Source organism: Lynx rufus, unplaced genomic scaffold (genome assembly GCF_022079265.1).
Source record: "Lynx rufus isolate CCGP_SWC_20201006 ecotype Redwood Valley unplaced genomic scaffold, mLynRuf1.p SCAF_3, whole genome shotgun sequence".
In the NCBI taxonomy this organism is placed as follows: Eukaryota; Metazoa; Chordata; class Mammalia; order Carnivora; family Felidae; genus Lynx; species Lynx rufus.
This window is the reverse complement of record NW_025814845.1, coordinates 26363677-26507855: the sequence shown is the minus strand read 5'-3', so window position 1 is coordinate 26507855 and position 144179 is coordinate 26363677.

Below are 144179 nucleotides of genomic sequence, written 5' to 3'. Positions count from 1 at the left end.
TTTGATTTTTATACACATTAAAAAGAACTTTCACATATTACTTTTTTCTTCACAGTAACTGATTATGATATCATCACTATTTTGTGGGCTAAAAACCGGAAACTCAGAAGTACAGAGCTCCTAAGTGGAAAATATGGGACATATTTTTCTGAAACATCAAATATGTTTTCTGTCCGCCCTTTCTTTTCTCACCTTATAAGGAGATTGGACTTCTTTCTTCTGGTTGATAGTTAAATGACTTGTAGGTTATTTGATATTTTAAGGCTTATTTTTAAACTCTTTTAGGTTGGACCTGGAGAAGTCTGTACCCTAGGGCTAATCTAGCCATAGTTTTAAGTTATAGCTTTTCCTATGTTGCTGCTAAAGGCCCTATTTATTAAATCAAGTCTCTCTTCTTTGATTCATGGGAACTTAAACAACCCCTGCAATTCTGATCTCTGGAAATTGCCCAGCTTGCCGGCAATACTCTCCTGTGGCTTCTTGTGTCTAAATGTCTTTTCTTCCGTCTTTCTTTTTTCTTTTCATTCATATGTCCCATTACTGCGACAGAGTCAGTACCTCCAGGAAGCTAGTTTATTCCTTGCCTTGGCTCTCATCACTAACCAGAGAATTTCTTTCCCAGCCCTGTTCACCCTTCTTTCCTCACTCCTTTTTGCTTTCTTCCTGTTGCCTCTCTCCAGTGCTTTCTCCCTCTGTGAAGTCCCAGGTGAAATTTAGGGACCAGAATAGATACTTGCATATAATACATTTCTGACTTCATTATTTTTTTAATTTTTTAATTTTTATTTTTTACACTTTTTAAAAGTTTATTTATTTTGAGAGAGAGAGAGTGTGAGCATGCCAGTGGGGGAGGGGCAGAGAGAGAGAGAGAGACAGACAGAGAGAAAGAGAGAGAGAAACAGAGAGAAAGAATCCCAAGCAGGCTCTGCACTGTCAGCCCAGAGCCTGACACAAGGCTCGATCTCAGGAATGGTTAAGATCATGACCTGAGCCGAAATCAAGTCGGATGACTGACTGAGCCTCCCAGGCTCCTCTCTCGTTAGATTTTTATTGACATTTATGCTATATAAATTACATCTGATTATTTTCTTTTCTAGACTTGTTGATTCTTTTCCTTATATTTGTTAACTTACACTATTTCTCCCTATGTTATTTGGTATTCTTCTTATAATATCTTTGTATGGTAATTATAAGTGACAGAATAGTTGGAAAGAGAAAGAAATTCAATTTGATTCTTCAGGTTTTTTGATCGTGTATTTGTTTTAGGCATGACACTTTTGGTTTCTGATCCTGAACCCTTCATATAGAGAAAAGCCATGGTAGTAAAGCAACTATATTTTTCTTAATAAGTTGTTGGTTCAAGTGTAATTTGTGCACGTCTTGGGATAATACAAAAGCCATAATTATCTATAAGTAGCTTTCATATTATAATGTTTTCTCTGAAAATTTGACTTATATGTTGACAAACAATGAAATAACTAGACAATGGAAGAGGAAGTTGGTGACTGAAGGCTTCCTATCAATTTACAAAACTACAGTTATATAAGTTATTTGATTAAATGTATTTTTATGGTTAAGAACCCAAAGCATAAGACTAGAAGTATTAATAATGGCTTTTCATTTAGTATATGCCTTTGTAAAAAGTCAATTCCTTTTTTTGTGTTCTCTATTTAGATAATGGAATAACACATGACAAATTATTTTCATGCATATTATTTAATGGCTATAAGATAGTATTTATGTAAATGTGCATTAGCATCTTATATAATTCGTTGCCTGGTTTAGCTTTTATCACAACTCACGTTCATTCAGAAATAATGAATTTTCATCATTAATAAATCATCAAATTATCTTCCAATGAGAACAGATTTTATTTCTGCTTTTCATAAAACGCTTTCAGTACAAATCCCGTGATGAAGGTCCATTAGGATGACCTAAAATGCTTCCATCATCAGTGACGATTATCTATTGCTGCATGACAACCACCCCCAAACTCAGTGGCCTAGAACAGTAAGTAACTACTCATTAGTTCATGATTCTGTGGGGTTGCAATGTGGGCACCGCTCAGTTTGAGCAGTTACTTTCTTTCACTCGGCATTTGTTGTCACTAGCTATGTCCACTGGGGCCAAGTAGTCTCTGCACACCTTACATGTGGTGGTCCTTTAACCCCAATGGCTGGCAAGCCCATGACAGCTGAGTCTCTCTATCTATAGATCTCTCATCCTGAAGGATTATATCTTGAGCCTTTGCCCAGGAGGTTGATACCTTGAGAGGGCAAGCAGAGAAGCTACAAGATCTCGGAAGTCTTGACTCAGTAGTCATACAATATTTCGTCAGACACAATCTATTGGCCCTAGCAAGTCACAAGGGCAGTACACACTGTAGGGCTGGGCAGATAGACTCTACTTCATTAAGGGAGAAAAATTTGTGGGCATATTTAACCTACCATCCTGTTATTTTTTAAAATCTTTATTGAAATAATGCCATGGATTTTCCCTCCACAAGATTTATTCCAAATCTCCATTCCCAAATGCAAATCCTTTCTCAATGTACATGTTTCTAGAAAGTTTCAGGAAAGAAAGAGAAAAGCATCAGCACATTTATGTAAATTTAAGGGGAGGTAAGTGAAAACACTCTTTGAGATAGAAGACAGATTGAAATCTTGGTTCCAATGGGATTAACATCAAAGCATGTGATTTCTCTGAGTCTTTCTTTCCACATTAAGAGATGTAAGATAAAAGACTTGGCCCTGGGTCATAAACCTTATAAACCAGTTAAGAAATGTAGGTAATGCATAAGGAAGAATTCTAAATGCAGAAAGTGTTTTGTGTAGTGGTGAATTTATTCCCATGATACTTCAGTTTGAGCCAACCTCAGTATAAGGAATTTGGGTAGGTATACCATATGTCTCACTGCTACTGATGGTCTCTTTAGTTCTTTTAATGGAAGCATTGATGCATTATACTTGATGTCAGCTTTCTCCTAGGCCTCTGTTTAGAAAATTTCTGCTCAGCAAAACTTCATAAAAAGCCTGTCAATAGTTTGGACCAAAATTCCTCTGGGAATTTGTTATAGAAGAGAAGATTGAGTCTAAGATCTACTATGGCCATTCTTTTGATCTTTCCTCTGTATTTTATGCTGTTGATGGATAACAGATACACTTTTACCTGGAACATTCTTTGTGTATATTCCTCTCAACTCAGCAGACATATCTGCTTTTTTCTTCCCTGTCAATTGTTCCTCTGAAATTAACCAAGCATCTTCAAATTATTATTATGTCCTTGTAAATATTTTGACATATGTTTATAACTTCCATTTTATGGATTATAAAAACTAAAGGCATTCAGCAAAAATTCTCAATGTATTAATAATGATTTTTTTTGTGTTTTATCAGTGAATCTCTTTGCAATTGCTGTTTAATTTTAAAACCTTAGCATTTTTATAAAAAAGGAAAAATATAAAGTATGTAAATTTTAGAATTTTATAAGACATAGAGGCAACTAAAAACCAAAAGAGAGAGAGAGAGAGAGAGAGAGAGAGAGAAAGAGAAAGTATAGCTAATGATTATATTACTGAGATACAATTCTTTTTTGTAGTATTTTTTTTTATATGAACTTTATTGACAAATTGGTTTCCATACAACACCCAGTGCTCATCCCAAAAGGTGCCCTCCTCAATACCCATCACCCACCCGCCCCTCCCTCCCACCCCCCATCAACCCTCTGTTTGTTCTCAGTTTTCAACAGTCTCTTATGCTTTGGCCCTCTCCCACTCTAACGTCCTTTTTTTTTTTTTTTTTTTCCTTCCCCTCCCCCATGGGTTCCTGTTAAGTTTCTCAGGATCCACATAAGAGTGAAACCATATGGTATCTGTCTTTCTCTGTATGGCTTATTTCACTTAGCATCACACTCTCCAGTTCCATCCACGTTGCTACAAAAGGCCATATTTCATTCTTTCTCATTGCCACGTAGTATTCCATTGTGTATATAAACCACAATTTCTTTATCCATTCATCAGTTGATGGACATTTAGGCTCTTTCCATAATTTGGCTATTGTTGAGAGTGCTGCTATGAACATTGGGGTACAAGTGCCCCTATGCATCAGTACTCCTGTATCCCTTGGGTAGATTCCTAGCAGTGCTATTGCTGGGTCATAGGGTAGGTCTATTTTTAATTTTCTGAGGAACCTCCACACTGCTTTCCAGAGCGGCTGCACCAATTTGCATTCCCACCAACAGTGCAAGAGGGTTCCCGTTTCTCCACATCCTCTCCAGCATCTATAGTCTCCTGATTTGTTCATTTTGGCCACTCTGACTGGCGTGAGGTGATACCTGAGTGTGGTTTTGATTTGTATTTCCCTGATAAGGAGCGACGCTGAACATCTTTTCATGTGCCTGTTGGCCATCTGGATGTCTTCTTTAGAGAAGTGTCTATTCATGTTTTCTGCCCATTTCTTCACTGGGTTATTTGTTTTTCGGGTGTGGAGTTTGGTGAGCTCTTTATAGATTTTGGATACTAGCCCTTTCTCTGGTATGTCATTTGCAAATATCTTTTCCCATTCTGTTGGTTGCCTTTTAGTTTTGTTGGTTGTTTCCTTTGCTGTGCAGAAGCTTTTTATCTTCATAAGGTCCCAGTAATTCACTTTTGCTTTTAATTCCCTTGCCTTTGGGGATGTGTCGAGTAAGAGATTGCTACGGCTGAGGTCAGAGAGGTCTTTTCCTGCTTTCTCCTCTAAGGTTTTGATGGTTTCCTGTCTCACATTTAGGTCCTTTATCCATTTTGAGTTTATTTTTGTAAATGGTGTGAGAAAGTGGTCTAGTTTCAACCTTCTGCATGTTGCTGTCCATTTCTCCCAGCACCATTTGTTAAAGAGGCTGTCTTTTTTCCATTGGATGTTCTTTCCTGCTTTGTCAAAGATGAGTTGGCCATACGTTTGTGGGTCTAGTTCTGGGGTTTCTATTCTATTCCATTGGTCTGTGTGTCTGTTTTTGTGCCAATACCATGCTGTCTTGATGATGACAGCTTTGTAGTAGAGGCTAAAGTCTGGGATTGTGATGCCTCCTGCTTTGGTCTTCTTCTTCAAAATTCCTTTGGCTATTCGGGGCCTTTTGTGGTTCCATATGAATTTTAGGATTGCTTGTTCTAGTTTCAAGAAGAATGCTGGTGCAATTTTGATTGGGATTGCATTGAATGTGTAGATAGCTTTGGGTAGTATTGACATTTTGACAATATTTATTTTTCCAATCCATGAGCAGGGAATGTCTTTCCATTTCTTTAAATCTTCTTCAATTACCTTCATAAGCTTTCTATAGTTTTCAGCATACAGATCCTTTACATCTTTGGTTAGATTTATTCCTAGGTATTTTATGCTTCTTGGTGCAATTGTGAATGGGATCAGTTTCCTTATTTGTCTTTCTGTTGCTTCATTGTTAGTGTATAAGAATGCAACTGATTTCTGTACATTGATTTTGTATCCTGCAACTTTGCTGAATTCATGTATCAGTTCTAGCAGACTTTTGGTGGAGTCTATCGGATTTTCCATGTATAATATCATGTCATCTGCAAAAAGCGAAAGCTTGACTTCATCTTTGCCAATTTTGATGCCTTTGATTTCCTTTTGTTGTCTGATTGCTGATGCTAGAACTTCCAGCACTATGTTAAACAACAGCGGTGAGAGTGGGCATCCCTGTCGTGTTCCTGATCTCAGGGAAAAGCTCTCAGTTTTTCCCCGTTGAGGATGATATTAGCTGTGGGCTTTTCATAAATGGCTTTTATGATCTTTAAGTATGTTCCTTCTATCCCGACTTTCTCAAGGGCTTTTATTAAGAAAGGGTGCTGGATTTTGTCAAAGGCCTTTTCTGCATCGATTGACAGGATCATATGGTTCTTCTCTTTTTTTTTGTTAATGTGATGTATCACGTTGATTGATTTGCGAATGTTGAACCAGCCCTGCATCCCAGGAATGAATCCCACTTGATCATGGTGAATAATTCTTTTTATATGCTGTTGAATTCGATTTGCTAGTATCTTATTGAGAATTTTGGCATCCATATTCATCAGGGATATTGGCCTGTAGTTCTCTTTTTTTACTGGGTCTCTGTCTGGTTTAGGAATCAAAGTAATACTGGCTTCATAGAATGAGTCTGGAAGTTTTCCTTCCCTTTCTATTTCTTGGAATAGCTTGAGAAGGATAGGTATTATCTCTGCTTTAAACGTCTGGTAGAACTCCCCTGGGAAGCCATTTGGTCCTGGACTCTTATTTGTTGGGAGATTTTTGATAACTGATTCAATTTCTTCACTGCTTATGGGTCTGTTCAAGCTTTCTATTTCCTCCTGATTGAGTTTTGGAAGCCTGTGGGTGTTCAGGAATTTGTCCATTTCTTCCAGGTTGTCCAATTTGTTGGCATATAATTTTTCATAGTATTCCCTGATAATTGTTTGTATCTCTGAGGGATTGGTTGTAATAATTCCATTTTCATTCATGATTTTATCTATTTGGGTCATCTCCCTTTTCTTTTTGAGAAGCCTGGCTAGAGGTTTGTCAATTTTGTTTATTTTTTCAAAAAACCAACTCTTGGTTTCGTTGATCTGCTCTACAGTTTTTTTAGATTCTATATTGTTTATTTCTGCTCTGATCTTTATTATTTCTCTTCTTCTGCTGGGTTTAGGCTGCCTTTGCTGTTCTGCTTCTATTTCCTTTAGGTGTGCTGTTAGATTTTGTTTTTGTGATTTTTCTTGTTTCTTGAGATAGGCCTGGATTGCAATGTATTTTCCTCTCAGGACTGCCTTCGCTGCGTCCCAAAGCGTTTGGATTGTTGTATTTTCATTTTCGTTTGTTTCCATATATTTTTTGATTTCTTCTCTAATTGCCTGGTTGAATCACTCATTCGTTAGTAGGGTGTTCTTTAACCTCCATGCTTTTGGAGGTTTTCCAGACTTTTTCCTGTGGTTGATTTCAAGCTTCATAGCATTGTGGTCTGAAAGTATGCATGGTATAATTTCAATTCTTGTAAACTTATGAAGGGCTGTTTTGTGACCCAGTATATGATCTATCTTGGAGAATGTTCCATGTGCACTCGAGAAGAAAGTATATTCTGTTGCTTTGGGATGCAGAGTTCTAAATAGATCTGTCAAGTCCATCTGATCCAGTGTCTCATTCAGGGCCCTTGTTTCTTTATTGACCGTGTGTCTAGATGATCTATCCATTTCTGTAAGTGGGGTGTTAAAGTCCCCAGCAATTACCACATTCTTATCAATAAGGTTGCTTCTGTTTATGAGTAATTGTTTTATATATTTGGGGGCTCTGGTATTCGGCACATAGACATTTATAATTGTTAGCTCTTCCTGATGGATAGACCCTGTAACTATTATATAATGTCCTTCTTCATCTCTTGTTACAGCCTTTAATTTAAAGTCTAGTTTGTCTGATATAAGTATGGCTACTCCAGCTTTCTTTTGGCTTCCAGTAGCATGATAAATAGTTCTCCATCCCCTCACTCTGAATCTAAAGGTGTCCTCAGGTCTAAAATGAGTCTCTTGTAGACAGCAAATAGATGGGTCTTGTTTTTTTATCCATTCTGATACCCTATGTCTTTTGGTTGGCGCATTTAATCCATTTACATTCAGTGTTATTATAGAAAGATACGGGTTTAGAGTCATTGTGATGTCTGTATGTTTTATGCTTGTAGTGATGTCTCTGGTACTTTGTCTCACAGGGTCCCCCTTAGGATCTCTTGTAGGGCTGGTTTCGTGGTGACAAATTCCTTCAGTTTTTGTTTGTTTGGGAAGACCTTTATCTCTCCTTCTATTCTAAATGACAGACTTGCTGGATAAAGGATTCTCGGCTGCATATTTTTGCTGTCTAGCACCCTGAAAATCTCGTGCCAATTCTTGCTGGCCTGCCAAGTTTCAAAAGAGAGATCAGTCACGAGTCTTATAGGTCTCCCTTTATATGTGAGGGCACGTTTACCCCTTGCTGCTTTCAGAATTTTGTCTTTATCCTTGTATTTTGCCAGTTTCACTATGATATGTCGTGCAGAAGATCGATTCAAGTTACGTCTGAAGGGAGTTCTCTGTGCCTCTTGGATTTCAATGCCTTTTTCCTTCCCCAGTTCAGGGAAGTTCTCAGCTATGATTTCTTCAAGTACCCCTTCAGCACCTTTCCCTCTCTCTTCCTCCTCTGGGATACCAATTATGCGTATATTATTTCTTTTTAGTGTATCACTTAGTTCTCTAATTTTCCCCTCATACTCCTGGATTTTTTTATCTCTCTTTTTCTCAGCTTCCTCTTTTTCCATAACTTTATCTTCTAGTTCACCTATTCTCTCCTCTGCCTCTTCCATCCGAGCCGTGGTGGTTTGCATTTTGTTTTGCATTTCCTTTAAAGCGTTTTTCAGCTCCTCGTGACTGTTCCTTAGTCCCTTGATCTCTGTAGCAAGAGATTCTCTGCTGTCCTGTATGCTGTTTTCCAGCCCAGCGATTAATTTTATGACTATTATTCTAAATTCACTTTCTGTTATATTGTTTAAATCCTTTTTGATCAGCTCATTAGCTGTTGTTATTTCCTGGAGATTCTTCTGAGGGGAATTCTTCCGTTTGGTCATTTTGGATAGTCCCTGGTGTGGTGAGGGCCTGCAGGGCACTTCCCCTGTGCTGTGGTGTATAACTGGAGTTGGTGGGCGGGGCCGCAGTCCGACCTGATGTCTGCCCCCAGCCCACCGCTGGGGCCACAGTCAGACTGGTGTGTGCCTTCTCTTCCCCTCTCCTAGGGGCGGGATTCACTGTGGGGTGGCGTGGCCCGTCTGGGCTACTTGCACACTGCCAGGCTTGTGATGCTGGGGATCTGGCGTATTAGCTGGGGTGGGAAGGCAAGGTGCATGGCGGCGGGGGGGGGGGGCAGGCTTAGCTCGCTTCTCCTTAGGTGATCCACTTCAGGAGGGGCCCTGTGGCAGCCGGAGGGAGTCAGATCCGCTGCCGGAGGTTTGGCTCCGCAGAAGCACAGAGTTGGGTGTTTGCGCGGAGCGAGAAATTTCCCTGGCCGGAGCCGGTTCCCTTTGGGATTTTGGCTGGGGGATGGGCGGGGGAGATGGCGCTGGCGAGCGCCTTTGTTCCCCGCCAAACTGAGCTCTGTCGTCCGGGGGCTCCGCAGCTCACCCTCCCTTTGTCCTCCGGGCTTCCCGCTTTCTGAGCAGAGCTGTTAACTTATGACCTCCCAGACGCTAAGTCGCGCTTGCTGTCGGAACACAGTCCGTCAGGCCCCTCCGCTTTTGCAAGCCAGACTCGGGGGCTCTGCTTGGCCGGCGAGCCGCCCCTCCGCCCCGGCTCCCTCCCGCCAGTCCGTGGAGCGCGCACCGCCTCGCCGCCCTTCCTACCCTCTTCCATGGGCCTCTCGTCTGCACTTGGATCTGGTGACTCTGTTCTGCTAATCCTCTGGCGGTTTTCTGAGTTATTTAGGCAGGTGTAGGTGGAATCTAAGTGATCAGCAGGACGCGCGGTGAGCCCAGCGTCGTCCTACGCCGCCATCTTCCGGGACACCTCTCTTTTTTGTAGTATTAATTACTATTATGTTTATATCCAGGCTATTCAAATAAATATGTATGTGTGAAACCTCACATACAAAGAATATCTACATAATAGAGTTTATACTGTGCACATATCATTTTGTATATTTTAACATACTGAAAGAAAAATGAATAGTTTCTTTTTATGGTATTCCATGGTATAGATATTTGTTTAGATATTAACCTGCATTGAAAGGTATCTGGGTTGTTTCTAGGTTTTGGTTATTACAAATAAAACTGCTTTGAATATTCTCACACAATTTTTGCATGAGCATAAGTTTTCATTTGTATGAGATAAATTCCCAGAAATACCTTGAAGACTGGAATGATAATATGTTTTGTTTTTAAGAAACCATTAAATTGTTACCCAAGTGATTGTATGATTTTACATTACTACCAGCATTGTATGAGTGATATAGCATCTCTGTATCCTTAACATCTGGTGTTACTACTTTTTACTTTAGTTATTCTGATAGGCATGTAGTAATACTTCATTACAGTTTTTTTTTAATGTTTATTCATTTTTGAGAGACAGAGACACTGAGTGTGAGTGGCGGGAGGGGCAGAGAGAAAGAGGGAAACAGAATCCGAAACAGGCTCCAGGCTTTGAGCTGTACCTCATGACCATTTTAATAAGCAACTCCCTAATGGCCAGTGATATTGCTATCTTCTCTTGTGCTTATTTTCCATCTTTATATTCTTATTGGGCATATTTGTGTGAGCTTCTATCTGGGTTTTTTATTCTCTTCCAATGATCCATCTGTCTCCCCCTCTGCCAATACTAGGGCATCAGAAATACTGTAACTATATAATATGTCTTGAGATCATACAGGTTGATTCCTCCTTCTTTTTGAAAGAAGAATAGCTTCTATTTTAGCTATTCTAGTCCTTTGCCTTTCTATATAATTTTTCAAATTATCTTTCCTCTATGAAAATCATGCTTAGATTTTCGTAGGATCTATATTAAACCTATATGTCTGTTTGGGAGAATTGCCATTTTTGTTTATTGAGTGTTCTGATTCATAATCATGGTTGTGATGGTTGTGGTAGGCATTCTAATCTGTAGAATTTATATATGTTTCAGTTGTGAAGTTTCCATTTGGTTTTGCTTTGTGTCATCTATTTATCGATAGTTTCTTTCTTTTTTTTTGATAGTTTACTTTTTTGTGGAGACCATTTTCCATTTGTTTCAAGCATGCTACTAGTTGCTTGTTGAAGTTTCTTTATAATGGCTGCTTTAAAATCTTCATCAGATAATTCTAACATGTCTGTCATATCAGTGGTGTCTTTATTGTCTTTTTTCATTTCATTCAGTTTGATATCTTTCTGGTTCTTGGTACGGCAAGTGACTTTCCACTGAAACCTGGACATGTTGAGTGTTATAAGATTCTAGCTTTTATTTAAACCTTCTGTTTTAGTTGGCTTCTTCTGAAAACACTTTGTCAGGGAAAGGGGGTTACCACTCCTTTATTGCCAGATGGAGATGGAAGTCCAGGTGCCCTACTTGGACGCTGCTAACACACCTGGTGAATCCACATTATTGCTGGGTAGGGATGGTCATTTTGGTTCTCTACTGGTCCTCCACCAACCTCTCTAGCTGGGAAGGGCATGAGTGTTTCCTTACTGCTCTCCATGAGGCCTCCACTGATACATGGGAGTAGCAACCTCATAACTGCTGGGTGCTGGTGAAAGTACTGACTTCCCACTACTCCCTCTCTGTTACTACCCTGGTACTCTGATACTACTCTGATACTACTGTCTGATACTACTCATTCCTGCTGGATGGGGGTGAAAGTCCAGACATCTTCACCATCTTTACCAGAGAGATGGCTCATTACTGCCTGATGGGGATGAAAGACTTAGCTCCCTTCTTAGCCTTTCTCTGCCACCACCCTGGCAGTGATTGGTGAGCATGTTAGCTGCCTCCTTAATCTTAGTAAGGGTGGAGAAGTCTAGGCTTTTGGCCTTCATTGGCATGCATGGGCATAGAGATAGATGAATATATTTTTTCCTGTGACATCTGGCTAGAAGAGAGTGGTTATTGTCTAAGTCTTCTAAGTTTTCTGTGTAATTAACCTGACCTTTTCTTTAGATGGCAAGTTTTCATTGGGGTTGTTTTTATCTACGTCTGTTAATAGTTCAGATTGTTGGCATCTTTAGTTTCATATGTGAGGTATATGAAGCAAAAAGAAAACCCAGGATTTCAAGGTCCTTAGCTGGTCTTTCTACTTAATCTAGCTTTTAGAGTTTGTTTTTATATGTACCACCCAGTGTTTTCTTTCTTTTTATTATTTTTTTGATATTTATTTATTTTTGAGAGAGAGAGCGAGCATGAGCAGGAAGAGGGGCAGAGAGAGAGGGAGACACAGAATCTGAAGCAGGCTCCAGGTTCTGAGCTGTCAGCTCAGGAACTGTGAGATCATGACCTAAGCCGAAGTCAGATGCTTAACCGACTGAGCCACCCAGGTGTTCCCTACCCAGTGTTTTCTTAGTAGGACTGATAAGAAAAGAGCCAGCTGGGGGCCCATCCTCCGGAAAGGCCCAGAACTTGGAAACCAGTGGCACTAGGGTTAACAGGGACCCTGGTTTTACAGGCACCTTCTGGAAGCCTCCTGGAGCTGTGGGAGCCACCTAGGACTCCTGGGGCTGCCTGGGGCTACTGGAGCTGGCTACAGCACAGATGGCCAGGGAGTCCTGTGTCTATGCTGGCCTTCTAGAAACCTGGAGCCAAGGAAGCCTGTGGTGCCAGGGAAGCCGCCTACTAGCTTCAAGAGCCTCTTGGGGCCCGGGAGCCAGTAGGCGCTGGGGTGAGCTGGTGGCCCGGATTCATGGGAGCTTGGTGCTTTGGAAGCCGCTGGGGCTATAGGAACCACCGTGGGCCACAGAAGCAAGCATGTACCAGAATTAGACGCAAGCTTGGGGTGGTTGGAGTCCATCCTACTCCAACTGGGGTGCCCAAGTTGGCAGCCCGAGTGAGCCTGGGTCCTGCAACCACAGGAGCTCCAGGAGCCACCCAAGGCTGGGGTAGTCAGCCTCGTGCCCAGACAGGTCAGCTCTGGAATCCGTCCTGAAGCTGGGTGCTCACTGTCCTTACCCAAAGGTAGTGTGTCCTGTGAGAGCTCCACTGCCTGGCCCTGGGGGAGCAGTGACAGGGGTAGTGTAAATTCCTCTTCCCTACCCCTGTCACTGCTCCCCTGCTACTGTGAAGATTTTCTCATGCTCAGGTCTTGGTTCAAACTGATGTTTCAGGGTGGACGACGAGCACTAGAAATTCCTATGTCGCTTCAACTGTTTGAGTCAAATTTAAAAATAAACTTCTAGTAGTGTTTGGTTAATCACCTTGGATTTATCAGTGACTTTGGAGGGGTCCATATCTTTACTATATATAATATTTTCCATTTATGTTGATTTTGCAAATTGTTTTTTTTTCTGCATTAATAGTTTTTATTTTTTTTTTTATTTTTTTTTATATGAAGTTTATTGACAAATTGGTTTCCATACAACACCCAGTGCTCATCCCAAAAGGTGCCCTCCTCAATACCCATCACCCACCCGCCCCTCCCTCCCACCCCCCATCAACCCTCTGTTTGTTCTCAGTTTTTAACAGTCTCTTATGCTTTGGCTCTCTCCCACTCTAACGTCCTTTTTTTTTTTTTTTTTCCTTCCCCTCCCCCATGGGTTCCTGTTAAGTTTCTCAGGATCCACATAAGAGTGAAACCATATGGTATCTGTCTTTCTCTGTATGGCTTATTTCACTTAGCATCACACTCTCCAGTTCCATCCACGTTGCTACAAAAGGCCATATTTCATTCTTTCTCATTGCCACGTAGTATTCCATTGTGTATATAAACCACAATTTCTTTATCCATTCATCAGTTGATGGACATTTAGGCTCTTTCCATAATTTGGCTATTGTTGAGAGTGCTGCTATGAACATTGGGGTACAAGTGCCCCTATGCATCAGTACTCCTGTATCCCTTGGGTAGATTCCTAGCAGTGCTATTGCTGGGTCATAGGGTAGGTCTATTTTTAATTTTCTGAGGAACCTCCACACTGCTTTCCAGAGCGGCTGCACCAATTTGCATTCCCACCAACAGTGCAAGAGGGTTCCCGTTTCTCCACATCCTCTCCAGCATCTATAGTCTCCTGATTTGTTCATTTTGGCCACTCTGACTGGCGTGAGGTGATACCTGAGTGTGGTTTTGATTTGTATTTCCCTGATAAGGAGCGACGCTGAACATCTTTTCATGTGCCTGTTGGCCATCTGGATGTCTTCTTTAGAGAAGTGTCTATTCATGTTTTCTGCCCATTTCTTCACTGGGTTATTTGTTTTTCGGGTGTGGAGTTTGGTGAGCTCTTTATAGATTTTAGATACTAGACCTTTGTCCGATATGTCATTTGCAAATATCTTTTCCCATTCCGTTGGTTGCCTTTTAGTTTTGTTGGTTGTTTCCTTTGCTGTGCAGAAGCTTTTTATCTTCATAAGGTCCCAGTAATTCACTTTTGCTTTTAATTCCCTTGCCTTTGGGGATGTGTCGAGTAAGAGATTGCTACGGCTGAGGTCAGAGAGGTCTTTTCCTGCTTTCTCCTCTAAGGTTTTGATGGTTTCCTGTCTCACATTTAGGTCCTTTATCCATTTTGAGTTTATTTTTGTAAATGGTGTGAGAAAGTGGTCTAGTTTCAACCTTCTGCATGTTGCTGTCCAGTTCTCCCAGCACCATTTGTTAAAGAGGCTGTCTTTTTTCCATTGGATGTTCTTTCCTGCTTTGTCAAAGATGAGTTGGCCATATGTTTGTGGGTCTAGTTCTGGGGTTTCTATTCTATTCCATTGGTCTGTGTGTCTGTTTTTGTGCCAATACCATGCTGTCTTGATGATGACAGCTTTGTAGTAGAGGCTGAAGTCTGGGATTGTGATGCCTCCTGCTTTGGTCTTCTTCTTCAAAATTCCTTTGGCTATTCGGGGCCTTTTGTGGTTCCATATGAATTTTAGGATTGCTTGTTCTAGTTTTGAGAAGAATGCTGGTGCAATTTTGATTGGGATTGCATTGAATGTGTAGATAGCTTTGGGTAGTATTGACATTTTGACAATATTTATTTTTCCAATCCATGAGCAGGGAATGTCTTTCCATTTCTTTAAATCTTCTTCAATTACCTTCATAAGCTTTCTATAGTTTTCAGCATACAGATCCTTTACATCTTTGGTTAGATTTATTCCTAGGTATTTTATGCTTCTTGGTGCAATTGTGAATGGGATCAGTTTCCTTATTTGTCTTTCTGTTGCTTCATTGTTAGTGTATAAGAATGCAACTGATTTCTGTACATTGATTTTGTATCCTGCAACTTTGCTGAATTCATGTATCAGTTCTAGCAGACTTTTGGTGGAGTCTATCGGATTTTCCATGTATAATATCATGTCATCTGCAAAAAGCGAAAGCTTGACTTCATCTTTGCCAATTTTGATGCCTTTGATTTCCTTTTGTTGTCTGATTGCTGATGCTAGAACTTCCAGCACTATGTTAAACAACAGCGGTGAGAGTGGGCATCCCTGTCGTGTTCCTGATCTCAGGGAAAAAGCTCTCAGTTTTTCCCCGTTGAGGATGATATTAGCTGTGGGCTTTTCATAAATGGCTTTTATGATCTTTAAGTATGTTCCTTCTATCCCGACTTTCTCAAGGGTTTTTATTAAGAAAGGGTGCTGGATTTTGTCAAAGGCCTTTTCTGCATCGATTGACAGGATCATATGGTTCTTCTCTTTTTTTTTGTTAATGTGATGTATCACGTTGATTGATTTGCGAATGTTGAACCAGCCCTGCATCCCAGGAATGAATCCCACTTGATCATGGTGAATAATGCTTTTTATATGCTGTTGAATTCGATTTGCTAGTATCTTATTGAGAATTTTGGCATCCATATTCATCAGGGATATTGGCCTGTAGTTCTCTTTTTTTACTGGGTCTCTGTCTGGTTTAGGAATCAAAGTAATACTGGCTTCATAGAATGAGTCTGGAAGTTTTCCTTCCCTTTCTATTTCTTGGAATAGCTTGAGAAGGATAGGTATTATCTCTGCTTTAAATGTCTGGTAGAACTCCCCTGGGAAGCCATCTGGTCCTGGACTCTTATTTGTTGGGAGATTTTTGATAACTGATTCAATTTCTTCGCTGCTTATGGGTCTGTTCAAGCTTTCTATTTCCTCCTGATTGAGTTTTGGAAGAGTGTGGGTGTTCAGGAATTTGTCCATTTCTTCCAGGTTGTCCAATTTGTTGGCATATAATTTTTCATAGTATTCCCTGATAATTGTTTGTATCTCTGAGGGATTGGTTGTAATCATTCCATTTTCATTCATGATTTTATCTATTTGGGTCATCTCCCTTTTCTTTTTGAGAAGCCTGGCTAGAGGTTTGTCAATTTTGTTTATTTTTTCAAAAAACCAACTCTTGGTTTTGTTGATCTGCTCTACAGTTTTTTTAGATTCTATATTGTTTATTTCTGCTCTGATCTTTATTATTTCTCTTCTTCTGCTGGGTTTAGGCTGCCTTTGCTGTTCTGCTTCTATTTCCTTTAGGTGTGCTGTTAGATTTTGTATTTGGGATTTTTCTTGTTTCTTGAGATAGGCCTGGATTGCAATGTATTTTCCTCTCAGGACTGCCTTCGCTGCGTCCCAAAGCGTTTGGATTGTTGTATTTTCATTTTCGTTTGTTTCCATATATTTTTTGATTTCTTCTCTAATTGCCTGGTTGAATCACTCATTCGTTAGTAGGGTGTTCTTTAACCTCCATGCTTTTGGAGGTTTTCCAGACATTTTCCTGTGGTTGACTTCAAGCTTCATAGCATTGTGGTCTGAAAGTATGCATGGTATAATTTCAATTCTTGTAAACTTATGAAGGGCTGTTTTGTGACCCAGTATATGATCTATCTTGGAGAATGTTCCATGTGCACTCGAGAAGAAAGTATATTCTGTTGCTTTGGGATGCAGAGTTCTAAATATATCTGTCAAGTCCATCTGATCCAGTGTCTCATTCAGGGCCCTTGTTTCTTTATTGACCGTGTGTCTAGATGATCTATCCATTTCTGTAAGTGGGGTGTTAAAGTCCCCAGCAATTACCACATTCTTATCAATAAGGTTGCTTCTGTTTATGAGTAATTGTTTTATATATTTGGGGGCTCCGGTATTCGGCGCATAGACATTTATAATTGTTAGCTCTTCCTGATGGATAGACCCTGTAACTATTATATAATGTCCTTCTTCATCTCTTGTTACAGCCTTTAATTTAAAGTCTAGTTTGTCTGATATAAGTATGGCTACTCCAGCTTTCTTCTGGCTTCCAGTAGCATGATAAATAGTTCTCCATCCCCTCACTCTCAATCTAAAGGTGTCCTCAGGTCTAAAATGAGTCTCTTGTAGACAGCAAATAGATGGGTCTTGTTTTTTTATCCATTCTGATACCCTATGTCTTTTGGTTGGCGCATTTAATCCATTTACATTCAGTGTTATTATAGAAAGATACAGGTTTAGAGTCATTGTGATGTCTGTATGTTTTATGCTTGTAGTGATGTCTCTGGTACTTTGTCTCACAGGGTCCCCCTTAGGATCTCTTGTAGGGCTGGTTTCGTGGTGACAAATTCCTTCAGTTTTTGTTTGTTTGGGAAGACCTTTATCTCTCCTTCTATTCTAAATGACAGACTTGCTGGATAAAGGATTCTCGGCTGCATATTTTTGCTGTCTAGCACCCTGAAAATCTCGTGCCAATTCTTTCTGGCCTGCCAAGTTTCAAAAGAGAGATCAGTCACGAGTCTTATAGGTCTCCCTTTATATGTGAGGGCACGTTTACCCCTTGCTGCTTTCAGAATTTTGTCTTTATCCTTGTATTTTGCCAGTTTCACTATGATATGTCGTGCAGAAGATCGATTCAAGTTACGTCTGAAGGGAGTTCTCTGTGCCTCTTGGATTTCAATGCCTTTTTCCTTCCCCAGTTCAGGGAAGTTCTCAGCTATTATTTCTTCAAGTACCCCTTCAGCACCTTTCCCTCTCTCTTCCTCCTCTGGGATACCAATTATGCGTATATTATTTCTTTTTAGTGTATCACTTAGTTCTCTAATTTTCCCCTCATACTCCTGGATTTTTTTATCTCTCTTTTTCTCAGCTTCCTCTTTTTCCATAACTTTATCTTCTAGTTCACCTATTCTCTCCTCTGCCTCTTCCATCCGAGCCGTGGTGGTTTGCATTTTGTTTTCCATTTCCTTTAAAGCGTTTTTCAGCTCCTCATGACTGTTCCTTAGTCCCCTGATGTCTGTAGCAAGAGATTCTCTGCTGTCCTGTATGCTGTTTTCCAGCCCAGCGATTAATTTTATGACTATTATTCTAAATTCACTTTCTGTTATATTGTTTAAATCCTTTTTGATCAGCTCATTAGCTGTTGTTATTTCCTGGAGATTCTTCTGAGGGGAATTCTTCCGCTTGGTCATTTTGGATAGTCCCTGGTGTGGTGAGGGCCTGCAGGGCACTTCCCCTGTGCTGTGGTGTATAACTGGAGTTGGTGGGCGGGGCCGCAGTCCGACCTGATGTCTGCCCCCAGCCCACCGCTGGGGCCACAGTCAGACTGGTGTGTGCCTTCTCTTCCCCTCTCCTAGGGGCGGGATTCACTGTGGGGTGGCGTGGCCCGTCTGGGCTACTTGCACACTGCCAGGCTTGTGATGCTGGGGATCTGGCGTATTAGCTGGGGTGGGAAGGCAAGGTGCACGGCGGCAGGGGGGGCAGGCTTAGCTCGCTTCTCCTTAGGTGATCCACTTCAGGAGGGGCCCTGTGGCAGCTGGAGGGAGTCAGATCGCTGCCGGAGGTTTGGCTCCGCAGAAGCACAGAGTTGGGTGTTCGCGCGGAGCGAGCAATTTCCCTGGCCGGAGCCGGTTCCCTTTGGGATTTTGGCTGGGGGATGGGCGGGGGAGATGGTGCTGGCGAGCGCCTTTGTTCCCCGCCAAACTGAGCTCTGTCGTCCGGGGGCTCCGCAGCTCACCCTCCCTTTGTCCTCCAGCCTTCCCGTTTTCCGAGCAGAGCTGTTAACTTATGACCTCCCAGACGCTAAGTCGCGCTTGCTGTCGGAACACAGTCCGTCAGGCCCCTCCGCTTTTGCAAGCCGGACTCGGGGGCTCTGCTTGGCCGGCGAGCCGCCCCTCCGCCCCGGCTCCCTCCCGCCAGTCCGTGGAGCGCGCACCGCCTCGCCGCCCTTCCTACCCTCTTCCGTGGGCCTCTCGTCTGCACTTGGGTCCGGTGACTCTGTTCTGCTAATCCTCTGGCGGTTTTCTGGGTTATTTAGGCAGGTGTAGGTGGAATCTAAGTGATCAGCAGGACGCGCGGTGAGCCCAGCGTCCTCCTACGCCGCCATCTTCCCAGAATTCACTTTTATTTTGTTTTTAAAACAGTCTCTATGCATACAGCTTCCTGTGTGGTCTCCTAAGCATTGGTTCAAAGTTCTTACTTCTGAACTTTGTCTTGTCTTTTCCTGTTTACTTCGCAGCTCATGAAGCTTCTCAGGGTATAATATGAAAAAGCTTTCTTTCTTTCACGAAGTCGCATCATAAAACATGGACTCTGAGATAGAGGGTGGTACAGCTTAGAAAAAGCCCTCGAGAGCCGGGTCAAAGGGGGATAAACTCGTCTCCTGGTCGCGCCACGAGGGTCTCTAGTCCAGTAAGTCTCACTCCCGCCTAGCGAAAGCCTTTGAAGCCCCGCGGAGCCCTTTCCCACCAGACAACGTGTTTGCCTCAGGATTTTCACCTCAGTTTCCTTTCTCTAAGATCGGTTAAGCTGTGCGCCCCCACCTCATGAAATGGTCGTCTCTCAGGAGTGGGGACTCCAAAGGCTCCCAGAACCGGGGCCCCTCCCCCTGCATTAATAGTTTTTAATACAGCCTTTGGCATTCTTTGTCAAGTATATACAAATACTTCATATTTTTGTTACCATTCTGAATTGTTGGCCATTTCTCTATTATAGTCTATGAATAATATCATTATATATATATACATATATAGTAATTACATTATATATTGTGTAATGACATTATATAATTATATATACATATATATCTATACCAGCATACTATATTATATATAAATAAATATAATATATATTAAGTTATATCTAACATATTCATATATAATGTTAATGACATCATGATTGTATATACACATATGTCTATACTAGCATACTACATTATATATAAATATAATTTTTATATTTAATATATCTATAAATTATATATCTATATAATAGCTAATCTTTGTGGGGTAATTATCATTTTTCAATTGCTCTATTGTATGTATGTATGTGTATGTGTTTAGATGATTTAGGAATGTCTCTAATAAGAAAGATATCATAGGGGAGTCTGGGTGGCTCAGTCTATTAAGCATTATTGGACTCTTGATCTCGCTCAGGTCATGATTTCTCTGGTTGGTGAGAATGAGCCCCATGTTCCCCTCTGTGCTGACAGCCTGATGCCTGCTTGGGATTCTCTCTCTCTGTCTCTCTGCCCCTGTCACATGCTCTGACGCACGTGGACTCTCTCTCTCTCAAAATAAATAAATAAACAAAAAAAAAAAAGATGCCATAGAATTTTCTTTTAAAAATTTTTTTAATGGTTTTATTTATTTTTGAGACGAGAGAGACACAGTGGAAGCAGGGGAGGGGCCAAGAGAGAGGGAGACACAGAATCCAAAGCAGGCTCCAGGCTCTGAGGCGTCAGCACAGAGCCTGACACGGGGCTGGAACTCAGGGACTGTGAGATCATGACCTGAGCTGAAGTCTGACGCCCAACCAACTGAGCCAGCCAGACGCCCCTAGATGCCATAGAGTTTTCTTTATAGTCCAATACAAGAGTCTTTTACTTTCAATAGGGGAATTTAATGTTTTTATACTTGTTAACATTCATGTTTTTTTTTTTTACCAACTTATTTCATTTTTGAATTTTGATACTAATCTGTGATCTTACATTTTGCCTGATTTCTTTTGTGTTATAATTCTGTTATATGGCCTTGGTTTACTATTATCTTCTGCAAAATTCTTGAAATGACTTTTTTTTTTATTCTATTGATGACTTTGGAATTCCTTTCAGAGATTCTCATATCTCTATTAAACTAAGTGCTTATCAAAAAAAAAGTAATTTAAAAAGATAACTTCAGTGCTTTTGGGGAGTTATGTTTTCAGGGCTCATATGTCTACTTGACTTTGTTAATTTCATATGAAGTGATAAATTATGCTATTTGAATTTTTTTTTTTACATAGCAGACTCTAATTAGTTTTGTAACCAAACTTAAGCTATAATTAGCGTACATGTAATGACTAGTTTTAATACTGCCAATTAATAGTCAACAAGTTCATTAAAAAGTATACACAGTTGATGTGTTTTCTAAGATCACACAAATATGAGAATGGCTGTCTTATGGTTGTGTGCACAATGCTTTGAAATCACAAACTTATTTTCAGAGCTTTGTAGCTATTCTGTTTTCTCTTATACTTTGGTATTGCAGAAGAACAAATAATATTGCTTAGATTTTTGTTCCTTTATGGGTAACTTAATATTATCCTTCCTGGATTTTTATAGATTCTTTCATTTTGTTTGATAAATTTTCCATGAAAACGTCAAAATGATATATATAGAGTCCTATTTATTGATGTTAATAATATAGTTTTTGATGATTACAGAAAACCACTTTATGTATTTTGCAGAAAATATGAAAATATAGAAAAGCATAATGAAAAAAATTAAAATCCTCTATAATTTCAAGACCGAGAGAAAATTTGATCAGTGTGTTTTGTGATTTATTTGGGTGTATAGTTATACTATAGCTATAACAAAAACTGCTCGATACTGTTATCCAGCTCGTATTCGATCTTTTTACATGTCATACAATGGATTGAGAACCTTTTAGTATAGTTATGGTTTTAATAAGTATTGAATGCGTATAATATCCCCTCATGCAGATATATAATTAGCGCTTAATAATTTTATTCTTCAAGTCCAACTAAGTGTCAATGACCAAAGATGAACCTGAGTCTTTTTTCATACTTCTGTATCTATTCTGAGAATGGAAATAGAAATACTAGGTTAAAGGGAACATTTTAAAATATGTGTACATATAAATGAGTTTCCTCCCGATTGTCAGACACAATATGGCATGCTAGTATACTACAGTATCCATCTTCGGGAGTGCTTCTTTCAAAATTAACTTTGTCTGACGACATGGCTTATTATTAACTTTTGGTAGTATAATAGGACAGTGCTCCCCTTCCTTCCCTTCTAAGATTTTCTTGATCTTTTGTGTAATCTAAAAAAACCCATGTACTAGGTAACTTTGTTTAATAAATTTGTTGGCTATTCACTGACAGTTTTAAAAAACAACTATACTTGTGGTACAATTATAGTTTAAATTTGGTTTCAAAACTTCATGATTTTTTCCCCATCCTTTAAAAATCGAAAGATTTCTCTATTATTTTTTCTCTCACTTCTAAGAAAATATTTCCACTTTTATTTATTGGTAACTTTATATTTTCTTTTTAAAGTTTAATCTTATTTTCAGGGCGCCTAGGTGGCTCAGTTGGTTGAGCATCCAACTTTGGCTCAGGTTATGATCTCACAGTTTGCAGCTTAGAGCCTGGAGCCTGGGTCAGATTCTGTGTCTCCCGCTGTCTTTGTCCCTCCCCTGCTGCTCTCTGTCTCTCTCTGTTTCTCAAAACAAAGCATAAGAGACTGTTAAAAACTGAGAACAAACTGAGGGTTGATGGGGGGTGGGAGGGAGGGGCGGGTGGGTGATGGGTATTGAGGAGGGCACCTTTTGGGATGAGCACTGGGTGTTGTATGGAAACCAATTTGTCAATAAATTTCATAAAAAAAAAACTAAATAAAGAAAAGTTAAGAAAAATTTAAATTTTAATATTATTTTCATCAGTATCTACCTGCTCTTCACAGACACCATTGTAGTTTTAATTCAATGATCATCTCACTTACTCATATAATATTTCCTAAACTTACAAATCTCTTTTCTTGTTTAAATTTTATAGATATGATTTTTTATGGAATTTTGTTTAAATTAGTCATATGTTTAACTTCATATTCTCCAGGAGCAAATCCATTTCAGATCATGGCATTTCCCATTTTCTTTGAATCTTGATAAAGTTGTTTGATTAATGGAAAGATCTATGTTTTACTATCATCCATGTATGTATACACAGAGGTAGACAACTCCTGTTCTGTATTTGGTTATATAGCATGTATCTAAGTTGAATAGCAGTTTTCATTACTTAGTGACATGTCTGACCAAAATTTATCCATAAGAATCTCCAGGGAGGGAAGCAAAAATATTGAAACTTGTTGGTAAAATTCTAGTTCACTGGGAACAGGAATGCCTTAGAGACACTTTTTTTTTTTTTTTAACTGAGAAACAGCTTTGTGAACTCACAGGAACATGATATTTGACTTCTGTTATATATCCTGAGGCTTTTTTCTTTGTTGAGGCTTTTCTTTGCTTTTTATAGTTAATGATATCAAATGTAAACTTCAGGTATATTGCTATGACTGACCTCAACTGTCATGACTTTCAACATTAGGAGGAAGTCTTTGAACTCTGATATTCTTCTTTAACCAGTCAGAAGAAATGAACTTAGACTTCTTACCTCCATCCATCATCCTTTTAGTTGGGACTGGTAGGGACAGTTTTAAAAGATCTCCTCTATCTTTATTTTTGTTCTTTTTTGATGGGAGAGGAAGACAGGGTCAGATGGATCAAGAGAGGTATAACACAGGTTCTCAATGCTTCTATCAAACCTTGTCATTGAAACTGTTACACTAATAACACTTACCTTTTGTTTTCCTTTAAAAAAATTTCTTTTAAAGGTTTATTTTTGACAGAGAGAGAGAGAGAGCACGCGCGAGAGCAGGAGAAGGCCAGAAACCCGATGTGGGGCTCAAACTCACGAACCATGAGATCATGACCTGAGCCAAATCAAAAGTCGGGATGCTTAACCAGCTGAGCCACACCAGCACCCTGTTTTCCATTTTGATGCAAGTTGTCAATCTTTTTTTTTCAATTATTTATTTTACTGGGAGTGGCAAGTGAAGGATTATAACTATTGTGTTCATTCTAACATCTTGTCTAAAATGTCTGCAGATGTTTATTCAATTAACTTTTTTCTCAATTTAGTAAAATTAAAAAAATAACACTAAGTGTTAATCAAATTTGATTTAATCCAATCTTGTAGTTATTTATGAGTTCTCATATTTTCTATGGTAATAATATTTAACAAGTATTATTATTATATTTTGGGGTATAAACTAGAGAAGGATGTATGTCTTATGGTTTTGTACTTTGTCACTCAAGAAATAAGAGGTTTTATTTGGGTTGAAACAATTTTCTCAGTTTGTTCCTTGCATGTTCTAATTATATTTTACTGTTATAAGATCTAGGAATTGTAGGTATTCTCCATATCTCATGCCCTTCTTTGCTTCTCTCTCATTTTTAAAATTCTGCTAGTACAAAAAATGACTTGGAATTTTTGAGATTTCTCATGCCTGGAACAGTTCAAAAATTAATCCATTTTGAGTATGGATAACCTTGTTATGGAACACCCTAATCAATTGATATAAAGTAATACCTTCTCTGAAGTTAAGAAAAATAGTTAGGAGAAAACATTAAGCTTGATCAAAACTAATTGTGCTCTAATAGCTTTCTTTCCTGACAGTTATTCAAGTGACCTCCAAAATAAAACGTGAATGCTATGCTAAGTGGACAGCAAGAATATTTATTATTCTTGACTTTAAAACTTTCTGTAATCTATGAAAAACCTAATGTAATAGTTACCAATGACAACCACACCTTCAGAGACTTAATCTGAAGACCTCACGTCCTTTTTGAAAATGCAATTTTTGTTCATCATAAATAAATTTAGGGGCACCTGGGTGGTTCAATTGGTTAAGCATCCAGCTGTTGATTTGGGCTCTGGTTATGATCTCACGGGTCATGAAGTCAAGCACCATGTCAGGCTCTGCACCGACAGGGTGGAGCCTGCTTGGGATTCTGTCTCTCCGTCTGCCCCTCCACTGTTCATGCTCTTTCTCTCTCTCTCTTTATATATACATATACATATACATATACATATACATATACATATATATATATATATATGAAAAATAAATACGAAAACAAACATAGATGCATTAAATAACTAAATCTGGGCTTTTTCCCCACTCATAATTCAGGCTTATCGATTGGTAGTAGCCCTAAAAATAGGCTTATGGCTCTACTGTTTTGGCTTCCAATGATTGAAACATGGATAGGTGACCGTTTTCAAGGGACACTCCCTTGTGGAGAGTGTTAGGTTCCTGAAAACTCTCACAGTTTCTTGTCCCAGTACAAATGCCATATGGGTAGACATGGTTGGAGTCAAACATTCACTCCTATTTTTCTTCCTAAGGTAAAACAATAAGAAAACTCATATGAAAAGAATTTTAATGATGTTTTACGTAACATGAATTTTAATAAAATGTACATTGCAAATAATATATCTTTGATATCTTTGTGACTTGCATTTCTGATGACCATATATCATTCATGATGCCAGAGAGGAAAATTATTAAGGGAAAAACAGTAGGATGTAGATATAATTGAGAAATATAACCATTCTGCCCATTTTTTTTTCCTGCAGTACACACATACTTACCTTTGAAGGAGTGTCATGATTTTATTCTGAAGGTTTATATGAATCTATGTGGATATATTAACTAAACCAAGATGTCTCAAACACTGTGCCATGAAATATTAATTCTGTAAGACAGATGATCAGCAAAAAGCAATTTATATAGGAAATTCAAGTTTGTAAAACACAGGACTCAATCTAGTGCAGTAGTTGTTACATTGCAGCAAATCTTAGAGGCTTTAACCTGCTAATGCATGTTTTTAGTCAATAAGAAGACATGGGTGTAGTATTTTCTAAAATTGTTCTAACATGATATATGGCATCTTACTGGAGAAAAAATATTTGAGCTCGAATGGGTTTTCCTTTTTAAAGAGTGGATTTATGCCACATGGTCTATTGAAGAGTATTTTATGCATCATTATACCTTTGGAACAAGGAATTTCACATATGTTTTGTGTAAAGTTTTAGATTTAGATTTTTCTTAGTGACTTTTAGATAAAGTCCATGAGTATACTAGAATACAAACATCAGGGCAAATGCCAGTTTGTTTTGTACAGAGATATAATTGCACCTAGAACTATAGGTGGCACAGAGTATATAATTAGTATATTTTAGTGCAAGAAATAGTAACTTTTTGTCATTACTTTTCGAGGAAGACTCTGATTTCATTTTGGTCAAAACATCAGCTTTCTAGTCTGCTAATTCCATGCATATCTCTGCCATGCTGACCTAAAAGTTTGGCATCTCGGCTACACTGTTTCTGCCACTCCTGACTCTCAGTGCAACCAGAGGTGGGTGACCATTTTTAACACTGTGGGCTGTGTAAGAATTACCTTTGTCAAAAGTGGAAATAGTATGTTCTTCTACCCACTCATAATGTCATTAGCAGAATCTCTTACTAAATCACTTCATGCCTAATATAAGATGACCCAGGTAGCACCTCAGTTGGCACTAGCCCTGGCCTAGAGAGTTGGCACAAATGGTTGAAAATATCACCAAAGTCGGAAGAATAGAAGTCAGTGAGCACAAGGCTAATCATTACCTTCAGAGAGTCAGTAAGACAATAAAACAATCAAAATTATCACATTTCCCACATATTTGATTTTCCCCTCTGGACAAACCATAGTTGTAGACAGAGATATGTCTTTATTCTTTCTCTCTCTTTTAATGCTTGCATATCAGTGTGTAAAATGCAATTTTAGTGTTATCATCCTCACCACATTTATGGATTTCTAACTACATACTTTTAAAAAGGAATGTGTTTATATGCATATATATATATATGTATATACACACACCTTACATATATGTATATGTACATTATATACATACATGTGTGAGTATGTGTCATATAGTATATTATATATCTCACTTCTGTATTCCTAGAACCCAGCACAATGCTTGGTACTTAGTGAAAAACATAAGTATGAGTAGAAATTTCTATGTTTTTCAATTTTCTCCAAGATAAGTTACACATTCTTTATTGTTTTCTTAGATAAAATAAAATCTAATTTCAATCACACACACACAACCCCCCCTCCATCATATGCATGAATGGAATAGTTACCTCATTGAGATAAATTTCTACAGTATTTGAAGTTGGAGAATTTCAACTGAATGTTTCCTTGGCTGTTTTAATGAACATTGTTAGAAATACGTGTCTGTAAATATTCATAGGAAGGAGTAATATGAATATTTATAAGCAGTAGGGAATTTTCTGAATTGGAGGACATTTATTTCTTGGGATTCCAGTATTAACAATAGAAACTACTATATTTCTCTTACCACTTTTATCTTCTTAATGGCTTTCTATAAAATTTTCAAGAACCTCTGGGCAAAATACATCGGAAGAAGCCAACTTTATTTGCATTTGATTTCATTTAAATGAAATATTTGAAATGCTTTTTCCTATGAATATCATAGTACAATACAATGAAATGAAATTAATGTATTTACATAAACCATTTTTGTTCTCAAATACAGTTGACCCTTCAATGACACGGGTTTGAACTTCATGGATTTACTAACACATGAATTTCTTAGGATAACTACAGTACTGTAAAGGTATTTTCCTTATGAGGTTTTGAATGACACCTTCTTTTCTCTAACTTTATAAAGTATGTGTTCATTATGTTATCTGTAAGGCTTTGAGTCAACAGTGGGCTTTTAGTAGTTAAGGTTTAGGAGAGTCAAAAAGGTTTATTTGGATTTTTGACTGTGCCCATACCCTTGTGTTGTTCAAGGGTCAACTATATTTTAAACGTTGAAAATTTAAAAATGAACAAAAATTGGTGTTACTGTTCAAATGAATAGTAAACTTTCAATAGAAATTAATTGCTGAAACTCTGGAAAACAGTATGGAGGTTCCTCAAAAAGCTAAAAATAGAACTACCCTATGACCCAGCAATTGCACTACTAGGTAGTTATCCAAGGGATATAGGTGTGCTGTTTCGAAGGGACACATGAACCCCCATGTTTATAGCGGCACTATCAAAAATAGCCAAAGAACATAAAGAGCCCAAATGTCCATCGATGGATAAAGAAGATGTGGTATCTATCTATCTATCTATACACAATGGAGTATTACTCGGCAATCAAAAAGAATGAAATCTTGCCATTTGCAACTATGTGGATGGAACTGGAGGGTATTATGCTAAGTGAAATTAGTCAGTCAGAGAAAGACAAAAATCATATGACTTCACTCATATGAGGACTTTAAGAGACAAAACAGATGAACTAAGGGAAGGGAAACAAAAATAATATAAAAATAGAGAGGGGAACAAAACATAAGAGACTCATAAATATGGAGAACAAACAGAGGGTTACTGGAGGGGGTGTGGGAGGGGGGATGAGCTAAATGGGTAAGGGGCACTAAAGAATTTACTCCTGAAATCATTGTTGCACTATATGCTAATTTGCATGTAAATTTTTAAAAAATAAAATTAAAAATAAAAATAATTAAAAAATAATAAAAAATAAATTAATTACTGAATGCTTTCAAAGATTAATTTCATTTGAATTCTTGGAGGATACATAAACATCCAAATTTGAAATCATGGAGTTATTCTCATAGCTCCAAAACTAATAAGTAAAAGCATAAACATATAAGAATTTTCTTATTTGTAATATCATGGAACATATACCATTTTTAAAAGTCATTTTAAATTATGAAGTAGAAAAGCCAGGTATTGGAATTTGTGCCATAACAAGAAAAACATAACTTTTGTTTGGGGTTGAGTATGGCTGATTTAATCTTTATTTTCAAAACCAATGGCCCAAGAAATTGGTAGTTAGGAGACATCATCTTTTGATGTTTCTCCAATTGATCTTATCTATAGTTCATTAATTCTTCATTTAATAACAATAATAAGGACAATGATAAGTAACATCTATGGAATACTTACCATGCATCAGGCACTTGGCAAAGCATGTTTCGAAAGTAGACTTTTTATTTTTCACATTTTATAGATGAGAAAAATGAAGACTTGAAATATTTGAACAGCTTGCCTAAGAGATCTCAGCAAATTGGTGTCTTGAGTTGGGATTCAAGCCCCTGCTTTAGAGTTGGCCTGACTCCAAAGGTCTGTTCTCTTCAATTCTGCCCTGTAATGTGTCCAGATGGTACTTCTGAGAAAAAAATCTTGTCAATGAAGACCAAAAACAGAAAGTAGAAGGACAGATTTCTACATGAAAGCTAGATGCAATGAATGAAAATATTTGCACTTACACAAATGCTCACTCAACATACATTATTCATACTTTGTCCACAGTTATTGCAAGATTGGCGTGGCATAAAATCCAACACCATGAAAACCATTTGATTCAAGCATGCTGAGTACCAGAACATGGAAAAGGTGTAACAGAATAAACAGTGAAATATTTCCAGGAAAATCAATGAAAAAACTTAACATTATTGGCTGATATTACGTCACAAATCAACATTTGGTATACCTGAGTACATTGGTTTTATTCATTTTCTATTGCTGCAGTAGTAGATATTGAGCATACAAAAGGAGAAAATTCTGTTCCCTCAATTACAAAACACAATAAAAAATTATTTAAAATGTTTGAAAGCCTGAAAATTGGACCCATGTTTTATCAAAATAATATAAAACAGAAAAAATAGAGTAGGTTAATTTTCATATAAATGATTTTTTTCAAACTGTGGGGTCTAACTTGCTTTCCAGTGAGTTGCTTTTACCCAAAATTTATTAGCAATATTTTGTACCACAAATGTGTGGGCTACTACATGTGATGTAGTATCTCAGTGTACTCAGTGATGTAAATATCTCAGTGATTTCTCAGGAAGCGAGACTTTACTGAAGTATTACTTGATAAGGTATTTCTTACAGAGTTATGGCTTTACTTATATATTACATTTTCTTTTGCAGATATATATCAGAGGTATAAAGTTTGTCCCCATCTTTCATTTTACTATAATCTAAAATCTCTTTCTTCATTTTAGAGCTGCTGAACATTTCTTTTTACCTTCACTAGCCTCATTTTATGCCAATAATTTATTATATTATATCTTGACTCTAATATTTCTGGGAAATTCTCAATGTGTTTCCTGGATCATTGCACAGAATAAATTATTGATGATTTTAGATGATTATTGTGAGTGTCCATGAACCAAAGAGACTTACTGGAGTTTATAATTTAGACATAACATTAGTAACATGATGTTGATGCAAAATATGGGCCTCATTTCAGAAAACATGTGTCTTTAGAAAAGTAAAATAAGTGTAGTGTGTGTGTATATGTATATATAGAACAAACGTATACATATACTAAAACAAGGTGATAACCCTGCAAGTATGATAACTTCGTTCTTCACCTCATGATTTGTCTACATAAGGAGTCCAAAGTGATCAGGTGACAAATGAAAGTTCATGTTTAGTGGGAATCTTACTGCATCTACTCCTCTGGAAAGCAGGATGTCTAGACCCACAAGTTTTACAATTGTGATGACGGAAGTATAAATTCTTTAGGTGTCTCTGGGAGTAATGGGGAGCAGAGACACTAACTTTCACACCAGGTGCATGTGATCTAATCATTGGTGACAGCGAAGCATATAATGTCAGATGGTTGAGCTACATACCAGATCCTAGGACTTTAACTTCATAGTAAGTCCTATAGATGACTTACTCTAGCTCCTTAGCTACACCTTCAAGAGGCTATTCCAATGCTTCATCAGGCTGCCATCTTCTTGGCAATGTGGTATATGCTAAGAACAGTGGATCCATAATCATGTTCCCATTGCCACACTTCCTTGGCCATAAAATTGCCATAAAATTAGTCCATGGTGGTATTATTTGGGATCCCATGTCGATAAGTCACACACACTCTATGAGCCCATGGATAATGATGCTGACTGAAGTGCTGTAGACAGGAAAAGTGAGCCATACCCAGAATACCTGTCAGTTGTGGTCAGAAAGAATTGTTACCTTTTACAGAGTGAAAAAGTATTATCTATACTATTTTTCACAAGCAGTTGTCTATTTTCTGTGATAACAAGAATTCTAGGATGCCCCCAAATATCTCCCCTTAATCCCTAGAGTTGTTCACTATGATGAGATATCAAGCCTGTGATGATATGACATTGGATGGGAAAAGACATTTTGCAGAGGTAGTTAAGTTGCTACATCTTAAGTATCTATCTGTAGTTAACGTACATGGATGTCAGTTACCTGCCTCAATCAGTTGGCTTTGAGTTAATCATAAAAGAACTTATGTAGGTAGACCTAACTGAATCATATAAGCCCTTTAAAAGCAGAGAGTTTTCTCTGGCAGGTTGCAGCAAGGGGGATGGTGGTCAGAGAAACTTGAAATAGGGGGACTCAACACAGTTTTTAGCTGGCTTTCTAGATGGAAAAGGCAGTGTTTGAGGCTCTGAGAGGCCCCTCTACTGGTTGATAGCCACTCTTGATCGACAGCCATTCAAGAAAAGACTATGCTTCTGCAACTAAATATTGAGTTCTGCTAACAATTTGCATGAGTTTAGTTGTGGATCTTCCCTAGAGCATCCAGATGAGAGCTGAGCCTGGCTGATACCTTGATCTTGACCTTGTGAGACCCTATATAGGATCTCACACTTCTGACTTGCAGAATGGTGAGCTAATAAATGCATATTTTTGTTTGTTTTTGTTTTTAAGCCACTGAATTTGTGGTAATTTCTTATGCAGCAACAGAATAGTAACACCTTCTCCTTTGAATCATGGTACCACGTTTGACAGCTCAGTGTTTTCCTTTTCTCCTCATTGTTCAGACATTCAGAAGAACCATTAACTAGAAACATTTTGGCAAGAGGGAGCACATGCTGTTGGGACCAGGAAAAGCTTCCATGACTGCTACTTTCACGGGCTATTGGGCAATCACATCAGTTGTCAATGTCAGAGATTTGTTCATGTCTATGAATTAGTTATGTTTTCCAACTGGCTGTTTGTTGTTTCTTTTGCAGTTGTTCTATCATTGGTACTAGGTGAGGTTAAAGGTAACCATCTTCAGTTCAAGATGTCAAAGGATAGACCATACTGGTAGAAATTACTAATGACACACATACTATGAAACATTTACATGTATTTCCTTCCACTAGCTAAGCAACCAGTGAGCTAATGAGAGTGAGATGGGCAAGAAGGACATTGTTATGTTAAAATTGGTGTTAAAACCTATCACTACCTCAGCTGCTTGGACTCCCCTGCTGGAATGTCAGTGACCTCTGCTAGAACTTTATTTTTATCCTTGTTCTGCTTAAGGAGATTAGAGTTTCCTTTTAGTATGTGCATCCCAGTCTACAGAAACTAAATTCAGCATAATCCATGAAACTTAAGGTGACTGATGCTCATATGCTCAATGTTTATTCATAGTTTGGGTAGTTGAGCTTTTGTGCCAAATTCTTTCCTGGGGGATTGGAGGTTACACAGCTTGGAGTATTAGCAGACATCTCTATTAGTGCTTCTACAGGCTTTGTCTCAAACACAAAATCTGGTTTATATTCCTTTGTGTTACAGGCTGAATGTGTTTCCCCCACAATTCATATGTTGAAGTCCTAACACCCAATAAGATGATATTTGGAGGTGAGGTAATTCGTAATTGATGAGGTTAAATGAGGTGATGAGAATAGTGGCCTCATGATAGGATTAGTGTCCTTATGAGAAGAGAAAGAGACAAAAGAGTGTCCCCCAGCCTCTTCCCAAGGACATTGACTGAGAAATGGCCATGTAAACGCAAAGTGAGAAGTCAGCTGTCTACAAGCCAGGAAGCAGGCCCTCTCCATAAACAGAATCTGCCAACAGCTTCATCTTAGACTTCGCAGTCTCCAGAACTGAGAGAAATAATTGTCCGTTGTTTTTACCACTGAGTCTATGGTATGTTGTTATAGCAGTCTGTGGTGGTTAATTATATGTGTCTACTTGATGCACCATGGAGTGCCTAGATTAAACATTGTTTCTGGCTGAGTCTGAAAAGATTCTGGATGAGATTACATTTGAATTGGTGAACTCAGTAAAATAGACTGCCTTCCCCAATCCATTGAGGGCCTGAACAGAAAGGTGGAGGAAGGAAGAATTGCCTCCTGTTTCTTCCTGCTTGCCTATGTGAGCTGGAACATGGGTCTTCTGCCTTTTGACTGGGATTTACATCATTGGCTCCCTGGGTTCTCAGGCCTTCTAACAGGGACTGAGCTGTTATTATTTCTTTCATAAATAATAAAAATAATAAAATAATAAAAATAAATAATTTATTTTCTCAAAATAAGTTTTAAATAGATACACTTATAAAATTTCTTAATGACAAGATTTTTATAGTTTAAAAAAGGAGAGGTGAAAATTCCGTCAAATTCTGTCAAAACAAATTCACTTCAGGCACAGGTGAAACATCATCATTTACAAATTCTTAAACGGATCACACACATGACAGCAGTGGATGCTCACTGATAAACATTACTGTCTAACATATCAATTCTTACATTTTATGCCTACTTCCACAGTTCTGTCAGCATTCATTTTACCTGGGACCATCTTCCTTCCAAACCTTGATGAAAATCAGTTCATTTGCCACTGCCTAGGGGTCCAGTTATACCCTCCCTTCAGACTGCTTCTCTCTGTCTGCAAAATGACTGACCAGATCCACTGCCAAAAGCCCTGCCCACTGGTCAGTTTCTCTACACTTTATCTCCCAGGATAGCTTTGGATGGGTCTCTAGGATATCAGCATTCTATCTTTGACTTGCTCCAACATACTGTGTCAACAGTCTGTGAGCAAGGCCCAGGAATTTTTTCTCATAGCTCTTCATAGGGACCACCCATGAGGCCCTAGGTATGAGCTGAGAGAGAGACATTGGTGCAGTAGCAATAGATAATATGAGAATTGAAACCACCATTTATGCAGCTTACTTTTGTCCCCTGGTCTTCCTGGGTCAATTCTGAATATATCATATCCAGTGAAATAATCTTCTGAGGCTGCCCAATTCTTTGACTTAGTGGCACTGGCAAAATTAAGCTTCTGATAAGATTGATTGCTCAGTCACTTGATGTATATTGTTTAGTATCAAATCAGACCCTCTATCTAAACCTCCCAAAGATCTGGGTATTCCTAGATCTGGGTATTTCCCCAGTACAGAGTTAGTCCTCTTGGGCCATACATCTCTTTGGTAAGGACTAAGAAAGAAATATATATGTCTGTTTTATTAAAGCTCTTTCCTCAAGGATCTACAACACTTCCAAATAAAAGAGGAAGTATGAATACTCCCAGTCTTGTTTAAGAGGTCAGAATAGAAGAACATGGCGGCGTAGGAGGACGCTGGGCTCACCGCGTCCTGCTGATCACTTAGATTCCACCCATACCTGCCTAAATCACCCAGAAAACCACCAGAAGACTAGCAGAACAGATTCTCCAGAGCCAAGCATAGAGGAGAGACCCACGGAAGAGGGTAGGAAGGGTGGGAAAGTGATGCGCGCTACAGACTGGTGGGAGGGAGCCGGGGCAGAGGGGTAGCCTGCCGGTGAAGCAGAGCCCCCGAGTCTGGCTGGCAAAAGCGGAGAGGCTGGACTAAGTGTGTTCAGACAGCAAGCAGGACTTAATATCTGGAAGGTTATAAGCTTACAGCCCTGCTTGGAGAGCAGGAGGGCTGGGGGACAATGGGAGGGAGAGTTGTTGAGCCCCGGATGACAGAGATCAGCTTGGTGGGAAACAAAGTCTCTCACCAGCACCATCTCCCTCCCCCATCCCCCAGCCAAAATCCCAAAGGGAACCAGTTCCTGCCAGGGAACTGGCTTGCACCTTGAAAATACCCAACGCTGTGCTTCTGTGGATCCATCCCTCTGGTGGTGGGTCTGATTCCCTCCCGGTGCTGCAGAGCCCCTCCTGAAGCGGATCTCCGAAGGAAAAGCGAGCTGAGCCTGCCCCTCCTGCCCCTGTGCACCTTGCTGATCTACCCCAGCTAATACGCCAGATCCCCAGCACCACAAGCCTGGCAGTGGGCAAGTAGCCCAGATGGGCCACGCCTCCCCACAGTGAATCCCGCCCCTAGGAGAGGGAAAGAGAAGGTACACACCAGTCTGACGGTGGCCCCACTGGTGGGCTGGGGGCAGACATCAGGTCTGACTGCGGGCCCCGCCCACCAATGCAAGTTATTCAAGACAGCACAGGGGAAGTGCCCCACAGTCCTGCACCACTCTAGGGACTATCCAAAATGACAAAACAGAAGAATTCCCCTCAAAAGAATCTCCAAGAAATAACGACAGCTAATCGAACTGAAAAACGATTTAAACTATATAACAGCGAATTTAGAATAATAGTCACAAAATTAATTGCTGGGCTTCAAAACAGTATACAGGACAGCAGAGAATCTATTGCTACAGAGATCAAGGGACCAAAAAATAGCCAGGAGGAGCTAAAAAATGCTATAAATAAGCTGCAAAATAAAATGGAGACGACCACAGCTCAGATTGAAGAGGCAGAGGAGAGAATAGGTGAACTTGAAGATAAAATTATGGAAAAAGAGGAAGCTGAGAAAAAGAGAGATAAAAAAATCAGGAATATGAGGGGAAAATTAGAAAACTAAGTGATGCACTAAAGAGAAATAATCTACACATAATTGGTATTCCAGAGGAAGAACAGAGAGGGAACGTTGCTGAAGGTGTACTTGAAGAAATCATAGCTGAGAACTTCTGTGATTTGGGGAAGGAAAAAGGCATTGAAATCCAAGAGGCACAGAGAACTCCCTTCAGACGTAACTTGAATTGATCTTCTGCCTGACATATCATAGTGAAACTGGCAAGATACAAGGATAAAGAGAAAATTCTGAAAGCAGCTAGGGATAAACGTGGTCTAACATATAGAGGGAGACCGATAAGACTCATGACGGATCTCTCTACTGAAACTTGGCAGGCCAGAAAGGAATGGCAGGAAATCTTCAATGTGATGAACAGAAAAAATATGCAGTCAAGAATCCTTTGTCCAGCAAATCTGTCATTTAGAATAGAAGGAGAGATAAAGGTCTTCCCAAACAAACAAAAACTAAAGGAATTCATCACCACTAACCAGCCCTACAAGAGATCCTAAGGGGAATCCTGTGAGACAAAGTACCAGAGACATCGCTACAAGCATGAAACCTACAGACATCACAATGACTCTAAATTCATATCTTTCTATAATAACACTGAGTGTAAATGGACTAAATGCACCAACCAAAAGACATAGGGTATCAGAATGGATAAAAAAACAAGACCCATCGATATGCTGTCTACAAGAGACTCATTTTAGACCTGAGGACACCTTCAGATTGAAAGTGAGGGGATGGAGAATTATCTATCATGCTAGTGGAAGTCAAAAAAGAGCTGGAGTAGCCATACTTGTATCAGACAAACTAGACTTGAAATTAAAGGCTGTAACAAGAGATGAAGAAGGGCATTATATAATAATTATAGGGTCTATCCATCAGGAGGAGCTAACAAATATAAATATCTATGCGCCGAATACGAAAGGCCCCAAATATATAAAACAATTACTCACAAACATAAGCAACCTTATTGACAAGAATGTGGTAATTGCAGAGGACTTTAACACCCCAATTACAACAATGGATAGATTATCTAGGCACATGGTCAATAAAGAAACAAGGGCCCTGAATGAGACATTGGATCAGATGGACTTGACAGATATATTTAGAACTCTGCATCCCAAAGCAACAGAATATACTTTCTTCTCGAGTGCACATGGAACATTCTCCAAGATAGATCATATACTGGGTCACAAAACAGCCCTTCATAAGTATACAAGAATTGAAATCATACCATGCATACTTTCAGACCACTATGAATCTTGAAATCAACCACAGGAAAAAGTCTGGAAAACCTCCAAAAGCATGGTGGTTAAAGAACACCCTACTAAAGAATGAATGGGTCAACCGACAATTAGAGAAGAAATTAAAAAATATATGGAAACAAACGAAAATGAAAATACAACAATCCAAACGCTTTGGGACGCAGTGAAGGCAGTCCTTAGAGGGAAATGCATTGCAATCCAGGCGTATCTCAAGGAACAAGAAAAATCCCAAATACAAAATCTAACAGCACACCTAAAGGAAATAGAAGCAGAGCAGCAAAGACATCCCAAACCCAGCAGAAGAAGAGAAATAATAAAGATCAGAGCAGAAATAAACAATATAGAATCTAAAAAAACTGTAGAGCAGATCAACGAAAACAAGAGTTGGTTTTTTGAAAAAATAAACAAAATTGACAAACCTCTAGCCAGGCTTCTCAAAAAGAAAAGGGAGAGGACCCAAATAGATAAAATCATGAATGAAAATGGAATTATTACAATCAATCCCCTCAGAGATACAAGCAATTATCAGGGAATACTATGAAAAACTATATGCCAACAAACTGGACAATCTGGAAGAAATGGGCAAATTCCTAAACACCCACAGGCTTCCAAAACTCAGGAAGAAATAGAAAGCTTGAACAGACCCATAAGCAGCGAAGAAATTGAATCAGTTATCAAAAATCTCCCAACAAATAAGAGTCCAGGACCAGATGGCTTCCCAGGGGAGTTCTACCAGACGTTTAAAGCAGAGATAATACCTATCCTTCTCAAGCCATTCCAAGAAATAGAAAGGGAAGGAAAACTTCCAGACTCATTCTATGAAGCCAGTATTACTTTGATTCCTAAACCAGACAGAGACCCAGTAAAAAAAGAGAACTACAGGCCAATATCCCTGATGAATATGGATGCAAAAATTCTCAATAAGATACTAGCAAATCGAATTCAACGGCATATAAAAAGAATTATTCACCATGACCAAGTGGGATTCATTCCTGGGATGCAGGGCTGGTTCAACATTCGCAAATCAATCAATGTGAAACATCACATTAATAAAAGAAAAGATAAGAACCATATGATCCTGTCAATCGATGCAGAAAAGGCATTTGACAAAATTCAGCACCTTTCTAAATAAAAACCCTCGAGAAAGTCGGGATAGAAGGAATATAATTACACATCATAAAAGCCATTTATGAAAAGCCCACAGCTAACATCATCCTCAATGGGGAAAAACTGAGAGCTTTTTCCCTGAGATCATGAACATGACAGGGATTTCCACTCTCACTACTGTTGTTTAACCTAGTGTTGGAAGTTCTAGCATCAGCAATCAGACAACAAAAGGAAATCAAAGGCATCAAAATTGGCAAAGATGAAGTCAAGCTTTCACTTTTTGCAGATGACATGATATTATACATGGAAAATCCAATAGACTCCACCAAAAGTCTGCTAGAACTGATACATGAATTCAGCAAAGTTGCAGGATATAAAATCAATGTACAGAAATCAGTTGCATTCTTATACACTAATAATGAAGCAACGGAAAGACAAATAAAGAAACTGATCCCATTCACAATTGCACCAAGAAGCATAAAATACCTAGGAATAAATCTAACCAAAGATGTAGATCTGTATGCTGAAAACTATAGAAAGCTTTTGAAGGAAATTGAAGAAGATATAAAGAAATGGAAAAATATTCTGTGCTCATGGGTTGGAAGAATAAATATTGTCAAAATGTCAATACTACCCAAAGCTATCTACACATTCAATGCAATCCCAATCAAAATTGCACCAGCATTCTTCTCAAAGCTAGAACAAGCAATCCTAAAATTCATATGGAACCACAAAAGGCCCCGAATAGCCAAAGTAATTTTGAAGAAGAAGACCAAAGAAGGAGGCATCTGGATAAAGACCTGAATGTGATACAGGAAACCATCAAAACCCTAGAGGAGAAAAAGGAAAAGACCTCTCTGACCTCAGCCGCAGCAATTTCTTACTTGACACATCCCCAAAGGCAACGGAATTAAAAGCAAAAATGAACTATTGGGACCTCATGAAGATAAAAATCTGCACAGCAAAGGAAACAATTAACAAAAATAAAAGGCAATCAACGGAATGGGAAAAGATATTTGCAAATGAGATATCAGACAAAGGGTTAGTATACAAAATCTATAAAGAGCTCGCCAAACTCCACACCCGAAAAACAAATAACCCAGTGAAGAAATGGGCAGAAAATATGAATAGACACTTCTCTATAGAAGACATCCGGATGTCCAATAGGCATATGAAAAGATGCTCAATGTCACTCCTCATCAGGGAAATACAAATCAAAACCACACTCAGATATCACCTCACGCCAGTCAGTGGCCAAAATGAACAAATCAGGAGACTATAGATGCTGGAGAGGATGTGGGGAAATGGGAACCCTCTTGCACTGTTGGTGGGAATGCAAACTGGTGCAGCCGCTCTGGAAAACAGTGCAGAGGTTCCTCAAAAAATTAAAAATATATCTACCCTATAACCCAGCAGTAGCACTACTAAAAATGTACCCAAGGGATGCAGGAGTGCTGATGCATAGGGGCACTTATACCCCAATGTTTATAATAGCACTTTCAACAATAGCCAAATTATGGAAAGAGCCTAAATGTCCATCAACTGATGGATAAAGAAATTTTGGTTTATATACACAATGGAGTACTACATGGCAATGAGAAAGAATGAAATATGGCCCTAGTAGCAACGTGGATGGAACTGGAGAGGGTTATGCTAAGTGAAATAAGCCATACAGAGAAAGACAGATACTATATGTGTTCACTCTCATGTGGATCCTCAGAAACTTAACAGGAACCCATGGGGGAGGGGAAGGAAAAAAAAAAAAGAGGTTAGAGTGGGAGAGAGCCAAAGCACAAGAGGCTCTTAAAAACTGAGAACAAACTGAGGGTCGATGGGGGGTGGGAGGGAGGGGCGGGTGGGTGATGGGTATTGAGGAGGGCACCTTTTGGGATGAGCACTGGGTGTTGTATGGAAACCAATCTGACAATAAATTTAATATATTTAAAAAACAAAAAAACAAACAAAAAAACAAACAAAAAAAGACCTTGAAAAAGGGCCTAGAACAACAACAACAAAAAATGTCAGAATAATCCTATGGCATTTTCCTACGTGAACAATTTGTTTTTATTATTGGAATGTATGCTTAGAAAGCTAATCATCAAATTGTCTGAACAAGTCACGTGATCATATTAATAGATGCAGAAAAGCACTGCACAAAATTAAATGCGAAATGTCAATGTCAAAATTCTCAACGGAGTTGAGAAAGAAGGAAATTTTCTTCATCTGATAATGAACATGTATGTAAAACCTATTGTTAATGCCATATGTGATGGTGAAATATTAAATGCTTTCTCCAAAATACCAGAAAGTAACAAAGGAAGTCACATCCCAATAATTCAACTTTCCACTGGATATCCTAATCAGTTCAATAGACACACAAAAAAATTCATAAACTTTGAAAATATAGACATGAAACTGCCTTTATGTATAGACATCATAATTGATAACATAGAAAATCCTAAGGAGTCCATAAAAATGAAAAGGAACTGGTAATTGAATTTAGCAAATATAAAGTCAGAAAAGATAAAAGCACAACATAAAACTCGGTTAATTTATATATAATAGCAACAAGCTATTGGACAATAAAATGAAAATAAATAATTCTATCTGGTATACCACCAAAATATATGATACTTGGGAATACATTTAACAAAAGATATTGAGTATCTCTGCACTAAAGATTAAAAAAAATAATAGAAATTAAGACAAAATATACTACATATATGTACATTTAAGGTAAAATGCTAATTTTCTCTCATTTAAACTATAGATCCGATTTAACTCCAATTATAACTATGCTGATTTGATTTTAAAAATTGTCGAATTGCTTCATTAAGAGTAGTAATAAGGACATAGAAGAGCCAATTGAAATAAAAAACAAAACAGATTCAGAGGATGTATACTGATCACAAAATTAACTGTAAACCCTCCTACATTTCCTGGTGAGAGTGTGAAATGAAATAGACACTTTGGACATCTATTTGGCAAGTTATTATAAAATTAAACACACAACCGCCTTATAACCCAGCCATTCCTCTTCCAGTTAACCGAGAATATGTACTCAAAAAGACTTATACTCAAGTGTTTCTAGCAGGTTGATTACAACAGACTCAACAAGAAACAGGTCAACTGTTCATCAACAGGAGAATAGGTGAACCTATATTGGGAGGGTAGGTTGTGATGGTTGATTCTGATTTACTAGAAAAACGCACAAGGAAACATTCTGGAAGGATGGGGATTTTCTATACGTTTATTAGGGTACTGGTTACCTAGATTTATACATCTTTCGAAACTCTGAATGATACAGAAGATCTATGCCTTCCACTGTATATAAATTTTATCTCATTAAAAATAAAATGTGTGTATGTCTGCATGTCTGACACTGTTTTGTGGTATGTATGCAAACCTTAGCAGAATAAAAAAATCCTTTACAGGCACCTAGTTTTACTTCCCCTTTAAACACTCACACACACACAGACACCATATGCTTTTATAATTAGGAAAAAACTATTCTGTTTTATAAGTGATATTTTGGTAGTAAGTTTTTTTTTTTAGTAAATGATACCTGAAAATCTATTAACTATAGAAAGGCAAAAAAGTTTTGTCTTAAGGCAAAATAAATAAACAGTATATCTGAATTACACGGATTGGATAAGTTATTGATGTGATTAAAAGAAAAATATTTTAAAATGTAAACATACTAATTTTCTATTGCATAACAATGCTAGTTTCCTACCACTACAAGTAATAAAGTATTATAAACCTAGTGGCTTGAAACAACACACATTGATTATCTCACTTTTTTTTAATGTTTATTTTTGAAAGAGAGAGAAGAGTGGGAGGGGGTGGGGGGTTAGAGACACACACACACACACACACACACACACACACACACAGAATCCGAAGCAGGCTCCAGGCTCTGAGCTGTCAGCACAGAGCCCAATGCGGGGCTCGAACACAAGAACCATGAGATCATGACCTGAGCTGCAGTCGGATGTTTAGCCCACAGAGCCAGCCAGGCACCCCTCTCACATTTCTTTAGATTATAAATCCACAAAAACACAAGGCTAACATCAAGGTGTTGGCAGGGCTGTTCCTTCTGTCGGCTCTGTGGCAGAACCTGGTTCCTTGCTTTGTCCAGCTTCAAGAGGCCACTTGTTCTTTGACTCACGGTCCTGTTCCATCGTCTTAAAAACAAACGAGCAGTTGAGTCCTTCTCATACTGTTTCACACTCACTGAATCTTTTGACTCCCTCATTCACTTTTGGGATCCTTGTGACTACACTGGAGTCACCTGAAAAATCTAGGCTTTTCTCCCTAAAGTCAGATAACTAGCAACCTTAATTCTATCAACCACCTTAACTCCTTATTGGCACCTTAAGTAATCTCTTCACAGGTTGCAGAGATTAGGGTGTAGATATCTTTCTTTGGCGGGGAGGAGTTTCATTATTCTGCTTACTATTAACACCCACATTCGTGTATAAAGTGGGAAATATTTACTTGTGAAAAGTTCACAAGTATTAGGACGAAAATCGATGAGTCACCAAAGCAGTAATTAGTAAAGGTTTTCCTTTCACGCACCAAAAAGGCAGTATATAGACCTGGAACAGTCACCCCACAGCACGGAATGAGGCTCAGTAGTATATTGTTATAAGGCAGCTTATGAAAAAGCAGTGACTGTTTATTCTTCACAGTGTTTGGTTATAATATTAGAATTTCCTTAAATGATAGGGAATTGGTCAGTGGTTAGTTACCTCAGATCGACCTTGGGAAACAGTTCAGGTTTTGCTTATGATTTCCAGAGGCAGAAGCAAGAAATGATTCAGGTGAGGTTAGCCTTGCAAAACAAGCTAAATTAAGCTTGGTTTGGATGACTAAACTGGTTTGTCTGCTCAGGGGATTTCCAAGGCTGGTCTGCTTTTTATTTCGAGGTAGTCTACAATTACTTTCCTTACTAGGTTTGTTTTACAGCAGGATAAAAATCCCATCTGTGAAATTCTTAGCTCTTATGTTCTGTTCCAACATGTGGCTCGCCTGTTAACTAGATACTTTTATCGTACATTTATATATGTCATACATAAATATTTATAAAACTTGTGTTATGCATACATATTTATGTATTTATATATCTATAATATATGTAAATGTAGGATACATAGAAAAGGAGATTTTATATATATCTACTTATAAACTTGTAAAGTAATTTTATTGTGATCTACAAACTGTTTTATAATCTTGTTTTATTTTAACTTGAGAGAAACATATATTCCTAGAACCTAAATTCAGCATTAAATTTATTTAGACTATAGAAATTGTTGTTCTGAAATGCTAGGCATAAACTGTCAGATACTAAATAAAAGGAATCATATTGTAATGAAATTCAAATTTTCCTTAACAGACAAGACTCATGTGACACAGTATGCACTATTCTGTCAATTGAAGCATTACAATACTTCAAAACACAAGTTTAGCCTGATATGCTAAGTTGATATCATCACCAGATGATATTTATAACATGACATTTTATTATAGACATTGCTTCCCCATTTGGCAGTCTGAAGCATCCCAGAGAAAAATTGAACAAATCTTTGGCTGTTATCAAATGATAACTAATTTTAATATTCAGTAACTTATTAGAAACTTGAAATAGCATAATTTATTATTGGATGTAACCATTGGGAAAGAAACTTTACAGCAAGCTAAGTCCAAAGATAGCAGGATTACAGTGAACTAATGCCTTTTTATTCCTTTTTCTTCTCTCGGTTCAAATGATTATAGTCCTGGCATGTAGTTTATCCTTGATGGATGAGAGGAGACAGTAAAAGAGGGGATGAACTAATAACAGTAAAGTCAGTATTGAATCAGAAATATACTGAGATTCTGAGAGAAATCAAGATATGTGCTTCAATCATTAGAGTTTGTCACTACTGAGATATGTTGGTTGATGAGCTGTCAATGAACCAAGAGAAAAAGGTTTTATAAGAAGCAACTAGACTTGCAGAAAAAACAACAGTTTAATACCCAAAGGACTCTGTATAAATAGGACTTATAAAGTAACAGTGACAATAAAGTTTGTAGATCAAAAGGGATAGAGTTTAACTTAATGCAAAATAAAACAGCTTCTATATTTTCCGCTAGTATCTTTAAGTTCTTTATAACGACATTTAAATATGATAATGATTATCAGCTTTTTCTCTAAGAGGCATTGCGTGCAAAACACAATAAACTATAGTAGGTAATTTTACGCTCAAACCAATCCATTTTATTTATTTATTTATTTATTTATTTATTTTTTTAATTTTTTTTTTCAACGTTTATTTATTTTTGGGACAGAGAGAGACAGAGCATGAACGGGGGAGGGGCAGAGAGAGAGGGAGACACAGAATCGGAAACAGGCTCCAGGCTCTGAGCCATTAGCCCAGAGCCGGACGCGGGGCTCGAACTCCCGGACCGGGAGATCGTGACCTGGCTGGAGTCGGACGCTTAACCGACTGCGCCACCCAGGCGCCCCTATTTATTTATTTTTTAATTTTAATGTTTTATTTACTTTTGAGAGACAGAGAGAGACAGAGTGTGAGTGGAGGAGGGGCAGAGAGAGAGGAAAACACAGAATCCGAAGCAGGCTCCAGGCTCTGAACTGTCAGCACAGAGCCCAACACAGGGCTCAAACTCACGAACCGTGAGATCATGACCTGAGCTGAAGTTGGATGCTTAACCGACTGAACCACCGAGGCACCCCCAAACCAGCCCATTTTAATGTCATTAGCATAAATGTTTTCTATGGTCAGTTTAAATCAAGTGTGTATTTTATCCTCAGTCATGAATAAGTGAAATCCACATACTTTCTGTGGGATTTAACTCACTTAAAAGTTCTGAACATCACATCCGATGAAACTTTTACTCGGAAGCTAAACATGGCTTTGGTTAAATGCTTTTTTTTTTTTAACTTTATGAATAGAAAAATGGATTATTACTCATCTTCCCACAAAACAGAAAAACTAGATCATCCACATGACATTAATCAATGCTATTAATTCCTGGTGCTTCTCCAAAAGTTTCTATTATTGTCTAGTTCACTAAAATTTATGATGGATTCTGAGGTCTTGTGTCTTTAATCAGGACTATAATTATCTGTATGTATCCCCTTTTCTGAATATTCTCAAGAAATTGATATGTGATATGATTTACTTGTTAATCTGTGTTTCCACAAGAAAGATGGATTATTAAAAAGCGATCTACACTTGAGATTTTTTGGTTTGGGAGACTTTCCCTTCAAGAAAACTGGTAATTTTTGTTTCATGGAGTAATATGTCTTGGATTATTCATGTTTATCCATAGGCCACACTCTTCCCAAATCCGTACTGCTGGATATTCTCCAAGACTGGTTCACCAAATCTCAGAAACAGAAATTTTCTGTTCATTTTAGTGCTAGGCCTTGCTCACAGTCTTAAAGCTGCACATTTGTTCTGGTGGCTCCAGCAGAGTAATTAATATTTTGGTGTAAAATGGGAGAGGGTAGCCATAGGAATGTGTTAAATCTCCCACGTTTCCAAAATTGTTGGCTAGTCAGGACTGTATAATACAATGGGTGTTTTCCATTTGTTCCAATAGTAGTTACTTAAGATATAAAGAGGGTCATCTATTCAAAATAGATTTTTTTTGCATTGTTTTCCTCTGACATCAGTAAAATGTGTTAATAGATGACACTTAAAATTTCAAAATATATATGACATTAAAAAGGCAATCTTTCCATAAGAAGTTTTATATATATATATAAAATATAGAATATATATTATATATAATTCTATTATAATATTCTATATAATATATTCTATTTACATAATATATTGATTTTAAGTTATATTTTACATATAATAATATATTTAAGTTATATTAAATACATTAGTTAATATATTGTTATATTAAGTTATGTAACATATATATAAAATAAAACCTAAAATCAATTTATTAAATCATGGCATTGGTGCCCAAGGATAACTTTCTCCTACTTAGTACATCAAGTAAAAGTACACAGAATTCTGAGTAGAGTCCATTGAGTAAATCAAAACATGTAATCCACGTATGTAGTAGATTTTCAAGTAAATTTCATTGTGCCCCTAATATATAGTGGAAAGGAAATAGAATTTGGTGTCAGATATAACTGGGTTTCATTCACAGTCCCTTCATTTATTAGATCTTTAGAATATTTAAAGTGTTTAAATGTATGGAGGGTTAAAACATGTCAGGAGTGAGTTTTAGTAACTAATTTCATTAGGTGAAATATACTCTGTTCTAGATAGTAAAGCTGAATTAGATGTCTGGTCCAGCCTTACAATTTGGTCTATTTGTTCATTAGACAGATAGTATAGACTAGTCAACACGCTAAGCATTTGAGATAAAGGAATGGGATTTGAAAGTCTCTGCTCTTGTAGAGTTTATAATCAATTTGATAAGAATGGAGTTTAAAAAATATATATATAGTTTTGATCTGGATAGTTTTTATTGACTGGAGACATGTTCCATTTCTTCCTATACCTTCTGTATTCAATTCACAACTTCAGTGTTTTTTTTTTTTTATCTTTGATGAGTCAAAACAGAATTTTTAGCCTAATTTTAGCCTAATGCATACTTTTTAGCCTAATTTAGCCTAATGCATAATTTTTAGCATTATCTTTGGCATGGTATATGAAAATGCTGCAATGTAAAAAAAGGTTTGCAGACAGGAAGTGGCTTTGAAATATCTATTTGGTCCCTCCTCTAATGCTGCTCAAAAAATAAAATAAGAATGGAACACTTAAAATATATAATTTATCTTAATCTTCATCACATTGTTGGCATAAATTTTTTAAAAAATTGACTTTATACAGGGATGGATAACAATGGTAAAGTTGCTTAGTGTAGTCCAGTGGTTCAGTTTACTTATCTGTGAAATAATGTATAATAATAAACAATAAATCATAAGAGATTGTCTTATATTTAAAGAAAAAAAACAAGTACAATAGCTGACAGTATACATGGCATTTAGTTCATATAACTATTATTATGTGCTCAATAACTTATTTTTTTCTCCTTCTCTCTTCCCACTCTCAGTTGGCAACAATTTATCAACTACTATGTATTTGGTCCTATGTAAGCATAAGAAAAGTAGCCCAAAGACTACTGAGTAGACTGACAGATTAAAAGTAAATTATTAGAAAAGTAAGTGACAGGAAAAAAAAAAATAAACTAGTTGTGGCAGTCTGGAATTTCTACCAAGAACAGAAATCTCCCATATAGCCTTTTAAAAAATATTTATTTATTTATTTTGAGAGAGAGAGGACACATGTGTTAGCAGGGGAGTGACAAAGAGAGAAGGAGAGAGAAAGAGAGAGACAGAGAGAGAGAGAGAGAGAGAGAGAGAGAGAGAGAGAGAACCAAGCAGGCTCCATGCTCAATGCAAAGCCCCATGCAGGGATTGATCCCATGACCATGAGATCATGACCTGTGCCGAAACCAACAGTCAGAAGCTTAACCAACTGAGCCACCCAGGTGACCCTCCTATATAGCTTTTTTAAAGTATAAAGTTAAATTCTAGGACATTGCAAACTAGACCATAGAAAGATATTTGAGATTATAAAAAAATTTTTTTCTGGAAAATAGTACATTTTTACTAGTGTTTTTATGCCTTATTCCCTTCTTCAGTAGATCAAGGAAGAAGAATTGGAACCAACAAATGACAGGAAATGCATAATCTCTCTTTTGCTTATTCCTTCTCTCTCACCCTCAACGCAAATATTATCACATGTCTAATTGAAGATGTATGCCAAATTCACATTCTCCTTAAATATTTTTGGGCATACGGATTACGTTTTCCAGTCTCCCCTTGCTGTTATGTGTGCTTGTGATACTGAATTCTAACCAACGATATGTGGTATGGAATGAATGTTGTATCCCCCAAAATTTGTATTTGAAACCTAATCCACAATGTGATGGTATCTGGAGGTCAGAGACATTGGAAGGAGGTAGGCCATGAGGGTAGAGCCTTTATGAATATGATTAGTGTCCTCATAAAAGAGATCCCAAAGAGTTCCTACAACTTGTTCCATCACATGAGAATACAGCAAAAAGATGGCCATCTGCGAACCAGAAAGTAGACCCCCACTAGACACTGAATCTGCAGGTGCCATAGTCTTGGACTTCCTGGAGTTTAGAATCGTGAGAAATAAATGTTTATTTGTAAGCCATCCAGTCTGTTATTCTGTTACAGAGCCCAAACAAAGATGACCTGTTAATGGAAGTACAGTGTGCCTCTTTCAGATGTGTTTCTCTAATAGATACTATTACTGCAATACTTACCAGCTAAAAATAATCACTTTATTTTTCTCAAATTTGGCGGATGCTTAGGAATTTGAGAAGAGATTGATTTGGCTGTTCTTGAATAGAGTCTTTCCTGAAATTGCAATCATTTTATCTGTCTTAGATCATTCACATGGCTAGTTGTTGATGCTGGCTGTCAACTAGAAGCTCATTTGAGAATAGTGCCTGGAACGTGTGTATGGGCTTCCCCAGTGAGGTAGACTCAGGGTGGCTGGAGTTTTCAAATGACATCTGCCTTCCTCTACTGAAAACATCTCAAGAATACCAGGCAAAAGTAAGGATTTCCTTTTTTGAACTGGCCTCAGAGGTCACAGAGCATCACCTGCACCCCACTGGATTGACTAAATGCCATGTAGATTTAGGGGGGTGGCGAGCACAAACCTCACATTTTGATAATATCCCCAATAATTTGGGGATATTGTTATAAACTTCCACACTTCTCCTTTTTCCTCTTCCTTTGGGTCTTCTGCATATTGTCCAGGAGGACACTGGAAGTCATAAGTAGAAGTTTGAAAATTCTTGCTTCAATCCTTGAAGAAAACTATGTGCAAGAGGAGTTGCTCACTCCTTCATTCCTATAACATAAGGAAGACTTAATTTACTTTTACAAGATAGCATGCATGCACATTTTTACCGTGTTTGTTATAGCAGTTAGACTTTTCTAACTAGACACACATACATGCACACACATTTTTCTTCCTTCCAAGACCTATTCTTTTATTTGTATTATTATTTTTACTCATTTTTTAATGTTTTATTTTTGAGAGAGAAAGAGACAGCATGAGCAAAGGAGGGGTGGAGAGAGAAGGAGACACAAAATCTGAAGCAGACTCCAGGCTCTGAACCATCAGCACAGAGCCCAATGCAGGGCTCAAACCCACAAGCTGTGAGATCATGACCTGAGCCGATGTCGGTAGCTTAACCGACTGAGCCACCCAGGTGACACAATAGTATTCTTTTGTATATCTTTTTCTAATGAAAAGAGTTTTGGGTTGGGTGCCTGGGTGGCTCAGTCAGTTAAGCATCCAACTCTTGATTTTGGCTCCAGTCATGATCTCACAATTCGTAAGTTTAAGCCATGTGTTGGGCTCTACACTGACAGTGTGGAGCCTGCTTGGGATTCTCTCTCTCTCTCTCTCTCTCTCTCTCTCTCTCTCTCTCCCCCTCTCTTTCAAAAATAAATAAATAAACATTAAAAAAAGTTTTGGGTTTATAAACAACACACACTTTCTGTGAAATTCATATTGAAGGATAGGATAGGACATAACTAAAATGTATTTAAGCAAATGCTATAGCTTTTTCTTAAAATTTAGAGAATGACTAAAATAATTATAATGTTATTGTTACAATATTGATAAATGATAATTAATAAATTCTATATAAGTTTTATTCATTTGATTGCTTTCCCATTTCTGCAGTGACCAGTATTTTGTTGTTGGCTGCAAAATGTAATTAAAGGCACGCTATGCTTAAATGACTTAGGAAATATAATACAGTATCTCTATTTAATAGGACAATTTAGAATTATTTTTTGATTCATAATATAATTTTTCCATTTAATTGTTTGGTCTTTTTACTATTTATATTCTTTTTCAAAATGAATTTATATCCCCCTATAATTTTTGTAGAGGATTGAGATAACTCATGTAAAATAACACAGATCTAGAATATAGTCAGATTCAATAATTATAATTTTTATTAAAGTTCAACATCATTTAATATTTACTGAGAACCTACATTTTCCAGGCATATCTCACCTACATATACACATTAATCCACACAGCAGCTTATAAGTTAAAAAGGCATTTTAATTATAACTAAGCAATAAGTACACTGAAATTCAGGGAATATAAATCACTTTGAAAACCAATAGAAGCATGATTGAAATAATTTTCTGCATAAAATTCTCGTTTATTTCTTCATGTTAGATCTCCTCCCATTTTATCAGTTGAGATATACTCTTTTTCAAAGGCCTTTGAAACAATGAAATCATCTCCTTATCCCACAGCAGTGATTCCTTTTTTGTGAAGTGTTCATATAATAACCTATGATACCTATCATTCTTTATGTAACATTCCATTCACGTATATGTGTTTTGTACCAGTTTGTAGCCACTCTGAGGTCATAAACTGTGCTTTATTCTTATTATGTTGGCTATAATTATTGTTAGCATATATGTTTCATATACTAAGTGATCAGTGCACATTTATTACTTAGATTTCTAAAATATGAAGTCACTTTCTGAAAGGAAAAAGCTATTGAGGAGAATTATTTCTTAGGAAGTTCTAAGATAATGAAAGGAACACTAAATTAACGACTTCTTTACCTTCTTAGGCAAATTCACTGTAATTATTTTTGTTGTGAATATCTGCATGAAAATTTGGAGAGTCTTGTAATAAAACTTAATTTAAAATGACTAATTATAATCATTAAATTCTTAATTGTTTGCTGTGTAACATTGATAACACTTTGTTGTGTGTTATGTATAAATGAAAATGTTTGCAAATAAATGTAACCACAGGGACTACTCTATTCAGCTAAAAATACCCACAAGGATGTATCAGGGACGGCATATCATGAAGCACACGATACTTCCCAGGGGCCTCTTGAGGATTCTGAATTATAATCAATTTTTCACTGGAAGCTGCCAAGAAACCCAAGTGTCTTCCTACTCCCCCAACTCCCCAGTTCCATCTTTCTCCCACATTTAGTCCCTCATGGCCAAGCACCTGCCGACCTGGTTAAGCTGGTCACTACTTCTCTTGATAAAGTTAAGCCAGTCCATCTAATGGAAGATAATACTGTCTTTGTGGGAAGTGAATTTCTTCCCTTTCTTTCCTATGTAAGCAGGTAAACTCTAAGGTTGAAACCTGAATGTGTTGGTCTTAATCTTCTTCTTCTCTTATCAACTTTTTTATTATGCTTTCCTTATTAAATGAAAAGTCTCAATTTCTGAAGGTTTACTTGGCTATGAGGGAAAGAGTATAGATTAAGAGGCTGTAAGGAATGGTTCACTTGGTTCAAAGCTAATTGCCGCATGACTGCATTTTGCAATTCAAATAAAGTTTAACAATGGAAATAAGTGAATAACATAGATGCCAGCATAAACCTATAGCTGATTAAAAAACAAAGAAATGAATTAGGCGGGAAGCTCATTCTAAATAAAAGTAAAATTGAGTATGCTTTCATCTGATAGTGGATTATGTGCTCTGTTTATTGAACAAACTGCGACTATATCAGTATTTTACACATACTACTCTATTAAACTGAATCAATGTGAAATTATGATATGTATATTAACCAACAGTCTTCTTAAAACTGTGCTTTTATTGTAAAATATTTATATTATTTCCCTCTGTTTTCTATTTTTCTTAATAGAAACAAAAAGGACAAATTTTTCCTGTTAATTCTTGGTTCAGTTATAGCTAGTAGGAGAAAGAACCCCTGAGTAAGTTTTATATTAAGTATATATACTTATACATGTATATATATGCATATATTCACAAGGTAAGCCTTTTCTACTCATTAAATTATAAGTACATTCAATGATAACATTTCTTTTAGGAAAACTATCAAATTGATATAGATTCCTTCCTATGAGGAGTAAATACATAATTTCAGAACTTTTCTTGATATACTGGCATATAGAGGAACGAGTTCAGGGAACCATAAAAAAAGAAAAAAGTTAAGAAAAAGTAGGAGGAAAGCACTAACTTCTGACATTATATAGAGCAAATACACCTACTATAAGGTGTCACCTTCAAATATTACAGCGAGAACAACTACATTTCTGTCAAAACATTAAAGCAATTTAGTCTTTTCTACTTGGGTTTGCTCTTCCCAAAATAAATTCTGAAGGCAATGTAATAGAAACTATAAGAGCCTCACCATTATTTAGGAATCAGAAAACTGACATAAGACAAATGATTATCATTAAAATACTTCCAGTAGATATTATTTAAGATGATGATATAAAGGAGTCCCTTTAATCACAGATTTGGACCTTGGAGATCATTTCCCACCAGCAGAACCATTCATTGAAAATGGAGAGTTTATTCTCTGCCGTGATACTCCCACCTTCAGCCCCCTGCACTGCTGCAAACCGGGCAGTAATCAAGGAAGGGAACCATATGGTGGAAATGTCAGTAGGGTTTAAAAAAATTCATCTATTCTAAGATCAATCTATTTCCCTCACCACTCTATATGCGTATTTATATATTCTGTCATTTACTTTTTAATTAATGTAATCAAAAGAAACATTAGGGGTGCCTGGGTGGCTCAGTTGGTTAAGTGGCTGACTCTTGATTTCGGCTCAGGTCATGATCTCAGGATTCATGAGTGCAAGCCCTACATCAAGCTCTGTGCTGACAGCATGAAGCCTGCTTGGTATTCTCTCTCTCTCCTTCTCTTTCTGCCTCCCCCCGCCCCGCTTGTGTTCTCTCTCTCAAATAAATAAATAATAAACATTTAAAAAAAAAGAGAAACATTAAATATACTTATTATGTGCTGAAAACCATTACAGACACTGAGGAATCAAAGATGGGAAAGAACCACTTTTGGGTCTTTACAAAATGCTTTCCAAAATGTGGGCCATGAGAAACAGCTAGTCTCCTTAGGCCTCTAAAGTGGCTCACAGGCAGCTTGGCTTAAGAGGAAAGATAAGTAAAGACAATTGTTTTATAAACTTGATATGTTAGATTTATTTTCAAGCATGTTTATGCTTTTAAAGGTGGAACATATGCTACAAAAATTGAATGTATCAGTTGACATTTCATCAACAAGATACAGTTCATCTCAACCAATGTATTTTCATAGCATTTGCATACTATAGTTCATATCTTTTTTAAAATTACCATTGCTCATGTGTGCTATTGTGTTGCTCTAGGTTCTCAATTCACAAAATATTTAAATCACTCCAAAGTTGTTTAATTAAATGTAAAAAGACATGTATTCATTTCACAGTTATTCAGTCTTCTAAATACTTATAAATACTCAGTATTCTAAATACTGCAATTTAGAAGTTTAAGAAAATAAAATTTATGGAGAACTTACTGTGTACCCAAGGGTGAATATCCAACAGTGAACAAAATAAAGTTTCCAAATTATTGAACATTTTATTTTAGTTGGAAGAAACACAATAAGTAGTTAAATAAGTGAATACATAATGTTTTACATAGTAATTACTAGAGAGAAATATAAAGATATAAAGCAAGGGGAAAGGATAGTCAGCAATAGAGGTGGATTCTTTTTAATGCGTTTTTTGTGGCACCTAGGTGACTAAGTTAAGTGCCAAACTCTTGATTCAGCTCAAATCACGATCTCACTTTTTTTTTTTCTTTTTTTTTTATGGTTTGTGAGATCCAGCCCTGCTTGGGGCTCTGCTCTGACAGCACAGAGCCTGCTTGGGATTCTCTCTCTCCCTGGGCCCCTTCTCTCTCTCTCTCTCTCTCTCTCTCTCTCTCTCTCTCTCTCTCTCAAAACAAACAAACAAACAAACAGACAGACAAACAAACAATAACTATGGTAATTGGGAGATCTCTATGGAAAGGTAATATTTAAGGAAAAGGATAAAGAAATGGAGAAGCAAATCAAATGAGTTTCAGGGTAAAAATTGTTCAGTGAATGAAAAAGAGTAAGTGAGCCATCCCTGAAAAGAAAGTTGTAACTATAGAATATGAATTTGGATATGCTAGTGAAAAGAAATCATGTTGGCAACTAACAATGAAAAGGACATTAAGAAGAAAAATGTTGAGAAGATGAAAATACATATTTAAAAAAAATCCCATTCAGCCATCATCTCTTGTGTTATGAAATTTTCTCTAATAGCCATCAAAATGTGGAGTCATTTTTCAGATAAAGCTTAGAGTGCCCTTTTAAGGAAGTCAGAGTTTATCCAGAATGCATATAAAATATTCCTTTCCAATATGAAATTGATCAACTTTGCTATAAATTGTTAAACCATAGCATCATCACTGAAGTACAATATGGGAAGTTTCAAAAGTTTGTAAAACTAGTCTCGGCAAATATGTTCGGGGTGAAAAATACAAAGAGCTACTGTGGATATTAGTTTACTGATTAACACAGAAGATGCATACTTCTGTTGTCATCCATGATACGATGAAATGACTATTGCATGTGTGTTCTACTAGATAGTTAACTACAGAGTTAGAAGAAATTACCAATGACTAGATTATAAACTGTTTCTTGACCCTGACAGTTAAATGCCCAATTAATTAACTCTGTTTACCATTGAAACTTCATGTTCTATGGCATTGAATACCTAATTCAGATGAGTTTCAAGCCAGGTTTCTCTTTATCTCTCTCCCTGGACTTCAACCTTACTTTTGTTACATAATCAGGTGTTAAGACTGTAGGTAATGGGTTGGAGTGGTCAGTGAGCTGGGTCAGCCTTAACTGTACCACATGAATCTAATGAAGAGAAGTAATTTCCCCCAGCAAATTAATGATGGAATGAATCCAACCCTAGGCAAAGGAACTGGTATGTTCTCATTCTACCACTTCAATGCCCAGTGCATATGCAACTATCAGTGTGAATGTCTAAATATGGTACTTATGATAAATCATCAGTAGGTTATTTGTCCACTCGTTGGTACTTAAAAAAAAAAGAACTGCACTTAAAATCTCCATTAATGACATAGAATTTTGGTAGGGGAATAAGCAGTTTCCTGAAAGAGAGTAGATAAAAGCAGTGTAGGACAAAAGGGCAGATAGGAACAGTAGAAGCCTATTGAAATGTCTAATAATGGCTACTGATATGTATTCTGTAAGAACGGTTATCATATTTTATTCACAATTGAGAGAAAAATCTCTGTAATAGTTTTTAAATTTTGAAATCAAATACAATAAAAAATTAAAAAAATATTCTATCTGATAGTGTGTATTGATTGAAATAATAGGAAATAGTCTTCACTGCTTTCCTGCAAGATGGACCTACATTTACATATAGTTTCTGAAGGAATCCTCTTATTAGATATTGCGGAATAAGAAGAAATCTGTATAAAATATATTTAGAAAAAAAACTGCATATTTTCCTCACACCCCTCTTTAAATATTAGCAAAATCTATTCATATGGTTCTGCTAAGTAATACAGAAAAGGAATTTAATTTGCTTACCCGGAATTTTCTAAAATGTATTTGACCAAAATAATCTATTTTCTGGATTAAATTCCTGTGCAACAATGTTCCTTGGCATACAGTTTGGGAAAGACTGTTGTAGGCACTCTTTTGCTTGACTCTAATATAGAACATTTGTTTCATCTGTTTTTCTTAACAGTGCAATTGGAATTTTGAAAGTGAAAGCATTGTTCACTCGTGCCAACTGAATTTGGCAGCTCAGAGAATATTTTCATGATGACTTTTGAAGCTAAGAGCTGAGATTTCTCTTGGTAAAATCCTATTTAATCATAATCTCTTAAAGCTTCAAAAACATCTATGAGAGCCAACGAATAGCCACAGGGATTCCAAAATGAATGCTTTTATGTGTGGGGTCCCATTGGATCCTGTAAACTTTTACCATATTTCCTGCCTCTGGATTTCAGTGCTCATCAGAACCGAGAGAGAGAGATATACACACATATATTTGTAAAATCTGAGATTATATAAGTGAATTTTCTTTACTCCAATCTATCAGTAGTCTCAACTGCTAAACCTGTAGTTTTAATCCCATATCAAAAGTGAGTACTAGAGGGCATTTCTTCTGAAGCTGTCGAGTAAGAGTACAGACTGGACAGACTGATAAAATGCATTTTAAATGTGAAGCCAAAGTTAGGTATTTTATTCATGTCGTTTTTGGGCTTTATCTGTTGTGTGCTGCTTCGCCCAGGTGGTAGGATGTAAACGTGGGACGATGGCATAGGTCGGGTGGATATGTGGGTATTTGAGAAGTATTTCTTCAGCTCAACAAAGAAACTCCATTATTCTGGGGAGTGTTTCAGCAAATCTGGATTTTGAATCCATATGAATTCATACAAAAATATTTATTTACTTCCCTGAAAAATAGTGTGGAAATGAGAAATATTTGTTGCTCAAATACTATCATAGCATGTGAAATGCATGTAATCACAGGAAAAATGTGTTCTTGAGAAAGAATATGCATTAGACTTCCTCTACATGTCTCCTGCATTACTTCCTTCGGAAACAGCCATTGGAGCTGGTTATCTGAGGTCAGACAGAGCCAAACTTTGTCCTACATTCATTAAGAACGATGGCTCTGGTGTTAATGTCCACATTTGAGTGCTGTTCCAACCTTGTCACTCAGGACAATTGACTTTCACCCTTGGACGCTCTGCTTACATATCAATAAAATGGAGGTAATAACAGAGTGTAGTGTGCCCATGGTTACAAATAAATGGGACACTGGGGAGCCTGGATGGATCAACTCGTTGAGCTTCTGACTCTTGATTTCAGCTCAGGTCACGATCTCACACGGTTTGTGGGTTCAATCCCCATGTTGGGATCTGTTCTGACAGAGTAGAGCCTGCATGGGATTCTCTCTCTTTTTCTCTACTTGTCTCTCTCTCTCTCTCTCTCTCTCTGTCTCTCCCCAAAATACATAAATAAACATATAAATAAAGCAAATAAATGCAATACTGTATATAAAGATTTTGGAACAGTGCATTCAAAACAGAAGTGCCCAAATTCCTGGTAACTGTTTTTATTACTAAAATTATCTTTCCCTCTAGCTCCTTTTTATACCTTTAAGCCTTATAAAGCTAAACTTTTTTTTTTAATTTTTTTTTCAACGTTTATTTATTTTTGGGACAGAGAGAGACAGAGCATGAACGGGGGAGGGGCAGAGAGAGAGAGGGAGACACAGAATTGGAAACAGGCTCCAGGCTCCGAGGCATCAGCCCAGAGCCTAACGCGGGGCTCGAACTCACGGACCGCGAGACCGTGACCTGGCTGAAGTCGGACGCTTAACCGACTGCGCCACCCCGGCGCCCCTAAAGCTAAACTTTTAAATGCCTTCAAATTTGTCTGTATACCAGAGCCATCGTAAAGAGCTAAAAAAATATATAGTAAAACAAAAACCAAACCAAAGCAGATTCCTGATATCTACCTGCATTCTTCATGAAGCCAAATACTGAAGAGAGGTTCCTTGTTATATGGATTGATATCATACTTTACTGATGAATCTTATACAAGATTCTGAAGTTTACACGTTAAATATGTTAATTTGCCAAGTTATTTGCTTATTTTTACTTCCAGACAAATACTTCAGGTCCATTTTTTCATTGTCATGTGTCTGGCCAGTAGTTTTTCTTTCACAGATATGTTTGTTCCTCTCCCTTTGCTTTAAAAAAATCTCACAGAAATTATAGTTTCAAAACCATTTAAACGTATGTGTTATGCACAGCACTTAAACCAACACATGTACCTTCTTTTAGTCAGTCGATTTTTCCCTCCAAGCGATATGAATATGCACGTTTCCCCATGCTCTCAGTTGAAGCTTACCATCTTCTGCTTCAGATTCTCTGTGAAGTGTGAAGGCTCTCTACTCAGAAGTCTTAACATTATTTCCCATTATTCTTAGATACAAATTTTGGTTTTTTGGCAAAGCAAATCTTTGCTTCCTCTATGCAAGGTTTATTTTAGTCATTCTCCAAAACTATAAATACCTTTTTACTCTTTCTAATTAGTTAAATGTATTACCTCTTTAAAAAATGTTTTTAATGTTTATTCATTTCTGAGAGGCAGAGAGAGTGTGAATGGGGAGAGGCAGAGAGAGAGAGGGGAAGACCCAGCAGCTGAAGCAGGCTCCAGGCTCTGAGCTGTCGGCCCAGAGCCTGACAGGACTCAAATGCACGAAACGTGAAATCATGACCTGAGCTGAAGTTGGATGCTTAACCAACTGAGTCACCTAGGTGCCCCTGTATTACCTTTTTAAAATATGATGGCATATTGCATATTTTTCTTATTCAGATATGTGGCCTGAAGTATGGTAGTAATGATTTAGAATACTCTGTTCGAGCATGATGAAGAACTTGACTGATTTAATACTGTTGGTGGTGTTGCTGTTAAAGGTTGAGGTATCATGTTCTGTTGGGTAATATTCTGTGTTAATTGTTAACCTGTAATTGTTTAACAGACATTCACTGAAGTGGAAATAACAGTAGTTTGACAAAACTAACCAAGTAAACAGTGATGATAGAATTATTTAAGTGGGATGCAAAGAGAAGTTTCCGAGAGAAGAAACCACATATGAAAAGGCATGACAGAGCATAATATGTTAGAGATAGTACATTTTTTTCCCTGAAATATGGGACATTGATATCTTTCAGAAGAGTGTGTAAAGAGAATACAAGAGGTTAGAGAGGCCCAAAGTACTGTTTTTGTGCTTGAATAATTAATCCTAATCTAAGAATTAGAGTGCAATATGAGGCACTGGGTGCAGAGATTCTACTCAAATAACCCTATAGGTAAATCATTTGCTGCAAGTGAGACAAGAAATGGTGCAGTGGGCCCTGTAACTCTTAATGTACCATTAAGCAGAACGATGGCCATGTTGGAGATTTAGCTAACAGCAAAGACCAAGGATTTGTAATAGCACCATCAATATCATAATTGAATTTGGTAGGATGACTAGTGGCCCTCAAAAGGATCCAAGTCCTAATCACTGCAACCTTGTAGCAAAAGGAATTTTGTAGATGTGACAAAGTTAAGGATCCTGAGAGGGTGACATTATTTTGGATTACCTGGTTAGGCTGTAAATGTAATCAAAATTATCTTTATAAGAGGGAAGCAGGGGGAGTTCTGACTACAGAGACAGTAGGCAGTGTAGGAACTGAAGCAAGATATTATGTTGCTGACTTTGAAGATGGAGAGAGAGGGGCTGTGAGCCGAAGAATACAAGGAATGTAGCTTTAACAACTGGAAAAGGCAGGGATGTGGATCTTCCCATAGAAGCTCTGGAGGGAACATGGCCATGCCAACACCTTGCTTTTCGTCCAGGGAAACTGATTTTGGGTGAGCCTACAAAGTGTGATTGTTTTTAAAAAAAAATTTTTTTTTTTTACATTTTATTTATTTTTGAGAAACAGAGTGAGACAAAGTGTGAGCGGGAGAGGGGCAGAGAGAGAAGGAGACAGAATCTGAAGCAGGCTCCAGGCTCTCAGCAAGCAGTCAGAACAGAGCCTGATGTGGGGCTTGAACCCACAAACTGTGAGATCATGACCTGAGCCGAAGTCGGACGCTCAACTGACTAAGCCACCCAGGCACCCCCAAAGTGTGATTGTTTTTAAGAGAAGTGTGTTATTTTAAGCCACGAAGTTTGTGTTGATGTGTTATAGCAGGCAGAAGAAACAAATACACTGTGTTTTTTTTTTTTCTTTCAAGAAAGAAAGAAAAAAAATGGGATTCACTGAATTCTGATGAAATGAGGTCACCTAATAGAGTGGATCAACAGGAAACCTAGGTTATTAGTGAGAGAACTAAACTGATGACAAAATAAGGTGGCTTATTCAGTCAAGTTGAGAACAGTAGCTGGAGCTATGAAGAGGAGATTCAGAGAAAAAGGAGAGACCAAGGCAATGGAAGATTTAGTGGGTTGAAAAAAGAAGTTAAACCAGTTGAAAGAACTGGAGGAATACAGTTGTGTGGTAATCAAGAATTTGAGAACTCACAATGTGGAGCCCAGTGTGGGGTAATGGAACAGTGTTGGGCCCTCAGATTGAGTCAAGTCAAGGTGCTGAGAGTCGGGTATGCTATTTTTGATTTTCTTATCCTTTTTCCTCTCTACTCACCCTCAGGTAACCTCAAATTAGCAAAAAAAAAAAAAAATTGCTCTACTAAAAAGTGGAATGTGGTTCCTGTGTGGCTCAGTTGGTTACTCGTCCAATTCTTGATTTCCGCTCAGGTCAAGATCTCCTGGTTGTGAGACTAAGCCCTGAGTTGGGCTCTGCACTGATAGCATGGAGCCTGCTTGGGATTCTCTCTCTCCCTCTCTCTCTCTGCCCCTCCCCCTGCTCATGCTCTCTCTCTCTTTCAGAATAATAAACATTATTATAAATAATAATAAATAAACATTTAAAAAGTAGAAGTTGTGCATTTGATTACTCTATTTACTTAATTATTAAATATTGTTTAAAAGTATTTGGGATATTATCTATACTTTAACAATGATAGAAAAAAAAAGACTACATAAAAAAAAGAAATTGGGGACGTAAAGTTCCTAAATAAACTGACTGTTTAGAAGTTTTAGTAGTTTTGTGTTATTTCATTTTGTATGTATACAGTTTGCTGTTAATTAATTGAATTCGCTGTATTAGCTTATGTTTTCTTAAAGCTTGAATGTTCTCTCTCTCTCTCTCTCTCTCTCTCTCTCTCTCTCTTTTCCCTTAAGGCAATAAAGCCAGGGAACATTGGCATCAATTTTATCTTCTTAAAAGTACCAACATATTAAAAGAGGATTGAGAGGAGACTAAGAAGATTTATAAGAGGAGCAAGATTTCTAAAAGTGTAGCAAGAAGCAAACAGTACTAAAATAAGCCCTTTACTAAAAAGAGCCTTCTTATTCTTTCTGGCCTTTTGAGTCCGATTTTTCGTGACTCATCCTAGTGATTACAGCAAGAGTAAATCATTGTGCCCTCATATGCACAATTGGATTGTTCTGGGTCAAGAAGTACTCAAATATAATATAGAAACTTCTATGCCCTTCTGTCATAGAGATAGATGTCCTATATCATGAAATGGTGATTATTTCACATGCTATGAATTTCAAAGTTCTTAGGTAGGCATTTTCTGATCATATATGAATCTACTATACTCCAGTTCTCCCTGGAAGATGGCATGTTGTCTACAGAGACTTTTGGATTATTTATAAAATCGTCACTACGGTATAATAGTAAGATTTAGTAATATTACCCCTGGAAAATTATATAAAATTTCCTCATTTTTTTTTCACAAATGAGGCTTATGTTTCATTTTGTAACAGACAGAAATAAACTAATTAAGCTCATTCTTGGATTATCTTTAATCCAAGTCTATCTATACCTAAATGAAGAAGGAATTAATAATCATTGAAAGTTAGCACTTTTTACAGGAATTTATCTTATAAATAATTTGGTGATTGCTTACCAAAAAAAGACCGTGAAGCAAAGAAAATGTACATTTTTAATGAACATAGCTTTCATCTTTACAAAAGTAAATACATTCTATTCAAGTTTTCTAAAAATACTAGAAATATATACATTGAAAGTGTTAGTCAATACTTCTGTAGGTTATAACCAATATTAATTATTTTATAACTTTCTGTCTACCTATCTTATCTATTCAGTTATCTCTAACATCAACTTGTCTTACAGTAAATTCTGTCTTGAAACCTGGCTTTTTTATTTACTAGTACATAAGAGAAGTGTTTACAGATGTATAGATGCTTCATGACTCTTTAATTTTCCATATTATACATAACCATAATTTTTTATAATTTCTGCTGATGAACATTAAGATTCAAAAAGACTTAAAAAATTTTTTTAAATGTTTATTTATTTTTGAGACAGAGTGTGAACAGGGGAGGGGCAGAGAGAGAGAGAGGGAGACACAGAATCTGAAACAGACTCCAGGCTCTGAGCTGTCAGCACAGAGCCCGATGCGGGGCTCGAACCCACGAACTGTGAGATCATGACCTGAGCTGAAGTTGGACGCTTAACCAACTGAGCCACCCAGGTGCCCCCAAAAAGACTTTTACTAACATAGACCATGTTTCTATTTTTTTTTTCTCTTGTTCAAGTTCAATCCCTAGAACTTAAATTTGCTTGGAAAAAGAATGCAATGTCTTCACTCTATACTCTTGTTTCACTGTACTTTTCTGTGTGTGGAAATCATAGTTATTTTCCACTGAATTTTTTCTGCTTTTGAAAGGGAGTGATAAAGAATATTTGACATCACTAGCGTATAGAGAGAAACATCTTGCATTCCAAACTCTAATTGACTTTACTATTAAATCAAATAAGATTTAAAAAAATTTAGAGTATGTGTATGATCTAATTTCAAAGTTTTATTTTTCTTAGCACACTTACAATATAATTTTGAAGCTTTTTATTTTGGGAGCCACTTAAATGTTGAATTACGTTGGTGAAACAACTTCCTGGGCCCAAGATTCTTGCCCAGGGTGGCATGTCGGCAAAACTAAATTCAGATAGTTCTCATAAACACCGTGCATTCAGACAACCAGTCCTCAAATGCCAAACCAAGTCAGGGCTTTCTCATGACAAAGTTGACTATGCGACCCCAGCCAATCACATATTTTCCATTTGTTTCTCTTCCTTGTTTTTTTTTTATTCTTTATTCTATAGAAGTTTTTTTGCCTTCTGCCCCATTCTGCAGCTCTCCCAGAGGAGACTGTATACTTCATAAAGTGTTAAAGCTTGTTTGTATCACCTAAATTGTGCTTTTAGTTGTTTTTTTTTTGTTTTTAAAGAATATTTATTTGTATCAATGTGGCCACAGACCTGTTGGTTGGTCATAACTGAAGTCATAGACAGCTTTAGTGTAATTCAAATTCTCAATTTACTCTAATGTGTTGCTTGCTTTCAAAATACAGGGACACAGATTTTGGAGCTTCATTTGACTTAATAAGGGTCCCTTGATCCCTATATACTATGTATTTTATGATCTCTTTGAACAGTATAATATGCATGGCTAAACAATATATATATATGTGTGTGTTTGTGTGTGTGTGTGTACACACACACAAGCGAATATAAGTGTATTAAAGTTACACGTTTATAGGATATAATTTAAAAAGGTTCAGAGGGAGTTTTTTTAATTAAGTAGAATTATGGAATATACATATAATAATTATATACTCAATTATAAGTCTTGATATAACTCAAAAGGGAAGAAACTACAATAATTTTATTTTTCTATAAGAAGTAGGTAGGTGGGCACCAAGGTGACTCAGCCAGTTAAGCGACTAATTCTTGATTTCAGCTTGGGTCATGATCTGTCATTTTATGAGTTCTAGCCCCTAGACAGGCTCCACTCTAATAGCAGGGAGACTACTTGGGATTCTTTCTCTCCGGCTCTCTCTGCCCTTCCCCTCCTCAAAATAAATAAATAAACTTTACTTAAAACAAAAAAGAACACTGTTCATAAATTCTTCTTTGCTTACAGTTATATTTACAACTTTGATTAAACTTCATGTCCTTCTTTAAAGGAAAGAAAAGGAGAATCCTTTTGGTGCCTTTCTAAATCACTTAATCCCTGTTTGGTTTTTTGTGGTTGTCTTTCCCTATTTTCTGACCATGTTTCATTGTACTAAATCTGTCACATAGATTCCAAAGGTGGAGGCTGCCTGTTGACATTTTGTCAATGTATCATCCACCTTGAGCTATTGTTTTATTAATGTTTTCTACCTCATTTCTTTGTTTATTACTGATAGATGAGATACAAACAAAAATGTCAGATGGATGTCTTTGGGATAATGAGAAGGGACAAATCTCAGTAGAAATGATCAAAATGAAAAAATTCTAACATATCGTGTATAATATAAATTTGACATCTTTGTGAAAATCCTGATTTTTCTATTACAGCTATTACCTAGGCTTTAGACTTGGTTTATTTCTCAATAAAAAATACCAATCACTTTGGTCTTAAGAACTAGAGAATCAAGACCCAAAGGAATTTGAGGGAATAGCCATTTCTTTCTTTTAGAGATCTGGTCAATTTCTCAGGTTAAATCTACCTGTTGAGACAGGTAAAGAGGCTTTGTGGATAAGGAGAAACATTGTGAAGTGGAGTACTGGAGGAATCCTAAGTTGCAAAGGAAAAATGGAACCTCCCTGCCTGCCTCTACTTAGCAAAATTATGACTTTATACTTTCTTATTTTTTAATTACGACTTTAGTTTGTTGACCATATATTTTCCTATGCAGACATTTATTTTCAATAAATTCTCCATAGTACCATCCCTAAACAAGGAAAGAGTGCCTGAAATTTTTCTTATTCCTTGGTGTCCAAATTCTGCCGATCCTCCTCTTATGATCCCCTGTCACACCTCTGCCTGTCAGCATCCCACAGCCACCTCTGGTGCTGTTTGCATTTGGGAATAGTCATTAGAGGAGAAGCTGACAGTTTTAGATGGTGTGGATGTTATGATTAAAGTGTAATGGAAGTAAGAAAGGATAAGAGAAATAAATAAAAATGTGGTGACATACGTAATTATAGGTGATTGGAAAAATTAAATGTTAATAAAAGTTATTATATAGGCATTTTTTAAATGTACAAAATATGTAATAATTAATATCTATTGAGAATGTGTCATGACTTGGTTTGATCTTAAGTGTTTTATATGTTTTTACTTATTTAATCTTAACAACAACCTTATGAAATAGACACTATAATATAACCAATACTTCTACAGGTAAGAAAAACTTATGTAAAGATTGTAAGTAATACTAACTGGAATTTAAATAAAAACTTGACACAAACAAACAAAAACATTGAAACCCTTAGGTTTTGCTCATATTAGATGGACTCATTATGTTATATGTATCTTTTATTCTTCTTTTGTGCTTTTTAAATTTCTAAATCTTGATAAGGGTTTTGGAGACTTAGATCTGTTTTCTCATATATTCAATTATATATATATATATATATATATATATGTGTGTGTGTGTGTGTATGTATATAATCATGGAAAATATAATTAATGGTTTAGTTAACCATTATTCCTAAAATAATTCATAACTCAAATATCTTTTAAGATCCAGTTCATTAAGAAATTGTACAGAAGTATTTAGATAGTATTTTTCAAACACTTTCAAGTCAAGACCAATATTTAAAATAAAAAATAAAAAATATGGCATAATACCTATATTTTTTATGATAAAAAAACATGAAACATGAAAAAAAAGGTGGTTATAAATCTAAAGTCAAACTGCCTGAACTAGAAAGCCAGCTCTGTTTTGTGTCAATTTCTTAAATGTGGACATTACTTAAACCTCCCATACTTAATTTTCTCAGCCATAGAATGGGGATACAATAATGCATAAAAACCAAGGATGTTATGAAGGTTACTGAGTTAATATAAATGTACAACTTAGAACACTGTCTGGAACCCAGTAAGCACAATCTAAATGTTTGCTATTATGATATCTGTTGTCAAAGATTACACTTGTGGAGCAGAAATAAAATAGCACGTGCAGTCTAAATGCAGAGATCATAGCATTACTATACCTAAATCTCCCACCTTCATAACAAAAATCTTTCCCTCTCTCTCCCTCACTTTCTCTATCCTTCTCTTTATCTTCCTACCCCTCTCTCTTACACACACACACACACACACACACACACACACACACACACTTGCATATACTCAATATATAAAACAAGTATTATTTTCTATCTCTATTTTAAAATTTAAGACACTGATTCAGAAATGTTAAATAACTTGTCATGGCTCATGAAATAAAAATAACAGACTCTTTGAGTTCATAGCATGTGTTTTTCCAGTTATAAATCTCCAGCATTTTTTGCAGTACCTGCTGGATATAACCATTCACTGTATTTTTGTTGAATAACAAATTAATTAAAGGCCAGCATAGAACTAGAACTATAACGCAAGAAGGACAAATTTACATTATGTATTTTTGCTAAATTTGTCATCAGAATAACAAGTCCTTGATACTAGATCTGACTTGATCTGGGTTTTGTGTGCTGAATAAATGAATCATTGGTTTATTCTGAACTTCATTTGGCATGTGTATGCAATTTAGCATTTACACCTCTAATATCTAGTAGCCATTTCATAGAGAGAGATATGATCATGATCTCAAAAATATCTTGAAAAATACATCACATTATTCAATTTAAATTTATATAATTTAAAAAGCTTCAGAGGAAGCTTTTTTAATTAACCAAAACTATGGAATATAAATATAATAATTATGTACTCAGTTATAAGTCTTGATATGACTCAAAAGGGAGGAAACTACAGTAATTTTATTTTTCTATAAGAAATGGATAGGTGGAGCACCAGGTGGCTCAGTTGGTTAAATGACCAATTCTTGATTTCAGCTCAGGTCATGATCTCCATGTTGTGGATTATGGGTTTTGGAACAGATTCTACTATTTCCTTTTATATGCTTTATACACACACACACACACACACACACACATATACACAAATATATACATAGACACACACATATATATAGACACATATATATAGACACACACACACACATATATATATATATATACAAATATATACAAATATACATACACACAAATATATATACACATAGTTATATATATAAATATGTAATGTATAGTTAAATAAATATATGTATACACACATAAATATATATGTACACAAGTGTGTGAGTGTAAGAATAGGACCCAAAAGGTCAAGTTTGAACATGTTGATCATGCAGGACTAGCAGAATAACAAAATGAGGTAGCAAGTATACACTGGAGATTTGAAATGGAAGTGCAGCTATGTGAATACCCAAGACGTTGAAGTCATGGGCTTTTAGATTCTAGGTGGAGGTCTGAAACTGACATGCATGTGAGAAACTCATGATATTCCCCAAGCACAATGAGCTTCTCCTTTGACTTTCCCATCTTTATAAAAAATGCTGACAGTACTTAATTGAGTTGCTCATGTAACAAACCTGGAAATCATCCTTGATTCCACCTACTCCTTCGGTCTCACATCCAGTTCAGTTCCATCTGCAAAATATATCTCATTCCAAATACTTTGTTTCTTGTCTGCTGAGGTATGGCCATCGGTTTCTGATTTGTCATCTTGATTTCACTCCAGCCTTTGTCAATCCATACACAGTGTAGACAGAATGATCTTCTTAGGAAGTATTTTTATCTTATCACTCATTAGTAGTTTTTTGTTTTTATTTTTTTGTTTTGTTTTGTTTTTTTTTAATTACAGACTTTTAATCCAGTAGAGATTATTTTTTCACTTAAACAAGTGCCTTATATGACATGGCCCTGACTTTCCTTCCAGCTATCCCCCTCATTTTAATTTTTTATTTTAATTAAAAAATTTAAAGTTTATTTATTTATTCTGAGAGAGACAGTGACAGCACGAGTCAGGAAGGGGCAGAGAAAGAGAAGGAGAAACAGAGTTCCAAGCAGGCTCCACGCTGCCAGCACAGAGCCTGATGTGGGGCTTGAACCTATGAAACCGTGAGTTCATGACCTGAGCCAAAACCGTGTCAGATGCTCAACACCCTTAGCCACCCAGGAGCCCCCTTGTTATTTTTTTAAAGTTTTTTTTTTTTTTTCGTAATTTATTTTGAGAGAAACAGAGATGGTGTGAGTGGGGGAGGAGCAGAGAGAGGGAGAAAGTGAATCCCAAGCAGGCTCCACACTGTCAACACAAAGCTCAGTTTGAGGCTCAAACCCATGAACCATGAGATCATGACCTGAGCTGAAACTGTGAGTCAGACACTTAACTGACTGAGCCACCCAGGTGCCGATTTTAACAAACACTTTTATCTCAGGGTCTTGCTGCCTGCTGTTTCTACCATGTGATGTGTCTCATTCTGCCCACCCTCGATTCGTATTTATCTTATGTAATTTTCTCATCCTTAAGTCTCAGTTTAAGCATCAAATCCTCAAAGATGCCTACATTCTTTAAAAATAGGTGTTTTATTTTATTATCTCCCACTTCCATTGACTATAGCTCATAACACTCAGACATTGTGTAAGTAAGTTAATTGTGTGATGGTTTGTCAAAACCAGGTCTCCCACTACAGGCACTCACTTCTAAGAGTGAAAGCACTCATCCATCCCTATGAGACTTCCCTGTGGAAGTCTTGGCCCTAGAGTAGATAGTCATCAAAAATTTATTGAATTAATAACGGTGGTCATTGTGAAAAAAGGGCTGGTGGAATTGATAGATGTCATTAAGGGCATAGATGGTTCTGGTATATTTCACATATTTGGGTGATCTTTCTGTGATCGTGAATTATTTCAGGTATTGGGGAAGTGCTGCGGTAGGTTAATCAGTTTGATGGTCTGAAATTAAGGGTTTGGAAATAAGATGCCAAAGAATGAGTGAGGCAGTAAGAAACCTAAAAATATGGGAGGCTGGGTTCAGATATTAGTGATTTCAAAATTGGGAAGGTTTCTGTTGTTGATACATTTTGCCGTGTATCCAGAGGAATGTATGTATAAAAAGGAGCAAAATTCCCCACCCATGATAGCCCTCATACACGCCCATTGTCTCAACCATGACACAAGCCCAAGTTTAGTTTCACTATTTTAATCAGGGCTTCAATTTCTCTCATTAAAGAAGGAGATCAGCTTTGCATTTATGTCACTGAAGGGAAGGGAACTTTTAGTTACACAGAAGAGCTTGAAACTCCCCTTTATGTTAACAATTATTGCATCAACACTTTCTTGCAGAGAGATGTGTTTCCTGCCCACTCAGACACTAATTTTATAATTGAAATTTCTATTATTGATATTAAGAAAACTGAACCATGTGAAATTAAAACCTAATGCAATATTAAAAAAATAAAAAGGAGCAAATTTTATGTCCTTGATGAATGAGTAGGGGCTAATTGGAAATTTAGAGTATGACAGAAAAGTAGAAGAGTGTACTAGACAGATGGCATGACTCTCAAAGAAAGGTATTTCGCAAAGCATGAGATAGAGTATTCTGAAGTTAGGGAGCTAAAAACTTATCAACCCCACTTCTACAGTTCAGGAAGCATATGACAGAAATAATAACAATAACAATAATAATAAAACAGCAATCCTCATTTTATGCTTAACATTGTGCCAAGAGATTAACACATCTCTTAAAGTCACCAACACTAATGAATGAAGTGTTATCATTATTAGTATTTACAGATTGGGAACCAGGGGCCTCAGATAATGTCAGGTGGTAAGATCAGACAGCAAATAAATGGCAACCTTGAGAATCAAATGAAGGAAGTGTCTGCAAGTTTACATCCTTAATTGTTATGCTACCATTGTCAGTCACTATGCCAAGCATTCCATTTAATTAATAGCATTTGCAATAAAAATATATAGAAATGAAAAGTCTATTTATACAGATTTATAACTAAAACTATAGAGATGTAACATTGGTCTTGAATGTCTGTCATTGCTTCTCAGTATAAGGCTTGAATGTAGTCCTTTGGTAAGTGCTTCTAGGCTTGCTCAATGTCCATGTTGGCAGGATGGCTTGTTAGAGAGTAGAAGAACAATTTTATAGACTGATTTTTTTTAATCAATCTTGAAAACATATTAATGACATAAATTTCATTAATTTCATATGCTCACTAAATGAAAACACTAAACTCAGGCACATTTTAGGTTTGAAAAGTTCAGTAAGAATAGAATGTTTTTTCTTCCAATTTTGCCATCTCTTTTTTAAACCCAAATAAAACCAAATATTTAAATAAATTTGGATTCTCTCTGTTTTTGCCCTTGCATTTCTGTTCTCACCTTTTGATTTAAGACTCAAAAAAGAGCCACAAGGAGGTTGCAACATAAATTGTCCTCTTGATATTCCTGGTTTGGAACAGAAGTTAAACTATATTAAATCTTATGAGAAAGTCTGCTTTTTGACATTTACAGCTCATTTTTAACAATTCAGAAGGTTTGAATAGGCTTCAGGTAAGCATCCAAGCTTATCCAGGGTGAACTTGAATTCTGAAACTTCTAAAGTTTCATCACTAGTAATCCTACCTTACTTTTGAAGATCCCACTCGTAGCGTCCCAGTGGAAATCCTGGTTTGCCATTGTCAAGGATGAATAAAGTCATGTATTAGCCACTTCATTAATGAAATAGGGGCGGACCAACAGGAAAGTTCATTAAGAATTCACTGATGGAAAGAAGTATGAACATGTCTTAACAACGACTACATAATGCAAGATTGTGCAATTCAGCTAATGCATTTCGAAACTATACCTTAAATAAAGTAATAGTGATCCTGATTAGTTAAACTTGTCAACAGAATTGATATTTTTATGTCTACAGACTAATGCAGTCAATAGGACTTTCTTTTTTTTTTAATTTTTTTAACGTTTATTTATTTTTGAGACAGAGAGAGACAGAGCATGAATGAGGGAGGGATCGAATCCGAAACAGGCTCCAGGCTCTGAGCTGTCAGCACAGAGCCCGACGCGGGGCTCAAACTCACGGACCGCGAGATCATGACCTGAGCCGAAGTGGGAGGCTCAACCCAATGAGCCACCCAGGCGCCCCTCAATAAGACTTTCTAAGAGTAGATGCTGTATGTAGAATAAATAAAATAATATGCATAATGAAGAATTACTTAATTTTTACATACACATAATTTCAATGAATGTTAAATTGAGACATCCAACAGAGTGTCTCTCTAATGTAAAACACACATATGTAACATACAATACTCTGTGGACAACACTGTTTCAGAGCAAGTTTGAGAGATATTTATGTTAGGAATAATTAAAAACCCATATAAGAATTGAAGTTTATATTCACCTTTCTAAGAGTGTTCACAGCTGCACTTCTAAAATCCTTACAACAAAGAAAAGTCAACTGATAAAGCTGCCTCAAATTTAAGTTCTTAGACTTTGGTACAGCTGAATGGAAAATATTTCTTTATCTTTGATTTTTCTGTCTTTATGTAAGAGTAAGGGATAGAATAAGGTAAATCATCTACAAAGGTTTATTATGTCTTTTATAATTACGTTTATTCTCATATACTAATTAGTTTTCTAACTGGCTTAGGCTAATCTCAGGAGCTCAGAAACAACTTTCTATACCACACTTTTAAGCTCAATGTACTGTATGCACTTTTAAAAATAGATTTATAGGAATTCTAAAGCAAAGAAGAATTCAGTGTGTGCATGTTCTTGTCTCTTTATTTTTCCTTTGAAGGAAAATCTTAGAATCCTGCTATTCTTTTCTTTCTAGTGGAGCAGACTAACATCTGTGCAATTATACAAACCTGCAAATTGCTTTTTTCCCTTGTGAGTTAATTGCTTCAAAATTATAATGAAAAAAGAATCCAAAACCTAAATGCAAAGTAATGTTAGGCAAAATTGAATGGTAAACATTCTGATTAACATAGAAAATTTAATGAGACTGTTTTGATAGGAAATCTTGAAAATAATGCAGGGTATCGAACTGTTGGCAAATATTTAATTTAATTAATGAATTTTTGTAATTGATAGTTGTATTTCACGTTAAATAGGTATTTAATCCCATTCATTTTCCTTCTGCTTTATAAATCAGACTACCCTTAGTAATCTGAGGGAAAATAAAACTGAGTTGAATTATGCTCCTTTTTTCACAGGCTAAGAAGAAAGAATGAAAACACAAGTAACTATAATTTTGATATATTTAAAATAGAAGAAAAAACAGCTAAAAGTATTGTCTTGAGGACAAGTTCATGTGTGGTATTTTTATGGTCTGACCACTGGGTATCAGTCAGATGCTATCATGTGTCGTTTATGTCTCCCATTTCAAATTTTCAAAAATGAGCCATCTGTACTCCTCATACAGCAGTACCTTTCTAGATGTTTCCTCCAGCCATTATTCCTAGATAATTCCTACTCACCTATCAAGTCTTTATCCAGATATTATTTCCTTCCAAAGATATTTCTCAAAACTTTAAATCCACTCTGTATATATATTCTATGCGGCTGAATTTCCTTCAAGTTTAGAGATTTCCTGTCTTTAGGGTGTGGAGCACGGTGGTCTTTCTGAAATATAAATATATTTCCCTGATGATGAGTGAGGTTGAGCATCGTTTCATGTGTTTATTGGCCATTTGGACGTCATAAGAGACTCTTTTTTTTTTTTAATTTTTTTTTCAACGTTTATTTATTTTTGGGACAGAGAGAGACAGAGCATGAACGGGGGAGGGGCAGAGAGAGAGGGAGACACAGAATTGGAAGCAGGCTCCAGGCTCTGAGCCATCAGCCCAGAGCCTGACGCGGGGCTCGAACTCACGGACCGCTAGATCGTGACCTGGCTGAAGTCGGACGCTTAACCGACTGCGCCACCCAGGCGCCCCAAGAGACTCTTAAATACAGAGAACAAACTGAGGGTTGTGGGGGTTGGTGGGTGGGGAAAATGAATGATAGGCATGAGGAGGGCACTTGTTGGGATGACTACTAGGTGTTGTATGTAAGCCAATTTGACAAAACATTATATTTAAAAAAAATAAAATAAAACACAAATACAACCATATTTTTACTTATAATTTTAAAACGTAGGAACAAACTGGAAACCACTTGAATATTCATAAAGGAATGGTTGAATTAATTATGCTATATACCTGGTTTGGATTTAATTTCACTATTTAACAAAGTGATTTAGATATTTCTTAGATATTGACTATTTATCTGGAGAGATAGTTATAATATTTCATTAAATGATGAGTGTCAAGTATGAGTAATTAGTGTAATATTAATATTTTAAAACCAACATGTCTGTATTTATGAACGTAAATAAAAGTTAAAATCATATCGACCAGATAATTAATCTGTTTATCTTAGAGGATGTGGTGTGAATAATGGTGTGAAATAAGAGTATTTATTTTGTCTTGCATATGTTGAAGACAAGGGACCCCCAAAAGCTAAGGGAAAAGTTAATTACATAAAAATTATTCAAAAGCCACAACCCATGATCCAAGATTTTCAAGACCATTGCTAGAATAAAACCAAATAAAACCCCATATCATAGTCATGTGGCATAAGACCGGAGATTAAAAGATAAAAATCTTAACAGCAACCAGAGAAAAAGACTCTCACATAGGATATATAAGAATACAAGGATAGTGGCTGAATTCCTACAAGAAAACATGAATAACAGAAACAGTAATATGGCAACCTTAATGTGTTGAAAGGGGAGAAAATCCTGCCATAGAAAAAATTCTATATCCCGCAAACATATCCTTTGGAAAGGAAGGCAAAATAAAAGCATTTTTATTCTAAAGAAACAGTGAGATAATTCCTTGCCAGGAAATCTGCCCGCAAAAAATGTAAAATGAAGTGATTTAGGCTAAAAGAAAATGACCAGACGGAATCTCAGATCCATAAGAAGAAATAAAGGACACCAAAATGGTAAATATACAGAGATGTTCATGATGTAGATTTTCTCTATTTAAAAATATAGTGCTGATTTTAGAAACAATTATAATATTGCATTATGCGGTTTGCAATGTTTGTTGATATAATATATATAACAGTTAAACGACTATGAAAAAAGCATGATAAAACTGCTTTTGCAAATTTCTTACATTTTACATGAAATAATACAGTATTAACATTAATGGTTCTGATAAATTAAAGATGAATACTATGATTCTTCAGGGCAAAATCTAAAAGAAATTGCCTAAATATAAAGCTAAGAAACTAACAGAAATATGAACATGGAATACCAAAAATTATGTTGAGCTTAGAATGTAAGTTATTAAGCATCTTCTTAGTAAAAAATAAGTAACTAATTTACAATGCTTCTCATTGGAATCCCATTAATAACATTGTATGTCATTCATTGTGATGATGTTTCAATAATAATGACTAAATAGCCAGGAAAAATTATGGAGAAATTTAAAGTGCAACAATACCCTTTATAAAAATACTTCATTTTTTCTAAAACTAAATACTCTCTTTTAATATAAAATTATATGATTACTAAAATTATATAAAAATAAAATGAAAATTAGAAATTAATATTCCCCAAAATTCCCCTAGGGAAGATTTCTTTTGCATACATAATGCATGTGGTAGGAGATTCACAGGGAAGACTGAGATAACAAAATTAAAAAACAATGTGTGTTTAAGAAGTGAGGAAATATTGTGGAATTAGAAAAGGAAAACTGAGGTTGCCATTCAGGAAAATTCTGAAAGACATTGCCACTTAGCTCTTCAAAAATCAGCCATTACGGAAGAATGGTTTCTATTGGATTTTAAGAGATAGTGTACTTGCTAATAAGGCCAGAGGAGAAGGCACCCATGGCCTGATTCTAGGAACAGGTGAAATAACCAATATATTTTTACTTATACCATATCTGCAGAGCACGGTATAGTGACTTTAGATTTGTCAGAATGGAAACCAAACACAAAGGAGTTATTCAAATGACATGTGAAGTAAACTGAAATAATCTGATTTTGCCGTACTTGAAAATGTTTCTTCTTCAGTTATAAATATCAAAGGTTTTAAAAAATAAACCAGGACAAGTTCAAGTCTCTTGACTATGTCTTATCTCCTTCCATTCAATTTTTATAGTGTTTTCTATAATTACAGTAGTTCACTGCCATTATTATTAAATATATAAGATTTAAACTTAAATATTCAACCCCCAATGATTATATTTTTTTCTCTTTTTACTTTAGCATAATAAAAAATAAAACCTGCTCTTTCAGTTTAAAATTATATAGAGGAATATATACAAAAATACATTTATTACTTTAAGAATCCAAGTAGCAAAAGAAAAGGAATAAAATACAATAATAACAAAAAGACTAGCAGGTGGTTCTATATTTTTATCAGACATTTGATATCTTTAGGTTTCAGTTTTTTATTTTGAAAGATAGAAAAGAAGTCTGAAAGGGGGGGGCTTTTATAAAAGATTGGAGTTAATAAATCCATGTGACTTGAATCTCCCCATTCTGTATCCAGAGCAGTCACTGTTAATTGATAATACATTTTTCACTGGTAGATCATAATAGTGACTCAAAATTTTCATATAATTTTCTGGGCTATCATTATCAACTATTTAGAGTTTCCAATAAAGATGAAACTTACCTCTTATTTATTGATAAGATGAATTATATAGTCTCTTTATGGTCTCTTCCAAATACATACTTATTTTATAAAATTTATCATCATTGTATAAAAGTGATCTCTTGAGATGTACTTAATTGCTCAGTGTCACCCAGGTAGTAAGTACCAGGACATCAATTCAATATAAATTAATCCAAATTAAAAGTCTGTACTCTGACTTATGCTACCTGTGATTGTCAATTTTATGTGTCAACTTTACTGGGATATAGGGGGTCCCAGATAGCTGGTAAAGCATTATTTCTAGGTATGTCTGTGATGGCGTTTCTGAAGGAGATTCACATTTGAATTAGTAGACTGAGTAAAGAAGGTGGCCCTCACCATTGTGGGTGGGCATGATATAAGCCATTGAGGGCTTGCATAGAACAAAAAGGCAGTAGAAGGGCAAATTTGTGCTCTGAATGGAGACCTTCTCCTACCTTTAGACATTGGCACCCTTGGCTCAAAGCCTTTGGACTTAGACTGAATTATACCACTGGCTTTCTTGGTTCTCAGCTCACAGATGGCAGATAGAATGACTTCTGTCTCCATAATCATGTGAGCCAATTCTTATGTTTATTTATTTATAAATAGGAGTTATATGTATATCTCCTATTGGTTTTGTTTCCTAGGAGAATCTTAATATATTATCCATTTTAACTTCTTTAATTATTAAAAAGTTTAAAGTGACCCAAGGTAAAATTACAGTCATAATACTGTACTTATTCTTAGCATCTGAAATTATGGCAATTTTTATAGTAATTTTTGAGTATATACTCTCTGTGAAAAGAACACCCTAAAATAGAGGTATATTTCTTTCTTTTTAGGGATTGTTTCTTTTTAAAATTCAAGGCTGTTGCCATCTGTTCACAACATTCTAATATTTTTTCATCTTTTGCAGTTGACCTTGCTATATGTCACTTGAGGGTTTGGATAAACACACCTAATCCTCCTTTTTATTTTCTGCAAGTGTTTACAGGTAATAGCACTAATAGCTTTCATGCTTCATTAAGTATTATATTTAATTTTCTCTACAAATTAATATGATCTGAGCCATTAGCTGTCTTCTGAGCCTTTTATAGTTGGGAGTTCAAACCCTCAATAATAAACTATTATAACTGATTTTCACAAAGCTGTCATCACAATTCAGAATTCAAAATCAGAGGAAATGATTAGTTTCAATGGCTTAATAATTAACTTTAGTAACAAATAGCATTTTTTGTTGGTTTCCCTGCTATGAGTCTTTTTCTCTTGAAGTTTTTCTATACCCTACACAGATATTGATACTTCATAATCAGTACTCATTACTGAAAAAATCAGCTTAGAATGGCATGGAGTATTAGTGCTAATTTTCTATTCCAATCTTCCATCTAAAGCAGTTATCTACTTTAAAGCTTCCAGCCAGTTTTTCTGTTTTATTTAGCTGGGATATTGAAAAACAGTTTACTTCTTGTAGAGTTATAATTAGTAGATAGTTTTGGTTTTTTTAACTTGAGTCCCTATTGGCTTTTGGAAACTGGCCTTGGTGTTTCCATTTTTATGAATCCCTCCTCTACTCAACAGTTCTCTAAAACTTACTTAGAAATGTTTTTCACCCTCCATAAGTTTCATATTTAAAGAGGTTCGAATTTACCTGGAATTTTTGTATAATTTGTGATTCACAAGTTCTTAGCATTTTTATATAAATCATAGTTTGTCTCAGTTAGCTTTGTATTAAAGAAAGAAAAAAAATGGTTCACAATGGCATCCAGGTCATTCTTTTTCTTACTTGCTGTACAAAACATGTTAAGAAAAAAAAGGTAGGTAATTCTCAAACTCTATCTCCAACATGTCTTCTGCAAGAAGGTAGAGACAAAGAGATGCTAATTGATCTTCAATTTCTTTTTTTCTTCATTGCTTTCTTCCTTCCTCCCTCTCTCCCTCCCTCTCTTTCTTTCTTTTTTTCTTTCCCTCTCTCTCTCTCTGCCTTGCCTTGCCTTGCCTTGCCTTGCCTTGCCTTTCCTTTCCTTTCCTTTCCTTTCCTTTCCTTTCCTTTTCCTTTCCTTTCCTTTCCTTTTTTCCTTTCCTTGCAACTTATCACTCCATTTCAATAGTGAGCTTTTGCAGGCATTGTCTTTGGTGCAGAGGCTTCAGGTGTCTCCATAATTTTACTGTAACTCCACAAAAAAAAACTTAAACCATAAAGGTAAGGATTATAAAATAGTTTTAGCACTTTCAGTATTTAAAATATATAAAAGAAGGTAATGAGGATTTTAAATGTATCTAGAATTATTTTATTTATATATGACTAATATACTTTTATTTATTTCTTTAATTTTTTTTAATGTTTATTTTTGAGAGAAAGAGAGAGACAGAGCATGATCAGGGGAGGGGCAGAGAGAGGGAAACACAGAATCCAAAGCAGGCTTCAGGCCCTGGGCTGTCAGCACACAGCCAGATGTGGGGCTCAAACTCATGGACTGCGAGATCATGACCTGAGCTGAAGTCGGACGCTCAACTGACTAAGCCACGCAGGCGTCCCACAACTAATATACTTTTATAATACTCTTCATTATAAAGGCTGTAGCTTCTAAGTATATGTTTAGACACATATATTTTAGTGCAGAGTGGTTAAACACATGAACTAGGAACTTAAAAAGTCAATTTGAACCAATACTTTAATACTCAGTTGGTATGTCATCTGGGGAATTTACCTAAGAAGATGAGAAAACACCTAGAGAAAGTAACACATGAGGCAAATTGCTTCTACTCTAAATTAGTGATTACCAGCTTCAACAAACTATCAAAAGTGTTTGGTGATCCTACTATATTTGTCATTTACTTTGATCTCCTATTTTTTGTAACATCTATCTCACACTTTACTCAATTTCCACCCCCTTTTCCTTCCTCATCCCAATAGATACTCAAACCTCTCAAAACTCCAAAATTACAAAAAAAAACCCTTAATTTGCATAAACCTAGTTTATGGAACCAAAGATATGAGGGATTCCGGTCTCTGCACACGTCTAAACATCTTCCTCTCCTGACATATTAGCTGCCTTCCCTCCAACTAAAGTAAGTCCTTTAATACAAATGACATGCCTCAGGTCCCCTTTTGGCTTTCTACAATTGTAAAATCTCATCAAAGGCAGGAGGAGAATGAGGTTTTTCTCCTAGAATACGGCAAAGTGTAGAGGCTTAAGAGAAGTGGTAAAACAGTATACTTTGTAGATTAAGGACTCCAGAAGGAAAAAAAAAATGTGAGGATTTTTATCAAGTTTTACCTACAAATGTTATACATAGTAAATGTAATAAAAATGTTCTGGACTTTGCATTGCTGGATATTCTCAGTTTGGTGTATGCCACTTTACTAATATCTCCTAATAAGTGGTATGTAGAACTGAATCCATATGTCCAACTGGGTTCAAAGAGGCTTGGACAAGATCTATACTCTACTTTTGGCCCCTACCCCTACCAATTTCACCCCCGCTTGTATGTTCAAGAACTGAAATTATTCCTCTCCATCATTCTCTGAGACCATACATCCTGCACAAGGCTCAAACTTCCTAATGTTATGTAAGAAACCCCCTTAGTTCTTCATGTAAAGAAAACTTTCCTCTGGGAGAGAATTATATAGTTATATAATTTCCTGATTGCAATGATAGTTCTGACAATTGTTAGGCATTGACTCCCTACTCCTTGTCAGTGGATTTGAGCTTTATAGAGACACTAACGTGAGTTTCGAATGCCTGAGTAGCCCTGATCTGCTCCTTATTGAGAAAAGAAATTAGTAGTTTTGATGAACTTGTCACAGTGTATTCTTGGATAGTGATATGATTTGCTTTCTTGGTAGGAAAAATCTCACATTGTGAGGGCTGTTTGATAAAGTGAATTTTTATTTGTCTTCATTCTCATCTTTTTATTAATATGAAGTAGTATAAAATCTTTACTTATTTATGCTTATTTAACCTAATCATATACATTTAAGAAAATTTTATCAGTATAGTATTATTCTTCCATGATTCTCCAATGAACTCTGTTCTTCAATAACACCTCCCCCAAATTTAGTGAAATTTGCTAGAAACAAGAATGCTTGGGTTATTTTATGGCCAATTTAATTCTTGACCTCTTCACTTACACTGTCAAAAATGTCAATTACAGTCAAAGGGCTTTTTTAAAGTTCTCCTTTTCGGTAAATGTAGGATAGGTTATTACTTTAGTCTACATTAACCTTTGGCCAAACTGTCATACCTCCTGAGTATAAAATGATTAACAATATGGCCCATTATAGCTTTCACTTTAAATAAAATGGAATAGCTTATTAAGAGAGTTGTTTTTAATTTTAAATGTTTTTAAACAATATATATATATATATATATATATATAATCTAGTAATTACATATTTCTTACTTATGTTTAGGTAAACCATTTATTTTTATATTTGTATTATATGTCAAAATGTCTGTGGTTAATCTCACTCCAAAACAACCAGCTTCCTTTGTCTTACCACCCACCCTCTGCCCCTCATCCCCCCGCCAAAAACCTTCAATTTGTCTACTTTTTTTAACTGACTTCAGGATCTAATTATTAGATAGTTCATTTGCCAATATCAATGATGATATTAAACTATTATATTATAGAATATGTGTTGTATTTATGATAGATATTATTAATGTATATATACTACGTGTGAATATATATTATTGCTTCCTCTATTCATTAATTATGATCTCATACTCAATTAAATATCATCTAGTCTTATATATTTCTTATTTGTGAAGACAGTTATGGACACAAGCACACTCAAGAGAACGAGGTGGCTATTGTTGGTAGTAGCAGCTGGTAAAAGTTGTAGTAGCTGGTAAAAATCTGACACTGGGTGATCACAAGGGCAGAGAAATGAATTGAATTTAAAGAGTATTGACGTGATACACGAAGGAAGTAAATTTCTGTGTGTTCCTATGTTAGAGGTAATTTGAAAGCAAATACGGGATCAGCAAAGATGCAGAAATCATCACATTGCTGCTGGAGCCTGACCAAGAGGCTCCTACCATTTTATGGACGCAGAAGTCAGAAGAAATAGGGTCTGGAGTGGAAGTGGAAATATACTGAATGAGAGTGGAGAAAATTATCTTAGTCAAAGGCCCCAGTAAAAAGACCTCTGAAAAGAAGCACTTAATTTGGACATGCAAATATGCAGATGAGGAGAGCTCTGGAGGTGAGGCTGAGTCCTTGACTGCAATCCTCTGAGAGACTACAATGCACCTGCTGTGTAGTAAACTGGTGGGTGGGATAGAGTGGGGGCCAGCTTCCCCCCTGACACCTCCCAAGCAAAATGTTGGTAATTACCTATGGTTAGGCCTGAACTAGCATGCAAGATTTGGGCCTGGTTTGAGACTCCTCACTTCCTTACTGGTGTGAGCTAGTCTTTCAGTCTTTTTATCTATGAAAAAAAAAATACCTACTTTGTAAATTGTATATGAGATTAAAATTAGGTAATATATATAGCATTTCTGAGCATGGTATGTATCCTAAACTGCATAAAGATGAGCTATTATTGGCTTCAAAAAAGCTGGAACTTTTCAGAATATGTCATTAAATATTAAAGGAGAAAAATTATAATTACATATAATTACATGTGGATATTAAAAGAAATAAAACAGCTGAAAGAATATAAGCTTGAGTATCATAATAGTTGGCTTTAATTGGCTATGTCATTTTGTATCTTAGTATATTTGTACTTTTGTTATATTTATACACTGGCCCAGTGGTTAAATTCAATTTTTCATGTCCCTTGATTTATATCAGCCTCTTCAAGATGTATGCTTCATTGTCAAACCCAGAATCCCAGAGCTGACTCTAAAAATTTCAGAATTTCCATGGTTGAAGCAAGAGATAGATTTTTTTTTTAATTTTTTTTTTTAACGTTTATTTATTTTTGGGACAGAGAGAGACAGAGCATGAACGGGGGAGGGGCAGAGAGAGAGGGAGACACAGAATCGGAAATAGGCTCCAGGCTCTGAGCCATCAGCCCAGAGCCCGACGCGGGGCTCGAACTCACGGACCGCGAGATCGTGACCTGGCTGAAGTCGGACGCTTAACCGACTGCGCCACCCAGGCGCCCCAAGAGATAGATTTTTATTTTCCAATTGAACTAGTGCCTACATTCTTACTCTCAAGCTCCTTATTTATTTTAAAAGACAAAACAGTTTTTCTAAGATTACTGTCAGGGATGAAGGCATTCTTTAGGAAGATAAAGGCTATGCTATGAATAGGTTATCTTCTATTCATAGGTTTGTAGTTTTACTCCTACAGACATAGTTGGGCTATGATACCTTAACACAATAACATAGAACTTAAAATAAAAAAAGTAATAAATTGAACAGCATACATAGCACCTGGCTTGACAGAGCAGATGATTACTAGGATACCCAAAAGTTTAGATTATTATTTAATAGATAAAAGTAGTTCCCACTGATGAAGTTTTGGGGTGATGGTGGGGTGGTCTGGAGCCGATGGCCAAGAAAGAATTCTTGAAGATGTCTTTGGTGCAAAAAGGTGATTTTACTAAAGCACAGGGACAGGACCCATGGGCAGGAAGAGCTGCAATGGGGTTGTGACAGATAACTCATTATACACCCTCAGGTTGGGAGGGGGTCAGAGATAGACTAAGTCTCAAAGGAATTTTGGAAGCAAGGTTTCCAGAACCTTGAAGATACTAGCTGTTGCTAGGGAAATGCCATTTATTACCATTTAGTAAAACCTCAGCCATGAGACCCTTTAAATGTATGTTGGGGGGGCCATAAGCTTGGAGTATGATTGCCAGCATATATCTTGGGGAAGTTGAGATAAAAGAAGTAGACTTACAGGATCCTGAGGTTTGGATAATGTTAAACTAGGGTTCTCTTTTGCCCCTAGCAAAAGTGTCCTCATCTGAGACAGCTGAGCTCCTAGTAGGAGGTCACCCTGCTGGTTTCAAGGACTTATCAAAGGACTATAGGCAGTAAGGGAATTTAATTTCTCATTTGCATTAGTTTCCCACATCACCATGGCAAGTACTTAAATCCCCTTCCCTTGTTCTTTGGGTAGCCATGGGTGTCCAAGGAATATCATACATATTCCACCTGGGAGGGGGGGAAGTGGTGTTTCAGCTGTATTTTGCCCTCAGCTTGCCCCACACTCCCTCATCACCCACTACATACTGAAAATTGATATGTTTTTTTAGTAGAGTTTACTATTATTTTTACATACAGAAATATATATTGCTTTTTTCAATTGGAACTCATTTAACTGTTTAAAATGATATATGTATCTTTCTGAGCACTATCTTACATAAAGTAATTAAGCCTGTTTTCCTAAAGAGAAATCCTTAACAAAATGCTAGCAAGTAAAATCTATCTAAAAAAAAGTTCATAATCATTAACTGATGTTTATTTCAGGAAATCAAAGTTAGTTTAACATGTTAAAATCAATTAGTGTGCATTCCCAAATTCATAGAGTAAGGGGAGAATCATATGATCATCTCAATACGTGCACAAACATAATTTCCCCAAATTCAACACTTGTTGCTGATAAAAACAAACAAAAACACTTTCAGAAATTAGGGAAGGAAATTTCATTTATGTGATAAAGAATATCCATGAAAAATATAAAGTTAATATCATATTTAACTAATAAAAGACTGAATGCTCATGCAATTAATGAGTCTAACAGTCCCATAATCTGCTGTCTGCAAGCTGGAGACCCAGGAAAGCATTTTTTGTAATTCCAGTCAAAAGTCTGAAGACCTGAGAACCAAGGAAGCCAATGGTATAAATCTTAGTTCAAGGTCAGGAATGGCTGATGTACCAGCTCAAGCAGGCGAGCAAGAAGGGTGAATCCTCCCTTCCTCCCTTTTTTTTTTTTTGTTTTATTTAGACCTTCAATGGATTAATGGTGCCCATTCTGGGGAGAATAATTTACTAAATTCATTGATTCAAATGAATGTGTGTGTCTTCCACACACTCATGTATTGGGAAAAGCAAAGGAGTTTATTATTTCCTTTAAGTAATTCCAAAAGGAAAAAAGGAAAGCAGCCCTTTACCTGGCCTCCTGTGTTTCGTGTACTATTCAGAATTTGCGTTCCAATCCTATGAAACTATATAGAGTTGCCAGTTGAATCCCAGCATTCTAGATATTTTAAAGGAAATTTCTGAGATCAAGGTAAACCTTTGGTCTGATTACAAACACCATGATTTTAGTCCACTACCTTTTTTGTTGTTGTTGTTGTTGTTGTTGTTGTTGTTGTTGTTGTTGTTGTCAGAAGACATACTAGTAACTATAGACTGCTCCTGCTTGCTTCCTGGTCATTATAGGGTGAAATCTAAGGTAGGGCTTCCTTGGCTTCTTAATCCACAGTAACTGAGTTGTATTTTAGACCTCACCATAATCTGACCTTTTTTAATCAAGGAAATAGAAGTCAAGAAAATAAAAATAGTGCAATAATCAGGATATTGAGATATCAAATTGGGTCTTTGATACCATTAACTCTAAAGCTTTCACAGTTTGGCTTTCAGTTAAATTTAGGCCCAGAAGTTTTTGATATGATAACAGCAACAATAAAAAATCTTGGAACAATTCTAGTTAAAGTAAGTAAAAGTGGTATTTGGATTTCATTAAGTTCTTTATGAAAAAAACATAATTTTTAAAATGACTGCTCAAGTTTAAAATAATATAAATAGTTAAGATGGTTTCTAGAGTATAAGAAATCGATATGATATTTGATTTAATAATGAATTGGGCAGGAGTTTTATGTTTTCTTGGCCAGGAAGTCACATTCACCTTTGTGAATTACAAGCAAGAAAGACAGATGAACAAGTTGTTATTAGGAGACTTTTCAAGAATCTGAGGTTCATAGTATGTCCCTGGTATATCACAAAAGCTTTATTAAATCTGTAGTAATATCCTAGCATAAAAGTGGAATAATCATGGGGTGCCTGAGTGGCTCAGTTGATTAAGTGTCTGACTCTTTATATTGGCTCATGTTCTCATGTTTCCTGAAAGTAAGACTGAGCCCCGGGTAGGGCTCTACTGACAGCATGGAACCTCCTTGGGATTCTCTCTCTCTCTCTCTCTCTCTCTCTCTCTCTCTCTCTTTCTCTCTCTCTCCCTCTCTTTCTGCTCCTATACCTCTCAGATGCTCTCTCAAAAATAAACATCTTTTTTAAGTGGAATAATCACAAAAGACTAAATTAAATTTCACAGCACTGTTTAAGAAGCCAGGGTTTACTAACAAAAACGTTTCCCTAAGAATGTTTAAATTTAAGAAATGTTACTTAAATAGTTCAACTTCAGTTGTCAATTAAATTTTCTTATAGACCCAGGCCCTGACAAAAATGGTTAAGAAGGAAAAAAAAAGGCACTAGTGAATGGCTATGTGCTTAGTATATTTATAATTTATATATGATATATACCCTGGGTAAAGTAGGTTCCAGAAATGGAAGGGCAGAATTCAGAGTGGAAAAGGTCAGAAATGTTTTTCGCAAATGGCATGGCCTGTAGGAATGAATATGGAGCGTCTGTCCAGGAGAAGCTGTATTTTTCCTTTTTGTCATTGAATAGAGTACACTCTGCATAAAGACTGTAGGATTCCTCTGCTGCTAATTGTCACTACTTGCAGTGTGACAAATTATTGGCTTCAGTGGAAATGGCTGGAATTCTCTACCTTTAATTAAAGCAATCTTATTATTTCTCTAGAGTTTCATTTTATTAACTTTTCGACATAGATAAATGTAAAGAATTAATCACGCACTGTATCATAGCTAGCACATATTTTTGATTTCAACAATTTTTCAGGGAGTATAAATTATTTTAAGAAAGGCAGGCTATAACCAATGATTATCAAAAATCTATCTTAAATCATTTGTTACTTGATATTTAATGCAATAATATTTTGTATCAAACTGTATATGCCCCCAACAAACAGCTAATGACAATGTGATAAGTAAATATATTAAATAATGCTGAAACTAATACTTGAGGCTGAATTTTTTTCTTTTCTTTTTTTTTTTTAATTTTTTTTTAATGTTTATTTATTTTTGAGACAGAGAGAGACAGAGCATGAACGGGGGAGGGGCAGAGAGAGAGGGAGACACAGAATCGGAAACAGGCTCCAGGCTCTGAGCCATCAGCCCAGAGCCTGACGCGGGGCTCGAACTCACGGACCGCGAGATCGTGACCTGAGCTGAAGTCGGCCGCTTAACCGACTGCGCCACCCAGGCGCCCCTGAATTTTTTTCTTATCAATCAAAAATTCCATGGGGCCACATGGATCCAGTATACTCAAGTATTTCGTGGGGCTAAATCAGCATTCCTTCTGACCCTGATTTAATAACCATATGGACAAGAGCACTAAATTATTTTACAGAACTGTTGATGCTAGAAGTAAAGATGCTATTATAGAGCTTTTAATTTAGTGCGTGATCAAAATTTGAAATGTAGCAGAAAGATTTGAAGGAGAAATTTAAACATTTTAAGTATCTGACAAGTCTATCTAATTAGGGCACATATATGTTGAAATTGGACGGAAAGATTTTTCTAGGTGCTTCCTTCAAAAATATAATTTATTTCTTTATTCTGTAACATACACATTTTTGGGGTAATGTGTTTGTTTGTTTTTTTTTTTTTGAGTACTGAGTGCTGATTTTAACTTCTTTTTAGAAATAGTTGCATTTGGTTTTGCTAGGCAGTTTGCTATGTTGAGGTTGTTTTTAAAGTATTATTAAAGTGTCAAGATATTTGAAAGTATATGTAGCAACTCTTAATATAGCACATTAAAGGATATTCATAATTGGTTTGCTAGATGTTGTGTGGATATTAAAATATGGAGCACAACAAGAGAGCAGAGGATGGGCTGCTTTAATGAATCAATTCTTTAAATGGGTAGAAAATATACAGGCAACAACCTGGAAAAGGATGTTGCTTACTCCTTATTTATGAACATGTTGATCCTTTAAAAACAATTGATTCCACCTTATGGAATGCTTTATATAAAATGGATATGACTATTTTATATTTTCTTGTATTATATAATGGATTCCATTAGTATTTGAGACCCACTTACTCAATACTTACATGTGTCAGAGATTTTCTTAAGTCCTAAAATAATATGAGAGTCTCTTCCCTCAAGATTATTACTTTTTGGTAGGGAAGGTAAACATAAATCATATAATTAAATATTATTTATATATCCATTTGATAAATGCAAAATTAAATATTTGCATTATTATAAATATTTATTTCATGGAAATGTATGCCAAAATAAATTAAAAGGCATCTGAATTAACACAGTTTAAAATTTCCTTTACGGATTCATATTGCTAAATTAAGGCTTGTATTAAACCAAATAGCAACATATGTAGCCATCATAACTATAATTTTTTTTGTGGGGGAGAGATTGATTATCAATCTCTTTTTTTCTTCTCCTAGTTAGAGGTTACTGGGGACTATTTGAGCTGATATTAGTGTATGTATTGTTTCTTCTTTTTGCCTGTCATCTTTTGTGTTCCAAACCTATGTGCTGCCAATATTGATCTCTGGATATCTATAGGTGTGTAAAAGACTTGGATCACAGCAGATAAAATTCTCAATATGTTTAAAGTTGCTTAAGTTCAATTTTAAATTACAAGATTTGTAACACACACACACAAACACTCATATTTCTCTCCTTTTATCGTGCTGGTTTTAGGTTGGAAAACTGGCCCAACCTCTTTTGGCCACACTGGCCATATTGAAAATAGACATTACGCTCTAGTGTTTTGTTTTGTTTTGTTTTGTTTTGGGGGGGGGGCAGTCATTACATGCTCCTGTCAATCAAATTTGTTTTTCTTATTTAACATCTTCAACGTGTATACCATAACTAGCTGGTTTTAGGTATATTCATTGAATGGGTTGTAATGGTGGAATCAAAAATACTCAATTTAGAAAAAGAGAGATAAACTTAAAATGGTAATTCAGAATCAAATGAAGCCAAACTTCGCTTAATATTCAGTTTTTAGTATAGGCCTTCCAGTGGATTCAACTTAGCCCTTCAAATCTGGTGTGGAGTGCTTTTATTTTTGTCTATTTCCTTAGGAGGTGTTTTAGTTGTTTTGGTAGCCTGTGTGGGATTGAGGGTCTCATGGGAAGATGTTATAAATCTTGCTATTTTATGTTCATTTTATGGATGGAGGTGGCAAAATGCTATTGAAAGTGGACAAATTTACAAGATAGAAACCCATTAAAATGTCAGATTTACTAATATCCTATTCACCACATATTTCAGATTTAAAAACAAAAGAAGAATGCGTATTCTTTCTTTTTACAAACTAACCATTCTTGATGTCTTTGTATAAGTTAGCTAAATAAAAATGGGTTTTTGAACTTAATATGATTTTATCTAAGTGAAATTCAAAATAAGTGTACTGATATCAGGCTAAATCTATTATTTTTGAGCACTTTTAACATTTAGAGAAGTTTTATTGATTTTGTTGACTGATCTTTTATATTAATGTGTTTCATAAATATAAATATTTTATATTTATATAAATTATATATTATATTTATATAAGTATATTTTATATATTTTATTTCATGAAATAAACTGGTGCTATAAAATTAAAACTGGAGAAATAGACACTATCTAAATTCTATTACAAAATCTTGAAAATAAAAATGAATGGGCATTACAGTGCAAATTTAAATATGTTATAAAGGTTTATATCTGGTAAATGTGAGCACTAATTTAACAAATATATTAACCTATGAAAGAAATCTGTATATAATTTTCTCCAGGTAAATGTAATAGTATTTTAGACTAAAGGTTGAAAATTGGCTTTTAAATCAGAGTCTATCATTGTGACCATAAGCAGTTTACTGCTGTCAGGATCATATCCTCATTTTTTATAATTCAATTGAAGAGGTTAGAGTACATAAACTATATATTCTGCTGAAAATCTGAGCTTTCTATGAGTCTTCAACTGATTGGCTCCACATCTCCTTTTTCAAAATATAAAGTAAAGTAGTCCAACAGGAGTGCTCTATGTTTTTTTTTTTCCTTTTAAGTATCTTTATTTTTAACTGTCTTCCATATCTTTAAAATAAGGTATATTTTTAAAGATACTTACTATTTTAAAGTCTAAAAAATATATCTTTCAATAGTGACCAAGTGTATTTTCTTAGTATATCTCTTGTTAAGTTTTTGTGATTCAAAATTAAGTTGAGACCAGGGTGATGTTACTACTTGATATATAAATTATGCCTACGACTTACACTATGCCATCCACAGTCAACAAATTTATCAGTAATAGGAGAGGGACACTTAAGAGCATTTATTTAGTATGTATTGTCCTTGCATTGTGTCCTCCCGTGGTGAAAGGGGAAGGGGAACTCTGTAGTCTCTCATAAGGGCACTGACCTTATGCATGAGGGATCCACAGTCATGACCTAAACACCTCCCTAGGCCATATCCCTAAATACCATCACACTGGGTATTAGGTTTCAGCATATGGATTTTGGGGGACACAAACATTCAGTCTATAGCATAGTGACCAAAGAATAGCATATGATATCTCTTCTGTACCATTCCACGCAGAAAGATGCAAGGCAGGGGAAAGGAAATACCAGAAAGTTTGAAGGTCTAGATTCTTGTCTTTGATTTGCATGTACTCCTTTTGTTTTGTTGTGACCAAACTGTGTACCCTCTATCAACCACAGAGTTCTCACTTAGCCCCAGGATAATCCTTAAGGTCTCATCAACCTCTAAACTGTCAATTTGTGGGGCACCTGGGTGGCTCAGTCAGTTAAGCATCTGGCTTCAGACCAGGTCATGATCTCACGGTTCATGAGCTCGAGGCCCACATCAGGATCCTTGCTTTCAGAACAGAGCCTGTTTCACATCTTCTCTCTCTCTCTCTCTCTCTCTCTCTCTCTATCTTTGTTCTTCCTCTGCTGTCTCTAAAATAAACATTTAAAAATAAAAACAAAATGTTACCTTATTAATTTGACAATAGATTAAAGTAACATGAAACTTGAATGGTCAAAATAACATGAAAAGTTATCATAATGTGTATGAAGACCCATGGATTGTTCCTATCATGAAAGAATGCATATTTTACATTTTAATTATCCTTTCTAGAATATCATCTTAAAATATATTTTATTATTATTATTATTATTGTTATTATTATTTACTGCTTGGAGAAGGTAACAAAGCTTGAGTGCTTCACATAGGGATATATTTATAATATATTAAAAACCATGTCCTGATATGACAATCATTTTGGGGGGTACGTAATGAGCATGTACCATTTTCTTTCAAATTTCACTTCTGACTACAATCATCTACAAATACATGTGCAAACATGCCTACTCTTTGGATTTCCAGGGGCAACTGTAAAGAATTTTAAAAATAAATCCCCTTACAATCTCTCATGCAGTGGATATGTGCTACAGCAAATTACTGTGGAGAGAGAAATGATAAATCACATTGTGGTTTCATTAATTCCATAGTCTGCTAAAGAATTCATACAAAAGAAGCTGTTAGCAAATTTTACTGTTGAAGGGCAAGTGGTATTAAAGTATGTCAGATAATATGGTCAGATACAGCAACCTGATTTCCAAACTAGAAAAGTTTTCATGAAAATTATGGATAGTTGCTCAGATAAGCCAGAAGAGGAAGGGGGAGCCTAGTTGTCCACCATTAGTACATTTCATTAAATTTAAGAATTTGAGCACTTAAGGTAAATCAGAATAAAGATAAAAACTGAAAGCCATACACCTTTCAATCAAAAACAGGATTAGGAGCTAATATTGAACTAGAGAGAGTCTAACTTAAACAGGCTAGCCTCTAAACTTTTGGAGCCCACTGAGAGTGGAACTTTATGAATATGGAAGCATTTCTGTATGATAGCCATGCTCCATTGGCACATATTTCCAAAGAGTATTACGTAGCCAATCATCACTTCTTTCTATTGCTTTCTTATAGATAATTAAATGTCTAGGGGCTGCTAATATTATTAACTCTTTGAAATAAGCCATTGTGTCTTCTGAATAGTGGCAAAATCAGTAAGGCACTTGGGTGGATTTTTACATCACTGGAAAGTAATCAGTCAAGACACGGTAGTCCTGCTTAGCACATGACTGACGTTAAAGAGGTTTATTACTTCTGAAAATGCCAAGTCCTTGTAACAGCTTACTGAATGTCCCTGCCACTAGAAAGGTCAGTGTGTAAGTTGTGACTAATACTGTTGTCAGAAAGCTCATATATTTCAATGCCATTTTTTTATTGTACCTTTTGTTTGGTGAAAGTTGTCTTATTTTTTATCCACTTGAAAAACCGGATAATAGATAGAATTCATTTACAATCACAGGGCTTGATTAAATGCATTCTGCATTAAATGAATCAAACTTACTGGCTCGCTTTCTTTAACTGTCTGTTGAAGTGTTTAAGGTTACACTGTGAGTGATCAACAAATAGCTCTTGAATAAGATGCTATGCTGACACCTTTGCTAGACCTAAGAATGATTTCTCTGATGAGCCTGCATCAAGATAAGGGTCTTTGCTTCAGCTATGAAGGTTTCAATACTTGGTTTGGATTAGAAGGGGGAAAATGATGTTTTACTTATAGCTAGCATTTCTCTTTTTTTAATATTTGTTTATTTATTTTGAGAGGGAGAGAGAGACAGAGAGAGGCAGACAGAGTGGAGAGAGGGAGAGAGAGAGAGAGAGAGAGAGAGAGAGAGAGAGAGAGAGAATCCCAAGCAGGTTCGGTTCTGTCAGTGCAGACCAGGATGCAGGACTTGAGCTCACAAACCGTGAGATCATGACCTGAGCCAAAATCAAGAGTTGGATGTTTAACTGATCTAGCCACCCAGACACCCTAGCTAGCATTTCTTAAAGATCCTTTTATAGGTAATTATATAAATTCACGAGCACGGTTCTATCTAAATGTCTGTGGTATTGGTACAATACCTGGCATATGATGCTTATACAACACGTATATGATAAATGGGAGATAAGCAAATGATGGCTGAAAAAAATAGCAGGCTTTATTCTTCTTTAAATTCTGTGCAATATCATACTCAAATATACTACATTTATATAGCCTATTTAGTTTCTTCAGCTTGAAAGTCTCCAATTCACATTAACCAGAGAGTGATTATTGATGTTGTATATGATCTTGAAATCCCTTAAAGTACCTGGAAGTGTTGCTGTAGGAGAGAAAGGAAAACGATCTTACAATACTTCTCTGAAGTTGGTTTATGTATTTGAATCATATTTCAGTATGCTTATTTTTGAAAGAAAGCATAACATATTTTCTGGGGGAAAGATTGCTTGAAATGTGTTTCCTATACTCTCTATGGGCCCTCAGTTTCTTATCTGAATATAACTTTGAAACTTTGTAAGACATGATAAGGTAACTCTACCTTAAAGTCCAGTACACTGGCTTAGTCTCAATAAAGTTTTCCTATCCCCTTTAAGAAAGTTGTCTGACCCTGAAATCTGACAGATTAAAGTACTCCAGAGTATGGTGATTTTTTTTTTTTTTCAGGAGAGGCAAATTTTATAACTTAGGAATAGATGTCTGCTACATTGATGCAGTTGACCTCTGGTGATAGTCTGTCCTCAAATAGTGTCTACTATTATCATTTATATCAAACAAAAAAAAATCAGAGGAGGCAGGGGAGGTTAGTGGCATTTGTCCGTGGTCGTGCAGAGACATCTCAGGTAATTTCTTGAGCCTCTGATGTATTATGCTCTCAGTTTTAATTTTCTTCTGCTGTTTCTGCATCGACTAAAGAAGGAAAGCAATTATTTTCTCTAAAATTTACAAGGAAATGTAAAAATAAGATCAAATAACCTATATTTAGCAAAGTAAAAAAAAAATTAAAAATGTGGCGGCTTTTAATTTTAGAAGATTGGCCTGGCATATGATAGGTGTTCTGTAACAGATTTTTTTAGTATGTTAAATGTTCCCATATCAAATTACATTCTCTTCTAACTTTTAAAGAGTTCTAAGATAAAGTTTTCATATATACTTAGATTGAAATGAGCTTTTATGTGAAGTAAAATGAACATAACACGGAGGTTTAAATATCTTTTGCTTATCACTGAATCCATGCAACTAAGAAGCAGCATTTGATTGTGAATGTAGGGTGTGGTAAGCAGAGTACTTCTTACTAGCTGTTTGTAATGCAGACGATATGAAAGGGGAACAGGGATTCCAACCGTGAGATTTCAGTGCTGTGCCAGTCTGCCAACATCTCGTTATGAAATCATAGATGAGGGAAGTAGGGTCTCTGGACATCTGATAAATCTTCTTGAAAAAAAAATTAATGTTTATTTACTTTGGAGACAAAGAGACAGAGCACAAGCGGGGGAGGGGCAGAGAGAGCCAGAGCCAGAATCTGAAGCAGGCTGCAGGTTCTGAGCTGTCAGCACAGAGACCGATGTGGGACTCGAACCCATGAAACATGACATCGTGACCTGAGACAAAGTCAGACACTTAACCGACTAAGCCACCCAGGTGCCCCTGATAAATCTTCTTTTCACTGAACATATTGCAATGGACACTATCTGAAACCCTGTTATCAATAATATCTTTAATTTTAATCTCATGAGAACTGGGCCAAAATATTGGTCAAAATTAAATTTTGAAGTATGTATGATATATTTACACACATATATGTTTTTATATATGTTTTTTCTATTTCATATATACAATGAAAAATCACTTCCATGTATAACATATATGTGTTTTTTTTTCTATTTCTTTTGTTTGCTATTATTTTTTTTTCTTATTTCTAATCCTATGTCCCCACTACTATAAACACATATACTGGGAAGAAATTTAAAAAGCCATAGCATACATAGATTTTTTTTGTGGTTAATGAGGTATGCAAACCTGTCAAAATAAACATTATTTCAAAATATTTGGTCAAAATAAATGAAACAGGTTTTTTATTTTCAACTGAATAGACAATATCATCATACCTTTTGGTATTGGAATGATGTCAGCATGCCTCCAGATTACATGAATGACGACATAAGTGATAAATGGTAGAATAAAGCACTGATACAGATTCCCTATTTGGTAAACCATAGAGATAATAAGTTCAATTTTAAGGAAAGGCGTTCAGTGATAACAGATTGGAACAGATATGAGTTTGTAGTCTCTCGGCTCCGAATCCAACCTTCTTTCCCTGTTTTGTGAACCCTGCACACATTTCTGCCTGTGTGCTTTGTTAGGCGTTATTTCCAATAACAAGTGCTAGAGGTGATAATGCGAGGTGACAGTGGCAAGGCAGCACTTTCCTTCTGATTGGGGTGCTGTTTCCATACGGTCCTTTGCCTCGACTGAAGTTTGCCTCAGCTTCATGAGCCCTCACAGACCAGGTCTAGACTCACGTTCACAGTAACTGTGCTCTTACTTGTAAGCTGTGCTGTCTCTACTTGGCTGGCTACTTTTACAGGTGAACTTCAACTATCGTTAGGTCCTGACTAGTATGTGGTTGCTTGTGGAAAAGGTCCAGCACTGACCTCAAGCAACTGTCTCCCCAGTGGGCAGCTTACTTCTATAGACAAGTTCCCATCTGCCCCCTTCCGTTGGCAATGGCAGACTATTTCTGTGAATTGGCGTGACCCACATCCTCTGGAAAGCTTCTTTGCCACAGGCAGACTGCTTGTCCCCATGTAGTCATGCGTTCTTTAAATCTCAGCGTTCTTTGAAATCTCAGCATTTAATGAAGAAATCTCTCCTAAGCCCTCAATTTCTTTCACTGTCTGATATGTTCCAAACTAGTGGTATAGTGCATTTATTTGCATATGCCAATTCTGGCCTCCTTGGAGTCCTCCTTACCTCTTATGGTAGGTGAATGCTTTTTATACGTTAATGATTCTTTTAGAAAATGTTCCTTGTTTAAATTACTGGTATATTTTTTGCCTCCTGACTGGACTTTGATTGATAGAAAGATATAATGGAAATCATTTGCTTCTGTTAAGTCATTCAGTTCTCATATTTTTGGAAGTATATGTATAAAAACAAAACAAAAAATGGAATGAGTATATGAATGTTAGGAAAAGAATACAACATTGTTGAAAAATATTTGTCAGAGAAGAAACTTGACATCCTTGGACACTGGCATGGCTTCCTGAGGAATAAGTACCTCTTTCACTTGCCAAGAGCCAAGATATCTAAACAGGGCTTACGCACTGGACAAATACATTAATCATACTGTCAATAGTGACAACCAATTTCATCTTTTAAAAAATAGCCAGGTAATTATGGTTTTTTGACAATTCTACTTAGCAACATTTTAATGTTTTCTTCTGTCAATGTATCTTGCTTCTTTTTAATGAAGGTAAGAAAAAAGGGTAGAATGTTAGATTGAGCTTGTATAGTATATGAGAGAGAGAGAGAGAGAGAGAGGGAGGAAAACTTATTAAAATAAACCTTGGCCTTTATGTTTCATTCACTGGCATATCTCCCAGCAAAATACCGCAGAAAGTAAATTGAACAGAGATGAACTCCCATTTGGTTAGTCTGGGAGTTTTAATTGACTTTACCTTCTCTTCTTCTCAACTTGGCTTTTTATTAACGCTCTATCTACTTTTTCTTTATATCTAACTAACTTCTGTTCAATGTGAAAAGCTGAAATATCCCTACTAGACAAACATCTGAGCTTACTGAATCAACAAATTGTGGTTAGCAAGTGATAGGTTAGAACTGGAAGAAGCCTTTTAGTTGTCTACTCAAATCCTCAATTTCATGGAAAAGGATGACAAAATTAAGGAAATTAACTCAAATATAAACAATGATGGTTTGACATGGGAATGGATGATAGGCATTTAGATCCTTTGGGTGGTGTTCAATTCCATGAACTTAGCTCTCTGCTTATCATATACTCGTGATGATATCAATCTATGTGAATCTCAAAGTACATCAGGATTTTGCTCAGAAAGCAAAACTACTTATATGAAAGAAATTTTTGTTGATATTACATATATTTGTGACTCCAGAATACATGGAATACTAGTGTAATGGTTTGAAGCCATAAGGACCCTCTACACTTCAAATTTTCATTCTTTACTTCATTCAACAAGCAACTATTAAACAACTCTAATGTGTTCCTGGTGTTGACTAGGCATTGGGGAAGGGGAAAGAAAATGAAAAGAGACAAGCAGGAATGTTGGTCTTTGATTTCAAAAATTCTAAAGCTTATATTTAAAAAAATAAGTGTATTTGGTAAACATTAGGACATCTAAAATAAAAATAAAGTAGTATAATTCTAAGTAATAAATTAAATGGGTCATATATTCTAAACAGAAAGAAAATAACGACCATGATAGAGAGGTAGATTTAATCGGGAAGGTTTTCAGGAAGGCTGAATAACATAATGAACACAAGGTGAAGAGGAGAAAATTTAGGGAAAGTCTTTTCAAATGATAAAACTTCAACAATTCAGGAAGAATGAATTATAAGGAAAATGATAGATGAACCAATGTACATGAAATATAATTAATAATTTGATAAAGTGATTTAAAAATATCTATCTGCAGTGTAAGAGAAGGAACGTGATTAAAAGTAGATAGACATAACATAATTTTACTGATGATAGATGATAGATAGATAGATAGACAGACAGATGATAGATAAACTTAGCTACATCTGTATTTGTATATACAGGTACATCTGTCTACTATGGACAGTATTTGAGGCCACTTGCATCATAAAGAGTAATTGTACTATTTCTAATGGCTGACTTCTTGGTCAAATTTCTAAATTTAACATATAGGGGAGAAAACATTAAGCACTCCATGCTTCAGTCTCCCCAAACGTAAAAGGAGGTGTCTGTGGCACTTACTTATAATGTTATTGTGTGGATAAAATGAGGTAACTTCTATAAAGTTTAGCATGGTAATGGTCACTCCATAAGAATTCCCTTAATGTTAACTATTTTTAATAAGATTCAAGATAAACCATTAAAATATAAACTTGAAACAATAGTTCAATTTCTTTAAATCAATAAGTTTTAAAAGTAAAGGACTTAAAAACCCAAAGGTTATAAATAAAATAAATACCTACTTCACGATAGATTTATTGTCATCACAAAAGTTTTGAAAGCATATTGTTTCAGCATTTAAGAGACTGAACTAAAAAAAATGATATCTAAAAAAATCCACATCTCTTGGGAATATCAGGGGGCTGGGTGTGAGGAACAGTTGTGCATTTCAGTTAGGTTGCGTTTTTGTTGTTTTCACATGCTCCAAACCACTGTGTTTTTTGTTTTGTTTTGTTTTGTTTTTGTTTTTGTTTTTGTTTCTGTTTTTCCTACTATGGAGTTTTTTCATTTATTTTTCATTACCTGCCTGATCCCAATGTTTTTGTCTTTGTTTTGTTTTGTTTTGTTTTTTGTTTTTTAATCTACCACCTCCAGTTAATCTAATACTGAAGACTCTACCAAATAAAGATCTGCATCTGACTAGTGAGGGAAAATAAACAGAAAAAGTATGTCCTAAAAGGAGGGGGATCACTACAGAAAACTTGAAGATACATTTGTATTTGAAAACAGCATTCCCAGAGGTAACCTTTGGTTCTCTTACTTTAATATGTTGCTTATAAAGTATGCATTTCAATCAGGATGTAAGATGATGTTACCATAAATAATTCAAGTCAGTCATCCACTGTACACCATTTAGTATAAAAAGCTAACTGATAAAATATGTAGAATGATCATTTAAATTTTGGACAGCAGACAAGCATTGAGCCAATCATGTACTGATGCTTACTTTCAACAGACTGCATGTTTCTGCCTACATTGATTAGCACGATGAAAGCCATTGCTTCTTAAAACTATAAATTTTTGAATTGATTTATTTTTTTGGTGAGGTGAAACAAAACAATTCTCGTATGTTTTCTGGTAGTTGTACCTCTTCTTAGCGGTCAGTTACGTAGGGGCATCTGCGTATATCCAAATTGGGTTATGTATGTTACTATTTGGGTGGTCTAATGGTTTACTTATGGAAAACTATAGAGTTAGGAACTTATTTGAAAGTCAGTTGCTGATTTATTTTCTAGCTTTATTTCCATATGTAAAAATATGTAAATTGTTTGAGGGCCAAGTGCAATGGACATTTCCAAGGATGAATGGTTGCTCCAATAACATGTACCAATTGAATGAATATTTTCCCTCAAATACCAGTTATATTCTCATGGCCATGATATCAATGTTAGAAAACTAAATGGTCAATTAGGGGTACCTGGGTGGCCCAGTTGGTTAAGCATCTGACTTTGCCTTAGGTCATGACTTCACGGTTCATGATTTCCAGCCCCTCACTGGCTCTCTGCTATCTCTGGCTTCAGATCTTCTGTCCCCCTCTTTCTCTGACCCTCCCCTATGCTCTCTCTCTCCCCAAAATAAATAAACATTAAGAAAAAGAAAATTAAATGGTCAATTAGATACTGTTCTGGGAGGGGGGGGAATACATGGAATACATGGAAACATTACACAAATTAACAAGCTAGTGAAACAATACGCGAGTGCTAATGGTTTTTACCTGTTTTACACACTGCGGTTATGAAGAGCATGTTTTAAATCTTAATGTGTTTGTATGGAACATTAAGAATCTATAAAATTGCTGGGTCATAGGGTAGGTCTATTTTTAATTTTCTGAGAAACCTCCACACTGTTTTCCAGAGCGGCTGCACCAATTTGCATTCCCACCAACAGTGCAAGAGGGTTCCCGTTTCTCCACATCCTCTCCAGCATCTATAGTCTCCTGATTTGTTCATTTTGGCCACTCATACAGAGAAAGACAGATACCATATGGTTTCACTCTTATGTGGATCCTGAGAAACTCAACAGGAACCCATGGGGGAGGGGAAGGGAGAAAAAAAAAAGACGTTAGAGTGGGAGAGAGCCAAAGCATAAGAGACTGTTAAAAACTGAGAACAAACTGAGGGTTGATGGGGGGTGGGAGGGAGGGGCGGGTGGGTGATGGGTATTGAGGAGGGCACCTTTTGGGATGAGCACTGGGTGTTGTATGGAAACCAATTTGTCAATAAACTTCATAAAAAAAAAAAAAAGAATCTATAAAATTACTTCAGTGGCACACACACAAAAGTGGTTACATTTTCTTTCAGTTGTAAACTTAGAAAGAAAATAAACTTTAAATGCTGGCAGTATTAAAACTCATTTGTGTCTAACATAATCCCATGTATTTTTTGATAGAAAATGTTTTCTGTTGGTCAAAAGACATCAGGGAAATATGTTTTTGACAGGTAAGGTAATACTTTTCAAATGTCTAAGGAGAAATCAAAAAAATTCTATAATAACAATTCTAAAAGAGAATGATTTTTTCCCCCTGAACAATCCGGTTCCATTCTTTATCTCATTGAATGATACATTCCCGTATATCTAACAATGTGTTGGTAGTAAGAGAAACTTAGTTCAAGTATTACCATTTTAAGGCTGCAGTCTAACCTAGCTATTCAATGTGTCAGTGGTCCATAGACCAGAAGGATGGGCATCATTGGGAAATTTGAGAAAAATGCAGAATCTCAGACTCTGTGAAACAGAATCTACATTTCTTTTTAGAGTTTGTTTGTTTGTTTATTTATTTATTTATTTAGAAATAGAGAGCAAGTGAGCAAGAGTGAGTACACATGAGTGAATGAGGGACAGAGAGAGGAAGAGAGAATCCCAAGAAGGCTCTGCACTGTAAATGCAGAGCCCAGTGTGGGGCTTGAACCCACGAACCATGAGATTATGACCCTAGCCAAACTCAAGAGTTGGACGTTTAGTTACCTGGGTGCCCCTAGCAAATTTAATTCTAACACAAATAAGAAATCCCAGAAACTAAAATAATTTTAATTTATTGTGGGTTGTTAAAAGGCTTGTGAGGAGTTTATGAAATATTGTGGCATTTACCACAATGCCTGGTGTGCAGAAAGTCCTTACTGGATACTTCGGGAATTAATAAGTAATGATTAATGTAGGCAGAAAATAGGTACAAAATATTTAGTCTTAAACATCAGATTATTTCTCTCTTATGCATAAGACAATAAAAACAGAAAAGGAAAATAATACATCAGCAGAATGCTATTAATATATAAAAATAATATTTTTTAACAAATAAGATAATGGAAATAAGATTATTCTTAAATTCCTTTCCAAAATTAATATTGTAGTGAAAATTATGTTGATACTTGATATTTTAAAAGGAGATGGCTGAACAAAGATGAAATTTTAACTTCAAACAAAAATATGTGAAGTACTTTCTTTCTATATATACTGTCTACATTCTAAAATTGTGTCCCCAAACAGCCTGTTTGTCAATGGAGTGTTGCAACTACTCTTATTTTTCTTTGTAATCCATTGACCTTGGACAAAGACTAGAATATAAAATTTCTCAATAAATGTTAATTGAATATATAATTCAGTAAAGAATATTTTACATGGAATACATTTTTCTTTTAATATAGTTAAGATAATTTAAATTTTTTGTATATTAGAAGAAATATAGTAAGATATAAAGCTCATGACTATATATTTTTTTAATGTTTATTTACTTTTGAGAGAGAAAGAAAGAGAGAACAAGCATGGGAGTGGCAGAGAGAGGAGAGGGAGACAAATTCTGAAGCAGGCTTGAGGCTCTGAGCTGTCAGCACAGATCCTGATCTGGGGCTCAAACTCACGAACCGTGAAATCATGACCTGAGCTTAAGTCGGATGCTTAACCGACTGAGCCACCCAGGCACCCCCAGGATTGGCTTTTTAAAAATCTTTTGTGCTTATATATTCTTTTAAGTCCTATGGTTTAATGCTGAAACTTAGCAGCATATAGATATATATACGTATATATATATATATAAAACTGTAACCATTAAACAGTATTGTTTTCATATAAGGAATCAAAACTGGTAAATTGTGATGACAAATATATATTTCGTTTTAATGAGTCGATGAAAGAAAAGTTATATTTATTACCACATTTTATGCCAGGCACTATTCCACGCACGCAACGTTTACTTTGCACAGCAAGTAGCATTAAGCCTTATAATCACTATACACAGGCAGTCAGGCTCACACCAAAAGATGAATTACCTAAGGCACCTGACATGTGGGAAGATTCAAAACCAGGTCTCTCAGACTCTTAACACTCTAGTATTTTGCTTCCGAAATGCTTTCACAAATATCATTTAATTAGTCCTCCATTTAAAGATTGCATGTCATAGAGGAAGAGATTTACTCGATGTCATAATAACTAAGATAAATAAAACTCAGTTCTTTTCATTTTACAGCTTTTGGGCTATTCCATATACTAAAATAGTATGTGGAAATGGTCAAAATAGGAGGAATACCACAAAACATGGAAAAGAATACAATGATGCCATACCTAAACTGAAGCGAGGGAAGGGGAAGTGATTACCTGTGTGTAATGTGTGTGTGTGTGTCTGTGTGTGTGTGCGTGTGCATGTGCATGTGCGTTTCTGGAAACTCTTTATTAAATGATCAATTTGTAGTCTTGTTCACTTTTATTAGCTGTGTTTGGGGGGAAAATACATTATATGAAGGCTTGACCAAAAGCAAAGAAAAACTCAGCAGACTTCAGCGAGATTAAATGTTTCTCAGAAGTTCAGATCATTGTGGTCATTTATCTATAGTTGATTACATCCATTTATCAAACCTCTTTTGCTTTCCCCACTGTTTTTTTTTTTTTTTTTTTTTTTAGTACAAGTTAGCTTCCTTCTCCAGTCAGTGATAAAGTAACTTTACATGATGCTATTTTTCTTTAAATAATTGTCTCCTCTGACCAATATTACTTTCTTCATTTCCTGTGTCGTTGCTTCTGATTATTCTTTAAGCAGTTTTAATGATGGAAGAAAAAATAAAAATAAAAACTAAAACCGGAGAAGAGGGAAAAAAGGAAGGAGAGTTCCATTTCAGTGAACCCATTAATTTCATTCCATGTTTGTCATATGAGAAAGGAAAATTTCTTAAAACACGTTAGGATGTGTTACCCATAACTTGCTTGTAAGTTTTTCTGGGAATGATAGTCTTACCTATATATTCATAAAAGTTGAACTATGACTGCATGAAGAAGGTTATTCACCCAATTTTTATTATAAGAAGGGATTTAGAATTTATATTTATGCCAATATAGATATTTGGTATTTTTAGCTGAATTATCTATTACTATTCTTGTATATATTTGAAGAATTACTACAGCTAGAATGTGAAATTTTAGGGTTTAATATAATGCAGTTTTGGAAAAATTATGAACATTTCAAATGATGGTCTTCTTTTAAAATTGTTATTTACTTTTGAGAGAGACAGAGACAAAATGCGAGTAGGTTAGGGGCAGACAGAGACGGAGACACAGATCTGAAGCAGGATCCAGGGTCCGAGCTGTCAGCACAGAGCCCGACTCAGGGCTTGAACTCACGAGCTGTGAGAGCATGACCTGAGCTGAAGTTGGCCGCTCAACCGACTGAGTCACCCAGGAGTCCTGATACTCTCCATTTAAAAGGCAACATTTCATTTAGAGTTCAGACACTGAAGATAGACTTACTTATATTATAGAATATGAAACTATGCAGTTTATTTTAAAATAGTAAACGCTACTAAGAACAAACCTTTATTGAATTAAGAAGATCTACTGCTTATAAGTGACCAAGTAATGCAAAAGAAATGAAAGCACACCAAGTAATTAATACTCATCCTATAATTCTGTTAAACTGTTTCTAAAATTTCTAGTGTGCACAGTGAGTGGACTATAAAAATAAACAATACTTATGTCACAATTGAGTAAAAATCAGCATGTCACAAATAATAATTTGAAATATTGTGACTCAAATATAAACTTCTGCAAAGATTTCTAGTCTTAAATCTGATATAATTTTATTTATTGATTGATTGATTTTAATATGACATTTATTGTCAAATTGGTTTCCATACAACGCCCAGTGCTCATCCCAAAAGGTGCCCTCCTCAATACCCATCACCCACCCTCCCCTCCCTCCCACCCCCCATCAACCCTCAGTTTGTTCTCAGTTTTTAAGAGTCTCTTATGCTTTGGCTCTCTCCCTCTCTAACCTTTTTTTTGTTTTCTTCCCCTCCCCCATAGACTTCTGGTAAGTTTCTCAGGCTCCACATAAGAGTGAAACCATATGGTATCTGTCTTTCTCTGTATGACTTATTTCACTTAACATAACACTCTCCAGTTCCATCCACGTTGCTACAAAGGGCCATATTTCATTCTTTCTCATTGCCATGTAGTATTCCATTGTGTATATAAACCACAATTTCTTTATCCATTCATCAGTTGATGGACATTTAGGCTCTTTCCATAATTTGGCTAAGGTTGAGAGTGCTGCTATAAACATTGGGGTACAAGTGCCCCTATGCATCAGCACTCCTGAATCCCTTGGGTAAATTCTTAGCAGTGCTATTGCTGGGTCATAGGGTAGGTCTATTTTTAATTTTTTGAGGAAACGCCACTGATTGTCTTCCAGAATTTTCATAGTGTAGCCTCATGTACATATTAAAGCATATTTGAGGGAACATTGCCATTTGTATTAGTCAGAATAAACACAGACTCTGATACTTTATAAACAGATCAGAATTGAAATGAGATGATTCTATGTATCTAAATGACTGAATGATTTTTACCTTTATATATACACATTTTTTTTAATGCTAGAAAAATACCTGGATTTAGAGTTAGAATTTTTGATTTCCCATCTTGGCCTGTCCACTCAGAAGCTTTTTAACTTAGAAAAAGTTACTTTAATTCTCTGAGAAACATTTTTTTTAATTATGTTTTGAATGCTTCCTCTAAAGTCCATTTCCTTCATTCTAAACATGTAATTATATGTCCCTTCTTTAGGAAAGCAAAACAAAACAGCAACGATTATATCTACACTTCACAAAAATAAAACCTTCATCAGCTTCGCCATCTTCACTGGTATAAACTACGCCCTTGCTAGTTCCTATCTTTCTTCCTTCATTTAGTTTTAGACCACAGGTAAAAAACACTAAGTCACTGAGGTTGATTATTTTCATTAACGTTAAGCACATTATCACCATCACTAGATAGCCACTCTTATTTTAATGTTTACTATTCATTGTATTTCTTTCATATCCATATGAAAATGGATATTTTCCACTGATATTTATGCAAAAACTTATGTATGTAGGTAGGTATTTATCTGAAAAATAGTGCCCTTATAAAATATGTAGTATAGAGTTATTTGTGTATCATGCATGTTTAAATATACATGTAAAGTAGTTTGCTTTTCTGACCTTCAAGGTATTCTCTGGAATGTATATTCTGAAGTGGGATTTCTAGGTCATATTTTATTCACAGCAGTACATAAGTGTTTCCCATTTTTCCACATCCTACGCAATACTTTGTTTTATATAACTTTCTTATTTTTGCCATTCTGGGTGTGAAGTGGCATCTCAGTTTAAATAGTATTTCCTTGCATACTAGATGCTATCATCTCTTGATACTTTTATGTCACAGTGAGTTCCATCCTCAAAGAGACTCTATTGGATATTTGTTTAATTTTAATGCCATCATAGGAAGATTTCAGAACTTTCCAGTTGAAATGCTAGAGTTCAAGTCACTTATCGGAATACTATCCACTTTGTTAAACAAAGGGAGTATCTCGGGGCGGGGGGAAGGGAACAGGTCATTCAGTCTAATTTCCTGTCACCTGCACTCTCAGGTAAATAGCAAAAATGATACCTGTTGAGAGGAAGGTAACTTCTCATTTAAATTCCTTTAATAGGGTGTCTCTGTCTAAGAATAACCTGCGATAAACAGACCCCCTTAAGAATTCTGATGTCTATTCAATCTCCAATAAAAAGTGCAGATGTGTCATAATTGAAATGCTTGGCACTGTGTGACCCACCCTACAAACCTCATCAGGGACCTGTGCCAGGGATACATATCCAACTTAGAGAGGTGGGGGCCTGGGAGCTGCCTCAGTTTCCCAGACCTCCATTTGCTTCACTGAGCCTCTTGCTACCTATATGCTCGAAATTATTTAGGAAGGTGTGTCATTTTGGGGCGCCTGGGTGGCTCAGTCGGTTGAGGTTCCGACATCGGCTCAGGTCATGATCTCTCGGTTTGTGGGTTCAGGCCCGCATCAGGCTGTGTGCTGATAGCTCAGAGCCTGAAGCCTGTTTTAGATTCTGTGTCTCCTTCTCTCTCCACCCTCCCCCACTTGCTCTCTGTCTCTCTCTGTCTATCAAAAATAAACGTAAAAAAAAAATTAAAAAAAAAAAGAAAGGCATGTCATTCAGTGAGGTTTCTAAGTTTAGTTGATTGGACAGTCTGATCCTGTGTTTAGGTCATTGGTCACTTTCTTTTGTTAAATCAGTTTTATTTGATAACGGAGTGCATTTTCAGGCATTAAGATTTTCAGTGTTGTTCCATTTCAGACATCCATCTCACATCCAGCCCAAAGCCTCCAAGTTCAGAGTGAGATCTGAACCTGGGCTCAAGGACCTACAGTAGGGAAGAGAGACAATGCTTGCTCTTTCCTTACCCTCCTCGCTCACTGCCTCCATCCATTCCTGCACTGATAACTCTTCCATCATTGGGGTGAGAGGACAAGTGATTAGTGTAAAGACAAAATTCTTAGATGACTGCCACGCCATGAATTCAAACGTAAATGACAACTCTACTGCAGGTAGTCAAATGCTCTCTTTTCTAGGCTCCCGTTTTTTTTTTATTATTTATTTATTTTTTTAATGTTTGTTTATTTTTGAGAGAGAGAGAATGAGAGGGGAAGGGGCAGAGAGAGGGAGACACAGAATTCGAAGCAGCCTCCAGGCTCTGAGCTCTGAGCTGTCAGCCCAGAGCCCCATGGGGGGCTCAAACTCCCGAACATGAGATCATGACCTGAGCCTTAGTAGGACCCTCAACCAACTGAGCAGCCAGGCACCCCGAGTCTCCCCCTTTTTATTTTTTATTTGTTTTATTTTATTTTTTTTAACGTTTATTTATTTTTGAGACAGAGAGAGACGGAGCATGAACGGGGAGGGTCAGAGAGAGGGAGACACAGAATCCGAAACAGGCTCCAGGCTCTGAGCTGTCAGCACAGAGCCTGACGCGGGGCTCGAACTCACGGACCGCGAGATCATGACCTGAGCCGAAGTCGGCCGCTTAACCCACTGAGCCACCCAAGCGCCCCATGTCTCCCCCTTTTTAAATTTACGTTGTTGGAGGCCTCGTGAAGTCATAGAAAGACAAATCCCTGGTGTGGAAAATGTATTTTCATGAAAGCTGACATCTTGTGATCTTGTCTCCCTTGGCTCCTGCTACTGGCACCTCATGCCTTGTGAAGGGTCTGCAAGAGAGTTCCTGGGTGAAGTTTGACATGCCCATACTGCTCACTGAACCCTGGAGGTGTATCTAAATTCGCCCTCAAAATGTGTGGTACAAAAAGCATTGATATCCGCTAAGGAACTACCACCTTTACCACATAATGAAACTCTTTCTGCTCACTCTACCCATTCTACGACTTACAGGAAACAGGAGCTGTGGAGGAGAGAAAGGAAGAAGAGTACAGAGAAGTAGAATAGATCATGCTCCCATTTGTCTCCTTGTGAAGGATGCTAAGCCATGGTTCTGGTGGGAGCCCAGAATAAGATAATTTTACTTGTGGTAAGACTCAAGTTTGATATAGTATGGACAGGACTTTAGAATATCTGAAGATTAATAGCCATCACAGAGTAAGACTAACCACAAAAATAAAACTAAAGGGAACTCTCTGAGATGTACAGAGATTATGAAACGGTAGCGCCTGAGCATAGGAGTTGACTAATAATAAATCTCTTTCTTGTTTGTGCCCCATTAAGGTCAACCCATTCAATGAATCATCTGAGTTTTTTGCCTAAATTATCTTTTTCTGGCTCTACACATTTTTTTTTTGGGGGGGGGGAGGTTCCTGGCTTTTTTGACTTCTCTCTCAGCAAAGTATTATAAAACTTATTGAGTCATTCATAGCCTTTGTCTTCATCTTCCATTCTCAAATAAATATATTAACACAACTTCTATTTCTTTCGTCCATTAAAGCTGGTTTTCTAAAATAGATTTTTCAGTATTTATCTTACTGAGATTCACTAATGCTGTCAGTTTTTAAACTCTGTTTCTTCTAGGTTACATGATATTATTTTGTCTGATCTTTCCTTCCCAGTCCTTTGTATTCACATGTATGGACCTTGATTTTTAAACATTGGCTCTACCAAGGACTTGTAAACTGGTCCATTGTTCTTTTTCTGTACCTTCTCCTTGGTTGATTTAATTTACTCTCCTGATTAAAAATTCCATCAATATGCTAATGATTCCCAAGGCCTCTCTTTAGCTCTGACCTCACCCTGCATTTCTATCTCATCTATTTAGTGCTTGTAAGTCAGGTCTGTATGTCTCAAAGTCATCTTAGGCTTGTAATTTTCAAAATAGAATTGAATATTTATTGTCATAAGTCTAATACATATATATATACATATATATGTATATATATGTATATATGTATATATATGTATATATATATGTGTGTGTGTATATATATATATGTGTATATATATATATATACACACATATGTATATATATATATAACTTTGTGGCAACTAAGTGGCAAAATGTAACTTAGTGGCAAAAATGTATCCTGGGTACAGAAATCTGTAACCTGGAATCTATCCTATAATTCTTCACCTTCTCAGACTTCCAGTCAATTATCAGCACCTCTAGAAAACATCTCTGAAATGCCCTTCCCTTTCGCTGCTGTTAGGTCACACTGTACATGCCTTTATTTCAATGCCTATATTGGATTCAGTCCACTTATATGTTTGTCTCTTTCATTAAAGAGTATGCCTCTTCAGGACAGGAATTATTAGGCAACTCTATAGTATATTTATTACCTAAAATGGAATATACAACCAATAAAATATATATTCCATATGTATTTTCTGCCTTGAATGAACTTTCAACATTACCTTTCAAAATGATTTTTCCTCTTCTTACATTAGTAAGATTTCACTGAATCAAGATAATAATTTATATAAAATACTTTCTGAACAGAGATGTGATGTGCAAGTATTAGCTGTGGCCAACCATCTCAATTGCTCTCTGCAATGAGGTAGAATATAAATAAACAACAAAAATGATCACTAAATTTAATGTATAAATTATTTTCCTTGCTGTTTAACCATATGCAATGCCAATTTGTATCAAATTATTGACTCAATTAGAATGCCACTTCAGAGAGAATACAAGAAAAGTACAAGAATGCTTCAGCCAATTGCCATAAAAATAAATTTAACAAGTTCAATCTGTTTCCACTACTACTGCATAATGTACTATTTCCTTTCTTTTGTGTACAACGAAGTCCTTCCCTTTCAAATAAACTTATTTGCCCTTGCTGTATACTGAGTGTCTATAACCAGTTTTTTACTTCTATTTCCTGAAAGATACATTAACTTATTTTTTACACACCTACTGATGATTTTTCTTCACCTTGCTTCCACATTCTTTCTCATTACAATCTTGCTTCTATATCCTCTTGGTATTTATTATCCCCAGCTTTGTGGAGCATTTGGCAATACTGACCCCACGTCCTTTATGGCATATATTTCTTTCTTATCCAAATATTGTTCCAACCAACTGCTCATTCTTTCTCTCCCTTCATTACAGAGAAGGCAATACATTTCCATTGATTTATTCAGTCAGAAACACATATTAAATGTCTCCTGTGTGTTAGCATTTTGCAAATAATAGCACATCGCCTGTTCCCAAAGAACTTACTGTGTTGATGGGAAGGAAGATATATAATGAACGTAAACATAATATCATTTTCCTGGTAGTGAGGTCAGCGAAGACACAGAGAGAAAGGCTTTCTGAGCAAACTGTGAGCATCCAGAAGGTTAATACTTGTTTTTGATCCAAAAACTATTAAAGGAAAAATTAGACACCATATTAAATGAATACAATGAGAATTTTCCTATCTAATGTTTATTCCTTTGCAAAGGAGGAATAAATTAAACTGTGAATCTTTGAGATATTCCTCTTAAAATACAGATCAAGAATAGTTTTACATTCTTAAATGATATTACTTTGGAAATTCCTGTGCTGATTTCCCACTTTCTATAATTATTTCATCCTTTAAAAATGAGCTCACTGGGGAAGAAGCTATATAATATCCATATGATATTTTTTCCTTTTCCAGTACAGTGTGTATCTAATTCAAGTGCAGTAGTCTGCTGTAGCACAAAGTTTTTATCATGTCTTTTGTGATATTTTGTACTGATGGGAGATCTCCTGTCACTCAGAATGATCTTGCACAGTCTTGTGAGGACTCATACATATGAAAAATAATCCTTCATGACAGTTTCCTCCAATTTAAGACAGCAATTTCTTCCATATCTGCCTGTATTATTGATAACCGTCATTGGTAAAAGAGAATTGTCTTCAACCTAGTGTAGATGAAAATGAGTAGTGTTAGAGATTAACTATAAATGTAACCTTGCTAGAGAAATTATGTCAATTTAAGACATATTGTCTCTTGAAGATAGACAAACACTAAAGAGCTGGACCATCCAGTTTATGGAACAACGTTTTCTCATCTCCCTTAATAAAATCAAAAATAACTTTTTTTTTCTTTTTTCCATTCTTCCTTCCTTGTTCCTTTCTCTTTCTCTCTCTCTTTCTTTTTAACATGGTATGTGTTAACTAATCACATCATAATTCCTGTGTACAATTGTTATGAGGATTAATTATGAAATGCTTATTACAGAATTTGTAACATAATTGCTATTTGTGTGTGGTAATATTATTTTATCAGACCCTTATCACTATCTTACAGAACATTCAAGTATAAACTTCTGTACCTTATATTGCAAGTCAAGGGCTATAATTTCCTCTCATGCTGTGTGTGGTGGGCACACTTGTACCCAGAGTCATTAATGCCCTAATTGCTGAAAGCTATGAATATGTTATCCTACATGGCAATAGAAACTTTGCAAGTGCGATTAAGGTTAAGGACCTTAAAATAGGGAGATGATCATGAATTACCAGGATGAGTTCAATATACTAACATGAGTCCTTAAACCAAAGTGTATTCTCTTTCTGGAATCAAGCAACATGAGTCAGGCAGAAAAAGAGAGATCCCAATCATGAGAATACTTCTGCCAAGACAGTTAAATGCTTACTTTTGATACTGCTAGTGAATCTCAGAAGCAATTAGATGAGAAAGATGGGAAGAGAGAAAAAATAAGGAGAGAGGCAGGGGTAGCAATAAGGAAGAGAAGGAGGACATCAGGAAGCAATATGTCAAGAACCAATAATAACTAATTAGAAAATAAAATAAGACTACAGAGACACCATTAAAAATGGCAACAAATTCTAGGGGCACCTTGGTGGCTCAGTTGATTGAGCATCTGAGTCTTGATTTCAGCTCAGGTCATGATCTAGGGTCATGGGATGGAGCCCCTGTGTCAGGATCTGCACTGAGTGTGGAGCCTGTTTAAGATTCTCTCTCTCAGGGTGCCTGGGTGGCTCAGTCAGTTGGGCGTCCGACTTTGGCTCAGGTCATGATCTCACAGTTCATGGGTTCGAGCCCCGCATTAGGCTCTGTGCTGACAGATCAGAGCCTAGAGCCTGTTTCGGATTCTGTGTCTCTTCTCTCTCTGCCCCTCCCCTGTTCACACTCTGTCTCTGTCTCAATGTTTAATAATGTTTAAATGTCTCAATGTTTAAATAAACATTAAAAAAAATTTAAAAAAAATTTCTCTCTCTCTCCCTCTGCCCCTCTGCCCCACTCGCACTCTCTCCCTCTCTCTTTGAGACTATATATATATATATGCACATATATATGTATATATAAACATATATACATACATATATATGCACATATATATGTATATATAAATATATATACATACATATATATATGAATGATTCTAACAAATATTACACAAAACATAATTAAAAGAAAGATGAAGACATGGTCGAAAGACAATAGATTTTCATTTGAAACAAAACAATAGCAATATGACAAATGGTCTTCAAAGCAAAGATTATTCTAAGAAAAATGAAGGAGGGCAATTTTTTTTTTACCAGAAATCAAGACATATTATAAAAAGATACTAAAGAAAAGCTAGTAGTTTTATACAGAATAATAGCAATGACAGAATGATAGAAAGATTTGTTTAGAGAAAATCTTTTTACCTTGATATATGGAAATATATCTTAAAAAACAGAAAGCAAGAATCTTAAAGAACTGAGAAATTTTGCCATATTTAAAATAAATACTTTGTAAAAGAAAAGACATTCTGAATGTTTACTAAGCAAAAGACAAAGGAGTATAAACATGGGAATAAAATTAATCAGTACAAAATTATGAACAAGTAATTTACGAGAAAATAAATCAGAATATCCAATAATCTAAGAAAGAATTCTTCATAATCATACAGAGCAAAAAATATGTTGCCTTGATGTACATGTATTAACATGGATGCGTTTTCAAAACATTATGTTCAATGAAAAGTTAATTGCTATGAGACAGGATAATAGGACACAACTTAAGTGAATCATGAACTTATTTTATAAAGAGTACCATCCTAAAGTTCGTGGCTATGCATATATTCAATATATAGAAATATGTCTATGGACCAAGAGACACCATTTTTTTTCTGGAGATGTCTGTTGGGCAATGGAAGTAGGAAAAATATTCATGCATAATAGTTTCGAGTATTGTGCCCAGTTGTGTCTATAATATTAGTCTCTGATTTTTATCTTAGAAACAAAATTAAAACGTGGGAACAATCGATCAGGCTTTTTGACCTGTTTTGTAATAGTATATTCTCATTAAATAACATTGCAACCCATTTCAATTTTTACCATAAATTGTAAAAAAAATTTGGAGTTAAACACTTTGACTTGATTTTTGTGAGATTATTTGTGTCTCCCCATTGGCATAGAATTAACTGTTTTTTTGTTTAATGTTTATTTATTTTGAGAAAGAGACAGAGAGAGAGAGAGAGAGAGAGAGAGAGCACTAGTGGGGGAGGGACGGAGAGAGAAGGAAACACTGAATCCAAAGCAGGCTCTAGGCTCTGAACTGTCAGCACAGAGCTTGACATGGGCCCAAACTCATGACCTGAGCTGAAGTGGGACGCTTAACAGTCTGAGCCACCCAGGCACCCCTAGAATTAACTATTCTTCTTAACCACTGCAAATGTGAAATAAAGCAAGCAAAGCTGCAACTTACATTTAAAATACACAATGCATTATTCAGTTGAACTCCGCTTTACATTTCTAGAAACACAAAAGGTGGCAGGAGCCTTACTTTATTCTCAAATAAAAATCTGAAAAATATTTAAGCTTTGAGAATTTTTCATTCATTGATTCATTCATGGTTTTCATCTAGGCTTGCACGTATATTAACCTAAGCAGAGTGCTATTTAAAAATCAAACAGTATTTAGAAAAGTGCTAGAATTCTTAGTTATGTGGAATTTTTTCTTTCCACTTTATATAAGCATAGAAAATTACTTTTTCTGACTAATGCCGAATATCTGCTTGGAAAAGACCAAAGAAATTTTTATTCTGCCAGATGACAGGGTTTGAGGAGGAGAGATATGTGAGTAACAGCATGACAGCTAAAGAGGTTGGCAGGCCTATTAAATAAATACTTTCCTGTTGATTATCAGAGTAATGTGCCTTTTGTTTCTTAGGTACTCCATGTTATGCCATCAAAATGACCTCCTTACAAAGGTTTGAATGAAATAATGTATGTAGGTAGTTACACTCATTTATCATCAAAATAAATACAACATTTATATTTCTATAAGTGGATATGTGATAAAGTTTTCAAAGTATAAAATCTCACACTTTAATTTTTTTTTATTTCACAATAACTAGAAACCTGACTCATCCTATTTGACAAAATTGCATAAATGTGATATATGTGTGTATGATTCAGAAAGTTAAAGTCATACTTAAAACAATTGTAATCATTTGTTCTTGACACTAAAAAGTCACAATCACTCATTTTGACACCACAATGATGGGTTCTTTTTATAGTTCACTCAGATGTTCTAAGAACTTAAGGAATTGCAGTTAAATTACTTATATTTAAATGCCATTGCTACATCATCGACCTGTTCAGATTTTTTAATCAGCCTTAGCAATGAAGCCCTAATACGTATTTTAGATATTTAAATTTTAAAAAAAAGGACTGAACAGAATGCTGTTAGAAATCAAACAAATCTTTCTTACCTATAATTGATGAAAAATTTTCTTGCAGTTCCTTTAAATGCATTGCCATATGTTCATCCATATAGTTTTATTTGCTATGAATTTTTCTTTTATTGAATTATATTTCAAATAAATATAAAAGTATTAATTATAGGCTTAGTTGCATTCTCTAATGATATTGAATGAATATTTTAATATCCCTGTAAACTTCAGTTGCCAATTAATCTTTCCAAAAATTTGAATATTCTTATTGGCTAAGGCAAAGATTGTCCATCACTTATGAGCAATGGACTCCTAGGGGACCAAAAATGACTATAATCCCTTTTAATCTGTATAGTTAAAATTTTCCTCTGTATTCAGAATAATCTTAGATGTTTGTTTTGCTGTTATTCATATGTAGAGGTAGCTGTGATTAATCATAGTTTCAAAGTAAATTTATATTTTTGTTATTCAGTTAAGCACATTTTTCATTGATGAATAGTAAGCATAAAGAGTATCTTGTGGTAGTCTGAAAATATTTAGACATCAAAAGAGTTCCTCACAGTAGATCAATTGGAAGATAGTTGGCCACTGTTTGTCATTTTAAGAATTATTAAAGTGGCTTAATGTTTTCAATGTGCTCTCATTTTTCATGAAATATTTTAATATGATGCCATTAAAATTATTTTCCTTGCAAAATTGGTATTGTAAATTTCTTTCAAGACAGCAAACATCTAATAGACAAAATTTGTTTTAATAGGAAATAATAAATTTCATTTTAAAGTTTATTTATTTTGAGAGAGGGAGAGAGAGCATGCAAGTGTGTGCTTGAGCGCACACACACACACACACACACACACACATGAGTGTATGGGGGAGGGGCAGAGAAAGAAGGAGAGAATCCCAAGCAGACTCCCTGTTGTCAGCCTCAGTCTCAATCTCACAAAGCATGGGATCATGATCTGAGCCAAAACCGAACCAAATTCAACTGACTGAGCCACCCAGGCGCCCCAGTAAAATACATTTTGAAAAGATATAGTTGGTGAGGGAGATAGGATACTCAGATTGTGAGTTAATTATATATATTTATATTATACATTTTATATAACTGTTTAATATTATGTTTTATATATTATATATGATTATATATTTAATCATTATCTAGACAACTCTCATTTTGTTTTCTATATTCCAAATATATCTCACATTTAGAGCCGACAAAAATGGACAGGCGTTACATTATAGTTATCTACTACAGCCATGATTGTATTTTGCCAGAAGATTACATTAATGAACAGTATATGATGTCAATGACATGGCTAAGTAAGAGTTTTATAACTGACGTGTACTAGTATGAACTATTCTGCTACATGCCTTGCTTGGTATACATAATGTCTGTAGTTCATGAATATAAATTAAAAATAAAAAGAATTCTAAAATAAAATATGTTCTTAATATTTAGCCAACTGTTATGACAATTAACCTGTGTCTGTTACCTCACAGGGTGCATTTTCATATCAGCGGTAATATATTTTGTGTGGTGTGCTTATATAGCTGTCAGTGATGTATTTTAGTGTTGTTATGTTGATAAATATGGAACTTTGGTAAGAATGGTTCATCTATCTGTTTAACCCTTTCAGGTTTTTTTCTGTTATATCCATGACCTATGGTAGTCCAGTCTGGTAACCTGATATTTTGTTAACACATTTTTCAAAGTTTGTATGTGTGTGTATGTGTGTGTATGTGTGTGTGTGTATGTGTTTGTTTAATTAAGACTCTTATAGTATTTTACCACTGATGTAATCTATAACCAATCATGATGTCTCAATACAATTATCTCCCAGCTATTAAGTTAAAACCTATTTATCTGGGAAAACCTTTCTAAATTAATGGATTTAATGTTTTCAACATATAGTATTCTGCCAAATGAGGAACTGCTTCTCATGAAAAGAAACTCACATAAAGTTGTGTGTGTGTGTGTGTGTGAGAGAGAGAGAGAGAGAGAGAGAGGAAGGTGTGTGTATGCTGTGGTGTGCTTTGTAAATTTGCAATCTTTCCAATTGTGAGACATATAGACACCTCATAAATGATTCACACAGTGCCCAGAGGTACAGTAAACGAGGGCAAACTGATGTCATGAATACATGTTTGTATAAAGCTCTATAAATAATAAATTAGTTCTCTGTTGTAGAGTCAGAATATAGTGCTTATGTCTAATAAATGGTGAACATGAACTTATGCAATTCTTTATTAAGAAAATGTGTCTTCTAGAAAGGTAATATGTACCCCTTTGCTCTTTCTAATGATTGCTTCTGAAGAATAACAATGAAAATATAATAAATTGTTTAAAATAAATTTTCTAATATATATTGTTGGAAAGTAGGGAACTTCCATTAATTTCTAGTTCAGTACATTGTCCGTATGTATATATGTGTTTGTATGTATATATGTTGGTTGGATACTACTACAAATTGACTATGCTAAAAATACTAAATGAAAGGAATAACAGGGAAGAAATTTTATGTTTAACCTTCCACTTAGCAGACTTCTATAGCTTGATAAGCTTATAAGGTATTTGAGAGTCGGTGTCATAACATACTTATTTATATGCAGATGTATAGTAGCTTTGCTGGTAGTCATAAAGTGTAGTTTTTAAATCAATTTTTAATTATTTTACCTAGTGAAACATGAATATCAGAAGTACTTAAGAAAAATGAAACTTCTGAATAAACACAAAGTTCTCCTATGCCTGCTAAAATGACAATAATGGAATTTTTTAAGTTCATTTGTTTATTTATTTATTTACTTAGAGCAGGATCAGGGGAGGGGCAAAGAGAAAGGGAGATAGATAATCCCAAGTAGGCTCCACACATGGGGCTTGAAACCATTAACCATGAGATCATGACCTGAGCCAAAACCAAGAGTCAGGTGCTTAACCGACTGAGCCACCAAGGATCCCCAACTATAATGGAATTTTTAAAGGTATTTCCCACAAGGACAAAACATAAAAAACAACAGCAATATATATGATGAGATCTGGTAGGAAGATAGATGAATAGGAACTGGTTTATTTGAACCAAAAGCTCTGAGTCTAAGTTAAGAAAGAATGACAGAAAGAAAGAGAGAGAGAGAAAAAAAACAGAGAGAAAGGAATAGGCAGGGAAGAGGAGGAGAGGGGAAGGGAAAGGTAGGGAAGGGAAGCGACAAGGAGAGGAGAGGAGAGGAGAGGGGAGGAGGGGAGGGGAGGGGAGGGGAGGGGAGGGGAGGGAAGGGGAGGGAAGGGAAAGGAAGGGAAGGGAACGGAAGGGAACGGAAGAAAGAAAGGAAGAAATAAAGTGATTATACTATAAATGTGCCAAACACTGAAGATGATATGGGTGGGGAAGTATGATGGAGTAAGAAAAATGAGAGGATTCTGTGACAGTCTTTTTGAAGAAAAAGAAGACTAGTGGATCTATTCTACAGCCCTCAATGTTCCTCTGCCTTCTGGAAGAAGCTTGGATATTTAATATCTCCAAAATATGAGAGAGGTTTCTGGACATCAGGCACAATGGAGAACTCAGGTACCACGGAGACTGCATGTTGAAAAAGACCACTCTCCATCACTCAACACTCATGCGCTCTATGAAGAGTATTTGTATGAATGTTCTTTTGGGTTTATCATATTTCAGGGGAAGAAGACTATTCTAATACCCCAGTGGATTATAAGTCACCTGGTTATCAGTGTTTTGTTTAACACATGGAGGAAGTATGTAATCAATACTTGAATTCAATCAGTTTCTTAATTTTCAATCACTAAGGACAAAGTGAGAGCTACAGATCACCACCTATTTAAGAAAAAAAAAAGTCTAAAGAAAATATGTTAAGGAGACGTCTAAAATTAAAAGCAGAAGCAAAAGAAAACCAAGGAATAAATACAAATTGAAAGAAATGGGTAAAACTGGGCTAGTGAAACTTAAAATATCATCATTCACGTTTTTAGCCTTTTGAGTATCTGTAGTAACAGAAAAGATTGCTATAATAACTAATTTCTCACCAAAATATGGAGGCTTAAAGTATGAGAGCAGAAACTAAAATTTAGTAGAAATACTGGAAGATAGACATGCCAAAAATTCTCCCAGGAAAGAAAACATATGAAAACTGGAAATGGCCTAGAAAACTGGTAAATGTTATTTTTCAGAAGAGTGAACTCAGGAAATTAACAAGCCAACACATTTCTGCTAATTTTTCAACTCTTTTTGCATGTGTCAGAGAGATACAAGGCGTAAGATATGTGAAATGCTGATTCTTGGAAGCTGATAATTAAAAGCTTCTTTGAAAAAATGTTTTTGAAAGTTTTGTTTGTTTTTGTTTTTGAGAGAGACAGAGACAGAGTGCAAGCAGGGGAGGGGCAGAGAGAGAGGGAGACACAGAATCTGAAGCAGGCTCCAGGCTCTGAGCTGTCAGCACAGAGCCCAATGCGGGGCTTGAACTCACGAACCATGAGATCATGACCTGAGCGGAAGTTGGACACTTAACCAACTGGGCCACCCAGGCGCCCCTAAATGCTTCTTTGATTCGTTCTTCACTTAGAGCAAGTGGAATTGCTGACTCTTAGGGAACTTAATCATCTGCAACTTAAACCCATCTCCAGTGTCTCTGGATGGGGTTAAATTTTGTAATAATCCGAACACATTAAGAATGTCTTCCAGACAATCCACTTCAAGGCTTTAGAAGAATAAAGGCCATTCCTGGTTGGATAAAATGGGTGTGTCTTTAGAGTCAGGGCCTGCAAAACAGCTCAGAATCAAAGGTAAAAGAGAAACCTTCCAGGCTAGCCTGGCACTTTCCAATCTATCGCTAGATGTATAAATAAATATTAATATATATATTTATATTATATAAATTATTATAATATATAATATATAATATATTATAAATATATACTAATATGTATATATTAATATTTTTTTATTTAGAGAGGGAGAGAGAGAGAGAGAGAGAGCACAGGCAGGAGAGGAGCAGAGAGAGGGGGAGACACAGAACCCGAAGCAGGCTCCAGGCTCTGAGCCATCAGCACAGAGCCTGATGTGGGGCTCGAACCCACGAGCCGTGGGATCATGACCTGAGCCGAAGTCAGATGCTCAACTGACTGAGCCACCCAGGCGCCCCAAAATGTGTATGTTTTAATCTTTACCCTGACTTTTCTCCTTTTAATCTATTCTGCTTTGAAGGCTGAAAAAAAATCTGTTAAAATTTGGATCACCTTGCCAGTCATCACGAACATCAACAGCTTCATTTTTGACCAGTTGTGGTATATATATTTTTAGAATTTTGCCTGGTAGTCAACTATTATCTTTCTCTTTTAATGGTCACATTCTCATATAGCTTGTGTTTTATGTAAATTCTTCCCAACCTTAGCAACACCATGTGCAAGGGAATTAGAGCTAAGTCTCCATAGTACACAAAGCCCATCTATTGTTTTGTTTTGTTTTGTTTGGCTCCAGTGAGAAGAGTACATAAAAAATTGTTACTTAGGGGGTGTCTGGGTGGCTCAGTCGGTTGAGTGCCGACTTAGGCTTGGGTCATGATCTCAAGGCTTGTGAGTTCTTGCCCCGCATTGGACTGTGTGCTGACAGCTCAGAGCCTTGAGTCAGCTTCGGATTCTGTGTCCCTCTCTCGCTCTGCCCCCGCGCGTTGTTCATGCTCTGTCTCTCTTTCTCAAGAATAAATAAAAAGCATTTAAAAAAATGTTACTTAGGAAATACTTGCACACCAACTTTGTATCTACTTTATAAAAAGTGAGAAGTTTTTATTTCAGTGAAACTTTGAAATAGAGGAATAACAAGAAGCACTTTAGTTTCAATCTTGTAAAATTATGCATTTTCTCTGCTTATGTGATAAAAAATCCCCTGGTGTGTGTATAATACACTGAGTGTAGTTTTAAAGTAACATATAACATAGATGGAAAATGTTACGAAATTTACTCTAAAACCTATTTTTTAATGTTCATTCCATTTTGAGAGAGAGAGACAGAGCATGAGAAGGGCAGAGAGAAGGGTGGGGACAGAGAATCTGAAGCACGCTGACAGCAGAGAGTCCAATGTGGAACTCAAACTCACGAACCACAAGATCATGGCATGAGCCAAAGTCGGATGCTGAACCAACTGAGCCACCCAGGAGCCCCTTCCTATGCCATTTTAAGACAACGTAGAGGACTTCCACTTCCAGCCATGATGAAGTAATAGTTGCTGACTGAAATAACGAAAAATCTAGGAAAAATGTCTGAAAAAAAATTTTTTTTCAGACACAGGATGACAGACACCACAGGGCAGTGATCACTGAGAGAGGGAAGAATAAGCAAGGGGATCCCTATGCTTGTCCTAGTTAACTGCCTAGTTTACTGTCCTAGTTTCCTGACCAAATTGCAGCAGTTTTACACTGGGCTTGTTGGGGTCTCCTGTGTACATGTACAGCTCACTCATCAGCCATGAATTTGAGGGGGTTTATACTCAGAGTCTTTGTATTCACATTCTAAGTCACCCTCGTTTTCAGGTTTCTTCTTTCAGTGACAGCCCTGACCACCTCTGACACCTTTAGCCAGTGACAGTGAAGATTTCCCCATGAGTTCTTACCATCCCTTACGAATCAACTGGACAGTGGTGTTAGGGGCCAATACACATAAATGTGGACTTCACTCTCCGAAGTTCATTGCTTTCAAGGACTGACCTCTTTTCTACATTCTTTGTGATTTGGGTCACTTCCATTTCAACAAACAATCATTCTGTTATGTTTTTGTCCAGAATTTATAATGGTTATCTGAGTCAGTCCAAAACAAATCATCTGAAATTATTCTTTCTTACAATTGTTTACATATTTCTGAACTTGAATTGGAGTATATATGTCAAAATGTGGGTACTGTATTTACTCATATTCATTATAAAACAGCAATGCTTAGTAGTCTGCTGTCCAGTACTCATTATATTGACAATACATACAATTCACATAATAACCTGAAATCCCAAATATTTCATTTTCTGATGATACTTTTTGTGCCTAGTTACATTACTGATGAATAAGTTCATAGTTACGATCTTATTTTATAATTTTTCATTATTATATTTATTTAAACCTAAGAGATAACACAGAGAATAGGTCACATTTCCTTCTGGAAACAATGCTATGTCTGATCACTGTGGCTGGGACTTCCAGTATTATGTTGAGTAGAAGTGGTGAGAGTAGGAATTGTTTTCTTGTTCCTGATATTAGAGGAAAAGCTCTCAGGTTTTCACCATTGAGTATGATATTAGCTGTGGGTTTTTCATATATGGCCTTTATTATGTTGAGGTATGTTGCCTCGAAACCTATTTCATTGAGAGTTTTTATCATGAGTGAATGCTGTACTTTGTCACATGTGTTTTCTGTATCTATAGATATGGTCATATGTTTTTTACCGTTTTGCTTCTTAATGAGATATATATATTGATTGATTTGTGAATATTGAACCACACTTGTGTCCCTGGAATAAATTCCTAGTGATTATAGTGAATGATTTCTTTTTTTTTTTTGGTAATGTGTTGTTGGGTTCAGTTTGCTAATATTTTGTTGAAGATTTTTGTATCTATGTTCATCACAGATATTGGCCTGTATTTCTTTCTTTCTTTCTTTCTTTCTTTCTTTCTTTCTTTCTTTCTTTCCTTTTTTCTTTTTTTTTTTTGTAGTGAATATGTTTTGATGTTGAAGTAATGCTGGACTTATTAAATGAATTTGGAAGGTTTCCTTTTTCTTCTATTTTTTTGGAATAGTTTGAGAAGAAAAGGTATTAACTCTTCTTTATATGTTTGGGTGAATTCATCTGTGATCCCATCTGGTCCTGGACTTTAGTTTGCTGGGAGATTTGTGATTACTGATTCAATTTGATTGCGAGTAATCAGTATGTTCAAATATTCCATTTCTTCCTGATTCAGTTTTGGATGGTTCTATGTTTCTAGGAATTTATCTTTCTTCTAGCTTGTCTGATTTGTCGACATATAATTTTAAATAATAATCTGTTAAAATGCTTTGTATTTCTGTGGTGTCAGTTGTTATTTCTCCTCCTTCATTTCTTTTTTTTTATATATGTATTTATTTTTGAAAGACAAAGTGAGATAAAGTGAGAGTGGGGGAGGGGCAGAGAGAGAGGGAGACACAGGATCAGAAGCTGGCTCCAGGGTCTGAGCTGTCAGCACAGACCCTGACGCGGGGCTAGAACCCACAGACTATGAGATCATGACCTGAGCTGAAGTCGGACGCTCAACCGACTGAGCCACCCAGGCGCCCCAGCTCCTCCTTCATTTCTAATTGTATTTATTTATTTGAGTCGTCTTCTTCTTCTTCTTCTTCTTCTTCTTCTTCTTTGGATGAGTCTGGGTAAAGGTTTATTAATTGGGTTCATCTTTTCAAAGAACTGGCTCCTGGTTTCATTGATCTGTTTTATTGTTTTTTAGTCTCTATTTTATTTCTTTCTGCTTTAATCTTTATTATTTTCTTTTTCTGCTGGCTTTGGGCTTTATTATTTTTCTGGATCTTTTAGGTGTAAGATTAGATTGTTTATTTGAGGTTTTTATTCTTTATCAAGGTGGGCCTCTATTGCTATAAACTTCCCTCTTAGAACAGCTTTTGTGACATCCCAGAGATTTTGAACCATTGTGTCTTCATTTTCATTTGTCTCCATATATTTGTTGATTTCCTCTTTGATTTCTTAGTTGATTCATTCATTGTTTAATAGAATGTTGTTGTTTTTTTTTTAATTTTTTTTTCAACGTTTATTTATTTTTTTGGGGACAGAGAGAGACAGAGCATGAACGGGGGAGGGGCAGAGAGAGAGGGAGACACAGAATCGGAAACAGGCTCCAGGCTCCGAGCCATCAGCCCAGAGCCCGACGCGGGGCTCGAACTCCCGGACCGCGAGATCGTGACCTGGCTGAAGTCGGACGCTTAACCGACTGCGCCACCCAGGCGCCCCTAATAGAATGTTTTTTAACCTCCATGTGTTTATATTCTTTCCAGATTTTAAATTAATTTGTAAGTTTCCATACTTTTTAGTAAATTCCTCCTTACATTTTTAACCTGGCATCATTACCACATTCAGAGATGGTATTTAGCTATTATCTTGTATATCTAAACCACTTGTTAAAATATTGAATTTGAATACTTCTACACTGGTTGGTAAATACTTTTTATTGGTCCTGATATGCTCCCTTTCCCTCTCTCAGGACTTCTGGGCTTTCCTATAATCCAAAAACTAGAGGGCATAGACCAGCATTGTAGGAAACAGCCACAAGTCTGTTCTAATTTTATGGTTTAGTGACTGTGTCTACTCCAAATGCTAATGCCTAAGACACATTGTGTGTAACATATAAGACCAAATCTTTATAGTTACTCAATTTTTCTCCAGCTAAGGTTTCCTGGCTAGACCCATTACTCCCTCTTTTCTGATTTCTAAGTAGCATTGTTATAGAGTTTGGTATTTTGATTACATTAAATATACAGATAAATTTAGAGACAATAAATGTCTTTACAAAATTGCAAATTTCCAGTCAACAACATGGTTCCCACACATAGATCATTCTCCCCCTGGATCTCCAAATAGACTTATAAATTCTTTTGTGTAAGTCCTACATATTTCAAAAGAAGCTCATATTTCTATATTTTATGATAGAAATTTTTAAAATTATACTTACTAAGTGCTATTAAAGTTTAAGAGAAATATTTCTTTTTTTTTTTTTTCACCTTTCTTGGTGCATCTGACCCCATTAGTGAAATCTCAAAAATTTCCACTGGTTTTTATTTCACTAAATTTATGTTTAGTAAATTCAAATTATTTTAATGATGAATAATGATCATTTTTATTCCTTCCTTCCTGTATTTATATTTGTCTCTACACACATCACAGTTTTCGTTAAATATTTAAGGTTTCCTTCTGGGCAGATGTAGAATTACACTCCCTTACTCCCTCAAATTGGATATGGCTAAGAGGGTTGCTTTGGACGGTATTTATGCATGTCACAGATAATAATTGACCATCTTTCCTACTCTCTGACTAGTAAACAAGAAATAGAATGTAGAGATAGGTATTATATCACTTTGGGAACCTGGGTGCTTATGTCATATGTTCAAAACAATAATTGAATCTGTAGCATAAGATGGTTATATATATTTTTAAATGCATGAACTTTTGCTTTCTTAAATTATTGACATTTGGGGATTATTTGCCCATTATTTCTTCTTCTTATCTATGGGTATAGATAAGGACCCTAGAATAGATAGAAATATTTCATTGTGTGAGTCCCACCTAAACGACACTATCTAACCCTGCACCCTGCATCCTCTATTCAGTATATATCATGTCTAGAAGAAATTTTATAAAATATACTAAATAAAATTAGTAGCAATCTCTACTTTCAGCTGAAAGATAATTTTGCTTTTTCCTTTTTATAATTTTTCTACGAAGAAATTTATATGAATTATTTCATTTAGAGAATAAATGGTCACATCAATTTTTGCGTACAAAAATGTGTGAATACACCCACACATATATTTCTATTTAAGAAAACAATATTGGGGCGCCTGGGTGGCACAGTCGGTTAAGCGTCCGACTTCAGCCAGGTCACGATCTCGAGGTCCGGGAGTTCGAGCCCCGCGTCAGGCTCTGGGCTGATGGCTCGGAGCCTGGAGCCTGTTTCCGATTCTGTGTCTCCCTCTCTCTCTGCCCCTCCCCCGTTCATGCTCTGTCTCTCTCTGTCCCAAAAATAAATTAAAAAAAAAAAAAAAGAAAGAAAACAATATTGGTTGGGGCACCTGGGTGGCTCAGTCAGTTCAGCATCCGACTTTGGCTCATGTCATGACCTCACAGCTCATGAATTCGAGCCCTGTGTCAGGCTCTGTGCTGACAGCCCAGAGCCTGGAGCCTGCTTCAGATTCTGTGTCTCCCTCTCTCTCTGCCCCTCCCATGCTCATGCTCTGTCTCTCTGTGTCTCAAAAATAAATATAAACATTAAAAAATTAAAAAAAAGAAAACAATATTGGTTAAAATTAGGCAAAGTTAAATCAAATTATATCATCATATATATGCTTTATATATGATATTTTATGTACACACACACCACACATACATACTTTCCTACTGTATAATGAGCTCCTTGAGAGGAAAGGATGATTGCTTATTTTTTATATTTTTCTTTATATTATCAAATGCCTAACATAATATCTAGTTCAATAAATATGTCTTGACTAAAGTTCTAACTATAAATGCTACTTTGCCTTATAGTTTCTGTACTCTTGATGCAGTGAAATAATTTGTGTACTTAAAATATGAAAGGTAAAACTTGCCTTTGTTTAAAAAAAGAAAAAAAAAAGCATTTAACTTTCTTTTCAGCCATAATAAAATGCTGATATAAGCAGAGCCTTAAATGACTGTACATATATATGTGTGTGTGTGTGTGTGTAATTCTCTGCTTATAGTTTAATAAGTACAATTATTATTTCATGAGGCACCATTAACTTTTATGGTAGTTTTTCCACACATATAAAGTCACTGCCCATTTGATGTCCTGGATATTCTTATTTTAAGATTGGTGTAAATAATTTCATGCACAGGGCTCCAGTTATATTTTTAAAGAGCATACTTTAATTGCATTTGAATGCCTAGGCAAGGAGACAATAATTAGGATGCTAAACATAAAAGCAATCATCCTTATCCAGGACTCTTCATTTATGCTAATCTTTAAGACTGGAGTAATTAACAAATATAATATATATCCTGGACATGCAAACCTTAAGGCAATGGATTTATCCCAAATCAAGCAGTCTTACTTCATCATATTGAAATTTTCATACATAAAACATTGTATAAAACCTGAGGATTTGCCTGTTGACTTAACTGTCTACCTCCAACTTGACTTTGCTCTACCTCTTTGTATTTAGAAATAAAGTGTTCTTTGCAAGTTATCAATTTGAAGTAGAAAAGTAAATGTCTTCCTACTCTGTGAAATAAGATTAATGGGTTTGGTAATTAATTAATTAATTAATTTATAAATGTTTGTTTATTTTATTTTATTTATTTTTTTTATATGAAGTTTATTGACAAATTGGTTTCCATACAACACCCAGTGCTCATCCCAAAAGGTGCCCTCCTCAATACCCATCACCCTATGACCCAGCAATAGCACTGCTAGGAATCTACCCAAATGTTTGTTTATTTTTGAGAGAGGGAGAGTGAGAGAGGGTGACTGAAGGGGCAGAGAGAGAGAGAGAGAGAGACAGAGGATTTGAAGCGGGCCTTGCACTGACAGCAGAGAGCCTTATGTGGGGCTTGAACTCATGAACTGTGAGCTCATGACCTGAGCCAGAGTCAGAGGCTTAACCAACTGAGCCACCCAGGGACCCCAGTAAATAAGTTTCAAATGTGATATTTGAAATACAAGAATTAAATAACAGAAAGGGGTTATAAGGCAACAATAGATAAAATGTGGTGACAAATATAACTTGTATTACAAAATACTAAATATCCAAATAACATACAATCTAAAAATTGTAGTTAAATTATGAGTAAAATTAATGCTTATTAATGTATATAAATATATCTAGAAGACATCTGTCTGGAAAATACAAAATAAGAATAGTAAGAGGAAGAATGCACTCAGAGGCCTTGTGGATTTGATGGTCTCTTTAAAAACATAACTGGAGACTATCTTGACATCTTCAGTTTAGAGATCTTTGGGAGGGATATTACTTATCATGCTATTTCTCCCACCTTCCTTTTAATGCCTAAAATTCTAAAATTATACTTCCACCTGCTCCCGGATTCACAGATGAAAATATTCATGGATGGCATGTTATTAATAATGTAGCTTAGTCTTCCAGGTGCCTGAGTGGCTCAGGTGAGTGTAGGACTCTTGATTTCTCCTCAGGTCATGATCTCAGGATTCCTGATTTTGAGCCCACGCTGACAGCATGGAGCCTCTTTGGGATCCACACTCTCTCTCACTCTCTCTCTGCCCCTATTCCATTTGCACACATGCACTCTCCCTCTCTCTCAAAATAAATAAATAAACTTAAAAATATAATGTAGCTTAGTTCTCTATTACTCTCAGACATTGTGTGTCACATTTTCAATTCTAAATTCCCAGGAAGGTAAATATGAATGCCCAACCTAAAGCAATCAACTGTAACTGGGAGACCAGGTCCAAAATCTGGGAGATGAGAGGAAGCTATTATTGTGAATGGGGGAGGCTTTTCCAGCAACTACATATTGCACTCTTTTAACACATATTCGTGACTCCTATTCTGACTCCGCAATCTCCCCTTGTATCATTGTTTCCATATAGCACTATCTTGCAGACATTCTCGTTTTCCAGTTTTTGACCATAGCAAACTACTTGCTCAGCTTTCATTTGCTGTTTCTTCTAACTGGAATGTGTCTGTATACTTCCTGCAGCATTTAATGTGGACAGGGTCTCTTCTTGTTTGCAGGGCTTTGACAGACAAATCACCCTGTGGAAATTAGCATCCTCACCGTGTGTGTTTTATCTCTTCACCCTTTAACCATCCTGAAAATAATTTACTACAATCTTAATTTTCTTCTTTTTTTGTTTTTTATGTTGTTTTCATGTTATTTTCTTATGTTGCAATCAGAATTTAAATCCCACAGACAGAATTTTTTAATCCTTATTACTACTATGCCTCTAGTGACTAGCTCAATCAGTACATTTACAAATGAATAATTTCTAAATAATTTGATGGTGATTAGTGAGCTTTCATTCATGATTCCTGAATTTCTCCCTCCCATTTCACAATTTTAAAACATAGAGAATTTTCAACTATGTCAAATAATTAAATATTATTGGTGAATAAGTTACTTATTTTTTTAAATTTTAATTTAAAAAAAAGTAGTGATTCAACAACTCCATATATCACCAGTGCTCATCAAGACAAGTTCACTCCTTAATTGCCATCACTTATACTTTCTCTTCATGTCACTAAATCTTTCCGAGGTTCAATTTTTGTATCATGAAGAGAGAATAATACCTACTAAGTAGATTTTTTATGGACATTAAATAAATAAATATGTAAAATGCTTACAACTCTAAAAGATGTTGTCTATAGAAGTGTTCTCTTTTTTGAAACTAGAATCTTCACAATTCATTTATCTGAAAAGAAGTACACAGAGAACTAACTAGCTTTTTAGTAAATTACTCAGAAAAGTAGCAATCCAATGAGAGAATGTTATACATCCTAATGATATCAGGGCTCTTAGCAAATATAAACACAACATTTGTATTGAATTTGAGCCATATTTATTAATCTATATCAAACATTATAATTACACTGGTGTTTTTATTGTGTAAAGCTCGGATTTTTCCACAATATAATTTTAATTCTATTTACCTTCTCATCTACTTATCAATAAACTTCCCTTCAACTTCAACAGAGGAAAAAAAAATGACTGCTTTTTAACAGTCTGTGATTATCTTGTTTATTTATGCCCACAGCCAAAGAATGAATTTGCTATTTAAACTGAATGACACATACTAGACCATTACTGGCAATAATTGTCATTCTACAGCAAAAGTTTCACTTTCATTTTTGCTCAAGGCAGAATATGTCTTTTTTTATGTTTAGAACAGAAAGGATGGAAAGAGATTGTCAGCCTAACCATTTGAATCCTGGGCTAAATATTATGAACTATATCTTGGAATCCAATGTCTCTCTCTCTCTTTCTCTCTCTCTCTTTAATGAAAGTTTAGCTTAAATTTTATTTCCCTTAAAAAAGTGAAGAAAAAAGTTTGTCACAATAGTGAAAGTAGTCTTGAAATTATTTTCTCACTTAAGGAATGTCATTTAAAGGTTTTCATAGTTTAAAAGTTTGTTTTAAAAGGAAAATGTAGCTGATTTCACAATTGGAATAGATTATAAGGATAAGAAGGGATGATAGATGAGAACACTGAGCAAAAATTTCATGTAGAAAATATATGCATAAATAAGGCTATAAATTTCCCAAATTTGGGGGAAAAACATCAGCATACATATCCAAGTCCACTGAACTCTAAATAAAATCAAATCAAAGAAAATCCCATGAAAATGCATCATAATGACATTACTTTGAGCCATAACTAAAGAGAAAATATTCAATACAAGAGAAAAAAAGACACATCACATGTATAAAAGAATGAATCAAATAATGAGTGAGTTCTTATCAGAAATAATAGAAGCCAGAAAACATTGAAATGACACATTCAAATCTTGTAAGAAAAAATCTGTCAACCACAAGTTTTTATCCAGTTTATTCTTTAAAAATGAGGAATAAATAAACATATTTCTTGACAAAACAACAGTGAGGAAGAGTTTTCTAGCACACCTACATACAAGAAATTAAGATAAAACTGTTGAAATGATGCCAGATGTTATTTGAATTAGCAGAAAAGAAAGAAAAGCAACAGAAGCAATTTTGTCTAAATTTGTTTTAAAGTTTTAGAACTTTTAAAATAAAATATAAATAAATATATCTGATGATATTGTAAACTGTAAATTAAAATATTTTTCAAAATGTAAGAGAAATAACTATGCCTAATGATATTGTACATGAAAAATTTTACACTAAGATATAGTGCTTTTTGCTTAAATTAAGTGATTTATAATTTCAGTATCATTAATTTAGTCTATATTGTATATACAGTATTGAAAACCTATTTAGTTTGGGGCGCCTGGGTGGCGCAGTCGGTTAAGCGTCCGACTTCAGCCAGGTCACGATCTCACGGTCCGTGAGTTCAAGCCCCGCGTCAGGCTCTGGGCGGATGGCTCGGAGCCTGGAGCCTGTTTCCGATTCTGTGTCTCCCTCTCTCTCTGCCCCTCCCCCGTTCATGCTCTGTCTCTCTCTGTCCCCAAAATAAATAAAAACGTTGAAAAAAAAATTTTAAAAGAAAACCTATTTAGTTTAAAAGACAAAACAGATAAATTTAAATGTCTTTGGAAAACAATTATGAAGGAAGAATGAATTTTCCCTCTACCCTGCACTAAAAAATAAATGGGAGAAAAACAAGCAGAAGTTATATAACATATATGCTTCCTATATATATGGGAGATACCTAGGGAAACGGAATTATACTCCCCAAAGTGGCCCAAGTCACCACCTTAAATACCACCTTCTCTTAAAGATAAAAGAAAGGTGTTAGGGGGGACAGGAACAGTGGGAGGTCAGTTATTGGAAGTTACCAAGGAAAACACACTAAAAAAAAAAAAAAGGTATATTTGTTATGATTTGGAAATCCTCCTCACTGGTGTAGAGATGGAGACACACGCAAATGGTGATTTCCCTTATAAACACAAATGTTTCTTACAAAGGTTTAAATTTAATTTGTTTTCAGAATTTCTCTTATGCAGTTTCTCAAAATAATCTTTATGTCAAAGATACATATTTTGGGGTAACATGTTCTATCATCCTTTAGCTGTTATGTGACTCTCTGCCACCATTATAAAAAGACATAGTCAGATATTCTCCAAAGAAGGATAATAGGCAGAACAGAGTCTTTACCAGCTCCCTGGAAGAATCCATCTGGATTAGCCCACCCCTACTCTACTACTAAAGCATAAGTGAGTTTGGCTGTACTCAACAGAATCCACAGATGTCCCCAAACTAGATCAACTAACTTTCAGCCAATCCATGGCAAGGAGAACTGGATAAATGCTTATTGATGTATGTCCATGAGTTTTCTGGTTGTTTGTACATCATGGCAATAGATAGTAAATGGAAATAATAGATTCAAGTTTTAAACACCATCTTTCTTTGACGTATTGACTATTTACCCTTCAGAAAGTTTCTTAAACTTCACTGTTCCTCACACATGTCATGTGGATAATAATACTGAATTCAAGAACATTAAATGAAAGGAGCATGTGATCATGGCATAGTAGAAGCATAACCTGTGTCAAATGCAGAAGTAATAAAAGCATAAAAATGCCTCATATTAAATATTCATTTCTTCCAAAAAAAGCCTTCCTTATCAAATTTTTGTCATTAACTTAATGCATATAATTTTGAATACTTGCTATGTGTCAGGCTCTGTGCTAGGCTCTGGGAATGAAATGATAAGGAAAATAGACTCAATGGCTGTTCTCCTCTACTTTATAGTTTAGAAGAAGAAATAGTCGACTGAGAAATAATAAAAGATGCATAAGCAACTACAGCAAGTGCTGCAACAGTGCTTATGATGGTATGAAATTCAGCAGGGAGAACTTGTATGGCATGGAGGTTTAGAGAAGATATTCCTATGAAACACTGTTTGAATTGAACCTGGCATAGATACCTTCCAATCTTTTTGTAACCTGGATGAACGTTATGAGTGGAAGTCTGGGTGTGAGTGTGAATGCGTGTTGCATTTTCCTATTAGGGACATTTGGACTGTCTGAATCTCTTAACAGCTCTCACAGATTAATTCCAGAAATATCTTTGCTACTCTTTTGTGGATTATTACATTTTCTTCATTCTTCTTTAAACTGTTTTTCCTGAAGCTCCAATTAGATAAATGCCGGATTTTATACTCTTCCCCATTTATACTAATCCAGATTTCACAGTTTCTGGATCTTTAATATGCTTTTCTGACTTCAGAATAATAACTTCAGCTCTATCAAGTTAGGAAATCTGTCCTCACTATACACTGAGGTTTTATTCTTTATCACTATGTGTCTTATTCTAACTTCTAATTGTTTCTTTTCCAAAATCACCTTGTTATTTGTTTGTCTCTTTTACCTTTGTTGTATTTGATTCATCTTCTTCTCTCTCTTTGAACACACCAAATATATTTAATATTTCTTATCTACTAATTTCAATAAGTAGATCTACTGTGGATATTTTATTACAAATAATTTTAAACCATGGTTGTTTCTGAATGTGTTCAGTGATATTTGAAAATCCCCTATTCATATTATTTTTGATATTACCTGTGGCATTTTTATAAGACTGATTTAAACTATCTTTCTCCAGAAATGATTTGATGTGTGCTTGTACCAAGCACTAAGGTACTACATTAAAGTTTAGGTCAAAATCTTAGGTTGCTTGATTGTTGCCATTTTTTATTATAGTTATTATTTTAATCATAAATATATAATTAAATATAGACTTAAACCCATGAAAATGTGTGCTTCTATTTAGGAATAGCAAGAGGGAAGTTTTGTTCTCTTTTTGTTGAATTTATACTTCGTCCTTCTACTTGAAGCCAAGATTAAGACACTGAAGTATTCTCTGTCCTTTCTGAAGGACAGGATTTTTCTAGGATACTCCCTGAAGGGAATCTATATTACTCTGGGTAAGTCTCAGAGGTGTCTCCTGTTTTCTGAAAGTACAATTCAAAAAAGTTAACACTCTAACTTGCAGTGGATAGACATATTCTATAGGTTCTAGTTCAAGTCCAATCCTCACTCTGATGCAAGCTTACTTACATGCATTCTTGATTCTCTTGCTTTCTTTCTGAATCAACAATATATTTGAAAATAACTTTTAACATATATTTTATGCCACAAGTTAGAAAATACAGTGTTATTATCCTAGAGCATTTCTCCAGGTAACTTATCTACTTATTTCCAAAAGCTGAAAACCTGTTCGTATATACAACAGTGGTCTATTATATTAGGTCCAGAATATTTCAATCACTGCATTATATTTTAGGTCCTGAGAGAGTTCAAAGGACAAAAAAGTATGAAACCAAAACCAATTTAGAAATTCAATTTTCTGCTTATGCCAAACCAATTGAGACTTCTTGAACAAAGGCTTATGGATTTTTTTCACCTCTTATAACATAGTTTTAGTTGCTTTGTTTTGAATTCTAGCTGTTTATCTTACAAAGCCCTAAGTAACCCACTATATTAAAATACTTTACTTTGTTATACGCCACCCCTAGTTACCATAAAATAAAGTAACTGTGGGACAAAAATTATGTATTTCCACTGGGTAATGAATATTATGTCCAGCACGATATTTTCTAAATTATTATTGTATCCTTGGCATTTGGTACAGAACAAATGCCAATCAGAGGTGAGCTTTTGTTTTTAGAGTAAGATATTTCTGTATGCAAATTCTTTTAAATTATTTTTCCTAAATTTGAAAGGCAGCATTTTGAGAGAAAGTTATAGAAAGCCTCCTAGATATGACAATACTAAATATATACATGATAATACCGTACCACAGAATTAGAACAAATAAAAGAACAGATTTGATCAGCCATGCCAAAGAAAAATATAAGCCATCTTTCTATTATCTCTATACAAACATTACCAAATATTAATTATGTAAAGATACCATCGGAATATGAAGTAAAAAAATTAGATAGATAGATACATAGATATGCTGAGTGGTTAATAAATAAAAATATTACCTGGATTATGTGATTTGAAATATTTTTCAGTTTTTTCTTCAAATTGCAATTCATTATATTCTTTTTTTTCTAAATTAAGAGAATTTTTTTTATTTTTTTAAGTTTATTTTATTTTGAGAGAGGGAGTGGGTGGGGAGGGGCAGAGAGAAGGAGAAAGAGAAAATCCCAAGCAGGTTCTATGCTGTGAGCTCAGAGCCTTGAGCCCACAAACCATGAGACATGACCTGAGCTGAAATCAAGAGTCAGACACAACCGACTGAGCCACTAAGGCACCCTTTTTTTTTCTAATTTTAAATAGATTTCACAGAACTCCCTCCATTTTTTTTTCCATTTTTAAATTATATTTTCAGCTTCAGCAACAAAATTCAGTGGTAAATTTGAATGTAAAATGCCCAATGTTTAAGTAAACAAGGTTACAAACTTATATTCTATTATAATACTTCGGCCTGGGTGGTTCTAGGACAAAATAATAATATTCCTATGGATCAACATGTCCCAATCAATTCTATACTATTGTAGATTTATGGCTTCTCAAGATTAAACAATAATTAATTAACATTAATCTTATATCAGTGACACATTTGCATAAGTATTTTCTATAACCAGTGTACTTACAGACTGCACTGTTATACTCTGTCCTGCACATGTGTTTTCTATAATATATAGAAACACTAGCACAGTTTGCTAAGGTAAATTTTATGTGTCATCATGATTGATTTTTGGTCAAACATTAGTCTGAGTGTTTCTGTGAGGGCATTTGTGGATGAAATCAACATTTAAATGTGTAGACTGACTAAGTAGATTGCCCTTCATAATGTGGGTGGGCTTCATCTAGTCAGTTGAGGGCTTGGGTGGAACAAAAACTCTGACCCTTCCCCAGGTAACAGAATTCTTGCCCTATGGACGTTGGACTGGGACATTTTTTTTTCCCCCTTGCCTTTGACTTGAACTGAAACATCATCTCTTTCTGAGTCTGCTGGCCCTTGGACATAGAACAGCAACATCAGTCCTCCTTGTTTTCAGGTCTTTGGACCTGGACGGGAACTAAGCCATTGTTTTTCATGGATCTCCAGCTTGCCAGTTCACCCTGCAGGTATTGGGACTTAACAGCCTCCGAGGTCACAGGTGTCAGATCCTTATAAACAATTTCTTTATATATATGTCCACATCCAGTTGGCTCTGTTGCTCTGGAGAACCCTTCCTTAATACAATGTTATAAATGTTTCAATTTGGAAAACAGTATAGTTGATTTTTCTATTTATATTCTTTCTTTTTAAGCAAAAGATTCCAGTATATATATAAGTCAAGACAAACATCTATTTTTGATAGCAATTCAAATGAAAGCCAAACTTCAAAATACTTCTTTTGTATGCTGTATTTTTTCCTTAAAAGGGTTTCCAAAAGTGGCATATACTAAAAGCTAATAGTACACTTCAGCTTTTAGAGTGTACTTTTAATAAAAAGGTGAAATAACTTATAAGCCACCAACATCAGATCTTTTCCCATGGTTGCTTATTCATGTAGCTTATAAAAAGAATTAGATCTTGTTTTGATTTGCTGAAATAGAAGCTTTTTGACTTTATTAAGAGTTATTTTCATTATTTGTATAATTCTGGGTAATTATAAAAAAGGCAAGTTCCAAAATGTAGCTCTCCAAATTGTGTAAAATAAGAGAGATCGCTAATTTATGGCTATGATAGGTTAAAAAAAAATGTAAAACTATGAATGGGGCTGTAATACACATTCTTGTTAAAAAGATTCTGCAAAATACAAATCAAATAAATAACAGAGCTTGTGAAGAAATTAAAATTTGAGCAGATGTTAGTGAAAACATACTTGAGGTATTTATCTTATCTTAATTTTTGCTAAAACAAAGCAGAATGCAAATAGTTGCTCATTTGTAGATTGCTTCTTATGTACTTCCTTTGCTGAAAACTTTAGTGAAATTAGACAACACACAGGCCACACTTCTGGACGTTTATAAAAAAAGGATTTTTCATCATGGGACGATCAAAAAAATATATCATACCACACTTGAAAAGCTTTTACAAGCCTTAAGCATTCTTCAGATTTCACTAGGACACCTCTGCTGCCTAATTTATTTGTTGTAAACATTTCTGATAAAGAAACTAATACCTTCCTTCACATCCCATTTTGTTTTGTCTCTGGATTATCATACACTTCCCAACCAGCAACATTTTGAAACGCGTACGTGTACCTACAATTCTTCCTTCTGAAAGCTATCTTCAAAGTGGTCATTCTCACCCTTGTCTCCCTACTTTTATATCCCATCATTGTGATTTTCTCTATTGACAATTTCCATATTTTCCTGAAGAAAACTCCAGTTTTATCTCTACTTTATATTATCTATATACACGTTCAACAGCCTGGATATTAATCTGCTCCTTTGTAACTGTGATTTATAGCTACCGCCATTTTTGTTTTTTCATAGTAGAGTGCAGATAGTAAACAGGGTGTTATCTTTGATTTGATTTTCAATAAAACACTCTCCTTCCCTTATATACTTTGATGCCCTTCTTGCCACTTTGTTGCTCGTCTTTGATTTGTTTTCATCTTGTTCTATATCATCTGCTATTACCGTCATCATTTTCTTTTGGGGAATCTCTCTTCTTCAAAATCAGCTTCTTTGCTTAACTTCATCTTTGTTTCCTGCAGCTTCAGTCTCGATAACCCCATCCTGCCTGATTCTGCAGGTCCTGTTTTACAGGAACAACAGCATGGGTACTTTATTTTTGATTTAGTAGTTTTTGTGTATCCCTAAGATTCTGTGACCAACCTCTTTTTTGTTCTTTTCTTTTTCATATTAATTTGCCTATTTTGTTCTAGCTGCTTTTCTGTAGTACAGATGGGTTGATTCATCTTAAACTTCTGTTGTTGCCTGCCTTAAAATGTTTAACCAACCACATGCCTAGGGATCTACTGTGATAATACCTTCTTTATTCAGCATCCTTTCATAGTCACATAAGAATATTTCTCAAGTAGAGTCATACCTATTCATAGTTCTCATCTTCAAAGAAGACCAGTAGATTGTGAGGTTCCAGTGCTTCAAAACACACTAAATCTTGAATAGTTTAATATCCTAAGTTATTATTGGAATCTGCCTAAATCATTCAACAAGCGAGAGCTCCACAAGTGAAGACATGAATTGGTGAAAGCCATGAAGCTTCCTGAGAAAACTTCATGATGTTTCTAGGAATGTCAAATTTGAAACAAGAGACTCCCTTTTTTCCCAGCTCTGGGCCATTTTTATTTTTTTGGTAATTATGTAATTCCTTTCTTAAAATAATGCACACAATATTATTTCTTAAAATAATAAACCACAAATTGTTGCTGTTTTTCAAGCACCTAAGGAAAACTCATCACAGCCATATAGACAGGAGTAGAATTCTGGGCTTCAAGCTTTTTTGTATAACTAAATGGAACTTCATTAGGAAAGTTAATCATCTCTTCTTTGCTTTAGTACAGGGATATTATCAGTTGGTCTACTTGTGGATTGTTATTATACTGAGACTCAAAGTCAGAACTTTTATTATATTGAAGCTCAAATTCAGCTAAATTTATAATGAGACAGTTTTTTTTACATTTTCATAAATAATGTATAAATCTATATGATGTGTATTAGAATCTGATCTCCTCTCTAACAAATTGATAAAACCAAGAACACAAAAACTGAAAGGGTAATCATCAGTTTTAACCTATATTGAATAAAACTAAAATTTATTTTTTTTGATTGACTCTCCAAACTGTTAAAGCATTTCCAAAGCATATGGTTTGAGGCACTTCTATATAGTCAAATTCTTGTTATGCTTTCCAGAACTCTTCAACAGTTAAAGTAGTATAAGCTTTTGCTGTCCTCATGAATGCCACTTTATCGCATCCTTTTCTTGGCGTGTTATTTTAGTACCAACAAATGGTAATGTTTTAAAATTTCTACAAAGCTGTTTTAGGCTCAAACTTAATATTTCATAAGATTATGTATCCTTGATATCTGTGGCCCATTTGCAAGTTTTGTGTACCGGAAGTGAAGTCAACAACTCTCTGTAAGCAGAACTTTTTTTTTAGATTTTTATTTTCATATATTATTATTATTTATTATTATTATTATTTTTTTTTTACTGTAGAACTAGTTGGCTGATGAAAGCACAGAGATTTTGCATATACGTTTCTGGTATTCTTTCACTGGATTTTCTTGTCATTCTGGCCACAGGGCCTAATAATGGTCTATGACTGTACTCACAGTGAGCCTCATAAAAGAGATGAAGAAGTCATCCTCTTGACATGATACTGGAACTGCTTCCCCAACATGGCATCCATTGCTTCCTCATCCTTATCCCTCTTCCTGATGTTGCTATTACCACAATCCTGATCACTGTTCCCACTCCCAGTGTGCAAGCTTCATGGGCTGTGGCTCTAATTGTGCTACCACTGCTGGAACCAACTCTGACTTGCCTGTTTCTAAAGTTCACTGCAGAGTTTTATAGCAAACTTACTATTTATGTCATAGAAATGTTTCTCACATGTCTGACACAAACATCTTTATCCCCAGGGATGCTTCCCAAATACGCAGATTTCTAGAACCCAAGACCAACTGAATCAGAAACACTTATTAAATGCATCTAGAATATATACTAAAAAAATAATATTTATTTATTTATTTGAGAGAGAGAGAGAGACAGAGCATGAGCATGGAGGGGCAGAGAGAGGGAGACACAGAATCCGAAGCAGGCTCCAGGCTCTGAGCTGTCAGCACAGAGCCTGATGCGAGGTTCGAACCCACGAACCTCAGATCATGACCTGAGCTGAAGTCAGAGACTTAACTGACTGAGCCACCCAGGCACTCCTAGAATTTACATTTTTATTTAGAATTCTATAAAGTTCCCATTTTATTTTAAAGAAAAAGTTTAATGAATTCTGTGCTCATGAGCATGAAGAAATACCAAGTATTATCTCTATATCTGTCTTATTTGGAAAAAACAATAAATGCTTTGTTCACTTTCAATCTTCCCAAAATAAGAAAATAAATTTAAAGTTGTTATTCATTATTCAGTATGACCACAACTGGGCAGGGTACTCCTATCAGTCACTTCATATGTCTTTGAAAGCCTACAGATGGCTACCTTGACCTCAGACATCATTTTGGGGATCCATTTAATTATGGACACAAGAGTAGAGACAAATGGCTTAAAGCATAGTATCTCAGGCTCAACACTCTACCCATGGAAAATATCATAGCCTTATAGTCTTTTGTATACACCTGAGAAGACTGTTCTTTGTCCTGCGATACAAGAATGAAATAAATGACTTCTCCATAGGTAGAAAAGTTAAAAGAAAGAAGAAAGCTATGGAGGCAGAGGAGGCAAATCTATATCTCGTATTAAAAGTAAGTTGGGTAGCTCAGTCACTTAAGTGTCCAGCTCCTGATTTTGGCTCAGTCATGATCTCTCAGTTTGTGAGTTTCAGCCCTTCGTTGGGCTCTGTGCTGACAGCTCAGAGCCTGGAGCCTGCTTTGATTTCTGTATCGCCCTCTTTTTCTCTGCCCCTCCTCTGCTCACGCTCTGCCTCTTTCTTTCTCTCAAAAATGAATAAACATTTTTAGAAAAATTAAAAAAAAATAGACCCTGTTAGAGAGCAAAAAGAAAACAATTTAAACAGAGGTGGAAAGTTATACAAAGATTCTATTTGTAATTGATGTTTGAATTGTTGTCTGAAGAGAGAGCCAGAGTTACCCATGTAAGAGAAAAGAGAATGTGGGGAGGTTTGATAGGAGCAATAATTTGTTAAATAAAAAGAACTGAAAAAAATCTCAAATGTGACTAGATCATAATGAGCTGCATCATTTAGAACCATAGCATAATACTAATTTTCATTTTAAAGAGTTTATATCAACTTTAGTTAAAAATAAGTATTATAATTCTACAAAGTTCCCATTTGGACAAAAACTATAATCACATAAGTAATGAGAGATAATTCAAAATTACATCAGGAGAGCAATTAAAGAGTCTTTGGTTTCTTTTTAGGGCTGAATAATATTCCATTGTTTGAATGCATCACAGTTTATTCCTTTACAAATGAAGGACATTTTGAATGCTTCCAATTTTGGGAAATAATGCATTAAGTTGCTACAAACATCTGTGGACAGGTTTTGTGTGTTGGTCCTAAGTTTCCAACTCCTTTGGGTAAATACCAAGGAGTGAGATTGCTGAGTATGTGTAGTTTTGTTACAAACTACCAAACTGGCTTTGAAAGTGGCTGTATCATTTTTTGTCCCCACCAGCAATGAGGGAGTATTCCTGTTTCTGGAGCATTTTGGATTTTGGCCATTGTTAAAGATTTGTAGTAGTATTTCATTGCTTTAATTTGCATTTTCCTGCTAACACATGATGTGGGATCTTTTCATGTTTACTGAAGTATGCTTTTTTTTTTCTTTATTTCAGAAAATACATTTTAGTTCCAGAAATTAATTAGTACATTTTTAGGTCTTTTATTTCTCTCATTATCAAGCTGATGTTTCCCTCCACCTTCCTGAACATATGTAGTGTATTTTTAATAGCTCTTTTAATGCCTTTGGCCTCTACCTCTAAAATCTTTATCTTTCCAAAATCTGTTTCTGTTGACTGGTTGATTTCCTTATTATGGGTTGAATATTCTTACTACTTTGCTTCTGTGATAATTTTTTTTTAATTGAAAGCCAGATACAGTGCATTCTACATTATAGAATACTGAATACTTTGTATTCTTTTAAATATTATTAAACTCTGTTCTGGAATTCAGCTATGTTACTGAAAAGGCTTTGATCCTTAAGAAGCTTGCTTGTAAGCTTTGTTTACTGATCAGACAAAATCTGCAGCTGTCCTGGAGGCAACACCCAACTGAGGACTTCACTTGCATTTTGTGTTTGGAGGTCTTTCCAGTCTGACTATTATATACCCGATGTATTTGCAGCCTTCCGTGAGCACTGAGGATTTTTCTACCTGTTCTTATTCAGGGGTACGTTCCCTGACCTCATTTATATTTATGCTGTTCACGTGTCAGTGCTATTCAGTATTCAGCAAAGAGTTGAGAGGAACACTGTGGACTTCCAGGGCCTTCTCTGCAATTCTCTTCTCTCTGATGCTCTGTGCCATCTCTAGACATCTGGGTTTACGTGAGTTCTGAATCTTGTCAACTCCGCAGAACCTCTCGTCATTTTTAGTGTACCTTCTCCCTGCACTACAGCCTGGAAACGGCAGGCAGTTAGCTTAGCCAATTACATGGCTCATCTCATTTGTTTCCCTTCTCTTCGGATTTAATGTCCTGTATTACTGATTGTCCAGTTTCTGAAAACTGTTGCTTTTTTATGTTTTGTCTAGCTTGCCACTTCTTTAAGGTGAAATGATAATTCTTTTCCAGCTTATTCTATCATAGAGAGAGGTGGAATTCTCAATATTATGTTTGAAAACTAATTTGTTAAAAATATGCTTTGCAAGGAAGAAAACATTTCACATGTTTTTTCTACTCCGAAAACTCTAAACTCGGGGATTTTTATAATGGTTGACTTCATTATGATATCAGCTATTTTATATTTATCAGCTAAATACCACAAGTTTCATTAGAGTATTCAACCAAATATCCCTCCAGGTAGAAATGATAATAATCATTAAATGGCAGGCATATACAACCTGAATGAATTTCACATGTTGAACCAAAGAAGCTAGATAAAAAAAGAACATATATTGTGTGAGTCTATGTATGTAAATATCAAAAGCATGCAAAAGTAATCTATGGTAATATAAGTTGGAATCACAGTTCCTTTGGAGACAAAGGAATGAGTAGTGATTGAATAGAGCAAAATGGGAGACCTCTTGGGTGTTGCTAATGTATTTCTTAATATGTCTTGCAAATATTTTCTCCAGTACTTTTTAACTTAAATTGGTTTGTGATATTTTAATCATAGGAAAGATTCTAATTTATATCTAGTGATATTTACAAATACTTGATTTTTTTTTAATTTCAGCTTTGTATTACTCTTGTATTTTTCTAAAACATTTAGGTTAATTTTTAGAATTTAATTTAAATCTATGCTTCACTCGAAATATATGTTGAAGACAAGAGTGAGATAACATCTTTTTATTATTATGTTTTCTTTGTCAATAGATAGCTAGTTGGTCTAACACCACTATTTTTCTCAAAAATTCAAAATACTGCATCTTCTGGTTTCATTTTATTCAAATTTTTCCACTAAATGTTACTACATAAAATGGATAAATACCAATATTTCATTTGAAGGCATGCAAGAAATAAGACTATATTGAAGGATGCTGGCCAAGTTTCCAGGGACAAAGGCCCAGAGAGGTAAGCATTTACAAAGAAACTCAGTGAAACCTAGTACTTTTGGTTGGGACTCGGAAGTGCTTCAGCCCAGGGGTAAGGTAAATACATAAACACACATAGACTTCTTCCTGATAGAAGAGAAATTTATCCTAGACATGAAATTATTTATTACAAAGAATTGCACAATCCCATTATCTGGCATACTGTAAAAATTTCCAGGCATATAAGAAGATAAAATAGCATGAATAAAACACAAGGGAAGAAACAGACCACAAAAACAGAAGAACTGGGGTCCAGTTATTGGAATTCTTCAAACAAGCTTCAGTGTAACTTTTCACTATGCTCAAAGAGTTAAAAGCAAGATAGAGAAATTTTGCAGAGAAAATGAATGTCTAATTTTGTAAAATATAGTGATTAGATTAGAATTCAAAGGATGGCTGTAATAGCAAAAGAGATACGGATACAAAAAAATAATAATTATTGAGAATATAGTCCAGAGAAAATATACAGGAAAATGAACTAAATAAATGTAGCAATACAATACGCTTCCATTTGGGAGATTAAGTATAATTATTATTTTCATTATTACAAAACAGATTCCTAGAATCAAAGTTATTCCAATAACATATTTATGTATACTTTTATGGGTATATGTATAGACTTGGAAAGAAGTTGACTCTAAATTTTATATACAATTCATGGGACATCAAGATGGCTCAGTTGGTTAAGTGTCCAATTCTTGACTTTGGTTCAGGTCGTGATATCCTGGTTTATGAGATTGAGCCCCACATCAGGCTCTGTGCTATAAGCCTTGAGATTCTCTTTCTCTCTCTCTCTCTCTGCCCCTCCCTTGCTCATGCTGCTCTCTCACACACTCTCTTTCTCTCAAAATAAATAAATAAGCTTAAAAAGTAAATTTTATATACAATTCCCAAAAAACTAGAATAGCTAATGTTTTTGAGAACAAAGGGGAGTAAGAAGCTCTACTGGATATAAAGACTTATTTGTGGGGAATTTAGTAATTTTAAAATGTATTATTAGCACATGAATAACCAAAGGCAACATCATAAAGAAGTTTGTATCCCTCCGCCAGTATCCAGAAATACATTGGTATAAAATACTGTGGATTGTTGCAAAGGTGAAACACTGGCATGTTTGCTAATCATGACAGTCTCCCTAGCCATTTTGAATTGTGGAAGAAGTGACACAGAATTTTCTGTTGCCTCCACACAAACCCTGTCTGTTATTAAAGTAAGGGTAGTTAAGTAGTTTTTTTCTTCTCTTCTCTTCTCTTCTCTTCTCTTCTCTTCTCTTCTCTTCTCCTTTCCTTTCCTTTCCTTTCCTTTCTTTTCCTTTTTCTCTTTTCTTCTTTCTTCTTTCTTCTTCTTCTTCTTCTTCTTCTTCTTCTTCTTCTTCTTCTTCTTCCTCTTCTTCTTCTCTTTTCTTCTTCTTGTTAGAATTTGGGCTCTGGGAATGGAATGCCTGGGTTAAGAACTTGGTTTTGCTGCTTATTGGCTCTTCTTAGCTGACATTGTTAGTATTCTGGTTGTATGTGCTTCGATTCTTTATTACCATTATCTGTCTTTTTCTCTCCCTGCAGCACAAACTTCAGTAGGCTTTCTGGTTTTAAAGGGGAGATTGCAACTCTTAAGCAACGTGAGCCTTTCTTTTCTCATATCCAAAAAGACCCCGGAATTCTGGGTATTCATATCCCCACATTCCCCAAGGGAATGACTAGAAAGAAAAGAGGAATCAGGCTGAAACTTTCCTTTGAGGGACTTTGCATAAAATCTCACCTGCACTGGGCATTTTCCCTCTCTTGTTCTGTTTCTTCTGTACAGATTCTGATTCTCCCTTTAACTGTTTTCTTATAAACCCTGGCGTAGGAGTCTTCATCTTAGACTGTTTCTGGGGAACACAAGTGAACACACTGTGTCGCATTAAACTAGTTATGGAACTTTTTCCATTTCTTCCACTGCAACAGGGATGCACAAAATTACAAAATTGCTTTGGGAGTTAAGACAGTTACATAAATGTTTGCTACTATATCAGGTGGATCACTCAGTGATAAGTCAATTAGTTCTGAAGCATTTTACAATGCTGGTGAGATGTGTGTGTGTGTGTGTGTGTGTGTGTGTGTGTTTTAGAGTAATCTATATATATGTTCTGATTTGCCATAATCTCATCATTTATATATTGTAAGTGCTTCTCAGTTTCATTAAACAGTTATATTACATTTTTTCTTTATTTTATGTTATTGAATGACTATCATGGAGGAAGGTATGTTATTGTATTTTGTCGTGTTTGGTTTTGACAAGATATCTAATCAGCTTCAATAGGAATTGATTTTACTACAATGTTATACTCATTACATATAAAGACATACATTTATGAAAAAAAAGAGAAAAATCAATTGCTTTATATTTTACATCATCTAAAAATGTTCTAAAAATGGTATACATCTAGAAAATCAATGCATAAAAAGTACAAAGAATCCCAGTATATTTTTGAAAGTACAATATGACTCTTCTTTTATTTTTTTTTTTAATCAAAAAGCCCTAATTCAAATTTTGTGAAGTGTTGCATGAGGCTCTCACCACACGATTCCTGTTAAAGTCAATGATCCCCGCTGACTATAATGGGAATCCCACAGTTACAACCCCAGGAAGGCCTTTGCACATTTAGTTATGTCTATAAAACTGCTTAGGCAATTTAGGTATTATTTTGTTTCAATAAGGAAAAAAATAATTTGGTGTTTTCAAAAGCCTTTAGTTGGCACCAAAAAGCACAATCTAAAGCAGTTTAATAAAACTTAAAAAAAAAAGAATGCTTCACATAATTGGGTGTTGTGACTAAGTTTTGGCACCACTTAATTTCACCTCATGTAATAAAATGAAGAAGTATAGTTTTATGACATGAATATTTAAATGAGAATACAACATCTAATATGAAGGCCTGGTTAGGTGACTCCTGATCACAGTACTGGAAATTTTATTGTTTTCACTACTTGTCTTCTGTCCTTTTCAAATAAGAGTGGCCCTCAAACAATGACCATTTCTTAAGCAAAGTTAGAGGAGAGAAAGAAAAATCTAAACTGTGTTACGTATACAATGATTTTCAGTCTTATTCATTTTTAAAAAAAATTTTTTTTTCAACGTTTATTTTATTTTTGGGACAGAGAGAGACAGAGCATGAACGGGGGAGGGGCAGAGAGAGAGGGAGACACAGAATCAGAAACAGGCTCCAGGCTCTGAGCCATCAGCCCAGAGCCTGGCGCGGGGCTCGAACTCACGGACCGCGAGATTGTGACCTGGCTGAAGTCGGACGCTTAACCGACTGCGCCACCCAGGCGCCCCCAGTCTTATTCATTTTATCTTGCTTATTTCTCTCAATTTCACTTTTTCTTTTTTCTTTTTTTTTTTCTTACAAGCATACACATACACACACATACACACACACACACACACATTGAGCATGGAGATGCATAAATATCTTTCTGTTTCTAGAGAGAAGTAATCTATCATGATAGGTAAGAGCACTTTCTGTTGAGACAGACTGCTCACATGGAAACCCACTCTCATCACTTAGTATCACAATTAATTTCAATAATAGCCAAACCTCACAAATTCCTGTAATTTGTAAAATGAGGATAATAATAGGATGCATATTATAGCATTACTATGAAGAATATATGTGTTAATGTCTGGAAAGCACTTAGAACAGTGTCTTACATATTGTATGATCTCTAATGGTAAGCTAATAGTATAGATTAGCTATATCCATATTTCAACTAGCTATTCTATATTATGCACATTTTGCCTAAGGGGAATGGGAAGGAAATGAAAATATGTACATTTTTCATAAATACAAGACATTGTGCTTGGCATTATATTCTATGTTCTGAAATATGCTACAAAGTTGTATGTATTAATATCTCTATTTTGACATATGAGGAAGCAAGTTCACAATGGTTCAGTAACATTGTGACAATGTATCAATTCATTTCAAAATGATATTTATATGATGGATATATGCTAGTTAATATCCCTGAACAAAACAGACAAGATACCTTCTCTGATGCTTCTCATGTTCTAGTAAGGAGACAGAAATAAACATGTTAATAGACACAATATAATTTTAACAATGATAATTCTCTTAAGAAAGCAAAATAAGTAATTTAAGAAATTATAACAAGAAAGGAGGCTTAGGGTAGATAGAGGTTATCAGTAAAAAGCGCTCAACAGAGTTAACACATGAACTGAGAAAAGAAAAATGAGCAGGCATCTCTAGCCAATCTAGGTCAGGGGTTGGGGTGGGGAGCTTTCAAAGAAGAGAGAACTAGAAGAGTGAAGCCCTTGGTGAAAGAAAGTAAGGAATTCATGATGTCAGTTTGAGCAATTGAGTGAATTCTAGTAAGAATTAATGGGAAGGAAAAGGAACTC